This window comes from Dendrobates tinctorius, unplaced genomic scaffold (assembly GCF_039654945.1).
Source record: "Dendrobates tinctorius isolate UK_male_01 unplaced genomic scaffold, ASM3965494v1 ptg000211l, whole genome shotgun sequence".
Lineage (NCBI taxonomy): Eukaryota > Metazoa > Chordata > Amphibia > Anura > Dendrobatidae > Dendrobates > Dendrobates tinctorius.
Genome location: NW_027361878.1, coordinates 8983407 through 9127585, shown reverse-complemented (window position 1 = coordinate 9127585; position 144179 = coordinate 8983407). Strand labels below are relative to the sequence as shown.

Sequence of the window (144179 nt, the reverse complement as noted above, 5' to 3'; positions counted from 1 at the left end):
TGACCATCACTTTGCAATTTCACCCATGTAGAAACTTGAGACAACCCCCTCAAGTAAAAAAAAAATGTCCATATCTTTAAATGTGCAACTTTGCAAAATCCACATCTAATCCCCACTGTGCATGGAATAGCAAATAATTAATCACCCCCTTGCTCCCCAGCCCCCATCTCTCACTAGCACCCTGTTCATACACTCTTGCGCTTCTGCGTTTCATCAGTAACCCTTCGAGCATCATCAATAACCCCTTATGTCTCATTAAGTCCTTATTCTAAGTAACTCTTGCTGTCCTGGATGGTCCTAATTTGCAAGATTAACCCCATATAGTAAAAAAGAAATGAGTTTGTTTCCTTAGTAACAGACTAGTTTCGTATATTTATTTCTATACATTGTAGCTTGGAGTCTTTCCATTCTGCATAAGTGTTTGCAGAAGGTGTTGATGATGTGTGCATGATATATGCAGTATGTGTGAGGAGCCCAGGTGACTGAGCCCATGGACACACATCAGGCTTCCTCCCTGTGCTGTCACATTCACAGCTGAACTAAGCTGAGCTTTGTGTTGAGATGTGAGCAGTTCCCAGATCACTGTGCTGATTGGAGCAGCTCCTGGACAAACCCTCTCTACCTTAATCGGCTTTCTTCTTCTGGACGCGACCCACTTGCAAATTAATCACCTTGGGATCATTCAGTTCTTCAGAAGGAAATAAAAGAATTTCCTCCACTGCCTATATCAAAATCAGGATGGAGACCACTAATGACAAGCACTCCCACCCTCCAATTACTCTTCATTATGCTGGACATGTCTCCTGCAAAGCCAACAATGGGCATCACTGCATGGTCCCTCAAGTCAACCAGTAAGGAGTAGGACACCTTCAAGTACCAATGCTCCATGTAAGCATTAGTATGTGTGGGTTTTGAGGAGCAGGACATCTTGGAAACAAGAAGACCAAGAGTGCCCTACCAAACTCTGAATTCAAGGACAAGATACACATGAGTTCACCCATGAGAACATCTCCTACAAAAGTGAGATTGTATGAGTTCCACATGGGAAAAACTGCTCTTTCTAGAAAAGAAAGGAAGAAGAAGAAAACTGTCCAAGTTCCTACCTGGTACACACTCTCCTGTATTGATGGGACAGTGAGTAGAGCCTTGCTGGGAAGCCATGCTCCAGAACATCTCCAACCAGACTTCTGAGCCCTCAGAAGAAACTCATTATAACTTTCTAGCTTTGATCTGTGGGCTCCTATTGATTGTCTTTATAATCTGTGGAAATGTATTGGTGTGTCTTAGTGTCTGCACAGAGAAAGCACTGAAGACCACTACCAACTATTTCATAGTCAGCTTGGCTGTGGCTGATCTTCTCCTGGCTGTACTAGTGCTGCCACTGTATGTATACACAGAGGTAAGTCTACTGCTTGGAGTATACAGCACTTAGGTGACACTAGGTACTGGAGCAGATATGGGCTTTTTACTGTATTAGCATAGATTTTGAGGGGATAACAATTTGCAGGTATCAGAAGTCAAGGGGGCGGAACTCTTGTGGCAGGGCTTGTACTGTATCTCTGTGGCACTTTATTTTGGAGTATCTATTTTAGAATTGTATTTCTTCTTGACACAAGATAGACTTCTACAGCTATATGAAGGGTCAATATATTAAGGACTACAAGGAGATATGATCCTACATGTTACATTATTACTTGGTCATAGTAAAGAAACAAAATGTATAAAATACCAGAGACATAACACTTTTGTTACAAATGTTCTGTAGATATTTTATTTAGATTTGTTTAATATTAACCTCTTCACGCCGCAGCCCTTTTTCGTTTTTGCGTTTCTGTTTTCCGCTTCCCTTCGTCCCAGAGCCATAACTCTTTTATTTTTTTCCGTCAGTATGGCCGTGTGAGGGCTTGTGTTTTGCGGGACGAGATGTACTTTTGAACGACACCATTGGTTTCACCATGTTGTGCACTGGAAAACGGGAAAAAAATTCCAAGTGCTGTGAAATTGCAAAAAAAAGTGCAATTCCACAAATTTTTCATTTTTCTTATTTTTTTTTTTACCATGTTCACCAAAGGCTAAAACTGACCTGCCATTATGATTCTCCAGGTTATTACAAGTTCGTAGATACCAAACATGTCTAGATAGTTTTCTATTTAAATGGTGAAAAAAAAATCCAAAATTTGTTTAAAAAAAATTGCGTCATATTCTGAGACCCGTAGCGTCTCCATTTTTCGTGATCTGGGGCTGGGTGAGGCTTATTTTTTGCGTGCCGAGCTGACGTTTTTAATTATACCATTTTGGTGCAGACACGATCTTTTGATCTCCTGTTATTGCATTTTAATGCAATGTTGAGGCAAACAAAAAAATGTAATTCTGGCGTTTTGACTTTTTTTTTGCTACGCCGTTTACCGACCGGATTATTTATTTTTATAGCTTGATAGATCAGGCAGTTCTGAGTGCGGGGATACCAAATATGTGTATATCTTATGTTTTTTTAATTGTTTTATTTTGAATGGGGGTGATTTGAACTTTTATTTTTTTAATCTTTTTTTAATATTTTTAAAACCTTTTCTTTTTACTTTTTGCATGCTTTAATAGTCTCCATGTTAGACTAGAAGCTGCAGATGTCCGATCGCTTCTGCTACACACAGATGATGATCAGATTGCCTGTGTGTAGCAGAAATGCTCACTTGCTATGAGCGCTGATCGCTGGGTGGCTGTCATAGCAATCTGGCTATGACAACCATAGAGGTCTGCTGGAGACCTCTGGTTGTCATGCCAACCCATCATTAACCCACGATCATGTGACCAAGTCACTGAGGGACGGAATTAGTGACGCGCTTCCGGTGCGATCACATTAAATGCCGCTGTCAGAGATTGACAGTAGCATTTTTACAGGTTAACAGCTGCGGGTGGATCGAACTTCCACCCGCGGCTGTTGCTGGCACATGTCAGCTGTTCAAAACATCAAAGGGAGGGACAAGGCATGTGCAGAACATGTACGGCGCGTGTCGTGTAAGGGTTAATATAGAACTAGTTTCATTGGTTGTCATGCCAACCCATCATTAACCCGAGATCATGTGACTGAGTCACTGAGGGACGTGATTAGTGACACACTTCCGGTGCGATCACATTAAATGCTGCTGTCAGAGATTGACAGTAGCATTTTTACAGGTTAACAGCTGCGGGTAGATCCAACTTCCACTCGCGGCTGTTGCTGGCACATGTCAGCTGTTCAAAACATCAAAGGGAGGGACAAGGCATGTGCAGAACATATATGGCGCGTGTTGTGTAGGGGTTAATACAGAACTAGTTTCATTGATGTAGCCGTAAACTAGTAACAATCATCAGCCATCACATGTAGGCTAAGTTCCCAGATAAGTATTTGGTGCTTCTTTGATGCAGCATTTCTACACCAATTAGCTGACTTAGGTTTCTTGCATTTTTCCAGAGCAGTTGTTAACTCTTTCTGGTATATCAATTTACTGCAAGGAAAATTGACATGTTGTGGATTTCACAATTTCACCGCAGGTCAGTTTGCCCAGTGTAAAAAAAAAAATACTGTGAACATGACATATTCTATAAATCTAACTCATTTTGCTGGAACTCTAAAATGGTACGGTTATTTGTGCATGGAAAATACACAGCATTAAAAGAGCAGCAAATACTCGTTGTGGGAACTTAGCTTTAAACTGCTGCCTGCAAGTTTTTACAAAGCATTTCAGCTGAAATTATGTCAATTTCATGCAGTTTTTGCAGCCAGAATTAGGGCTTTTGCACACGATCGATTTTCTTGGATGAGTGCTATTTGAGGTTTTCACAGATAGCCCTCGTAACTATGGTATTCTATAGAGCTGAGAACGCTAACGATTTTTTCCTCAGACCCAGCGGTCTGCAGAAAATATTGGAGACACATCCGTTTTAAATAGAAAACCGACAATGGAAGTCTATAGGTTCGTGAAAAAAATCAGACTGCACTCGGATGACATCAAAGTGCAGTCTGATTTTCATGGACTGACAGGAGATGGTGCAGAAACTTTTTTTTCTTTTTAATTTCTCTTCACGTGCAAGAAAAACTGAAGAAACTCTGATCAGAATAGTCGGATTGTTTTTATCGGATGTGGAGAAAACGATCGTGTTGATCCTACACTAGGGGGTAGAGTGTAATGGGAAGGTAATGTAAGGAAGAGCCTAGCCTGCCTACCTATTTTTAGTGTGACCGCATCTTCATCACTCAAACATTGACTATCCCATTACAATGGGGTAATAATAGATATATGTTCGACAGTTCTTGACTTTGATGTGTTGGAAGCACGAACAATGGCCAAGTGTAATAGTCCATTTATATGGGCCAATTTTGGTCCATTAACAAGCGTATAGACAGGTTTACCACGCCGTCACGTGTCGATGTGCTGCCAACCCCAATCGTAATACCCACATAAGCGATCCACTCAGCCACAAATGAACGTTTTGCTGATCATTTTCATTCTTTCGTAGCCTGATAATTAGGAGAGTTCTTTCCTACAAGCTCGTTCGCCGATGGCCAGCTTATTTATTGAGTGGCTTGGACAAGAGCCAAATTGTGATTATTAGACAACCCTTTTAAAGTTAAACCAAAGCAGCAGGTCTTCTTTCTGGAACTCAGAGGTTAGTATGGCACCATCCAAAAGTGCAAGGAAGGACAACCAGCAATAGGGTCATTGGCGCAGAGTGCTTAGTGATGTCCGTCAGGAGTGAAGCCTCTGATTGAAGACCTCCATTCCTAAAAACCACAAGGTTCCGGGACACAATTGGTCTGGTTGATAGAAATATATCATTGCCTGTCATCTACATTATTGGTTTCTTTTTACTAATTCTTTTAATTCCATTGCAGTTCCTAGGAGGGGTGTGGACTCTTAGTCTTGTCCTATGCGATATCCTCATGACCATGGACGTCATGTTGTGCACTGCCTCCATCTTCAACCTCTGTGCAATCAGCGTGGACAGGTAGGTGATCCACAAATGGACACATATAATTACGTTGACCAAGCCTAATATCTTCAACATTGGTATTATTACTTTCCATTACATGTAGTAGAGGAAGGCGCTTTGAGAGTTGATTCATCATCAATTCAAACAATTGAGAACCGATAACAATGTTATAGGAATTGTTCACTTCATTAATAACTTTAATGAATTAGTATAAAAAGAGCTGAGGTTCTGTCCTGCATGAAGTCAGCAGTAAGGTGGATTTTCCTTCTTATACCTCAGTGATGTCACCAGTTAAAGAGAGACTAGTGGTAACTTAACAAGGGACCTGTCTGCTCTTCCGACATCTTTACACAATCTCATACAGCTGAACAGTGTCAAAGTCTGTAGAGAACCGTCCTGTTCACAATGGGAATGGTAATACATCACAGTACATTTATTCCGATATGTGGGTGGGATTAGCTTTCTCAGCTCTGCTAGATGCTACATCTAAAAACTCTTTGATTGTATCACAACAGCTGCACCCAATAAATTCGGTGATACGTGGCTGGAGTCAGGGTATTTGCCCCACCTCATGGCGACAGATTCGCTTTAAAGGGGTTCCCAGAAAAACAGCATTTTTATAATTCACAAGGGGAAGTCAGCCTGAAGAAAGAAAAAAAGAAGACGACTGGAATCCACTCCCTGCCACAGCACGGACGCTCCTACAGTCTTTGTCAGCCTGTAAACAATGACATCCCAATCATCAGTCTCCTGATCCTGCAGCCAATCATCGGTCAGGTCACTGATGGTCATGACATCATCATTTCTGTTCTGGTGGAAACTGTCAGAGCAGCAGCGCTGGAGAGGGGAGCAGTTTGCAGTGTTTTTTATTCAATTTTTATTTCACTTACAGTGGCTTGCGAAAGTATTCCCCCCCTTGGTATTTTACCTGTTTTGCTACCTGTCCACCTGGAATTTCACTATTTTTTTAGGGTTTGCATCAGCTCATGCAAAGAACATGCTTACAACTGTGGACCTTTGGTTTTCTTTTTATTGTGAAGGAAACAACAAATGAGACAACATAACTGAAAACTTTAGTGTGCATAACTTTTCACTCCCCAAAAGTCAGTACTTTGTAGATTCTCCTTTTGCGGCAATTACAGCTGAAAGTCACTTTGGATAGGCCTCTTTAAGATTTCTACATCTTGCCACTGCTCTAGCTCCTTCAAGTCAGATGGTTTCCTCTGGTGAACAAAAATCTTCCAAGTCTGACCACAGATTCTCAATTGAGTTAAGGTCTCGGCATTGACTAGGCCACTCCAAAACAATTAAATGTTTTCCCTTAAACCACTTGAGTGTTGCTTTAGCAGTATGCTTTGGGTCATTGTCTTGTTGAAAGGTGATCCTCCATCCCAGTCTCAAATCTCTGACAGACTGAAACAGGTTTACCTCAAGAATATCCCAGTATTTCGCACCATCCATCCTCTCTTCCACTTGGACCATTTCCTGTTTCTCTGCTACGAAAAAACATCCCCACAGCATGATGCAGCCTCCACCATGTTTCACTGTGATGATGGTGTTCTTGGGGTGATGGGGGTGATGAGCTGTGTTGGTTTGGCTCCAGACATAGCTTTTACCTTAGTGGCCAAAAAGTTACATTTTGGTCTCCTATGACTGTTTCCATAGATTTAGGGAGTCTCCCACATCTTTTGGCAAACTCAAAAATAGCATTACAATTTGTGTGTGTAAGTAAAGGTTTTCTTCTGCACACTCTTCCATAAAGGCCACCTCTATGGAATGTATGGCTTATTGTGGTCGTATGGACAGATACTCCAATCTCTGCTTGGGAACTCTGCAGCTTCATCAGGGTTACCTTTGGTCTCTGTACTACCTGTCTGATTAATGCCCTCCTTGCCCGGACTGAGAGTTTAGGAGGTTGTTTGTTAGACAGCCTCAACACATGTGGGGATTCCCTAACAGGCAATCCATGCATGTGTACAGGCTGTCTAACAGGACGCTAACATAATATACAAGCACACTCAACATACTCGGAAAACACCGGAGCATGATAAGACGATATCCAAGAACGTTTGCCCATCACTAGTGCTGATGCATCACAGACAAATCAGATTACAAAAATATTTAAACACAGGTTGTAATGTACGAAAATAGGTAAAAAGCCAAGGGGGTGAATACTTTCGCAAGACACTATATATAGTGTCATCATATTCCGGAGGGTTTTTCAAACATCAAATGTCACTGTTCCCATTGGTAGTCACAATATAAATTCCCTATCAGTGTATCTTTGGAGTGTGGGAGGACATACAAACTCCTTGCAGATGTTGCTCTTGGTGTGATGAGAACCCAGGATCCAAGTGCTACAAAGAAAAAATGCAACCACTAAGCTACTGTCGCAAGTGTGTCACGACGTCCTGGGAGATCTAGGGATAGATCACTATGTTTTGTGAATCACAGATTTTCCATTTAGCCTGTGCGTTTGTGTCCCATATTAATTGGACTTGGTTTCCTTTGGTGCTGAAGAGGGTATCGACCCTTTCTATGCTGGTCAGAAACTTGCAGCTCCATTTTCAGCGGCTTCTGATCTGGTCATTACCTCTCCCTATAAAACCTGGCCAGACTCTCCCTGCCTTGCCAGTGAAAACTTTGCTTTCCTAGCTCCTTGGAGATGCTGTGCTGAATAGATCGTTGTTGCTTCTGGTGATTGTTGCAAGCTGTTTTTGGTGTATGCTTCCCTCAATGTCCTATTCCCATTTGTTTGGTAACTTCCTATCCTTCCCTATAGACCTCTTTACCTTTGGCAAGTTTTTGTATGTTTGCTGATTTCTGTTATGCCTATTTGTCTGTGTGTCTTTTTTACCTTATAGTTCTGTCCCATGTATCATGGGATGGGGGAGAGGAGAGATCAAGGGTTAATAGGAGCACTTTAATTTTGGGGACTCAGGCATCTCTACCTACAAGAGTACCTCCGGGACAGCGATAGTTAGGGTCCCAGGTCCAGGTCCAGTTTGAGGCCCCCCATTTTTACCAAAGTCCGTCATAGCATGACTGCCATGGCGCAGAATGTCCTATCTTCTTTCCTCAGGCTCACTTCCCCCTGTGAAGTATAAAAATATACTGGAGAACCCCTTTAAAGTATTTTAGTTATCTTCTACTGTTCAGTTGTTACCACAATTTTCCTGACCAACTAATAAATATGCCTCATTATTTAGGACATGGAGAAGGGACAATCCTTGATGTACTACTAGTTGCTTGATTGACTTTCATCCAGCATTTAAATGAAAATCCACAGCTCCCGCAAAACTATTATTTATTTTCTAAATGATTGTCAGTTCATTTTATAGGACATTTGTACAAATTTTGCTTCAGTTGTAATGGAGATTAATTAAAGATAAAATATTAGTGAGATGGAAGATCATCGCCTCATACTTAAAGGGAACCTGTCACCCCCCCCTGAGTGTTTTTAAGTTAAAGAGCCACCTTCAGCAGCACTAAGACTGCATTCTGTGAAGGTGACTCTTCTGTTTCTGACCCCTAGTAACGCTGAAATATCGACTTTTATAAATAGCTCCTCATACCTGTAATGTGTCCCATAGGTATGGTGTGTCCCCCTGTATCAGCCGCCTACCATCCGTCCATCATGCCCCTTGTCTTGTGTCTGGGCACCGCCTACCATCCGTCAATCATGCCCTGTGCGCCGCCGCCTCCTCCTGTTTTGTATTCCGGCGCCTGCGCTGTGACAAGAGTTCTCGGGCATGCGCAGTGCACGCTGGCCGAGAACTGACATCAGGCTATTGCGCCTGCGTGTTGCAGAGGCTCCAGATCCCGCCCCGCAGTGTGTTATGCTGTATTCACACTGCGGGGCTGGGGCCTCCGCAACATGCAGGCGCAATAGCCTGATGTCGGTTCTCGGCCAGCGTGCACTGCGCATGCCCGAGAACTCTTGTCACAGCGCAGGCGCCGGAATACAAAACAAGAGGAGGCTGCGGCGCACAGGGGCATGATTGACAGATGGTGGGCGGCGCCCAGACACAAGACAAGGGGCATGATGGACGGATGGTAGGCGGCTGATACAGGGGGACACACCATACCTATGGGACACATTACAGGTATGAGGAGCTATTTATAAAAGTCGATATTTCAGCGTTACTGGGGGTCAGAAACAGAAGAGCCACCTTCACAGAATGCAGTCTTAGTGCTGCTGAAGGTGGCTCTTTAACTTAAAAACGCCCAGGGGGGTGACATGTTCCCTTTAAGAATTCTTCTTGCACAATACTTATTTCATGTGCCATTTTCCTTGATTTCTGGTTTATGTCATGATCATTCAATCTTTCCTGTGTCTTTAATCTCTTTTGATCTTTTAGTAACTAAGAAAAGTATTTACAAAAAGAGGACAATCCAGCTGATGTACATACAGTACCTTCTTAAATACTGTAGAATGAGCACTGATATCTTTCCGAAAATTAGATTATGCTGTTAAGTTATCAGAGGATCCAACACTGGCTCACAGACATAACTGAAGGCAGAAAGTTTAGGTAGAGCCGACTATGAGAAGTAATAAAAATTTATACAAGGGAACAGTCAAACTCTTCCCAAACAGATTACATTGAGCAGTTTAAATTTTAACACCCGATCCTTTTGTTCTTCAGGAGACAAGTGGCCACTAGAGGTGTCTAGCTCCACTCTTCTCTTTGAAAGCACACGGACGCTTACCCTAGCCGACCATTCATGGGCATAGAGTAGTCAGGACAGGTAGCTGGTGGGCAAATGAGCCTTCAGGTGTCAGCTATTGTATGTGCCTAACAAACTTTACACTTCCCATGAAAGCCAGTGGTGAAGTGCTAATCTTGTCCATAGATTGTTTTTGGCGCATGTGAGCTATTTCCATTAAAAAAGTAGAAAAACAAAAAAGTTGAAAATGTTATGCATCTACTTTACCAAACATATCTTAAAGGGGACTTTAAAAAAAAAATGTGCCTAATCACTAGAAGGCAGGTAGTTGCTAACTACCTGTAGTTTGTTGTGCTCGGCACCATTGTTTGCCGGCACAGACCGCTCCTACAGGTGCTTCTTCTGACATCATGTTAACAGATTGGCAGCTTCTTTTATGCTCTGTTCTGTTGACAGGGCGGCATCGCACATTCTTATTGACAGTTGAATCCCGTTGCCTAACTGGGGGAGCCGGCTGTCAATCAGCATTTAATCAGCAGTCACGCCCCTTCATAGAGCAGCCTGAAAGAAGAAGAGCTGCTCTGTTGACAGGGAGCAGCTGAATCGCCGGAAGGAGCGGTTAGTGACCTCTCTGTGCAGACGCCTGGTACAACATTCAGGTAGTTGCCTCTGTTAGCATTTGTCTGCCTATTAGTTTTTTGACACATAATAAAAAAAGAAAAGTCCTGGACCACCCATTTCATTTTCTTTAGTGAACGTAAAAAAGATTCGCTAATACAATGTTGTAGAACACTACTGTACTTTTTCTAAACAAGAAGCTAAGTGCTTCAAAAGGATTTAGGAAATTTTAGGTTCCTTGTATATGTGCAAAGGTGAACAAATGTTTTAAGCTGGCACGAGCCAGATATTAAATTTAATGATGTAATAACTCAGCTGTCAAATTTATAAGATCTATCAATCTAGCATTGAGCTATCATTATTACTGATGCTTGCTCATCCAAAATGGGGTTTTTGACCTTTGCATTAGGTTGTTGTTCGGTCCTTCATACTGGGCGCACTTGCTCGCTTTATAACATACACCATAGTAAGTGTACAGCATATGATTTTGCTAATCTCATTTAAGTACAATTTAATACACAGTAGCGAGCAGCTGAGTAATGTAATGACGACAAGAAAGCAATCACTTCTAAACATTCTCCTGATACATAATCCAGCGTGTGATATTCTTATTCATTATGCAGGTTCATCGCTGTGTCTATCCCGCTGAATTACAACAGGCGGCAAGTGGATAATCGGCAGCTGTTCCTGATTTCAACTACTTGGATTTTTGCCTTTGCTGTGGCTTCTCCAGTCATTTTTGGTCTTAATAATGTCAAAAATCGGGATCCCACCGAGTGCAAACTCGAAGACAACAATTATGTGGTTTATTCCTCTGTTTGTTCCTTTTTCATCCCGTGTCCTATAATGTTAGTTCTTTATTGTGCCATGTTTTATGGACTCCGGAAATGGGAAGAAAACAGAAAATCCAAGTTACGGAATCACATGTCTCCAAGACCTAAGCCACCAAGCCAAACTCTAATATTTGATAGGATTGATCGAAGCCCTACTGACAGCAAGCTGGATGAACTCCATTTATATGACCAGACAGACTGTCCGTATTCTAAAGCTTACGTTGACAATGGCCATGGGATACAGGCTGTTGCTTATCCCCATCTCAAATATTCATCAAGCATGGAGCCAGAAAGGAAGCATAGCAAGATCAATGGGCGAGAGAGAAAAGCCATGAGGGTGCTCCCAGTTGTGGTTGGTAAGTTAAGATTTAAAGCATTTTAACTGTTGAGCTGTCAAACTAGCTAGATTCATTCTAGAGTCATTCTTATGTATAGTATGTAGAGTTGGCTATGCACACAATACAGTCTGTTGAGTCCTGGAACATGTATAGAGAAGATTTATTAAGGCTACGGCAACTGGCTACACTCGGCCTAGCTTTCACTCAGATTTCATTTTTCGATTATCTGAAAATGAATGAGGAATCTAACTGATTTCCATTGCATACTTACCAACTTTCCAAAAAGTCCAGAAGTGTAGGGTTGGGCAATATTCTCTTAGGCACCTCTTGGGCAAAAGCCTCCTGAAACCTTAAGGAAACAAGCAATTTTGGAAGGTTTCTTGTGCCTCGAAGTCTAATCACATATTCCTATTTCCCAACTTTAAAAAATGAGAAAGAGGAGCTCAGATATATCTAAAGTCAAGATGTACCCCCGACCTGCCGGAACAGCGGGACAGCTTCCGAGTCCCAATGTTTGGGACAGTCCTAGTGGATCCAGAACGGATGGGAGCTAGGGAGATGGTAACCATTGAGAATTAATGAGAAGGTGAACAATCATGGTCACTTAAAAGAGTGTATGGATAGGGGTAAAAAGAATTTACATGCAACAAAGCATTGGTCTCCTGGAATACAGCCAGGAAAAAAGTTGGCAATGGGACGTTTGGGAACTATGCATATCTGTAAGGAGATGGTGTCCATTGCGAGATAGGGAAGGTCTGATTTGATTCCCACCTAGCATGTGCTATTTTTTATGGCAGGGAAACCCTGCGCATCTTACATGCAGCACAAGTGTAAATCTATCATTACATGGACCCATGGTATATAAAAAACCTAGATCCAATGCCTAAGATTGGATCTAGGTTTGTTATATACCATGGGTCCATGTAATGATAGATTTACACTTGTGCTGCATGTAAGATGCGCAGGGCGGCGGTCATGGATGAGTGATTGCATACCTATGCCCTGGCACCCCACAAATAAACTGTCCCTGTCCATCAGTGTTATGGAAATAATTTATGGACTTCCATGCGCTGCTTGACAAAATACAGAATCCCACTTACGGTGAAAGATTAATCATTTATTCCCAACGCGTTTCGAAGTAAGGACTACTTCTTCCTCAGGAGATGTTTGTCATCCCCTGAGGAAGCAGTAGTCCTTACTTCGAAACGCGGTGGGAATAAATGATTAATCTTTCACCGTAAGTGGGATTCTGTATTTTGTCAAGCAGCGCATGGAAGTCTGTTATGAATGAGTCACCGTAGGAGGCAAAAGCAGAAATATAAGCTAAGTCCAGAAAACCAGAGAAGTTGGCAACTATCAGATTGCAGACCCCTGAACCTATCAACACAACTAGCAGTAGCCGTGGGGGGTTCCTACGATGCCCTAGACCCCTCGATCACGGCCGGAGAATTAAATAGGCCTAAAGAAAGAAAGGGGAAATCTAAACTGCCCCAGAGCAGACCCCAAAGCAATAGGCAGCCCCCAACATATAATGACGGTGAAGCAAGATGAAAACACTAACACAGACAGAAAGATAGACTGAGCAAAGACGGGGCCCAAAACTACCTGGATAGGAAAGGACAGGAAGGCTGCTGTCTGCAATCTGCCAAAACCCTATCAAAGACATAAGCCAACAAGCTGATATGAAAAAGGCCCTGAAGCAGCTAGGCTTCAAAAACTAAATCAGCACTCAGGTATTTTCAGAAGACAGAGCTAAAGGAATTCAGCACACCCCAGCAGGGAATGGCAGAAATCCAGAAAAACAAATCAAAACAAAGTCAAGCACCAATGCAAAAGGCCGAGCAGCAAACTTAGCTTTAGAGGAGCAGGAATTCAGACTGGTCTCCAAGGATCCCACAGAGAAATCACCCGCAGGGCAGAAGGGCGTCGGCAGCCTTATATCCAGTCAGTAACTCCACTCAGCCAGTCATCATCATCAGCCTCAGGTGTTTGATAATCAGGCTCACTACCTTTCCTTACCAGAAGAGGGAGTTCCTCGGGCCTCAGTAATGAAGGGGAAAATGAACTCACAACAGTACCTCCCCCTTGAGGAGGGGTCACCGAACCCTCAACTACACCACCAGGGCGATCAGGGTGAGCCCGATGAAAGGCACGCACCAATCTTTTGGCATGAATATCAGAGGTAGAGACCCAGGAATTATCCTCCTGACCATAACCCTTCCACTTAACCAAATACTGGAGTCTCCGTCTAGCCAGACGGGAATCCAGTACTTTCTCTACCTCATATTCCATGTTACCTTCAACCAATACAGGGTCTGGAGGTGCCACCCCCGACACAACAGGTTCAACAAACCTCTTCAACAAAGATTTATGGAACACATTATGGATTTTAAATGTGACAGGAAGAGCCAAACGAAAAGAGACCGGATTAATAATCTCCACAATCTTGTAAGGTCCAATAAATCTAGGCTTAAACTTAGGAGAAGCCACCTTCATAGCAATATTTTTTGATGATAACCACACCATATCACCAACCTTAAACTGGGGACCAATGGTCCTATGTCGGTTGGAAAACCGCTGGGCCTTTTCCTGGGAGAGAGATAGCTTATCCACCACTTGGTCCCAGTTCTGGTGCATTCTCTCCACCACAGTGTCAACACCTGGGCAGGCAGAGGGCTCCACCTGCCCTGAAGAAAATCGAGGATGAAACCCAAAGTTACAAAAAAAAGGTGACATCAAAGTGGCAGAACTAGCTCTATTATTTAAAGCAAATTCGGCCAAGGGCAAAAATGAAACCCAATCATCCTGATCAGCAGAAATAAAACATCTCAAATATGACTCCAAGGTCTGGTTTGTTCTCTCTGTCTGCCCATTGGTCTGAGGGTGAAAAGCAGAGGAGAAGGACAACTGAATTCCCAGCCTGGAACAGAAAGTTCTCCAAAATCTAGACACAAACTGGACTCCTCTGTCAGATACAATGTTCTCAGGAATCCCGTGCAAACGAACCACCTGTTGTAAAAACAGGGGCACCAACTCAGAGGAAGACGGCAACTTAGGGATTGGTACAAGATGAACCATCTTAGAGAACCTATCACAAATCACCCAAATAACAGTCATCCTTTGAGAGACAGGCATATCAGAGATGAAATCCATTGAAATATGGGTCCATGGCCTCTTGGGGACAGGCAAAGGCATCAACAACCCACTAGAGCGAGAACACGATTTAGACCGGGAGCACGTCCCACAGGACTGCACAAAATTCCTGACATCACGAGACAAGGAGGGCCACCAAAAAAACCGACTCACCAGATCTCTAGTACCAAAAATACCTGGATGACCAGCCAAAGCAGAGCAATGAACTTAAGACATCACTCTCTTCTTCCACTGGTCAGGAACATACAACTTTCCACTGGGACAACGCTCAGGTTTGTCCTCCTGGAACTCTTCCAGAGCACGTCTCAAATCGGGCGAGATGGCAGAAAGAACTACCCCTTCGCCTAAGATGGTAGCAGGCTTGGTCACCACAGGAGAATCAGCAAAGAAGCTCCTAGAGAGGGCGTCTGCCTTGACATTCTTCGTTCCAGGAAGAAAAGAAACCACAAAATCAAAACGTGTAAAAAACAAGGCCCACCTAGCCTGTCTAGGGTTCAAGCGCTTAGCCGACTCTAGGTAAATCAAATTCTTGTGGTCAGTGAGGACCACGACTTGATGCTTAGCTCCCTCCAACCAATGTCTCCACTCCTCAAATGCCCATTTCATGGCCAACAGTTCCCTATTCCCCACATCATAGTTACGTTCAGATGGAGAGAACTTTCGGGAAAAGAAAGCACAGGGATTCATTTTAGATGTTACAGGATCCTTTTGGGACAAAACAGCTCCTGCACCAATCTCAGAAGCATCCACCTCTACCTGGAATGGAAGTGAGACATCAGGTTGCCGCAAAACCGGGGCGGAGGTGAATCTTCGCTTCAGCTCCTGAAAGGAAGAAACAGCCTCCGGAGACCAATTTAACACATCAGCACCCTTCTTAGTCAAATCAGTCAATGGCTTGGCAATACTAGAAAATTTTGCTATAAATTTCCGATAAAAATTAGCAAAACCCCAAAACTTCTGGAGGGCCTTCAAAGAAGTGGGCTGAACCCAATCGTAAATTGCCTGTACCTTGGCCGGGTCCATTTCAATGGTTGACGGGGACAAAATAAATCCCAAAAAAGAAATCCTCTGTATTCCAAAAAGGCATTTAGATCCTTTGACATACAGGGAATTCTCCCTCAAGATCCGGAACACAGTCCGAATATGTTCCACATGAGAATCCCAATCCTTGGAGAAGATCAAAATATCATCCAGATAGATAATCAAAAATTTATCGACAAAATCTCGGAAAATATCGTTCATGAAGCACTGGAAGACAGAAGGGGCATTAGTGAGCCCAAAAGGCATCACCAGGTACTCAAAATGTCCCTCCGGAGTATTAAACGCCGTCTTCCATTCATCCCCATGCTTAATGCGAATAAGATTATACGCCCCCCTGAGGTCAAGCTTGGTAAACCAGCAAGCACCTTTAACTCTGGAGAATAGATCAGAAATCAGGGGTAACGGATACTGATATTTAACAGTAATTTTGTTGAGGGCACGATAATCAATACAAGGTCTTAATGATCCATCCTTTTTGGCTACAAAAAAAAAACCGGCACCTAAGGGTGACGAGGATGGTCTAATATGACCCTTCTCCAACGCCTCCTTAATATAGGATCGCATAGCCTCGTGCTCGGGTACAGATAAATTGAAGAGCCGACCCTTGGGAAATTTACACCCCGGGCTCAGTTCAATAGCACAGTCATAACTCCTATGAGGAGGCAGAGACGCAGACTCATTCTCACTAAATACATCATAAAAGTCTGCCAAATAATCAGGAACATCATGCGACTGAGGAGAGGTGAAAAACACCGGAGCCTCACTAAAGGCACACCGACAACCCCAACTCACCACAGACACAGATTTCCAATCCAAAACTGGATTATGAATTTGTAACCAGGGAAACCCCAGAACAATAGTATCATGAAGATTATGCAACACCAAAAATCTGCAATTTTCTTGATGGTCTGGGGCGACCCGCATTACCACCTGGGTCCAAAACTGAGGTTTATTTTTAGCCAAAGGAGTAGCATCAATCCTTCTCAAAAGGATAGGCGTCTGCAGAGGTGTCATTGGAAATCCACAACGTTTAGCAAAATCCAAGTCCATTAGGTTTAGGGCTGCTCCCGAATCCACAAAAGCCTTGGCGGAAAATGTGGACAGGGAGCAGATCGGAGTAATAGCCAGAAGAAACTTAGGTTGAACACCCCCAACAGAAAACGTATGTGCAAAGCGTTTCTCTCGTTTAGGACAGGCAGAAATAATATGCGAGGCATCTCCACAGAAAAAACACAACTTATTACGCCTTCTGAACTCCTGACGCTGCTCTCTGGAAAAAACTCTATCACATTGCATAGCTTCAGACATTTGTTCAACAGGTGGCAACACCTCTCGTGCAGCTTTGCGTTCGCGCAAACGCCGATCAACCTGATTGGCTAATGACATAGAATCGTCAAGACCAGAGGGAACAGGAAATCCCACCATAGTATATTTTACGGCTTCTGACAACCCCTTCCGAAAGAGAGCAGCCAAGGCATTATCATTCCAGGTAGTAAGTACTGCCCACTTTCGGAATTTTTGACAGTACAATTCTGCAGAATCACGACCCTGGTTCAATGCCAGCAGGGTCTTTTCAGCCTGATCAATGGCATTAGGTTCGTCATACAAGAACCCCAAGGCCTGAAAAAATGTGTTCACATTAGTCAGAATAGGATCATCTGGTTTCAAAGAAAACGCCCAATCCTGGGGATCGCCACGCAGCAAAGAGATGACAATTTTAACCTGCTGCGCGGAGCTCCCTGACGAGTTAGGCTTCAAGGCAAAAAAAATTTACAATTATTTTTGAAATTCAAAAATTTAGACCGATCCACAAAAAATACATCAGGTGTAGGAATCTTTGGTTCAGCAGCATGTGAATGAGCAAGGTAGGCGGAAATTCCCCGCACTTCCGCAGCGAGCTGCTCCACACGATCAGACAATTGCTTTATCTCCATTGAGAGAAAAAAAATTCCCCCTACGGCCTCAGAGATATAGAGGAAAAAATATACACATTTTTTTTTTTTTTTTTTACAATTCTTTCCTGCTATTGAGTACCCTAGGATCTGCGGTATGGCGGGTGATTCTGTTATGAATGAGTCACCGTAGGAGGCAAAAGCAGAAATACAAGCTAAGTCCAGAAAATCAGAGAAGTTGGCAACTATCAGATTGCAGACCCCTGAACCTATCAACACAACTAGCAGTAGCCATGGGGGGTTCCTACGATGCCCTAGACCCCTCGATCACGGCCGGAGAATTAAATAGGCCTAAAGAAAGAAAGGGGAAATCTAAACTGCCCAGAGCAGACCCCAAAGCAATAGGCAGCCCCCAACATATAATGACGGTGAAGCAAGATGAAAACACTAACACAGACAGAAAGATAGACTGAGCAAAGATGGGGCCCAAAACTACCTAGATAGGAAAGGACAGGAAGGCTGCTGTCTGCAATCTGCCAAAACCCTATCAAAGACATAAGCCAACAAGCTGGTATGAAAAAGGCCCTGAAGCAGCTAGGCTTCAAAAACTAAATCAGCACTCAGGTATTTTCAGAAGACAGAGCTAAAGGAATTCAGCACACCCCAGCAGGGAATGGCAGAAATCCAGAAAAACAAAGCAAAACAAAGTCAAGCACCAATGCAAAAGGCCGAGCAGCAAACTTAGCTTTAGAGGAGCAGGAATTCAGACTGGTCTCCAAGGATCCCACAGAGAAATCACCCGCAGGGCAGAAGGGCATCGGCAGTCTTATATCCAGTCAGTAACTCCACTCAGCCAGTCATCATCATCAGCCTCAGGTGTTTGATAATCAGGCTCACTACCTTTCCTTACCAGAAGAGGGAGTTCCTCGGGCCTCAGTAATGAAGGGGAAAATGAACTCACAACAGAAGTCCATAAATTATTTCCATAAGAATTGATGTATCAGCGATCACACGGTTTAACCTTTGGATGTGCAGCAGCTGACCACGAATCCTATGTGCTTGATCTCTCCTACAAATAGGTGAGTGAATTTCTTTTAATCTTTTAATATTAACTCTGATAAGACCCTATTGCGCTTCTCTGTTCCTTTAGTTTATTGCATTGTCCATCAGTGTTGTGCTGTGTACAATGCAGTGTACTCAGTGGCCAGAGGTCTCTGCTGCATACGCGTTCTTTCGCCCAGGTTCAGCTGCACCCGGTTCGTTATAACAAGTACATCTTTACTGGACAAATCAGATACAGCAGTCTTTAACATGTAGTTTCGGGCACAGCACCTTCCAGATCCAGTTTAATCTACACAGTACATTTCAAGCCTCTGCTTACATTCAGCACAGACTATCCCTACGCTTGATCCTCCTGTCAGCCCCAGAGATTTCTCATCCGGCACCACAGCACTCCCAAAATCAATTACATTTCCCTCACGCATTTCCTTGTTCGCCTTCCTCTGTACGGAAGAATATAAGGCAAACTTCTCAGTGCCTAGTTCAGGCCATAGGCCCGGATGTCAAGGGAATTTCCTACGGAAATTTGGTGCAACCTCATGCTGCCAGAACGATATGTATGATACACCTCTAGCCCACTGAAGCTTGAACCTGAACTTCCTACAAACTTCCCACTAAAACTGTCTCTATTGCCTCTAATCATTAAATGTACACCCTCCCATACTGGGCTGGCCCCAAACACACTAACTGTATCCTAACCTGTGCACTGCTTCCTAACACTAATATGCACACCACTGCATATTTCCCTCTCTTAATCTAACGTCTAAGCCCTATACTAAATCTTATGTCCTAAATCTAATTCTATACTTTCCCTATCCACTATACATTAGTAACATGGTACACTGGCTGCATTACTGGAACCGCATACATTAGTGTTTATAAAATTCTATGCATTTTCACATACTAAATTACTCCATAGAAATACAGCAAAGATCACATTTCACAACACACATTTTTGAAACGTTGTCTTTCAGTCCATCACCCACTCACACATGCAGTACCTTGTCAAAAAGAGCTATGACTTCCATAGTGCCTAAGGTTTCCCTGCCATATAAAAAAATAGCACATGGTAGGTGGGAACCTTGCTACAGATTTTACAAATTTAGGAACATTTGGGAATAAATACTCCTGATTTTTTTCAGACTTATTTGACCTAGAGATCTGAAATATATTCATTTATTCTTTTGAGGTCAAATTTAGGAGTCTAATAAATTCTATTTACATAAAGATATACAAATATATGTGCAATGATTAATAAAATGAATGCACAATCTATTTGGGTTTCTTAGGATGGAAATCCCTGCTGCGCGGGCTGTATCTAAGACTTTCCATCACAACAAGGTCTTTGTCTAAAGGGATTGTCCTCTGTATTACGGCCGCTGATCACATGATGCTCATATTTGACCCTAAAGTGAACCTCTAGGCCGGGTTTATCCTACTGTCATATTTCAGTGTCGACAGAGACAAACAAGATGAGAAGCCGGTGGTTATAATTACTTTTTAGTAAAAATGCTGACAGGCGTTTTCTTACTCCGGTTAAGCCTCGTGCACATGGCCGAAATACTTCTCTTCATATGGAGCCATAATACCGGAACTGTGGGCTTCTTTGGGGTTACTGTGCACCTCGATGCTTCCAATATCATATGGGGATGGACTTTTTTCCACCAGTATATCCAATTTAGGGTTGTGGTTTAGAATGACACCATTTATTTTACCTTTAAATTTCCTGAAAAACGGGAAAAAAAAATTCAAGGGCCTTGAAATGACGACAAAAGCTCCTCAATTCTGCCCTCACTTTTTGGGTTTCCTTTTTACTGCATTAATTGTGCTGTTAAAATTACCTGACATTATGTTTCGTCAGGCCAGTACAATTACGTATTTTTTTTATTTTACTGGATCAAAAAACATTCAGGATTTTGTAAAAAAATAAATAAAAATTGTTGCCATTTTTGGTGACTCATAACTTTTTTTATTTTTCCATTAATGGAGTTATATAAGGGTTTTTTTTGCATGACAAGCTGTAGTTTATGTTGATACAATTTTGGCGTGCATATGATGCTTCCATGGCTTTTTATTGCATTTTTTGTGGAGGCAGGTGACCAAAAATTAGTATTTCTGGCATTTCGACTTTTTGGTGTTTACCGTTTTTAGATGACTTAAAAGTTTATACGTTTTAAATTCTCTTAAGATTTTAAAAACATTTATTAATTAATTTTCAAATTGAACTTAGTCTCACGGGGGGGGACTTGAACCTGTGATCGTTTGAGTATAAAGTGAAATTGAGTTTTTTTTATAGGAGGGCCAGGATGACCTTGACGGGGACCTTCAATAGGCCTTCAGTTTTTGACCCTGATCAATAACCATACTCCCTGATGGTGTCATACATGTACGTTAGGGTGCGCAAAGGAGTTAAATAGAACAATTAGGGGTAAAAGTTGCAAAATTTTACTAATTTGTAATAGTGAAGTGAAGTCATAACATTCATAAAGTACAAGTGCAAAAATGTTACTGAAACCTGATTTGAGTTCTTTAGCATGCACCTTAACTTGGCCGATGGGCTCTGTCTAATGAAGCAAAATACTATTTTTTATTATTATATATCAGTAATGGATCTGTTAAAAAGGTTGTCAACTACTTTATCATTGATGACCTATCCTTAGAATAGGACATCAATGTCTGACCGGTTGGGGTCCGACACCCGGCACCTCCGCTGATCAGCTGTTATCGAACTGTGCTTGATAGCACGCCTGCTCCGTCTTCTGATAGTGGCCGCGGCAGGGTACTGCACATCCACCTACTGGTTTGAATTAACCTCTTTAATGCTGCAAACGGCGCTGTTTTAGTTAAAAGATTGCCATGTATGGTTGTGGGATGCCCCTCAGTATGCCAGTATCCTAAAATACAGTAGTTCGGATCTTACCCCTGCTGGAGAATCGGGTCCTTTAGAAGCTGCAAAAGGACAGTTTGTTCTTCAGCATGGTGAAAATCAGTGGCAGATACAGATTTAAAATGGCTCCTGTGCAAGAACAGTATAATAATTCTATCAATAACAGAAGTTGCTTATAGCTTTGGGGGTGGGAATGGGTCCCCTTACCTTTAGGGGCACTCTGCACAGGTTGCACCAATAATATGTCCTCCCCTGAGCAGGGTGATATATCGGTTTGTTGTAAAAGATTCAGTATAACTGGTATTTTATTCATTGAAATCCCTGGTATTTGTATCTATATGAGTCCAGTGGGCGGTCCTGCTTGTGATTGACAGCTATCTCTGCATGCTCGGTCATACAAGCAAATCTGTCAGTCACTGAATGGGACCGCCCTCTGGACTCCTATGCATACAAACAGAGATTTCAATGAATAAAATGCAAGCTTTACTGAAACTTTTCCCTGAAAAATGTATACAAATCAAACCGGGTCGTCCTTTCCTATAAGATCCAGTCTTCAGATCAGACACCATTTTCAATATGACAGGTTCCATTTAAAAAAAGCAATTCCATGTACATCTGTGACAATGTGTATGTAGTATAGCGTATGTGTGTAAATATACTCCCCTACCGTACTGCCATCTTCTCCGGTATCGAGCGCCGCTTCGGTACTCTTCTGAGTGACGTCACCACTCTTCAGAATCTTTGGGTCTATATTAACACACACACACTACATGCACATATACACAGATTTCGTAAAAAATAAAAGTTCATGGGAGGACTTCTTTAACTGTGTAAAAGTAGTCCTGGAACCGCTAAGATGTTAGGGTCACCGTATCGGTTGTCCGCATACTAATCTTCTGACACATTCTGTGTTCTGAACATTATGACATTTTCCCTTCTCAAGCACGGACATATTCTTAAGACAAATTTTTTGGGGAAAAAATTTAAAAAAAATAAAAATTAAAAATAAACCGTATTAAAATATTTATAGTTTATTGGGAAAATGCACACTAGAAACAATACAAATCACAACACTATTGTTTTCATGGATTTGCACACACATGTCTTTTGCTGTCATAGTTTACACTTTTTGCGACAAGGAGTTAATTTTGTGGTGTTCGCCAAAACCCAGCTGCTTAATACAGAGTGCATTTTGGGAAACAGATGCCCTTCCAGATGGCAGTGAAGGGTGAAACACCAGACCTTGTTAAAGCCAATGATGCTTTGCAGATTGTTGGGTAAAATGGATTAATGTGACCCTTTACTTACTGCAGTGGGCAGTGGAAACACTGTACATATAGTCGTGCAGCCGTCTTAGACAGAAGGAAATTGAAGTCTATACTTTTTCACTTTCTTTTAGATTGAATCAACGACATTATTTCCACTGCTCTCATTTTTTTCAGCCTAGAAACTTCATAGTCTAAAAAATGACATGCTGCTCATGTCAGTGCAGGAGTAAAAGTGCTGGTGTTCTCCAGTACCATTTTTTCTTGGCACCTCTTGAAACTTTTTCTTGTCCGCTTTCATGGGCAATATTTTTTCTTAATTAATTTTTAATTAAAAATATTTTTTTTTGTTTTGGGTGTCACAGAGGTTTAAATGATTTGCCCGGCCTTGGGGTAAAAGTCTGCAGTCTCTCTATGTGACTGCAGACTTGTAAATCTTCACATCACACGTGATGTGCGCTGTGAGGATTCTTCAGTGCCACAGGATGTGGTCATGTGAAGACGAGTATGTGATTTGCATACTTACGGCCACATTCCAATTAGACGTTTCCTGCCTTGCTCAGTACACTTGCATTAAGTGAGGCCGGCACGTCTAGTCGGCATGTGACTGCCTGTATGCAAATCACATACTTTCAGTCACTCACTTGCCCTCTGCTCCCGGCGTCAGCACAAGAGAATCCTCACAGCGCACATGTGATGAGAAGATTTACAAATCTGCTGTCACATAGATCGACTGCAGACTTGTACCCTAATACTGAACTACCCCTTTAACGGACAATCCATCAGTGATCTTATGCAATTAAGTATCAATAAGTGGTAGTTGTATAGAAAAAGTGTGGGGTGTCCCTCTAGGTCTCCATGTGTGATACTGTGTGCTTCACGTTACCGAGTAGTCCTAGTAGTCTCTAGCATTGATATTGTACAGGGTGGGCCATTTATATGGATACACCTGGGTGAGCCATTTATAAAGTTGGATCCAAAATGGCCGACTTCAAAATGGCCACCATGGTCACCATCCATCTTGAAAAGTTTCCCCCCTCTCATATACTAATGTGCCACAAATAGGAAGTTGATATCACCAACCATTCCCATTTTATTTAGGTGTATCCATATAAATGGCCCACCCTGTAGTTACCACTAATGGCCGTGACACAATATTTCATTCATGCTGTTGGCGTCATCCTTTGCGGTAAAGGCTTCGGTGAGAGTCATGCGATCATCCTTGATAATTAAAACTAATTTATCTGAATTCTCCCTTTATAAATCAGGCTCGGTTGTCAATATTATGAGGCCAGAGTGTGGCATGGGTTTTCATCATTCTTCCAGTTTATTACAATTTAATTAATTTGCTGCCAATTCTCGCATGTGGGATAATTCATATCTACAAAATTGTGATCTCTGATGAACGATTTAATCTTTGTTTTAAGATATTACAGACTGTAAGTGGTGAAGGGGCCACTTTGGTTTCATTGGGTTTTTTCAGTGCACAGTTAAAGGGAACCTAGCAAGTAATTCATGCTACCCGAATAACAGGCAGCATCAGGGAGAGCCTCCCTTATTGTGGGCCCCATGTCTTGTTCAAGAGAAAACGTAATTTAGGAATGAGTCAGAAGTAGGGAGAACAGTTGTAGTGTAGCGCGGGGCAGTAGCCATGGACGGGGTATTCTTCTCTTGCACCTCGGCACGTTACACGAAGGTGGTGGTCCGGGCGGTGTGTATGTGGACTTAAGGCTGTGGGGGCGCTATGCCCTTGCAGGCCACATGTAACCAATGATTTGGGTTGGCCTGGACCAGGTGTTGCCAAGTGAGGGAGACCAAAAGTTTTGGTCAAAAGTAAAATTTTTACTCATGATATGTGGAGAGGGATTATACAGGAGATATTGGGCATATATCTTGATGAACTATTCCTTTTTTATACGGAGCAGTTTCAACACGCAGTATCAATTCTTTCCTCTTTTCTCTCTTATCCCCTATCTTCAACGTTCCTTTACACTTCCCCACAGCTCAGCTCAATGCTACAGTCCAGTTAGTAAGAGTTTTATTCTCAACCAGTATCTTCTCTTCCCTCTAGGGAACAATAATGCCAGTATGGCAGGACTTGGACTCTGAGACTCTGGACCTCCTGCTCGGGGCACACTCTTTGTCTTATGCACTCTGTCTCGTCTAGGCCTGTTACCACTGTAAATCATAAACTCCGGGCCATTCTTCGTCCTAATTATTATTAATAATAATAATAATAACCCAGGACCCATCTATGATCGATCACTCTGTTCTTTCTCTCACTTTTCTTCCTTTTTCTTCACTAGAACCTCGTTTTCCTCTATCTCTGTCTGCCTTGTCATTAAGGACACCCATGTCATGTGACACTGCTCACCTTAGGTCTTCTTTCTGCACACCCTGAGCCCTTTCTAACATTCTAACAGGAAGAGTCTCTGTCCCTTCAGTCTAGCCCCTCAAACTCTGGACTAGTCCCAACCATTAACTTTAACTGTCCCTGTTAACTACCTGTTGCTGGGCAGAATACAATACCAACACCAAAATGTATTTCGCAGTTCACATTACACAATACAACAATATACTTGCTCTGCAAGGAGGGACACATGGGCAGTATGTCCATCTACTTATACAGTGATCTGAGCTAATCCTGCCGACTTCACCCCACCCATATAAGTCTGTTTGTAAACGTAGAATGACCTGTCAATCAAGTCTAGATAGGCAAGAAGAAACTGGCAGGGGCCTGCCCAGATGACTGTTTGTCTTGTTCTCATCTTGTAATGAAAATGTCACATCCCCAGGAAGACCTGGAATTAGACGGTCACGTCACATAATGAATTGCAGGTCTTCTTTAGAGATGGTGTTATTTGGGTCCCATATTAAATGGATTTAGTTTCCTCTGGTGCTGAAGAGGTTAATGACCCTTTTTATGCTAGTCAGAAACATGCAGCTCCATTTCAGCTGCTTCTCATCTGGTCGATACCGCTTCCTATAAAAACTGATGAGGCCTTCTTGTCCCTGCCGATGAAAGATTTGTCTTCCTGGGCTGTGTGCTAAAGGTAAGTGGTTGGAGTGGAGTTGTTGTAGTAGTTATTTGTAGTTTGCTGTAATATGTCTGTGTTTATCTCCTGGTCCCTGTTCCCATTTAGTTTATTCCTGTCTGTCCCTATCCTCTTCCATATTGTTGGTTAGTTCTTTCGTATAATAGAGGTTTTCTGTTACCCCTGATTTGTTTTTGTGTCTTGTTTACCTTACATTTCTGTCCCATACCTCATGGTGTGGGGAAGGAGCCAGATCCAGGCTTAACAAGAGCATGGTAAGGTCGGAGACTCCAATTGTGGAACTTAATATTTCCAAAATCTATTGATTAAAATGAACTTTTGTTCATGGGGAAACCTCTTTAAGTAGGGCAGAAAGTCATTTATTTAAAGTTGCGTACCACTCCTTAATGGCATCAATACACGGCAATGATAGCAGAATACAATACCAATATCATAACACATTTCACAGTTCACATTACACAAACAATATACTTGTTCTTCAAGGTGGGAGAAAGTGTGCAATATGTCCATCTTCTTACATTTTCCCCTTCCCCATCCTCGGACATCGGAACATGCAAAACACTAACATACTCCTGCACATAACTTATATCACCAGCTAGAGTCCTTTTCTTTTTATTTTAGAAGACGCAGATACACTCTCTTGCACATTACTAAGACCAGACCAGATAAAATTTACTTTTTCATTTACTTGGGAGACAGAGGCAGTCCTACTCAGTTAGGACCTAAGAACTTATGACCATCTTAGTCCTTTTTGTTTTACTCCTAACCAAACAAGAGTCTTTCGGGTTAATTTGACCCCTCTGAATAAGGACCCTTGAGCCAACAACAGTACACAATACAGTCCTTCGGGAGGCCTTTTTCATTAAGGCCACAGTCCTTAGTCCCCTCATCAGTTCGTAGGACAGGGACTCTGTCCTTCAACTCCACTCCGGTCCACAAGACAGGTACACATAGAGTCCCTTAAGGACAACGTACATCCAAAATTAGATTCAGTCCTTGACTTAGGATGTTGGACTGTCGAGTGGCGGCAGCATCTCTTAATTCAGCAGGGCAATGTGCAATGAACACAACAAAACAAATAATTTTGAACACACTTCAACCATCCATGGCCATTAACGGTTCTCTCTTTCCCAGCTATGAGTAATGTATTGTATTCAATATGAGGGTGATATGTCCCCTCTCCAGAGATGTCTGTAGGGATTTTAATTTTTATCAATGACAGGGCACAAATCTTGATGAACATTTCTTTTACCTTCCACAGTCCCACTGCCCACTCTTGGAAAAACTCCACTTCTGCATCACGTCCTCACTAATCACACAGTCACAAACAACTTTTGTTTTGGCAAAAAGATTTTTTCAACCGCCACCACGACAAGTTAGGCTGGTTTCACATTAGCGATTTTTAAGCGCACGCACGGCCGGGGGTAGCTCCGCCCCCGAGCCGGCTCTCTGCCCGGCGTGCCCGCCCCTTGCTTGTAGCGCCGCCTCCTAGCGGACAGCGGCGCCTGCGATCGGCGCACCCTATCTTTAGCATAGGGTGCGCAGATCGTGCGCAGGCCGTGCGCTAGTTGCGTTTTGACCTGCGCTGCGCACTTTTGACGGTGCGCCGTGCGCGCCAAAATCCGAAGAGTTCGATTTTGGCGCGCACGGCGCACCGTCAAAAGTGCGCAGCGCAGGTCAAAGCGCAACTAGCGCATGGCCTGCGCACGATCTGCGCACCCTATGCTAAAGATAGGGTGCGCCGATCGCAGGCGCCGCTGTCCGCTAGGAGGCGGCGCTACAAGCAAGGGGTGGGCACGCCGGGCAGAGAGCCGGCTCGGGGGCGGAGCTACCCCCGGCCGTGCGTGCGCTTAAAAAGCGCTAATGTGAAACCAGCCTTAGACTCTTTTGGGATGGTAATACTCTGTTCTAACCTATTAAAATTTCTTTAAATATCCAAATGTGACGCGAGTCACGATAGTAAGTATTGTGGTACAGTAAAGGGTGTTTTACTGGATGGGAGATACATTTCTTCCAGCAGATTAATGTTTGGCTGGGTTGATGATGTCATGGTCACGTGATCAGCTCATGTGATGTCTACCTCACCGGTAGGAGGGGTTATGGGCTATGTAATGGAGGTTGGTGTTTGGCACATGGTGAGTGTGTGTCTGGAAGTTACAGGAACTTGGCTGGACTTAGCCTGAACTTGTATACAGGATCCCCGTGCTGCAGGACTATAGCAGCAAGACTCTCAACAACCCTGGGAATGGCACCAGGCGGATGACGCGGACCTGGCAGCCGCTTAGTTAAGCCCGACCCGTGCAAGGGGTGAGTCTGGGACCAGTGGTTCTCCAAGCAGGAGTATATTTATGTTTTTCCTTACTTTCTGTTAACCTGCTGTTTGCAACGTGACATTAAACCACTGAAATTGGACTTCAAGCCTGTGTGTTGCTTCATTACTGCAGCCCTGCCATTACCTACCAGAGCGAATCCCTACAATTGGTGGACTGAATGTGGGCAAACGCAGTGACGCCAGGCTGATTTTCCTATTTTTGATTTGATTTATGTCCTGGTTGAAACGAGTGGCACAGACCCAGGCCACAGTAAAAACGCTCATAGAGGCCATGCGACAGTAGCAGCAGGCTACACAGCAGCAGCAGGAGGCCATGCGACAGCAGCAGCAGGCTACACAGCAGCAGCAAGCTATGCAGCAGCAGGAGGCCATGCAGCAGCAGCAGCAGGAGGCCATGCGACAGCAGGCTATACAGCAGCAGGCTATGCAGCAGCAGCAGGAAACCAATCAGCTGTTGATACAGCATATCACGGCAGCGCAGACAAAAGGAACTAACCGGGGAATCCATGATGTCCGGAAAACAGTTCGTACAGCAGTTCCCAAAATGGAGAAGTCGGACGATGTGGAGGCGTACCTGGAGATGTTCAAAGGAGTCGCTGAGAAAAAGAAGCTACCCCGGGACCAGTGGGCAGAAATCATCGCTCCATTTCTGGCCCCAGGACCTTTGAAAGCGTATCAGGACCTACCCACGGAAAAACGGGCGGACTTCACGGTCGTCAAGGGTGAGATACTGGCACGTCTTCAGGTAAATGTGTTAGTTCGGGCCCAGCGGGTACACCAGTGAGAGTTTACCCCCTCCAAGCTGGCTTGGTCCCAGTATTACGACCTGAGGCACCTCATACAAAAGTGGTTGCAGCCTGAGGTGTTGTCCCCCATGGCCATGCTGGACCGCATAGTGACTGATAAGTTTTGGATGGCTTTGCCCCACTCCCTCCAGACATGGGTCAGATAAGCATCCCCTACTAATGCCATGCAAATGATAGACCGCATAGAAAGGTATGGGGCTACCAAAGAGCTACAGGGAGGGACTCCCCAGAAGGTAACAGGAAGGTTCCCTAAGTCTCCACCCCTGGTTCGGCGAGCGGAGCTCAGGACTTATCTGGGGAAATAAGGAGCCCCATAATCTGCTGGCGGTGCCAGGAACCAGGGCATATGAGAGTTGATTGCCCCACCTGGCTGAGCCCATGGACACCAACTTTGGGTACCGCCCGTCTCACTATGCCGAACCGATGTGTGCAATGGGCACCCCGAAAGCTCCCAATATGGAACATTTGTGTCAGGTTGAAGTGGAGGGCACCCTGGCTGTGGCCCTATTGGACTCAGGGACTCTTGTAACCCTAGTACGAGCCAGCTGGATACAAACCAGCGAGTATACAGGTCAGAAAATTGGGGTGTTGTGTATACATGGGGACCTAAAAGACTATCCCACCGCACTTGTGGTGATCAGCACGCCAGCGGGGAGGCGGCGCCACGAGGTGGGGGTTGTGACTAATTTGCATTATGAGGTGATAATTGGAAGAGACTTTCCTTTATTTGCTATGCTGTGGCCATCTGTTGTCTCACCCACGGAGCAACTGCCGGCACCAGAGGCAACCAGGTTACATTCTCCAGAAATAGGGCATGAACCTGGTGGCCCAGAGGAAGAAGTGCTGGCGGTAGGGGTAACCTTCCCTTCGGTGGACGAGGGGAAGAGTTCTCCCATAGAAGTATTGGCTGGAGAGGTGGAAGACTTGCCGCCGGAACCCGAGTTGTCAGACTTGAATGTGTCAGGTGACAATTTTGGTACGGCGCAACTCCGAGACCTTACTTTGGCCCGGGCCAGAGAAAATGTACTGTTTGTCAATGGGGAACCCCAACAACCTGGGGCAGCTACAGTGCTGCCACGCTTCGAGCTACACCAAGATTTGTTGTACTGAGAGGAGAAAATACGTGGGGAACTGGTAGAACAGTTACTCATACCTCAGACATATCGTAGGCTGGTAATGGGCTTAGAGCATGCGCATGTACTTGGTGGGCATTTGGGCCAAAAGAAAACCCTTGACCGAATTCTGCAGCGGTTCTACTGGCTAGGGGTCCATGAAGAAGTTAAACGGTACTGCAGTTCCTGTCCAGTGTGCTAGGTAACCAGTCCCCAGCCTCACTTTCGGAGTCCTTTGGTGCCTTTGCCAATTATAGAGGTACCCTTCGAGAGAGTGGCAATGGATTTGGTGGGGCCTCTCAATAAGTCAGCAAGGGGACACCAACACATCCTGGTAGTTCTAGATTATGCTACCCGATATCCTGAGGCCATTCCTCTGCGCCACACATCAGCTAAGCTTATAGCAAAGGCACTCATGGGTATGTTTTCACAGGTGGGAATTCCTCAAGATATTTTAACAGACCAGGGAACCCCCTTTATGTCAAAAATTATGAAGGAACTCTGCCGTTTACTAAATGATAAGCAGTTGCGCACATCGGTCTATCATCCCCAAACAGACAGTCTGGTAGAAAGGTTCAATAAGACGCTGAAAAGCATGTTAAAAAAGGCAGTTTCCAAAGATGGGAAGGACTGGGATTTCTTATTGCCATATTTGTTGTTTGCAGTGCGGGAGGTGCCTCAGGCATCTACGGGGTTCTCGCCCTTTGAACTATTGTACGGCTGACATCCACGGGGCTTACTCGATATAGCCAAAGAGGACAGGGAGAACCAACCTACACCCCACAAAAGTGTGATAGAACATGTTGCAAAAATGCAAGAAAGAATGGAGACAGTCCTACCCTTAGTCCTGGAACATATGGAGGCAGCACAACAGTCACAGAGTCAGGTCTATAACCGGGAAGCTCGGGTAAGAACCTTTAGCCCTGGGGATCGGGTGTTGGTACTTGTGCCTACCGTAGATAGCAAATTCCTTGCAAGGTGGCAGGGACCCTACGAGATCATGGAAAAAGTAGGGCCAGTAGACTACAAGGTACACCAGCCAGGATGGAGAAAGCCAGAACAGGTTTACCATTTTAATTTGCTTAAACCATGGAAAGATAGAGAAACCCTTGGTGGGGATAGTCCTATGCCTGCGTTTCAGATGGAGAATGCTCCATTACCTCGGGGCGAAGCAGGAGAAGCCCAACCCGCAGTCAAAATTGCAGATACTTTGTCTCCTAGACAGGTTCAGGAGGTCCGGGAGGTCATTAGCCGAAATACAGATGTTTTTTCGGAGCTCCCCGGACGCACCTCCCTAATCCAACATGACATTGTCATGGAGCCACAGGCCAAAGTCCGACTAAAGCCATATCGGGTGCCTGAGGCCCGGCGACAAGCCATCTCAGAAGAGGTGAAAACTATGCTACAGTTAGAGGTCATAGAAGAGTCCCAAAGTGAGTGGGCCAGCCCAATAGTCCTAATACCCAAGCCTGATGGGTCTCTAAGATTCAGTAATGATTTTAGAAAACTTAATGACATTTCAAAGTTTGACGCCTACTCCATGCCCTGGGTTGACGAGTTGATAGAGCGACTATGGCAGGCACGGTATTTTACAACTCTGGACCTCACAAAAGGTTATTGGCAGGTACCCCTAACAGAGGCGGCGAAGGAAGAAACGGCTTTTGTAACGCCCGAGGGGCTGTTCCAGTATAAGGTGTTACTCTTTGGGTTGCATGGCACACCAGCAACGTTCCACCGATTAATGGATATTGTTCTCCGTCCCCATCGCCGCTATGCCTCAGCCTATCTAGACTATATTATTGTGTACAGCACCAACTGGGAAAGTCACTTAGCAAAAGTACAGACAGTAATAGACTCTCTGCGACAAACAGGGCTAACTGCCAACCCAAAGAAGTGTTCCATAGGGTTGGAGGAATTTCGGTACTTGGGTTACGTCATTGGGAGAGGAGTTCTCAAGCCCCAAGTAAACAAAGTGGAGGCAATTCAGAACTGGCCCAGTCCTCTCACAACAAAACAGATAAAAGCCTTTTTAGGTTTGGTGGGATATTACAGGCGGGTCATTCCCAACTTTGCAACCCTGTCCGCGCCTTTAACAGACTGCTTAAAAGGAAGGAAATCTGTGATGGTCCACTGGAATGATAAGTTAGAAGGGGCCTTTACAAAGTTAAAAGGGATACTGTGTGGTACACCAGTCGTGATCACTCCAAATTTCAAAAGAGAGTTCGTTGTGCAGACTGATGCCTCTGAGATAAGGCACGGTGCCGTGCTGTCTTAGGAGGTTAACGGGGAAGAGCATCCCGTTAGTTTCCTAAGCCGGAAGCTTACCCCAGCTGAAACCAGGTACAGTATTGTGGAGAGAGAGTGCCTGGCCATCAAGTGGGCACTGGAGTCATTGCGCTATTATTTGCTGGGGAGAACATTTCGGTTGGTGACAGATCATTCCCCTCTTACGTGGATGAGTCAAGCTAAGGAGAGGAATGCCCGAGTCACCAGGTGGTTCCTGTCCCTGCAAAATGTTAAATTTTAAGTAGAACATCGGGCCGGCAGACTACAGGGGAATGCAGATGCCCTGACCAGAGTTCACTATATGTCATGTGTCCACCCCTCTAGGGTTGAACATAGGAGGGAGGTATATGGTACAGTAAAGGGTGTTTTACTGGATGGGAGATACATTTCTCCAAGCAGATTAATGTTTGGCCGGGTTTTTCCCTAAAGACAGGACCTGCGATGATGTCATGGTCACGTGCTCAGCCCATGTGATGTCTACCTCACCGGTGGGTGGGGTTGTGGGCTATGTAATGGAGGTTGCTGTGTGGCACATGGTGAGTGTGTGTCTGGAAGTTACAGGAACTTGGCTGGACTTAATGAACTTGTATACAGGATCCCCGTGCTGCAGGACTATAGCAGCAAGACTCTCAACAACCCTGGGAATGGCACCTGGCGGATGACGCGGACCTGGCAGCCGCTTAGTTAAGCCCGTCCCGTGCAAGGGGTGAGTCTGGGACCAGTGGTTCTCCAAGCAGGAGTATATTTATGTTTTTCCTTACTTTCTGTTAATCTGCTGTTTGCAACGTTGACATTAAACCACTGAAATTGGACTTCAAGCCTGTGTTGCCTCGTTATTGCAGCCCTGCCATTACCTACCAGAGCGAATCCCTACAATATATATACTACTTATTGTAAGTAAAGGGAGGTCAAACAATCTGAGGTCAGGTCCAGGAAATGGCGCAGTACGACAAAGGGAAGTGGAGCGCCCACCAGGGCCGTGGGGTACTCGGTACCGGGCAGTTGTTAAAGGGGAAGTGTCACAACAGCAGTGACCCGGTCCGTGGCCCTGGGCGTTCAATGAAAATGTTCAATAAAGTTTATAGGGGATGATTTAAAAGGGAATTAGTTTGTGACGCCACCTGTGGTATTCGGCAAATAAGGTGTTAGCAGACGCTGCTTCAGAGTCCGCTGGGGCTGATCGTGATGCAGCAGAGTTGTTACAGCTCTCCACAGGTAGAGCTAGGCCCCAGGGCAACTGTATGTGTAAGTTATGAGATGATGATGGTGGTTGTAGTGCAGGGCAGATGGTATAGCAAACAAATCTGAGGACACAGCGGGTCGGGTTCAGAGCTCCCCCTGCTAGCCCGGAGCAGGAACAGTTTTGCATGCTGTGTATACCTGCTTCAGGCCTGACATCATCCCCTGTGAGGGAGGCAATGCCATTGTGGCAACTGGACTCCTGGGGTGCTACAGAAGTCAGAGACGAAGTCCAATACAAGAGCCGAGGTCAGAAAAGCCAGAGAGACAAAACAGTTACAGGGAGCAGGCACAAGCGAAGTCAGGTCACAAGCAAACGGTCAGAGTCAAGGAAAAAAATCAAGTCAAGCTGGGTCAGGCACAGAGTGCAGAGGGATCAATGTTCCACAGTCAACAGCAAGTGTATGATTGACATTGGGGAAAGGAAGTAGCATGCTTAAGTAGAAGCCTGATTAAGAAAAATGAATACAGGTGATTGCAGCACAGACCCAGCACAGACTGACAGCCCTGACACAAAGTAACAAAAAGACAGAAACAGAGTGGAGATCGTGACAGTACCCTCTATTCAAGGAGGGCCACCGGACCCCCAGGTTTCGCAGGGAGACTCCGATGAAAGGCCTGTACCAACCAATCAGCCCTTACAGAATGAGCTGGAACCCAGGATCGTTCCTCACGTCCATACCCCTTCCAATGTACCAGGTATTGAAGGGAATTCTGGACCATTCGAGAATCAGTGACCTTTTGTACCTCATATTCCAAGCTTCCCAACCGGAAGAGATGGGAACAAAGAAAACAGAACAGGGGGGATAAATTCCTTCAACAACGACTTGTGGAACACATTAGAAATACGGAAAGACCGAGAGAGCTTTAAGCGGAAGGCAACTGGATTGACCACCTCCAGAAATTCATACGGACCAATGAATCTAGGACCCAACTTTAGCGAGGGCACCTTCAACTTAATAATCTTAGAGGAAAGCCATACCTTATCTTCCACTTTGAAGGCGACACCTGACGAGCGCCTCCTATCGGCCTTCTGCTTTTGCCGATGCTGAGCCACCCCAATGTTGTATTTAACCTTCCTCCAAACAACCTCCAGCTCTTGAATGGTGACATTCACCCCAGGACACCCAGAACTTATGCTGGAAAACTCACCAAAATGATGAAACTTGGAATTACAGAAAAATGGCGAGGTCCACGTGGACTGATTAACCCGACTGTTAAAGGCAAACTCAGCCAGCCGATGAAATTCTGACCAATTCTGCTGTTGATCGGCAACAAAACAAAAATTTGCTCCAAAGACTGATTTGTCCTCTCTGTCTGACCGTTAGTCTCAGGGTGAAAAGCAAAGGAAAAGGACAAATCAATCCCCAGTTTACTGCAGAAAGCCCTCCAAAATCTAGAGACAAATTGTATACCCTATCAGATATAATATTTAAAGTAGAGGAATCCCATGCAATCGCACCGCATGAATAATAAACAGTTAGTTTGGAGAGAGTTTCAGCATTGGGTAATCAAGATAATGGGACGAAGTGAGCTTGTTTGCTGAAGCGATCGACTACCACCCAAATAGCAGTCATCCCCCCAGACCACGGCAAATCTGAAATGAAATCCATGAACAAATGTCAAAAACAGGACTATCTCGCGATAATCGGCATGGTGGGAGATAACATGGTCTGACCTGCCGGGCCCCAGACTCCCCATGGGCTCGGTCGCAGTGGCGACTGCTGCGACCGTGGTAGTTACGCCCCTGGTCATTCCTCTGTTATTTCTCCTGAAAATACATGAATGGTGGATGTCATTCACCTGTGTCCCTATCCAGTCTAACCTTGGCTGACCACTGCCGACAGTATGCGACTATATGGACGCATTTTATTTAGGAGGGGGATGGTAATCCTTAGTTGTCAGGTAGGCCTGGGATACAGATTTTGCAATGCGACTGATTGATTATAACCATTGAGTGAGAATTGCACGGCACGCAGTAAATTGCTTTGTTCAGCAGCTGTAGCGCTATAGGTTGGTTGTGTCTGCTTAGGCCTAGTGATATATGCACATTTCCAGGAGTAACAACAGAGGAACTGCAAAACAAAGGGTCCACACGCATTGATATTAAAGGGGTTGTCCACTACTAGGACAACCACTTCTTGGTCAAAATGTTGGCCCTGATAAAAATAATAAAGCCTGTACTCACCTCTCATGCTGGCGCCGTTCCCGCGGTGTCAGCAGTCGCTCTCCCCAAGGCTCCCGTGCAGTGTTGGGTCATACATGTAATAGTTTGTGAAAATATAGAGAGAGACCTCCGCGACCGCATAAAACAGACATGATAATCAGCGCGGACCCCAAACGCACTTACAGTATCTCTAAACCTACATATAGTGAAATAACCGCTGTCTATATAATGGACATAATAGTCCACACAGCTAAAGACCCTAATGATAAATATGAGAATGCAGAAATACTGGATCCCGCCTGTGCTCTGAAGTTGTTCACACACTGCTTTTTTGGATGCCAGTTTTCTGCTAAAAAAAAAAATGCAGAGTGTTGGCAGGATAAATGCAGCAGACATTATGTGCATTTTTGATGCATTCATTTAAAAAGGTAAAAGAAAGCAGCAAAAACACTGGAAGAATTGACATGCTGAAATTTTTTAAAAGAACGCACAACGGTTCTAAAACGCAAGGAAAAAATATTTTGCGGCTACTGTAAAATGCTCACATATATACAGTTGTGGCCAAAAGTATTGACACCCCTGCAATTCTGTCAGATAATACTCAGTTTCTTCCTGAAAATGATTGCAAACACAAATTCTTTGGTATTATTATCTTCATTTAATTTGTCTTCAATGAAAAAACACAAAAAGAATTGTCCTAAAGCCAAATTGGATATAATTCCACACCAAACATAAAAAGAGGGTGGACAAAAGTATTGGCACTGTTCGAAAAATCATGTGATGCTTCTCTAATTTGTGAAATTAACAGCACCTGTAACTTACCTGTGGCACCTAACAGGTGTTGGCAATAACTAAATCACACTTGCAGCCAGTTGACATGGATTAAAGTTGACTCAACCTCTGTCCTGTGTCCTTGTGTGTACCACATTGAGCATGGAGAAAAGAGAGATGACCAAAGAACTGTCTGAGGACTTGAGAAATCAAGTTGTGAGGAAGCATGAGCAATCTCAAGGCTACAAGTCCATCTCCAAAGACCTGAGTGTTCCTGTGTCTACCGTGCGCAGTGTCATCAAGAACTTTAAAGCCCATGGCACTGTGGCTAACCTCCCTAGATGTGGACGGAAAAGAAAAATTGACAAGAGATTTCAACGCAAGATTGTGCGGATGTTGGATAAAGAACCTCAACTAACATCCATACAAGTTCAAGCTGCCCTGCAGTCCGAGGGTACAACAGTGTCAACCCGTACTATCCATCGGTGTCTGAATGAAAAGGGACTGTATGGTAGGAGACCCAGGAAGACCCCACTTCTTACCCCGAGACATAAAAAAGCCAGGCTGGAGTTTACCAAAACTTACCTGAAAAAGGCTAAAATGTTTTGGAAGAATGTTCTCTGGTCAGATGAGACAAAAGTAGAGCTTTTTGGGCAAAGGCATCAACATAGAGTTTACAGGAGAAAAAAAGAGGCATTCAAAGAAAAGAACACGGTCCCTACAGTCAAACATGGCGGAGGTTCCCTGATGTTTTGGGGTTGCTTTGCTGCCTCTGGCACTGGACTGCTTGACCGTGTGCATGGCATTATGAAGTCAGAAGACTACCAACAAATTTTGCAGCATAATGTAGGGCCCAGTGTGAGAAATCTGGGTCTCCCTCAGAGGTCATGGGTCTTCCAGCAGGACAATGACCCAAAACACACTTCAAAAAGCACTAGAAAATGGTTTGAGAGAAAGCACTGGAGACTTCTAAAGTGGCCAGCAATGAGTCCAGACCTGAATCCCATAGAACACCTGTGGAGAGATCTAAAAATGGCAGTTTGGAGAAGGCACCCTTCAAATATCAGGGACCAGGAGCAGTTTGCCAAAGAAGAATGGTCTAAAATTCCAGCAGAGCATTGTAAGAAACTCATTGATGGTTACCGGAAACGGTTGGTCGCAGTTATTTTGGCTAAAGGTTGTGCAACCAAGTATTAGGCTGAGGGTGCCAATACTTTTGTCTGGCCCATTTTTGGAGTTTTGTGTGAAATGATCAATGTTTTGCTTTTTGCTTCATTCTCTTTTGTGTTTTTCATTTAAGACAAATTAAATGAAGATAATAATACCAAAGAATTTGTGTTTGCAATCATTTTCAGGAAGAAACTGAGTATTATCTGACAGAATTGCAGGGGTGTCAATATTTTTGGCCACAACTGTATACACAGTATACAGGTATATGACATCTGCTCACACATTATAGATGAGGTATGTTATTAAAGAGAAGGCTCATTGAGGGCGATAATTCATGGACATACACACATGGCATTGGGGCACAGAGCGCAGCGCTCATCTGCAGACATGGCCGATCTACAGTCACTGTACACTGATAGCACCACATATACCAGCACCCTGCAGGGAATAATTTATCAGGGGGTCTATTACGCCTGGGGTCCAATGGGAATCTGCCAGGAAGGGTTAATTATGACTTCAGGCCTGATCACACATACACTAGAACCAGAGTATAGGCAGTATAGGCTCACCCTGATTTAGCAACAGGAAAATACATATACTGTGCACTATACTGAATATTACGTACAATATATACTATAGATACAAGGATCATATATATACATATATTGTGCACTATACTGAATATTACATATAATATATACTACAGATACAAGGATTGTATGTATACATATACTGTGCACTATACATTACATACACTATATACTACAGATACAAGGAGCATATATATACATATACTGTACTCTATACATTACATACACTATATATTACAGATACATTATTACATTAACAAGGATCATCTGCAGTATACCCATACACACTGATTTACAAACACATATACTGCACACTGTATACACATACTATCATACACCATAATATCTACTTACCTGTGCTGCAGCAGGGCCTTGCCCACCTGCCCCTTCCCAGTACAGCACACAGCTAGGCCATACGTCAGTAGGCTGACCATACACAAGTAAGGGTAGTAATGCCCTGATGGCGGCCCTAGGTATAGACCCTCATTCCAGGGATGTGTAACTTACTTTACTGGTTACTGCAGTTTTAATTAAAAACTGTTTTCTCTGCTGCAGATCTAACAGTTCTCTAAATGCAGTTTTTTGTCTACACTGTGCATAGGCAAAGAGCTATGGGAGTGGTTGGACTATTTGGCAGCAGGCCAAGTAGTTCTCTAGTTATAATCCCCTGTTGATAAAACAATGATTTTATAAAAACCACAGCAAGCAGCCAAATAGGTGACACATCGCTAGAATCGGGGTCTCGTTCTCTACATAGTGCTGCTCTCAGATTAGGTAGACAAAAAAACAGGTGACAAATTCAGGTGGTGCAGCTCAGCTCCTGTTAAAGCCCTGCAGTATCCGGGAAAAGGCCGCTACACAGTGAACAGGGCTGTACCCTTTGGTAGCAATTACAGCTGCAAGTTGCTTTGAATACGTCTCCATGAGTTTTCCACATCTTGCCATTGCTGTTCACCAGATGGTTTCCTCTAATAAACTGCAATCTTCAAGTCTAACAACATATTGTCCATTGGATTAAGGTCTGAGGTTTGACTAGGCCACTCCTAAACATTTTCACATTTCCCTTTGAACTACTTTAGTGTTGCTTTAGCAGTATGCTTTGGGTCATTGTCTTGTGGGAAGGTGATCCTCCATCCCAGTATCAAATCACTGACAGCTGTATACAGCAGTATCAGTTTACTCTATGTGATGTATATAGAGCAGTCTCAAGGTGTCCTTTGTGATGTATACAGCAGTCTCAGTGCATCCTTTGTGATGTATATACAGCAGTCTCAGTGTATTGTATGTGAGATATATTCACCAATACAGTTTTTACTGAATTGTTGAAATGTACAGTAACTACATAGACTTCAGGAGATGTAATAAAAGGTCTCTTAGTTTTTCTGTATTCTAAATAAGCTGAGTGAAAACCCTTGAGGGTGCTGTCATTGTGGTCATTGATGGCTCAAGCATTGCTCTTCATATTTTCCACTGAAATCTTACACATGTGGCGTAACACCCTCCATGTTGGGTGCAATGGCATCTACCAAATACTGCTGATGCAACACATCCATGTGCAGTACAGAGGAGCATGGACAATGCTCAACCTATCAATTAAGACCAAGGAAGAGAGTATTCACATTCCCTTTGAAGAGGACCTGTCAGTAGATCAAAAGTATTCCATGTATTCTTTAAATCTGTCATATGGCTCCAGAGATAGGGGCCTTTTTATTTAGTGCTAAATTTTATGGTCTTACAGAGGGGTGTGGCTCAGAGGGTAAGCCTAAAGACAAGCCCCAGAGGATCCTGTAAGCCATGCCCATTTCTACGTTAAAAATTAGCACTTAATAAAAAGGCCCTTATCACTAAAAAATAAAAACAACAACGGAATACACAGGGAAGCAGAGGCAAAAAAATAAGAATGAATACTGATGACTGCTCCTCTATTACAGAAAATTGTACTTCTCTTTATTGTCATCTATCTAAATGAGGTCAGATAAAACTTTGTTAATTTAAAACAAGAAATATATGTTTAGAAATTAATTAAGTTTTCCATAAAAATGGTAGAAACTGGACACTCACTTGCCTACATGCTATCAATTACCCATGCCTTTATGTCAACGTGCATTTTAGGTATTCTGGCCCTTTAAATGTAAAAACAAAATCCTATAATTAAGTAGATAACTAGCTAAGCTGAAGTTAGCAGTGTGTGAAAAGCAGAAGTGGAACGTTATCTCATTGGGAAAGGAACAGGGCTGGCAGATCTGCTGCGGCAGTGAGGTCTCAGACTTCCCTTGCCTTCTGCTGATGATTAGCGAGAGCTGCTGACATCATTCAGCTTCTAAATCACTCCTAGTGCACTTCATTCAATCCCAGTTTAGTTAAGCCTTCTTTATAAATAGATAATGGTCACTAAGGTTGCCTCCAACATTGGAGTATTGAAGATCCATGCAGCTGTCTGCAATACTTTTAAGTTTGAAATATAGTAATCATTCATTATCCAAAATATTGGCAGTTTTATATAAAAATGTATTCAAAATTATTCAATTTCCAATGCAAATTCATTTTTTTAGTAGAATTAGGCTAGGTTCACATTTGCGTAGGGCAGAGCTGAGGAGGGCTACATTGTTCCTCCTTTAATCCCCGCCCACTGCCACACCCCTTCATTCAGCTCCGCCTACTTCGGCTTGCATCCTGTGTACCTATCTTTAACATTGGGTATGCAGGCCATGCGATTGTATGCGGATGCCTCCGCATGCATCGTTTTGACTGCGCCGAACGCAACATGTTGCATTTTGTTGCGGTCGTCACAGCGTCAAAATAACGCATGCGGAGGCATCCGCATACAATCACATGGCCTATGTACCCAATGTTAAAGATAGGTACGCAGGATGCATGCTGAGATAGGCGGAGCTGAATGGAAGGAGTGCGGCAGTGGGCAGGGCTTAATGGAGGAACTACGCAGCCCTCCGCAGCTCTGCCCTACGCAAATGTGAACCTAGCCTTAAAAACTTTCTGATGTTTACAAGAAAAATTTTATTTAAATAGATCAACTAATATAAATAGTGTCTCCAAATTCAACACATAGGCGCTGATTCGCCAGTTTTCGCTAGAGTCCTGGCGTAAAACTGATTGAAATGATGCCCACAGGGTAGCATGGTGGTGGCTCGTTGATGCTTACAGTGAAACATGGCAGCAGCTCATTGATGAGGAACCTGTAACTTGGGCATCATTGGACCTTCCAATAGGAGAATGATCCTAGGTAACCTCAAATCCTTCATGATTTAGTCCTTGAATTTAGAAGAAGTCCTGGAAGATTCTAGAGTGACTGTCACAATTGTGTTTCTTGTACCCTACAGAAAACCTTTGAGGGGTTTGAGAAAGATGGTTCCATGATGCAAACCAAGGGTTATCAGTAAACTGGAGGCCACAGCCTATGAGGAATTGCATAAAATTCCTCAGGAACGCTACCAAAAGTTGGTGTCTCGTTATGCATCGTGTTTGCAGCAGGTCACAACATTCAAAGGTTCCCTACTAAGTACTATAGAGGCTTGTCATGAGGGGGGGGTGAATATTTTCTGATACTGTAGCAGTCATTAAATGTGGCATTATGTGCTAAATTTGGAGAAACCTTATGTTATATTGGTTGTTTAGTAATTTAAAGTGTTCTTGTTTTATTGGTTGGAAATGTTGCTAATAAACCAAATTTTCGATGGGGGATGAATCATTTTGATGCGGTGTCCATTGGAGAATGAGATTCATTCAATATATAGTAACATAGTTATTAAGGTTTAAGGGAGACTTTAAGTCCATCTAGTTCAACCCATATCCTACCCTAACTTGCCCTAACATATGACAGAAAAAAACCTGCAGAGTAAGAGGCATATGGGCCCCATAAAAGTCTGAGTGCCACATTACAGCTCTGAACAACTTGGAAGTTGTCATGCTCATTAGTGGTCCACCAAGACTGGAAGAAAGGACAACTGCCAAGGAGGATACCATATGCTTCATTAGCCTCTACATGGGAGTAATAACAGACTAGATTACTTTCCTGTCTTCATCAATGAAACAACTACTAGAGTCACAATGAGAAATGCACAAAAGTTAGTTTTGGATGGAATAATTTTGTTCTGCTAAATAGATATGGAAATTAGAGGCACAGACATCCATTCTTTTCTTCCATAAGTCTCCAGTGTTGAATAGACTGCCATTTTTCATAGCATAATGTGACAGCATCTGGTGACAGAGCAGATGAGGTAATGTGCTTCAGTTCACAAAATGACTATTCTGGTAAGGAATGTCGTTAGGACAATATAGTATAAGTAGTTAATCTTAACTAGTGCCATCTGCATGTACTAGTCCACATGGAAGAAGCAGTATACCGATGTGACATTACTTAGTGTCATAAATGTATTGGCAAAATAGGACCAAACCCTTAGACCATATATTGAGAGGAACGTGGCACCCTCATATTGAGCATTGAAGTATGGCTTCATCATAGACTTTAAAGGGAACAAGAGCAAACACTTCATTCCAATCTTTTGTGCTACGACCCCCCACTGTGAGGTACTTCCTGTGGAGTAGTCGGCGTGGACTATGTATATAGAGTAAATCAGTGGTCCCCAACCTTTTTTGCACCAGGGACCGGCTTCAAGCAAGAACATCCTTCCATGGCCCGGCAGGGCGGGGATGGAGGTGTGGCAGGGGAGGGGCTTTGGTCATAAGAGGGTGGGGCTATGGACGGAGTTGTAGTTTAGTAGTGCATACTTATCATTTAATCATAACATTTATAATGTGAATGTGACTCAACTCACGGCTCGGCATGGCTCCGCTCCCACCCTTGTATGCATGGCTCCGCTCCCACCCTTGTATGCATGGCTCCGCTCCCACCCTTGTATACATGGCTCCGCTCCCACCCATGTATACATCACTCTGCTCCCACCCTTGTATACATAGCTCCGCTCCAATCCTTGTATACATGGCTCTGCTCCCACCCTTGTATGCATGGCTGGGCTCCCCCGTCCTCCCCCATCATACTTACCCTCACACCATCGCTGAACTTCTCTGCATCTCTATCCTGGCACGTCAGCTTCTACCTGTGCGGTGTGGTCATGTAGTACCGCTCATTAAGGTCATTAATATGGACGCCACGCCTATGGGAGTGGAGTCGCATCCATATTCATGAACTTAATGAGCGGTACTACGTGACCGCTCAGCACTGGATGAAGCTGCCGTGCCAGACAGGGATGCAGGAACTGAGGGTGAATATCGATGTCTTCTGGAAGCCGGTGGTTGCAGCTGTCACTACAGTGCTACAGCCGCCTGTTCCCATCATTCTAAGCCGTGGCTCCGTGGACCGGTAACAGAACTGCAACAGCCCGGTCCTGGGCCGCGGACCGGTGGTTGGGGATGCCTGGAGTAAATAACAGGCTTGTATACTGATGTTTACCACCACGATGTGAATAAGTGTTCCTGTCTTCAACAGAACTACAAGCAGATTCTTTGGCGCTGGATACCAGTTATGAATATAGTTCTTTTAGTGACAGGTGAAGGTCTTAGTTATGGAAGACTTTGATGATGAAGTGGCGGACACAATGCATTTACTTGCATCGCCGTACAGTCTGCTGATCAACCCCGAATTAATATTGGCCAGATGAACAAAGTTGCATATGCCGTGTCTCCTATCTATAGAAAGCTAAAATCATGACAGGAAATATGGCATTAATATCTCCCGCCTGGATCCTCCGGGGGGGGGCAGATGTCCTTAAGATCGGCGTCTCATAATATTTGGTACCAGAGCAGCATTCCATGTACCACCCCTTATCTGAGGTCACCAAGGGGAATGGCTTGTACCTGCTAAAAGCAGATTCTGAATTATTGTCAGTGTTCAGTGATAGGCGATACAGCTCACTGTAGGATTGCACCATTTTCCAATCGGAGCGCTTCGCTCCGCTAAGTTCTGCTCCATTCCGGTGACATCTGATCTAGTAATTTTCTTTTGTTTATCTTTTTTATTTTTATGTGATTGTATATACTGTATTGTCTTGTCCCCTTTGTAGTATAGTTTGTATATTTTCCAAAACACTGCCTGTTTTTTTTTTTTTTTTAACTAAATGTATAAACTTTTATAGTTTTGTTCCTTTTATTCTATAAACCACATCCCTGAAGCCTCATGAGGCCATACGTTACCAGCAATAGGTGTCCAGTCAGCATGTATTAATGATTGGTGGTGACAGCTAGGTTTTTCGTTAATGAGAAGCTTGGCTGGGACCGTACCAAAGTATATATATCTCATGTGTTGGAATCAGATGTGTATATACTATATGTTAACTGTGAAGTTCCTAATAACCTGCCTAGTAGTTAAAGCAGCCATGGCCTCATCCATCAATTGTCCGTCAACTGCTTAATTGTCCTGACTATTGGGGTCAGCAGAATTCTGTTCTTGACTAATTGGTGGCTGTGGTGGGCTATCTGCATGATCCCCCGGCTGTTCCCTGACAATCTGGTGGCAGTGTTGGGATAACTGCATTATACACTGGCTGTTCCCTGCCAAATTGGTGGCTGTGTTGGGATATCTGCATGATTCCCATCTGCTCCCTGACACTCAGTTTTCTGAATGCCATGGATGTCAATGTGCTATTATTTTGACTACAGCACTTGCAATATACAATTTATTAATGTAGAAGATATATACTGTTTATCCCCACCATCACACCATTTTGAAACAAATCATAAAAAAAAGTTAATAGGAGAGATTTTTAAAAACTTTCTCTGGAAAATGTAAAACAGCTCCACTTTACCTTTGCATAAGGAATGATAAAACATTATCAACATTTTGTTAAAAGAAACTGACAACCTGTAGTATTTTCCGGAAAAAAAGAAGAAATAGAGCCTAGTAGTCACCAATAATAAAATGTATAAATATAAATAGTGGGTGTATCATGAAAATCTAGAAAAAAACAGAGACTAAGCAAACCAATAATATTCTTGTGCGTGAACTATATTCATGCTGGAAGGCATCAATCGAAACCACTGTTATGCCCCCCAAATGCAATCTGTGCAAGCCATCAGTAATCAGGTAAGGTAGTCACACAACACTGCCCTGATTTCTAACCTCTCATGGGCCTCAACACCTATTGTACGGTTTTCAAACCTAACCAAACAACGGTGCTGTATGAAGTAGACTCCATAGATTAGTAGTTCCAGGAAAACTTTTCTTGGGGGGATAGCTCTACAATTGGCGCTCCTAAACCTGCTAATCACGGCGGATCAATGTGCACAGAGGCTGTCTAAAGCCTACGGTATGGTGATCTATAGGGTGTTGTATTTTCAGATGGTCCAATTGAGCTTAAGCCTAGATTTATTTTGTATGATGCGTTCATCCAAAGCGTAATGCCTATTCACACTGCGTTTTCATCAAACTCAAGATGCAAAGAGTTCAAAAGGGCCCCGTATATGCTTTTTTTCCCCCTGGCGTCATCTCTCTTTTCAGACGGACATAAAAATGTAGTAGATGGATACTGCTGAGGAACAAAGCACATATGGCGCTCACACTATGACACCACCGAAAGTTGCGGCTGCATAAACCCAGTGTAAAATGAGTTGGCTTCCATGCGCATTAACTGACCAATCTATCAAATATTCTTTCAGGTCTTCATACGTCATGTGCATCCTCCTCATGGCCGACGCAATCTTGAGAAACTCTATGTATTTCATTACCCTCCCAATTTGATTGTGTGCATTTGAAAATGCAAGATCCGTTTAGCCAATTTTTAGACCTGCCCACGTTTTTCTAGAAGTCCTATGACATTCTTCAATATTAGGTGGATCTTACCATAAGGCCACGTTCACACATTCAGTACTTCGTCAGTATTTTACATCAGTATTTATTCTGACTCTTCAAGGCAGTATGAGTCTCTAAATCCTTAGCCATCAATCTCTTCGATCAGGGGTGGGGAACCTTTTTTCTGCCGAGGGTCATTTGGAATTTTATAATAGCGTTCGGGGGCCGTATAAAATTATTAATAATGATGAGCGAGTATACTCGTTGCTCAGGTTTTCCCGAGCATGCTCGGGTGTCTTCTGAGTATTTTGGCGTGCTCGGAGATTTAGTTTATGCATTTGCATGATTTGCGGCTGCTGGACAGCTTGAATACATGTAGGGATTCCTTAACAAACAGGCATTCCTCACATGTATTCAGGCTGTCCAGCAGTCGCAAATCCCCAGATCACCCGTCTCCTCAGTGCAGCCATCTCCCCAGTGCACGCGTCTCCTCAGTGCAGCCGTCTCCCCAGTGCAGCCATCTCCCCAGTGCAGCCATCTCCCCAGTGCAGCCATCTCCCCACTGCATGCGTCTCCCCAGTGCAGCCATCTCCCCAGTGCAGCCGTCTTCTCCCCAGTGCATCCGTCTCCCCAGTGCAGCCATCTCCCCAGTGCACGCGTCTCCTCAGTGCAGCCATCTCCCCAGTGCACGCGTCTCCTCAGTGCAGCAATCTCCCCAGTGCATCCGTCTTCTCCCCAGTGCACCCGTCTTCTCCCCAGTGCATCCGTCTTCTCCCCAGTGCATCCGTCTTCTCCCCATTGCAGCCGTTTCCCCATTGCAGCCGTTTCCCCAGTGCACCCATTTCCCCAGTGCAGCCATCTACCCAGTGCAGCCATTTCCCCAGTGCAGGCTCCGCTCATTACCCCCCCGGCGCTCATTGCCCCCCGCAGCGCTCATCCCCCCCGCCCCCATTCTCCACCTGGCTCATTCTGCCCCCCCAGCGCTCATTACCCCCCCCGGCGCTCATTCTCCCCCTGGCTCATTCTGCCCCCCGCCGCATCGCCGCCGTCGCTCATTCACCATACGGCTCACCTGTGCTGTGGCTTGGTCCGTTCCCTGCTGCTGCGGGTATAAGTACTTCCTGTTTGTGTGTATGAGTGCGCGACTACCGGTCACGTGGTACCGCTCATTAAGGTCACTAATATGGGCGCCACGCCTATGAGATTGGAGTGGCGTCCATATTCATGATCTTAATGAGCGGTACCACCTGTGACCGCGCACTCACACAGGACCATCGGAGCTGCAGCGCTGGCACAGCTGGAGGATGTGAGTATGGGGGGGGCAAATGGCAAATACGGCCCTGCTGAGCACGGATGGGCAAAGCGTGGCACAATACTGCGCGCACCTCTTAAAGGGCCCGCTGCCAAAAAATGAGGAAAGTGGCTGCGGGCCGCACAAGATGATATGGCGGGCCGGACGTTCCCCACCCCTGTCTTAGATAATTGTATAATTGTTGTACTCACATGCAATGCGCCCTCAGATATTACAAGTCAGTGTGGCCGAGTTGGAACTAAGAGTCCAGGAGAAACAGTGTTTTATTTTCTCTGAAATCTTGTATTAAGTACAATGCAGCAGGTGGAAAGAGTAATCCCAAACAGAGAAGTACACATATACATCCAAAGATGGCTACAGCAAACTAATAATGAGGAAGAAGGCGAGGAGCAACCTAACATCAACAACTACAGGGGAGGAGAAGGGACATACTTCAAAAGGCAGCAACAACAAAATACAATTCATAACATAGAAAACGCACAAGCTGTTCCCATTCATGGGACACAACAGTATTTCTAAGGCAAAATCAAGAGTGGAACAATCGGAGGAAAAGTATCATAGAAACACATCACCACTTCTGTATCTTTCTCCTGGTTTTGGCTTACAAATACTGATGGAAAATATTGACCAAATACTGAACGTGTGACCCTGGCCTACTACTCAGTATCACCGAATTTGGACATAAGTCAATTGTTCTTCTGTCTTCATCTTTTCCATTAATTCTGTTGTATTTCCCCTCTTTCTAGGCACATTTCTCTTCTGCTGGACACCGTTCTTTGTGGTGCACATAACCCGAGCTCTGTGTGAGTCTTGCTACATGCCGGCACCCCTCTTCAGCACCGTCACGTGGTTGGGATATGTCAACAGCGCCCTGAACCCGGTCATCTACACCATATTCAACACAGAGTTTAGGAACTATTTTCGCAAAGTCCTTCGACTGTGCTGCTGATCCATGGAGATGTTAGTACAAAGCCAACGTGTCCTCCTAGCTAAAGGAACTAGTTTCTTTGAACTTCACCGGGTGGACTATAAGACATGGTTATTTTCAAGCTTTTCAATCAATTATGTTGGGTTGAGGCAAAAGGACATGACAGGATATGGAAAAAAAGTCCACGTTTTCTCACCGATTTAGCCATTTTGGATCTGGAGACGTTCTCGGTTGATTTAACATGAAGGGCCCCTAAAATTTGCAATATGGCGCTCTTTAGAGATGCTGGAGAAGAAGCAGGCAGACAGTAGAAAGGGGTACTCATGTCGTGAGGATCCATTCTCTTCGGATGTCATCCAAATGGAGTTATGTGATGGGAAAACAATCCAAGTTTTAAAATGACCTTTCTTTACCAGAACGTATGTACTAAGTTGCTTTCTCTACAGAAATTTCCCCTTTCTGCTGTGCAGAACAGGGAGAAGAACCGTTTGTCCACAATTTGATTAATTACTTTATTGCGGGTCCTGGAAAATTTGATTTGTGGTGTAACTAAGAAATGTAAGGTTGTAAACCAATGTGCAGTAACCCGGGAGAAGACCGATTTTATATAGATCAATAAACCGATTATTTGATATAAAGATGCCGGTTTCATATGTGAGAACCAATAAAATAGTAACGTGCAAAGTGTCAGCCGGTCACAGAACAGCGATCATGATCTCCAGTGTGATTTATAGACAAAAGCGAACATGGCCACTGCCCTTCTCACTAATGTATGGAAAATTTCTATTGCTTCTGGTTAATGATCCATATAATTGTCTTTTTTTTCTTGGGTAATCTATGATATACACATTTTTCTTGCATCTGTCATAAGTTATATAGGAAGTATATACCATCTTGGCCGCAAACACTAAAGGCACGTTTATCCAGTTAGGCACCAATAATGCCCAACATGCACAATAAAAAAAAATAAAGAAATATATATAAATCAGAACCTTTACTTGAGTGGTTATGGTCATTATTAAAAAAGGAGAAAAAAAAGTTTCAGCGAATGTATCATCAGAAAATGACCTACTTTTTTAGTTTTTCTGCTATTTTTTATTTAAAATTCTGCATAATTAAAAAATATATATTTTTTTTCATAATAACATGTATGAAAATTTTGGGGCTATTTTAAACTCATACTTCCTGTACTTTACAAAAGACTTTGCACAAGTCTCATTATCATCACAGACAGGATTACAATGACGGGGAGACAGACAGCTGATAACAGGATCCACCAATCACATTAGGTGATGTCACAGATGACCTCTTCCCTTCTTAGTGACCTTTGCACATGCTCATTAGGTGCTAGGGTCTGAGTCAGTCTATTGCTGCTAATGTACATGTATATTTCCTGAAACAATAGGAAGTATGAGTGTAGATTAGCCACTGTGTCTATTGTGAAAAATGCAAGATTTTTATTTATTCTTTTTATTGCAGAACATGATATGAACAAAAAAACAAAAATGGCAAAAATTTGCCAATCGTGCATTTAAAGAGAACCTGTCATCAGATTTTTGCTATGAAATCCGAGGACAACATGATGTAGGGGCAGAGACCCTGATTCCAGCAATGTATCACTTACTAAGTTGTGTTGCTGTTGATTCAATAAAATTAGTGTTTTACCAGCAGATTAAAACTACAGGACTAAGTGTCTTGTGCCTTAGTCAACTGCTGTGTATAACTCCGCCCCCACCACTGATGCTGCACAGGCAAAAATCTGCCAGTGTTCACAGAAAGCTGATAATCAGTGTTGTGGGTGGGGTTATATAGAGCTCAGCATTCAGAGCTCTCCTGGATCTGTAGCAGCGAAAACTGTGTTTGTATCACAACTGCAGCACAAAGTAAACTAAGTGACACATTGCTGGAATCAAGGTCTCTGCCCCTACATTATGCTGTTGACAGATGAGGTAATGCAAACCTGGTGACAGATTCCCTTTAACTTAGAAAGCTGTTTTAAACAGGTCATTTTCTCTATATTCTCATGGCACATACACTGGGTACGGGTGTGAAACACATTTGTGAACGCAGATATGGAACAAGGTCTACTTTCATAGGAAAGCAAGTTTTAGCGGTCATGCAAATTAACTCTAAAGGCCTCAGTAGGCGGCCATGGTCATGACCAGTACTCAGGTTCTCTTTCTTAAACCGTTCCACACACCTCCCTCTTTGATTGACAACTATGGCGCAGTGCAGGAGAGGGTAACATCAGAGGAAACTGGCTGCTATTACTCATCAAAATAACAAAATGTGGAAACAAACAATGCAGATGTGATGTAGAACGAAGGTTTATTGAAATTCTATAAAATACTTCCTCTCTGCAAATTCACAATAATACATTCGGAAATGTGATCATTATTAATACTTTCATAAAGCACTCACTCCGACTGACCCCACCGATCATCATGTAAACCAGCTGTCAGAGCAGAAAGTCGACTCCGGCCGTACAGTCCACAATGCATTATGGACAGATATAACACTGGGTGATACACAGGCGCCTCTCACAAAGTTAGAATATCATCAAAAGGATCATTTATTTCAGTTCTTCAATACAAAAAGTGAAGCTCATGTATTATATAGAGTCATTACACACACAGTGATGTATTCCAAGTGTTTATTTCTGTTAATGTTGATGATTATGGCTTACAGCCATTGAAAACCCAAAAGTAATTATCTCAGTAAATTAGAAAATTAACAAAAAAACACCTGAAAAGGCTTCCTAAGAGTTTAAAAAGGTCTCTTAGTCTGTTTCAGTAGCTCCACAATCATGGGGAAGACTGCTGACCTGACAGATGTCCAGAGAGCAGTCACTGACACACTCCACAAGGAGGGTAAGCCATAAAAGGTCATTGCTAAAGAAGCCGGCTGATCAGAGAGTGCTGGATCCAAGCATATTAATGGAAAGTTGAGTGGAAGGAAACAGTGTGGTAGGAAAAGGTGCACAAGCAACCGGGATAACCGCAGCCTTGAAAGGATTGTTAAGAAAAGGCCATTCAAAAATTTTGGGGAGATTCACAAGTAGTGTAGTGCTGCTGGAGTCATTGCTTCAAGAGCCACCACACACAGACGTATCCAGGACATGGGTTACAAGTGTCGCATTCCTTGTGTCAAGCCAATCATGACCAATAGACAACGCCAGAAGCGTCTTACCTTGGCCAAGGAGGAAAAGGACTGGACTGTTGCTCAGTGGTCCAAGGTGTTGTTTTTTTTTTGTTAAAGTAAATTTTGCATTTCATTTGGAAATCAAGGTCCCAGAGTTTGGAGGAAGAGTGGAGAGGCCACAATCCAAGCTGCTGGAGGTCTAGTGTGAAGCTTCCACAATCCGTGATGGTTTGGGGAGCCATGTCATCTGCTGGTGAAGGTCCACTGTGTTTTATCAAGATTAAAGTCAGCGCAGCCGTCTACCAGGAAATCTTAAGCCCCCGTTACACACTGCGATATCGCTAGTAATATCGCTGTAAAGTCACCGATTTTGTGACGTTGCAGCGATATTGCTAGCGATATCGCTGCATGTGACACTTACCTCCGACCGGCTCCTCCGCTGGTTATCGCTGATCGCGCGAGAAGCTCCTGGACCATTCCTCGTCGGCCACTTCCTGCTGGGCTTCCTGTGGCGCCGACGAGCGACGCGTGGAGCCGGGCGGGAGGACGCAGGATCGCCGCGTCTGACAGGTAAGTAACGATCCCCGACCACCGCTATGTCGCTGGTGAGATCTGCCTGTGTGGCAGCTCACTAGCGACCACCTAGCGATGCACCAGCGATCCTGACCGCGTCATATCGCTAGTCGGGATCGCTGGTGCATCGCTAGGTGTAACGGTACCCTTAGGCTACTTTCACACATCAGTTTTTTGCCGTCAGGCAGGATCCGGCTATTTTTAGAAAAAACGGATCCGGCATAAATTTTGGAGAACTGTAGAAATGGATCCGTTTTTCTGCCGGATCCGTCTAGCAGGTTATATCTGTTTTCTTGGCGCTGGCCAATTGGATCTGAGCATGCGCAGACTTAAAAAAACGGATCCGGTGGCTGGATCCGTCTTTTTCTGGATCCGGCGCATTCCGGCTCCCATAGACTTTCATTGTGGCAAAAAGCCGGAAGCGTCGGATCCGGCGCTTCCGGCTTTTTCGCCGGAGACAAAAAACGTTACAGTAGCCGTTTTTTCCAGACGCCGGAATGAGACAAGTAGCCGGATCCGGCAAAAAACGGATGAAACGCAATGCCATCCGGCACGATCCGGTGCTAATGCAAGTCAATGGGGAAAAACTGGATCCGGCATTGCATTTCGCCGGATCCGGTTTTACAAAAAAAAGCCGGATCGCACCTGACGGCGAAAAACTGATGTGTGAAAGAGGCCTTAGAGTACTTCATACTTCCCTCTGCCGATAAGCTTTATGGAGATGGAAATGTCATTCTCCAGCAGGACTTGGCACCTGTCCACACTGCCAAAAGTACCAATGAAGAAAGGAATGTCCAGCTCCACGATGTAGTGAAAACATATAAATCCTTTTATTCACTTAATCCATTCAAAGGTGAGGTTAAAAGGCCAGCACAGAAAAACAAGGCTTGCGTTCTCAACGCGTTTCTGGTGACTTCGCACCCTTAGTCATGACACAGCGGTTTCGTGCTCCGATGTCAGGATGCTGTCTCTGGTGAGCTGGATCTTTTCATTGAATTTATTACAAAAGTACCAATACCTGGTTTACAAACAACAGTATCACTGTGCTTGATTGGCCAGCAAACTCGCCTGACCTTAATCTCATAGAGAATCTATGGAGTATTGTCAAGAGGAAGATGAGAGACACCAGACCCAACAATGCAGACGAGCTGAAGGCTGCTAACAATGCAACCTGGGCTTCCATAACCCCTCAGCAGTGCCACAGGCTGATCGCCTCCATGCCACGCAGCACTGATGCAGTAATTGATGCAAAGGGAGCCCCGGCAAAGCATTGAGTGCATTTACTGAACATACATTTCAGTAGGCCAACATTTTGTATTTTAAAATCGTTTTTCAAGCTGGTGTTATAAAGTATTCTAATTTACTGAGATAATGACTTTTGGGTTCTCATTGGCTGTAAGCCATAATCATCAACAATAACAGAAATAAACACGTGAAATAGATCAATATGTGTGTAATGACTCTATATAATGAGTTTCACTTTTTTGTATTGAAGAACTGAAATAAATTAACTTTTTGATGATATTCTAATTTTGTGAGAAGCACCTGTACATTTGTATATAGGATCAATCGTATTTCAGCATCAACAGATTTAGAGAAGTTGTCCATATTGATGATGTATCACAATATCTATCAATAAGAGATCTGTGATGGTAGTGGGAGTCTGAGACTTGGGACCCTCACCAGTCAGCTAAATTTCACTCCGGCTTAGTGGCCGCTGCCGAGGACTACGCTATAGGTGATATCTTGTTGATTGGTGGAGGTCCGATCACTGGGACGGAACTTTTATCCCCGTTAGAATGGAGATGCAGTGCAACCTGTGCTTCATTCATTCACTACAGGGCTGCTGAGTGCTACACTTGGCTTTTTCCAGCAGTCCCATGACAAATGAATGGATCCAGAGTCGGTCGTTAGACCTTGTAGCGGGAATAAAAGTTCCCCATTCTGCTGATGGGTGCATGATGCTTACAAGTCATTTCTCTATTGATTGCCAGATAAATGGAGTGCACAGCTTGCTTTTGATCCAAAGAGCATCAACGCCGCCACGCTCCTCCAATGCTGCAGAGGCAAAGCTGACTCATATTGCAGCCCCGGAGAACACACAGCCTGGAGCAGCGGTGCATCAATGCCGCTGGTCCTAACCATCAATCAAGCAAGAGTATACCACCCCCCTCCACCAGGGAAGCAAATACCCTTCAGAGACACAGTATCTACACATACACACCCATAAACACTTATACATGTGCATCTCTATTTTTTTGGCACATAACTGGCCAACAGACTTCTGGAGGCTCATTGTAAGAGTATGCCGGACATAGAGCCATCACCTAACGTGAACCTAGCTCGAATGATAAATGTACATGACAACTGGAAAACATGGCACAAGATGCTTCAGTGGAGATGGTATTTTGTTCAAGTGTCTTTAAGAACAACCTGTCAGCAGAAAAAAAAAAAAAAAGGTATTCACCTACAGACATAGTGTTAATCGGAAGGTAAATACCATTAGAAACGTGCAGCAGTCTAAAAGGAAATGTGGCTACAGGGAGAAAATGAAGTCTTATTCTCCCTGCGCTCGCTTCCAGTCATCAGGGCGGTACAGGGAGCAGATACAGTCACTGCTCCAATTGATTGGCAGGTAATACAAAATCCCAAAGGCAAGGTACATAATAAATAGTGGCTGACAGCAAGAATTCCAAACCACCAAGAGGGCATATTAGCCCATGGAAAACTCCACTAGATCCATAGATATGCAAAGAAGAAAAACGGAGTTTATATCCCAAGAAAAGATAAAAAGATTATTTTATTAATGACAAAAACATACCGTATATTAAAAATTGATGAATTACATACAGCTGTTCATATGACAGAGTGTCAATAAAAGAGACAATGGTGCAACAAAAACGGCAGCCCTGACAGCTGGGTTAAGCAATTAGCAAGTGCATTTATCTCTCAGAGGCCCCCAAGGGTGCTGATTAGCATCGGTACTGTAATCCCCCAGTGAGGTATAGGAATAACTAAGTGATCCCTCGCTAGCCAGTCCATAGGTAGTAACCCCCCAGTCACTGCTTACCTATAACGTGTCAAGTTGCTCCGTGCTCCGCCCCAGAGCGTGTAGCGGAGCGTGTAGCGACCTGACAAGTTATGGGTAAGCAGTGACTGGGGGGTTACTACCTATGGACTGGCTAGCGAGGGATCACTTAGTTATTCCTATACCTCACTGGGGGATTACAGTACCGATGCTAATCAGCACCCTTGGGGGCCTCTGAGAGATAAATGCACTTGCTAATTGCTTAACCCAGCTGTCAGGGCTGCCGTTTTTGTTGCACCATTGTCTCTTTTATTGACACTCTGTCATATGAACAGCTGTATGTAATTCATCAATTTTTAATATACGGTATGTTTTTGTCATTAATAAAATAATCTTTTTATCTTATCTTGGGATATAAACTCCATTTTTAATCTTTGCATATCCAATTGATTGACAGCCTGTTCTACATACACGCTGCACAGCAGACTGTCAATCAATGTGCCGGGGAGTAATTACAGCACGCTCACCATGTATTAGGCAGGGACTTTATCTGCTCCCTGCAAGGATTACTGGAAGCAAGTGGCTGCAGGGAGAATATAATTACATTTTCTCACTTTAGTCGCTCTTCTATTTAGACTTCCAAATTAGTTTAAACTGGTAAATTCCTGCAGATTACCGCTATGCAACATTTTCTTTGCTGACAGGTTCCCTTTAAAGTTCCATAAATAACTAAATCCACCCAGATTCTCCTTCTGTCCGACCAGTGGGTCGTCTCAGACATCTCATACGTGTACAGCCCTTACTAGCACTTTACATTACACAGTGCTTCAGAAGAAAGTGATGACATTATCAGAACCCGTCATTCAGGGGACATCAGACCGGCCTACGGTGGAGATCAGACCGACCTACAGGGGAGATCAGACCGGCCTACGGGGGAGATCAGACCGACCTACAGGGGAGATCAGACCGGCCTACGGGGGAGATCAGACCGGCTCCTTCTCTGTCACATGAACTTCATCAGCATGGACCGTTAGGGTGGAGGCCTGGTCACAGAGGTGCTGGTGATCCTTCCAGTCCTATGAAAGAGTAAATCAATCACGTAAATGGAAAAAGCAGCTGTGATCTCACCTCTAGCTATAGGATGGCAGCACAATTCTATAAATGACAAAATGTATCCTGCAGTGTATGAGAACCCGAATGAGGGATGTGTTAAATCTGAACTGTGCAAATTATGCAACAACCGATGACAGCATATGTATTATAGCAAAGTAAGGAAAATATTCCTTAGGATGGAAAATATCACACTAAATAATTTGCTTTTAGAGTAGCAGAAATCCAAATTAACACTTTGGTGAAGGCTACGAAAACTTTGCTACAACACAATGTACAATGTTCCGCTGTCCTGTTTCCACTGGCAGAAATTGGATGTCGGAGTAGAGGATTTACCAGACTATTCATTATTCAAGAAGACTGGTCACCAGGAGAAAAGTGGATCCTTTTTGCTCCTACTGCATTCCCAGCCAGCGCTGCCATAAATATGGCTCACAGGATCCTCTGTTGTGTGACTTCAGTCTGCTTGCATTATAACCTATTATTTCCAGGAAACCTATTATTATTAGGAAACCAGGATGGATGAACACAGAACTTAAGCACATGCTAAAAAGGAAGAAAAAAATGTTTATAAAATGGAAAGAGGGAGGCATATCTATAGAAGAATATAATGCTGTCTGCAGAACCTGCAGGGCACAAATCAGATTATTTAAAGCTGAAAATGAATTGCGGCTTGCAAGAGATGTCAAAAGCAATAATAAAGGATTTTGGGGATATGTCAAAAGTAAAAGAAAAGTCAAAGATGCTATAGGATTTTTACAGGATGAAAATGATGAAATGGTAAGACAGGATGTTGAGAAGGCCGAACTTTTAAATTCCTATTTTGCATCTGTTTTCTCTCAGAAAGGAAATGTAACATCAACTGTTCTTCACTGTCCTATTAAGGGAATAGAAGAATCCAGGATATCTATAAACAGAAAGATAGTGAGGAAACACTTAGCTAACCTAAATGAATTCAAGTCTCCAGGTCCAGATGAATTACACCCCAGAGTACTGAAGGAGATAGCAGAAGAAATTTTTGAACCCCTCTCCATAATCTTTGAAAATTCTTGGAGAACAGGAGAAGTCCCAGAAGACTGGAGAAGAGCAAATGTTGTTCCTATCTTCAAAAAGGGGAAGAAGGTGGACCCAGGCAACTATAGGCCGGTGAGTCTGACTTCTATACCAGGAAAGATTTTTGAACAAATTATTAAACAACATGTATGTCAGTACCTGGATAAGAATGAAGTGATTAAACAGAGTCAGCATGGGTTTGTAACTAATAAGTCATGTCAGACTAACTTAATTTCCTTCTATGACGGAATCACTGATTGGGTGGATCAAGGAAATGCTGTAGATATAGTATATCTTGACTTCAGCAAAGCATTTGACAAAGTATCTCATACAATCCTTATTGAAAAAATGACTAAGTATGGAATGGACAAGGCAACTGTTAGGTGGATTCATAACTGGCTTAGTGATCGGACCCAAAGAGTGGTCGTAAATGGCTGCACATCCAGTTGGAAGAATGTCTCAAGTGGGGTACCACAGGGCTCTGTCCTGGGCCCTGTATTGTTTAACATCTTTATCAATGATTTAGATGAAGGAATTGAGGGTAAACTGATTAAATTTGCTGATGACACAAAGCTAGGAGGGATAGCTAATACTAGAGAAGAGAGAGAGAGGATTCAAAAAGATATAAATAAACTGGAGAAGTGGGCAGCAACTAACAAAATGGTTTTTAACAGGGAAAAATGCAAAGTACTACATCTGGGCAATAAAAATGAAAAAAGCATATACAGAATGGGAGAAATAGGGCTAAGCAACAGCACATATGAAAAAGACTTGGGTATACTAATAGATCACAGACTGAATATGAGTCAACAGTGTGATGCAGCAGCAAAAAAGGCAAATGCAATTCTAGGATGTATTAACAGAAGCATACAGTCTAGATCACGTGAAGTCATTATTTCCCTCTACTCCTCTTTGGTCAGACCTCATCTGGAATATTGTGTCCAGTTTTGTGCACCACATTTTAAAAAAGACATCAACAAACTGGAGCAAGTTCAGAAAAGAGCAACCAGAATGGTGACTGGTCTGCAAACCCTGTCTTATGAGGAAAGGTTGCAGGATTTGGGAATGTTTAGTTTGCAAAAGAGAAGACTGAGAGGAGACTTAATAGCTGTCTACAAATATCTAAAGGGCTGTCACATTGTAGAAGGATCAACTTTATTCTCATTTGCACAAGGAAAGACTAGAAGCAATGGGATGAAACTGAATGGGAGGAGACACAGATTAGATATTAGAAAAAACTTTTTGACAGTTAGAGTGATCAATGAGTGGAACAAGCTGCCTCGAGAAGTGTTGAGTTCTCCTTCAATGGAAGTCTTCAAACAGAGGCTGGACAGACATCTGACTGGGATGATTTAGCGAATCCTGCTTTGAGCAGGGGGTTGGACCAGATGGCCCAGGAGGTCCCTTCCAACTCTACGATTCTATGATTCTTACCCTTAAAGATAATAAAAATGAGCAATAAATAAAAACGTGGAATCATTTGAAGGGTTAAAAAAATTTACTACTTGGTGTCACAGCAGTAACTCTCGTGCCTCCTCAGAATCATCCTCCTCACCGTGGTCACAGCGCGGCTTCTCCTTGTGTCAGACCATCTCGCTGACCTTGCCTCTTGCAGGACTCCTCTGCATTGCTGCATCTGCATGTGGTTCCTATTTGGCTTTAGAGGGGCATGGCCAGTCTCTGCACGAATATACACCTGCTGTATCCTGCAAAAACTATGTTCCCTGGCCTATCCCATTACAGCAGGGTCTATATTGGGCAGCTCCTTCCACCACTCTCTGCCCGAACATTGGTTCCTAGTCTGCTAGCACCTAGTTTATATCTCCTTATTCTATCTTCCGTTATCGACCCTGCCTATTTACCTGCTCTGTTTGACTTCTCCATCCCTGACTCGGGCTTTGTACTGTGAACCCGTGCTGCCTGCCCAGCCCTCAGACTGTCTTGACTACACTTCTATCTCGCCCTCCTATACCTCATACATGCGCCTATGACCCTCCAGTCAGTAGCTGCAGTCCAGGGGACTGCCCTGGAGTGGTACCTGGTATCTACCGGCATCCCAGCCTATCCTCACCATCAGAGGTCCTAGTGAAGACCCAGTGGACACTTGGGTCACACCCCTCCAGGGTTAGCCTGGCTCCTGGCACAGGGGGTCTACACCCACCAGTGTTACACTTCGGGGAGCAGAGGGAATAAAATAAGAGCTCAAACTGCTCATCATCTAGTGACAGGTCCTCTTTAAATCTAAAGGAAAGTAACTTTTCCTATCCGCACAGGTTTTGATAAAAAAAATACTATTTATGGTATAATGTAGAAATTCACCACAAAAGCAAGTTTGACATTTTTACAGCAATTATTATTCTTGTAAGAAACTTGTTCATTGTAATAAATACTTGCAAACCTAATCAAGTAGCAATCCTAGAACTTATTTTTTTATAAAACTCAGCATTTAGTATTTTTCTTACAAATGTAAACACGTAGGGCCACAGTCTCAACAATGAGTGGACAATGCCAGAACATGTAGGGCCACAGCCTCATCAATGATTGGACAATGTCAGAACACGTAGGGCCACAGTCTCAACAATGAGTGGACAATGTCCGAACAGGTAGGGCCACAGCCTCATCAATGATTGGACAATGTCAGAACATGTAGGGCCACAGCCTCAACAATTATTGGACAATGTCAGAACAGAACACGTTGTTAGAGTTGCGGATCGCACTAAATATAAAATATAAGGAAGTGCAACCGCAACCCGTGGTCCACCGTGCAGAGATGGAAAATTGCTGCTTAGTAATGGAGGACGTGATATGGCGGTATAATAAAGGAACACACGGGGTTAACTTCACCCTGTGTGCACCGAGGCGGACTCTTACCTCACAGAGCCGCACGGCCGCCAAACATAAATGCCGTGGCCTGTTTAAGCTCACAGAGCACGGCAGTGTGGACACTAGCGTACAGTCACAGGACTCTACCCCTGAGACATTGGGTCAGAGTCCCTCTAGACATACTAGTGCTCGGCACCGGAACTGCAGTGCCAGGAGGAAACAACTAAATAGATAAAGCGCACTACGTGCACACAGCACCGCTCTGGCGAACGCCACTAACCACCCGGATTAGGGAGGAAAGCGCTAAACTTGCGCACGGTGCCGCACAGGTGGTGACTGTAACTTGCCGTGGTACGATAGTGCCCTGCAGTGGGCGACACCATTGGACGCTAGTCATACACACCATGGGTATTAAGAGTCTATACTAGCGCATGGCCGTGCGGCCATGCGAACCTTTTATAGCAGCGTCCTTCTGGGAACTTCCTAGTGGTCCAATGGGAGCAGCAATAGGACCTAAGCACGTGACCCCAGACCTCCAATGAGAGGACTTCCCACAGGCATGCTCAGTGGGCCGAACGAAGGACTTAGTCCCAAGAGCTGCTCGCTGGTGGCTATTGCAGGTTACCATAGCTGAACCCTGTTTGGCAGCAGTAACCAAGCCAACAGAAGTAGACTGAGCAAAATGCTGGGAACGACGTCTTTGCTGAGCAGGCTCCTTTGCAGCTGGAGAGGAATGGGAGACCGCAGAAGGCAAGGCTGGGATTCCTCCTGTGCAAAGGCAGGAACACGACGCCCAACATTACTTCCCCTCCTAGTGCCCCCTCCCCCTGTGCCTTGCTATGTTCAAAGGCCGCAATGAGCAAGGGAGCACAAATATTGTCCACAGGTTCCCACGTCCTATCCTCACGGCCATGACCCTTCCAGTCCACTAGATGATATTTTTTGCCCTGTACCACCTTACAACCCACGATGGCGTTCACCTCGTACTCGTCCGAGGACAAGCTCAATGTCCCGGTAGGTGACTCCAAAAACCGGGACATGTGAACAGGCTTAAGGAGGGACACGTGGAAGGTGTCAGTGATACCCAGGTGTGGAGGAAGAGCCAGACAGTAGACCACAGGGTTAACCTGCTCGAGGACCTTGAAGGGACCAATGAAGTGAGACGCGAACTTAGTGGACTCAACCCGCAGCCTGATGTTACGGGGGGATAGCTACACCAAGTCGCTGGGAGCAAAGGACGGAGCGGGGCGCCAGTGAGCATCAGCGGAAACCCTCATTCTCTCCTTGGAGGCCCAGATGGCATCCTGAGTGTGATCCCAAATGTCACGTGCCTCCACTGCCCAGTCTGCCACCTTAGAGTCGGTGGATGACACGGGCATGGGCACAGGAACGCGCGGATGCTGGCCGTAATTAAGGAGGAATGGGGTCTGACCGGTGGAGTCGGCCACAGCGTTGTTCAAAGCGAACTCCGCCCACGGCAGCAAGGATGCCAGTCATCTTACCTGGCCGAACCAAAATGTTGCAGATATGTGACCAGGGTCTGGTTGGCTCTCTCTACCAACCCGTTCATCTCGGGGTGACAGGCCGAGGAGAGGTTCAGCTCAATACTGAGCAGGTGACATAGCTCACTCCAAAACCAAGACGCGAACTGGGGACCCCGGTCACTGACAATCTTGTCCGGCATGCCATGTAGGCGAAAGACATGCGTAATGAACAACGCTGCCAGGCCCTGCGCAGAAGGTAACCAAGAGAGTGGTACCAGATGCACCATCTTGGAGAAATGGTCGGTGACAACCCAAATGACCGTGCTGCCATTGGACTTGGGCAGTCCCACCACAAAGTCCATACCGACCATCTCCCAGGGCCGGTCTGCTACTGGCAGGGGGTAGAGTAGCCCAGCGGGCCGCTGCCGAGGGGAATGATTCTAGGCGCAAGAGACGCATGCCTGAATATAGTCCCTGACGTCACGGGCCATATGCGGCCACCAGTATGTCCTCGCCAGAAGCTCAGAGGTCGTTTCGTCCCAAAATGTCCACCCACCCTGGACATATGAGCCCAAGAGAGGACCTCCGGTCGCAGACGGGCAGGGACAAAAGTCTTGCCCGGAGGTACAGTCAAGGGCGACCAGAGCCATGGTCCTCAGGCTCTCAGATGGGACTATCAGCCGAGGCTCCTCCTCCGATGACACCACGGAGCGGCAGAGAGCATAGGCCCGGACGTTCTTCTACCCGGAGAGAAAATGCAGGGTGAAGTGGAAACGGGAGAAGAACAAGGACCATCTGGCCTGGCAAAAATGTAGCCGCTGGGCAGTTTGTAAATAAACCAAGTTCTTGTGGTCGGTGAACACCTGGAAAGGGTGGCGAGCCCCCTCCAGGAGGTGTCTCCACTCTGAAAAGGTCAACTTCATGGCTAGCAACTCCCTGTCCCCGATGGAATAATTCCTCTCCGCCGGTGTGAAGGTCTTGGAGAAGAAGAAGCATGGGTGCCTCCGACTTTGCGAGTCCTTCTGGAACAGGACCGCTCCAGCACCGACGGAAGAGGCATCCACCTCTAAAATGAAAGGTTTATCCACATCGGGGCGATGTAGAATGGGAGCGCTAGCGAAATGGGACTTAATAGAGGAGAAGGCCTTGGAGACAGGTTCCGACCACAACTTGGGGTTTGCACCCTTCTTGGTGAGGGATACCAAGGGGGCTACCAAAGTCGAGAAGTGGGGGATGAACTGGCGATAGTAATTTATGAACCCCATAAAGCGCTGCACCGCTTTGAGAGAATGGGGTTCCTGCCAATCCATCACCGCCTGTAGCTTGGCAGGATCCATGGCCAATCCCTGGGTGGAGATGATATAGCCCAGGAAAGGCAAGGACTCCTGCTCAAACACACTTCTCCAACTTGGCATAGAGGGAGTTTGCCCGCAGGAGGTCGAAAACTTTGCAAACATCTCTCCGGTGGGAGTCAATATCTGGAGAGTAGATGAGGATATCATCCAGATAGACTACTACCGAGGTGGTAAGCATATCCCGGAAAATATCGTTCACAAAGTCTTGGAAGACGGCCGGGGCATTACAGAGCCCGAAGGGCATCACCAGGTATTCATAGTGTCAGTCCCTGGTGTTAAATGCTGTCTTCCATTCGTCCCCCTCACGGATGCGAATCAGGTTGTAAGCCCTCCGCAGATCGAGCTTGGTAAACACTCTCGCTCCCCGTAGCCTATCAAACAGCTCCAATATCAGGGGCAGAGGATACTTATTCTTAACGGTGATGGCATTAAGATCCCTGTAATCAATGCAGGGACATAGTTCCCCACTCTTCTTCTGGATAAAGAATCCCGCCCCCGCTGGTGACACTGACTTCCTAATGAATCCTCTTGCCAGATTCTCCCTGACACAGATTCTCCCTGATGTATTGAGACATGGCCTCTGTCTCCGGGAGAGATAGGGGATAGACTCGACCCCAGGGAGGCTCAGTACCAGGCAAGAGGTCAATAGGACAGTCATAGGGGCGGTGCGGCGGAAGGGTCTCCGCCGCCTTCTTGGAGAACACATCTGCGTACTGTTGATAGTGTTTGAGGAGAGAGGAAAGAGCTGCGGGGACTTCGGTGGAAGCAACCTGAACGCACTCCCTCTGACATCTACCCTCACAGGCTTTACCCCAACCGAAAATCCTCCCCGAGGACCACTCTATATGGGGAGAGTGGAACCGCAACCAGGGAACCCCTAAAAGGACCTGATCGATACCCTCGGACATGACGAGGAGGGATATCGTCTTCTTATGAGATATAGACAATGAGAATATCAACGGGCCGGTTTGGTGAGTAATTTGTGAGGGTAGAGTTGCACCGTTCACCACCCTGACGGTGACCGGCTTGGCCATCATAACCAGAGGTATTGCGTGCCGTTGAGCAAATGCAGAAGACATGAAATTGCCCTCCGTTCCGGAGCCCACGCATACCTCCACCGCCAGAGTGGATGAACCGACCTCAAGCGTTCCCTTAAAGGTCAGCTTGGAGGAAAACGCCACTGATTCTAGTGAACCCCCTCCTATGTCCACTAGAGGCAAGCATTTTCCCAACCGCTATGGGCACTGGTTGGCAAGGTGACCAGTCTGCCGGCAAACATGACAGACAACAGGTGCTCAAGCGGACCAGGTCCATGATCCAGAACGAGGAGCCCCCTGAGGCTCGGACGCACGATCGGGAGGTTCTAGAGGTTTAGCAAAACTAGGTGCCAACCTAAACCTCTGCCTACACTGGGACCGCTTCATCCCTCGCTCGATGAAGCGAAGGTCTATACGGGTGGAGACGGTGATAAGCTCCTCCAGTGGGGCAGGAACGTCCCTGGTGGCCAGAGCATCCTTCACATGGTCAGCCAAGCCTCTTCAGAATGCCGGAATGAGGACCTTATCTGGCCACTACAACTCAGAGGCCAGTGTCCAGAACTGGATGGCGAAGTGGCTGACCATGGACGAGCCCTGTGATAATGCCAGCAGCAGGAGCGCAGTGTCATGGGTGACTCGCGGTTCCAAGAAGACCTGCTCAGAGTGGCCAAGAACTGCGAGGCACTCTGCACCACATGATCACCACGCTCCCACAGCAGTGGGGCCCACTCCAAAGCCCTGCCCAACAAGAGGGAAATGACAAATCCCACCTTAGCCCGCTCAGAGGGGAATGGTGCAGCCAGCAGCTCTAGCTGTATAGCGCACTGGCTCACAAAACCCCTACAAGAGGCACTATCGCCCGAGAACATCTCGAGCAGCGGGAGGTGAGACAAAGTCGGAGCCAGGATGGCAGTGGTCACATGGAGACAGCCTCTGTGGCTGCCTGGAGCGCGACCGCGGTAACATCCGCAGCTGAGGCTGGACGCTCAAGAGCCGCCAACCTGCCCTCCAGCTGCCGGATGTACGCAAGGAGTCGCTGCTCGTCCGCCATTACAAGCCAGACCCTGGTGTTAGTATAATGTTAGGATTGCGGATCGCACTAAATATAAAATATAAGGAAGTGTGATCGCAACCCGGGGTCCACCGTGCAGAGATGGAAAACTGCTGCTTAGTAATGGAGGACGTGATATGGCGGTATAATAAAGGAACACATGGGGTTAACTTCACCCTGTGCGCACAGAGGCGGACTCTGTTATCTCACAGAGCCGCATGGCCGCCAAACATAAATGCCGTGGCCTGTTTAAGCTGACAGAGCACGGCAGTGTGAACACTAGTGTATAGTCACAGGACTCTACCCCTGACACATTGGGTCAGAGTCCCTCTAGACACACTAGTGCTCGGCACCGGAACTGCAGTGCCAGGAGGAAACAGCTAAAAATAGATAAAGCGCACTACGTGCGCACAGCATAGCTCTGGCGAACGCCACTAGCCACCCGGACTAGGGAGGAAAGCGCTAAACTTGCGCACAGCGCCGCACAGGCAGTGACTGTAACTTGCCGTGGTACGATAGTGCCCTGCAGTGGGCGACACCATAGTACGCTAATGTGTGCAGAGTACCAGGAGCACAGTGGCGTGAGCACAGCCACCCACTGGCGCTGACTCCAACTCTGAATCCCTATACCAACAGACACAACCAAGGGTAGGGGTTTCCAATGAGTCAGTCACCAGAAACATGCATCCATCATCATACACACCATGAGTATTAGAGTCTATACTAGCGCATGGCCGAGCGGCCATGCAAACCTTTTATAGCAGCGTCCTTCCGGGACCTTCCTAGTGGTCCAATGGGAGCAGCAATAGGACCTGAGCACGTGACCCCAGACCTCCAATGAGAGCACTTCCCATGGGCATGCTCAGTGGGCCGAACGAAGGACTTAGTTCCAAAAGCTGCTCACTGCTGGCTAGTGCAGGTTACCATAGCTGAACCTTGTTTGGCAACAGTAACCAAGCCAACAGAAGTAGACTGAGCAAGACGTTGGGAACAAAGTCTTTGCTGAGCAGGCTCCATTGCGGCTGGCAAGGAATGGGAGACCGCAGAAGGCAAGGCCTGGGATTCCTGCCTAACACACATAGGGCCACAGCCTCAGCAATGATTGGACAATGTCAGAACACGTAGGGTCACAGCCTCAATAATGATTGGACAATGTCAGAACACGTAGGGTCATAGCCTCAACAATGAGTGGACAATGTAAGAACATGTACGGTCACAGCCTCAACAATGAGTGGACAATGTCAGAACATGTAGGGTCACAGCCTCAACAATGAGTGGACAATGTCAGAACACGTAGGGTCACAGCCTCAACAATGAGTGGACAATGTAAGAGTATGTACGGTCACAGCCTCAACAATGAGTGGACAATGTCAGAACATGTGGGGTCACAGCCTAAATTGGTGACAATAAGTTGTTAATTTATTCATGTTTCAAGGAGGAACAACAGAAGAATAGTATGACACGAAGATGGGAAAAAAAAAGATGCTCATCAAAGCTTTTACGCCAAAAAAGTGTCATAAAAACTTTCAAAATTCACAAAATGTTGGCGCAACTCTGATTTGGGGGCACAGCGGGGGAGTGACCACGACGCACGTCTAATTCATGGCGATCTGTGGCATTCTGGCCTGGCGCACACCACTCTTCAGATACTTCATGAATCAGGAGTTCAAGTGAATTAGACAAAGACTGCGGCTACTTAATGTCCAGCTTAAATGAAGGTTATGCAGTACTAGCAGGAGCAGTGACCACATAAAGAGGGCCTCTCTGTTGTGAGTTCATTCTCTGGTTAACCAGTTGTGAGTTCTCCTTCCAGGCTCCCGCTGGTGGTAACAGGAGGTAGTGAGACTGATTTGATCAGTGGAGATCTGCCACCTGAGAACGAGGATGAAGATTGGACCTCAGGAGTCTCAGATTGGATTTAAGACAGCCGACGCCCTATTCAGTTGCTGGTGATTCCTTCTGGCTTGTCAGCTCTTGGTTTTCAGCTCTGTTCCAGTCATCTAAAGCTAAGTTTTTCTGCTAATGTTCACACTTGATTTTGTTGGTCTATTCAGTTTTTTGGTGTGGTCAGCCAGCCCCGGCTGGGGGCTGTGCTGAATTTCCACTCTTATTTATCAGTATTTTGTCAATTTGCTTTTTGTCCCTTACTAGTTTGGTCTCTTTTTGCTCTGTCTCAGAATATTTCAGAGTGCTGATATAGTGGGAGAAGTCTAGTGACTTCAGGGTTAATTTTGCTATCAGAAGTATTGGACATTATTTTTGTAGGGTTTTTTTGCAGGTTGCAGACAGTGTCTTTCCTTTCCTTTCCTCTCTAGTTAGTTTGGGCCCCATCGTTTGCTCAGCCTATTTTCCTGCCTATGTTTGTGCCTTCATCTTGTTTCACCGTCAATACATGTGTGGGGGCTATCTATTCCTTTGGGGTCTGCTCTGGGGCAGTTAGTTTTCCCCTTTTCATGCTTCAGGCTTATTTAGTCCTCCGGCTGTGACGAAGCGTCTAGGAACATCGTAGGTATGCTCCACGGCTGCTGCTAGTTGTATGGTAGGATCAGGGATCTGCAATCTGCATAGTTACCAACCTCTCTGGTTTTCTGTGACTTAGCTTGTTTTGCTGTTTTCTCCTCGGTGACCCATTCATAACAGAATCACCAGCCATACCGTAGATTCTAGGGTACTCAAAAGCAGGAAAAAGTTGTTAAAAAAGGAAAAAAAAAAAAAAAAAAGGTGTCAATTTTTTTTTTTTTAATATTTTTTCCTCTTTTTCCTCTGGGGCCGTAGGAGGATTTTTTTTTTCTTTTTCCTAATGGAGATTAAGCAGTTGTCTTATCGTGTGGATCAGCTGGCTGCTGAAGTGCAGGGAATTTCCACCTACCTCATTCAGTCACATGCTGCTGAACCTAAGATCCCTACTCCTGATGTGTTTTCTGGGGATCGGTCTAAATTTCTGAATTTTAAGAATAATTGTAAATTATTTCTTGCCTTGAAGCCTAACTCATCGGGGAGCTCTGTGATCAAGCTGAGAGAACCCTGTTGGCATTAAACCAGGGTCAGGATTCTGCAGAGTTACACTGTCAAAAATTCCGAAAGTGGGCGGTCCTTACTACATGGAATGATAGTGCATTGGCAGCTCTCTTTCGGAAGGGTTTATCAGAGACCGTAAAAGATGTCATGGTGGGATTTCCTGTTCCCTCTGGTCTGGACGATTCTATGTCATTAGCCATTCAAGTTGATCGGCGTTTACGTGAACGTAAAACTACACGGGAGGCGCTGCCACCTTTTGAACAAACGTCTGAACCTATGCAATGTGATGGGGTTTTGTCCAGGGCGCAACATCAGGAGTTTAGAAGGCGTAATAAGCTGTGTTTTTTCTGAGGAGACGCCTCTCATATTATTTCTGTCTGCCCAAAACGAGAGAAACGTTTTGCATACACATTTGCTGTGGGCAGTATACAACCTAAGTTTTTGGCAATTACTCTGATCTGCTCCTTATCCACGTTTTCCACGAAGGCTTTTGTGGATTCAGGAGCAGCGTTGAATCTGATGGATTTGGACTTTGCTAAACGTTGTGGTTTTTCCATGACGCCCCTGCAGACGCCTATTCCTTTGAGTGGTATTGATGCTACTCCTTTGGCGGAGAATAAACCTCAGTTTTGGACCCAGGTGACAATGCGAGTTGCCCCAGACCACCAAGAAAATTGTAAATTTTTAGTGCTGCATAATTTGCATGATACTATTGTTCTGGGTTTTCCTTGGTTGCAAACTCATAATCCAGTTTTGGATTGGAAATCTGGGTCTGTGGTGAGTTGGGGTTGTCAGTGTGTTCTTAGGGACGCTCCTGTTTTCTCCACCTCTCCTCAGTCTCATGATATTCCTGATTATCTAGCCGATTTTTCTGATGTATTTAGTAAGAGTAAGTCTGCGTCTTTGCCTCCTCATAGGAGTTATGACTGTGCAATTGACTTGATGCCTGGGTGTAAATTTCCCAAGGGTCGGCTTTTCAACTTATCTGTACCCGAACATGATGCTATGCGATCCTATATTAAGGAATCATTGGAGAAGGGTCATATTAGACCATCCTCATCACCTTTAGGCGCTGGGTTTTTTTTGTGGCCAAGAAAGATGGTTCATTAAGACCGTGTATTGATTATCGTTCCCTTAACAAGATGAGGGTTAAATATCAGTACCCGTTACCTCTGATGTCTGATTTATTCTCCAGAGTTAAGAGTGCCTGCTGGTTTACTAAGCTTGACCTCAGGGGGGCGTATAATCTTATTCGCATCAAGCACGGGGATGAATGGAAGACGGCGTTTAATACTCCAGAGGGACATTTTGAGTACCTGGTGATGCCTTTTGGGCTCACTAATGTCCCTTCTGTCTTCCAGTCCTTTATGAATGATATTTTCCGTGACTTTGTGGATACGTTTTTGATCATCTATTTGGATGATATTTTGATCTTTCTAGTGATTGGGATTCTCATGTGGAACACGTCCGGACTGTGTTCCGGATTTTGAGGGAGAATTCCCTGTTTGTTAAGGGATCGAAATGCCTCTTTGGTGTACAGAGGATTTCATTTTTGGGATTTATCTTATCTCCATCAACTTTTGAAATGGACCCGGCCAAGGTACAGGCCATTTATGATTGGGTTCAGCCTACTTCTTTGAAGGCCCTCCAGAAGTTTTAGGTTTTTGCTCATTTCTATCATAAATTTATAGGTAATTTTTCTGGTATTGTCAAACCACTGACTGATCTGACCAAGAAGGGCGCTGATGTGCTGAATTGGTCTCCTGAGGCTATCTCAGCATTTCAGGAGCTTAAGCAGAGATTTACTTCAGCTCCAGTTTTACGGCAACCTGATGTCTCACTTCCATTTCAGGTGGAGGTAGATGCTTCTGAGATTGGTGCAGGAGCTGTTTTGTCCCAAAAAGACCCTGTGACTTCTAAGATGAATCCCTGTGCCTTCTTTTCTCGAAAGTTCTCCCCATCTGAACGTAACTATGACGTGGGGAATCGGGAATTGTTGGCCATGAAGTGGGCATTTGAGGAGTGGAGACATTGGTTGGAGGGAACTAGACATCAAGTTGTGGTCCTCACCGATCACAAGAATTTGATTTATCTGGAGTCGGCCAAACGCTTGAATCCTAGACAGGCTAGATGGGCCTTGTTTTTCACGCGTTTTAATTTTGTGGTCTCTTTTCTTCCGGGCACTAATAGTGTAAAGGCAGACGCCCTTTCTAGGAGTTTCTTTGCCGATTCTCTTAGTGTGACCGAGTCTACTACCATCCTAGGTGAGGGGGTAGTTCTTTCTGCCATTTCGCCCGATTTGAGACGCGAACTGGAGGAATTTCAGGAGGATAAACCTGAGCGTTTCCCTATGGAAAAATTGTATGTTCCTGACCAGTGGAGAAAGAGAGTGATGTCTGAAATTCATTCCTCTGCATTGGCTGGTCATTCAGGTATTTTTGGTACCAGAGATTTGGTGAGTCGGTCCTTTTGGTGGCCTGCCTTATCTCGTGATGTCAGGAATTTTGTACAGTCCTGTGGGACTTGTTCTCAGTCTAAACCCTGTTCTCGTTCTAGTGGGTTGCTGATGCCCTTGCCGGTGCCCAAGAGGCCATGGACCCATATCTCAATGGATTTTATTTCTGATCTTCCTGTCTCTCAGAGAATGACTGTTATCTGTGTGATTTTCGAAGATGGTCCTTCTTGTACCACTCCCAAAGTTGCCATCTTCCGCTGAGTTGGTGCCCTTGTTTTTACAACAGGTGGTACGGTTACATGGTATTCCTGAGAAATTTGTGTCCGACAGAGGAGTCCAGTTTGTTTCCAGATTCTGGAAAGCCTTTTGTTCCAATCTGGGAATTCAGTTATCCTTCTCCTCCGCGTTTCATCCCCAGACCAATGGACAGACTGAGAGAACAAACCAGACCTTGGAGTCTTATTTGAGATGTTTTATATCTGCTGATCAGGATGATTGGGTCTCATTTTTGCCCTTGGCTGAATTCGCACTGAACAATAGAGCTAGTTCTGCCACTTTGATGTCACCCTTTTTCTGTAATTTTGGGTTTCATCCTCGATTCTCTTCAGGGCAAGTGGAATCTTCGTCCTGCCCAGGTGTGGACACTGTGGTTAAGAGAATGCAGCAGATATGGGAAAAAGTGGTGGATAAGTTGTCACTATCTCAGGAAAAGGCCCAGCGATTTTCCAACCGGCATAGGACTATTGGTCCCCGGTTTAAAGTGGGTGATATGGTTTGGTTGTCGTCTAAGAATATTCCTATGAGGGTTGCATCTCCTAAATTTAAGCCAAAATGTATTGGTCCTTATAAGATTTTGGAAATTCTTTATCCTGTTTCGTTTCGATTGGCTCTTCCAGTTACGTTCAAGATCCATAACGTATTTCACAAATCTCTGTTGAAGAGGTTTGTTGAGCCAGTGGTTCCTATGGAAGCACCTCCTGACCCTGTGTTGATTGAAGGCAATGTGGAATATGAGGTAGAGAAAATATTGGATTCTCGTTTGGTTAGACGGAGACTCCAGTATTTGGTCAAATGGAAGGGTTACGGTCAGGAGGATAATTCTTGGGTCTCTGCCTCCGATATTCATGCCAATAGATTGGTTCGTGCTTTTCACCGGGCCCATCCTGATCGGCCTGGTGGCGTGGATGAGGGTTCAGTGACCCCTCCTCTAGGGGGGGGTACTGTTGTGAGTTCATTCTCTGGTTCACCAGTTGTGAGTTCTCCTTCCTGACTCCCTCTGGTGGTAACAGGAGATAGTGAGACTGATTTGATCGGTGGAGATCTGCCACCTGAGAATGAGGATGACGATTGGACCTCAGGAGTCTCAGATTGGATTTAAGACAGCCGACGCCCTATTCAGTTGCTGGTGATTCCTTCTGGCTTGTCAGCTCTTGGTTTTCAGCTCTGTTCCAGTCATCTAAAGCTAAGTTTTTCTGCTAATGTTCACACTTGATTTTGTTGGTCTATTCAGTTTTTTGGTGTGGTCAGCCAGCCCCGGCTGGGGGCTGTGCTGAATTTCCACTCTTATTTATCAGTATTTTGCCAATTTGCTTTTTGTCCCTTACTAGTTTGGTCTCTTTTTGCTCTGTCTCAGAATATTTCAGAGTGCTGATATGCTGATATAGTGGGAGAAGTCTAGTGACTTCAGGGTTAATTTTGCTATCAGAAGTGTTGGACATTATTTTTGTAGGGTTTTTTGCAGGTTGCAGACAGTGTCTTTCCTTTCCTTTCCTCTCTAGTTAGTTTGGGCCCCATCGTTTGCTCAGCCTATTTTCCTGCCTGTGTTTGTGCCTTCATCTTGTTTCACCGTCAATACATGTGTGGGGGCTATCTATTCCTTTGGAGTCTGCTCTGGGGCAGTTAGTTTTCCCCTTTTCATGCTTCAGACTTATTTAGTCCTCCGGCTGTGACGAAGCGTCTAGGAACATCGTAGGTATGCTCCACGGCTGCTGCTAGTTGTGTGGTAGTATCAGGGATCTGCAATCTGCATAGTTACCAACCTCTCTGGTTTTCTGTGACTTAGCTTGTTTTGCTTTTTTCTCCTCGGTGACTCATTCATAACACCTCTCACAAGGTCAAATGAGTCCAGTATTTGCTCTTATTTTATTTCCAATGCTCCTCTGAATATTCTGCTTCTTTTTTTTATCTGTCATAAATTTCCAGAGATAGACCTTTTTATTTAGTGCTAATAGTTATAGTCTTTAGCAAAGGAGGCGTGACTCACAGGGTGATTATGTAGAACATAATAAAGACACGCCCCTGAGGATCCTGTGAGGCACTCCCTCTTTGTAAAGACTATAACAACTAGCACTAATAAGGCCCATATCTCTGAAACTGTATAGTGGACGTAAAAGAAACAAAAAATGCAATACTAAGGAGAGTATGGCCACTTTGGACCTGGTGACAGGTCCTCTTAAAATAGCTGATCAGGATGGGGGGGGCAAGGGTTGGGCCCACAACAATCTAATTCTGATCTTCTAGCTATTGTGCACCGTTTTAAAGAATTGAAAAATCTCATTAGTCTGCAGGCCTCACATATATCCTTGCCTCATGAAGGGGGCATGACAACACCTTGCTCTTCTTTGGCTATACACTATTAGCACATTATGCACTTTTCTCATCAGTCGAGCTCTTATGGGACTGTTCAGATACGGTCTGGGTAAAACACATCTTAGTTGGTCCGGTAAAAAGGCTCTTACAGACATACTTGAGAAACTTCTTACCTTACGCTGGCAGAAGATGGAGCAGTAATTGACTTTGTGGCAGCCGGTGCATTCATTAAGAGCTTCTCTGCCGCAATTTACACAGGACTGCTGAATACAGAGCAGAGTAGTGTTAGAAACTTAATGTCACCTTCCTAGAAGAATGAATTCAGTAGCATTGTAGGAGCATGACATAAAATATAATGGAATACATGTGTCATCCAAGTAATAAAGTCAGTGATCATAATGTCCGATGCACTGGGCATCATTAAAACCTACCCTAGCTTCCCGTATGGTTCTTCTGTAAAGATAGATGAGAGTGTAAAGCTTACATACACATCAGAGGAAAGTTAGCCAAACACTTCAGCCCAGGCAGGACCTGATGACCATCTAATAAGGTGTATGTGGAAATACTGACTCCCCCAACTGCAGATGTTGGGGAAGATAACGATCGGGCAGATGGTTTTCAACTGCCCCATCCTTTTGTTTACAAAATAATAAGCGATCATCAGAGGTGCTGTCATTGTCAAACTATTGTCCTCTTACTGAAAACATGCAAGCTCGACAGTGCTGAGCGTGTATGCATCACCAGCCTTCGCTTAGAAGTAAGATCAAGTTGTGATTTTGTGGAACCAAATGTTTTCCCTAATTAAGTCAATCACAAGGACAACAAGAAATTAAGCACAAATTCCTAAGGGTGAAACCAGAATGAGCATCTGAATGTACATTCACAAACCAAGCCCCACCATTGTGGCTAATGGCCACCATGGGGCAAAAGAGTACAACCATTGGACACCGAAGGTGGGCACATTTTATAAATGAGTGTTTCATCCTAAAAAATGCACATTTTGAAAACAAAAGTGAACGAAAATGTCAAGAAATCTGTTTCGCCTACATATTCCGCTACCGCATTATCCCAGCTGTGAAATATAATGTCATAAAAATGCACGTGGGATAACACACGAACTTGACGTAAGGACATAATGCAAGAAAATTGAATTTTTTGGTGTCCTGAATTGACACTCTACTGTGTCTCTGTACTGTTCTGTAGTGCCTATGTAGCATTTTGGAACTAGTCAGATACTTCACACATCAATGGAAATGTATTAAATTTGTGATGAAAAAAAAATTGGACTTGGCATGCGCCAGAAGAAGAAACATTAAACTTTACACTTCCCCCTGTCAGAGGCCTCTCACCCACCCAAACCAGTTCTCCTGCTTTGCACTGATGAGTGGTAAACACCCTGAAACACGTTTTGGAAAATGGACTTCCTGGTTTGGTTTCTTATCCTAAGTCACAGGGCATGGTCCTTTAGACGGCCGATACTGACTTCTAGGATTTCTACCTCCAATAACAGCTTTTGCTGGTGGGGTTTTCTGTTGACGCACTTTACAAAATACTATTACCCCTTTTAAAGATCACTTACAATGAGATACTAGGTTTCCTACACTGGGAAAGTTACTCCTGTGGAGGTGCAGTGGGGTTAAAAAATTTTTAGAGATAAGGGTGATGTTCTACCCCGACACTAACACAACGAATTGTCCCAACATGTTTCATCTGTTTTTTACAGAATACAAACCCAGTCCATGGGGAGGCTTACATATGCATTATTTTGGAGGGGGATCAAACTTGCTCATTCAAATCAATGGATCAGGGGAAAAAACAGCTCACGGATACCACCCATGTGTCATTGAGTGTTGTCCATATTAATGGAAAGGAGAAACTTTCAAATTTTTATACATTTTTTTTTGCATATGAGGAAAAGGGATGCGGCACTGATGGTAAAATTGAACGAAAATTGGATCTATCACATGGATAAAAAAAAATATTTTTTTTTCCAGATGTCTCAATGAAGTCTTGTCTTAGAATGTTGTACTGCTGGAAACAAGTGCGGTATACAACACTGAGGGCTGATGACGGTTTTCTAGTTATCTCATTATTTTCGCTTTTTACTATTTATCCGCGAATCGATGCCATTTGTGTGCAGAAGAGAACCGATTAAGCAACAGGAAAGAAATATCCAAGAAGATGATAATTATCCTAGAAAGACGAGAATAACACCTCCGCTTGACGCAATTAGAAAACCAAGAAGAAGAAATGCAACAGGATGAATTCATTGCAAAGAAGCATGAAGACATTGAGGAACGTGAGGGGATGAGTAGACACGTAACATCAGGGTGGAGGAGAGAGTGTGAAGGAAAGGAACTAAAACTCCTTAAAATAGTGGGAGGTAATGAGATGCAGAGAGCGCGCGAGAGGAGGGAGGTGCGACTCTCCGGTGACGCTACATTCATAAATCTGTCACACTTTCAGTGCTTTGTGCTGTGTGAACGTTCATTATATATATAGGACACATGAACTCTAAAGATAGATCCGAGTATTAATATTCAAAAACGTGCGTAATTCCTCAGGAGCGCCACAATTATCCCATGTATAGATCAGGCAGGCATGACAATATGGAACCCAAGGGTCCTGTGAAGAATCACACGTCAGATTGTACTAGTGCACTGCAGAAAAGGCTCGAAATCTAAGGGCGCGAGGGCTTACCCGAAGTAAAAGCTCGTGTTTGCCATCTATGTCCTCTGTCTGTTGGAAAAGATGATTGGAGAACTGCTGGAAAAGAGAAGGTTAATAAGACAAATCTGATGACACCAAGGTTTAATCCCTTCCCACCATTTTTTCCTTTTTTTCGACCCAGTCTTTTTACGTCAACTATTTCTTAAAAATTTTTGCAGGACAAGTTGTCGTTTTGGATGACACTATTCACTTATTTATTGACAGTAAAGAAAAATGTTAGGGGGTTGGAATGATGAATCAAAAAAAAAAAAGCTGCTGGTGATTCAGTTGCTCCACATTAGCAAAGCAGCTCTTCCTCTTCCGCTCTGCTCAGTTGATGGGGCGTGACTGCTGACGTCATGCTGATTGACTGCCGGCTCCCCACTAACTAACTGCAGGGAGCTGGCTGTCAATCAGCATGATGTCGGCAGTCACACCCTGTTGACAGAGGAGCCTGGAAGAGAAAGAGCTGCTCTGTTGACGTGGAGCAGCTGAATCACTGGCAGGATAGGTTGGTCATCATTCTAAGCTGGCACCGGGGAGCTTTTAGATCCACGGTAAAAAAATAAAAACAAAAAACAGCCCCTGGATAACCCCCTTTCATCACAGGTACAATACACTGCAATACTTTGGTGCTTGCTGTCTACTAGGGTTGTGTGTGACACAACCACTATCGCTGAATAGTTGTCAGCTGCTGCGTCATCCACAGAGGGGTATACAATGTATAGAAAGCCATGAATCATGGACTTCAAGTGCGCTGCTGATTCACAAACGGATACGAAGACAAATATAATTTGAAGTGGTTAAATGACAATGCGTTTCAGAGTAAAATCTTCCTTCCGGTGCAGACTTTTAATACATGTGATCCTTTTTCTACCCACCACTTTGGTTTTGGCGCCTTTATTTGATTTTTTTTATGCATTTAACCTGCATCTATGTAACTTGGCCACTTTCACATGTGGTTGTCCTGAGGAAGAAGTCAGATTTGACTCTGAAACGAGCTGACATTAAACCACTTCAAATTATATTTGTCTTCGGATCCGTTTGTGAAACAGCAGTGCACTTGAAGTCCACGATTCATGGCTTTCTATTAGTGATGAGCGAACGTGCTGGGATAAGGTGTTATCTGAGCATGCTCATGTGCTAAATGTCAGGATCACCGCACTGCACTGGCTCACTGAGCCAGTGCGCGTGTCCTGAGTACAAAAACAGTGCTCAAAGATACCTGTGGAGCAGGGCAGTAGCGGTGACGATGCGTGCTTCAGACTATCAGGACCTGAAGCACGTGACCGCTGGGGGCGTGGCCTAAGCTCCACATTGCTAGGAGCTGCAGGGAAACTCCTAGAAAGGTAACTACGGGACAAGTTACCAAGGGGCATAGACAGGGACGTAAACCAGATCAAGCCGGGTCAAAGCACAACATAGCAGCACAGTACCAAAGGGTTAGACAGAACGAATAGTCAGGGCGTAGCAATAGATCAGAAAACCAGAACGGGCAATGGACGGTACAATAGGGACAAACTGTAACGGAGTAACAATAGCCAAGCCAGGAGGTCAGAACACGGGAAGACAATAATACCAAAACGTGAGACAGAGAACTGAGTGAGGGGACAGACCGGGTCATACACGGGAATCAAACAAGCAATGCAGTATCCACGCACACCAGGGGGGTCAGACACACAGCCAGAATAACAGTATAGCTGACAGGGAATCCTAGTCTGGAGTGAGTATAAATACCCCTCCCAGATCCAAAGAGAGGCCGGCAAAAGTTAACCCTGTGAGAACAGGACATTAACCATGTCCTAACCATGACACTAAACGAGTGTGTTCGGCGTGCTCAAAAAATATCTTCGAGTCCTTGTGGCTGCATGTCTCACGGCTGTTCCACACATGAATGGATTGCCTGTTTGTTAGGCAATATTTGCATATGTTGCAGTTGTCAAGTAGCTGCGAGCCATGCAGCCGCGGGGACTCGAACATATTTTTCGAGCATGCCGAAGACACTCAGCACCCGAACATGCTCAGATGACACCTTATCCCAGCACGTTCGCTCAACACTACTTTCTAAACATCCTTTTTTTTTCTAGGCACATTTCACTCCAGTCCCTGCTTGGAGAGGTTTCTGGAACAGTTTTTCAATTTGGAACATTTTTGTGACGTGGATGGTGGGCCGTGGCATTGGGACTAGATTGGAAGTCAGTAAACTACGTAATATCAGACACCTAATACTGGCTAAGTGAGGGAAGCTCAGGTCCTGGAAGATGACTGTATGGGAAACAATCTCTTCAACCATGAAGGATTTAAAGCAGGTTTCAGCCGCAAACGGACCTGTCTGTCCCATAAGAAGATTACGGATTTAATGACAGATCATCTAGCTGACCTGTGTCATAGGCACGGTGGGTGCTGGCCAGTAATGTCACCGTGCACACACTTCTGGGGGGGTTACAACCTCGGCCTCATGCATTTAAAAACAAAAAAGTGAAAAACAGAACATAAGTCCAAGTTCTACTTTTTTTATCTTTGCTATTTATTCTTCGTTATTCATTCTTTTTGTCAGCTAACAAAGTATTGTGGGTTTTTTTTTTTTTTGCTTTTTCAAAAGTTTTGCTCTCTGTATCAGTTTCTCATTTTTTTTTTCCAAGATCTTGGCTCGCGGTCATTGATTAGAACCTTCATTATGAACTTCCGATAGATCAATGTCGATCATGTGATGGACCGACAGGTATCGTCACTGTCCTTCAGCAAGTTGTGCCCACCACATGAACAAAGTCATCAATGAATTACAGCATCCGAAAACAGCAATGTATTGAAATAGAGCATTTATTGGAAAATCGTGTAACTGTTAAAAAAAAAAAAAAATAGGATTTACATGCTAAAACCAGAATACCCCTTTGAAAGGGCCCTGTTACCAGTGTTTGATCTTATTTTTTTCCCCCTGGTCCTCTGAATTATTTCTTCAAATCCACCATACGGCTTTAGAGATATGGAGCTTTCTATTGAGTGCTAATACTTATGATCTTTACTAAGGGGGCGTGGTTCAGAAGATCCTCTGAGGCGGGTCCTTAAGCTGCTCTGCATAGTTATCCTTTGAGCCACACCCTCTTGGCAAAAGACTATAAATATAAGTGCTAAATAAAAAGGCCCATATCTCTGGAACCATATGGTGGATTAAAAAACAAATAAATGGAATACTCAGGGGAGCAGCAGGAATAAAATAAATGCCAACACTGGATACTTTTGACTTGATGACAGATCAAAAGCAGCAGGGAAAGATGACTATTTTAATTAATAAGTGTTCTGAAGGATAGGTCTATGCTGGTGCACAGTTGTTTCAGTAACCGGACCTCCGAGGATATCAAACCCTATTAAATTTTTTCTTTACAAACAGCTGCCAATAGTCCAAAACAATAGAAGGAGCTATACTTCACCAATCCCAAGCCTCTTCTGCATTGACTACTCTGATCACTGATCTCGCCTAGCTAATGCGATGCATCATGTGACCACCGAAGTCGTGACCGCATCAGATTGAAAACATCACTGCTACAGTCAGTGATTGGCTGCTGTGGTCACATGTCACTGTTGGGAGTTCCGTAAACAGGGATTGGCGACCAGAGAAGCATGAAGAAGGTAAGGGACTAGTAAGGTGATTCTTACACCATTGTAAGCTATTTTTACATGTCAGTCGCCAGTGCATCTAAAAAAAAAATAAAATGAAGCAACTTTATAATAGCCCTGATTGAAAATCTTCTGTTATTTTGCATCTATATCTCCTGAGTCTTTTGTCTCCATGGTTACAGACTACAAACACTGTGTGTAGTCAGGTCCTGCCACCATGTGTCACTCCCCTGCCACCATGTGTCACTTCCCTGTCAATCTGGTCTACTTCCACTTCACTCACCACAAAACTGTCATCACAGGTGGCAAAAAAAAGTTCATCTCACATAACTTTGGGGTTGTCTTCACATGGAAATCCTAAATCCGGTCCTACCTCCTTCCTCTCCGCGTTGGCGACGGCTTCATTCTTCGCCTGCTCCACATAGGCTTTTAGTTGCTGTGCGGTACTGAGTAAAGAATTCACCATCTCTTCTAGATATAGCCAAGGTCTCTGCTGCTCAGACACCTCCAACCCGTTCACCACGCTGGATGGAGCCTCCTTTGTGGGAGTGCTGGGTGCTAGCGCCAATGCTGGGAGTGAGGACAATACTGCAGGGAAACGACAGATAATGAGCACAATGTGGACTCTGTTCCCAAAGCAGTGGTTTAACATGGCACAATATGTGCCACCAATACTGATCCTAGTATTACAAAAATTGATTGGATTTGCAGCAAGCCATCTCTACCGGATAAAAGGCAGCATAAAGCTGTTTTTGATTATTTATTAAATTTGTTCCCTTTGCTGCAGTTTTTTGCAATTCTCTCTTTCCAATTCATTAACGAGAAGAGGCTTTCATTGACTGCCATGTTACTGCCTTAGTTTCTACAAATTTGCTAGCTGATGTTGTTCCTTCCATTCCTCTTTTCTCTCCGCTTTCATGTTCACCTGTGGTCACATTGCTATTACAGAAGTCGCCTAATTACATCAGTGCCAATGCTGCTGTGATCACAGGACTTTATCAGCACATTTCCTGCGTATACACTTGCCATTCACTGTTAGGTTAAAATATTAAAGGAATTTTCTCAGTATTTGAAAAAAATGTTCTAGAATTGGAGGCCCATGAGCGTCAAGTGGCAAAATTTGAAGCTCCTGAGCCCCAATGCAAAAGCTCCAAAAGGGCCCCCAATTATAGCAAGTTTTTAATAGTATTGGCCATTTGACATAGGGCAAATTAACTTTTTGGACCCCAGGGATCCAGGGCCTGGTTGTGATTGCACCTATTGTAGTTACGCTCCTGTATACAGCGAGATATAAAGGAGAGCTGTGCCTGCAGGAGAGGCAAGTACAGGAGCAGTGAGCCGGCTGAGTGGAAAAGCAGCCGTGCAGTGGGCGTGGCTGAATAGAGGGTGTGGCCTTGCGCCATACAAGTGTAAGGAGAGCGAGGTCGCACCCACTGGCCGGGAGCATGTATAACACATACATACTCTCTGATCCGGGTCAGAAACCAGCGAATCCCCGCAGCGCTCAGTGTGTGCACTGGGGAATTCATAAATCTGCAGTCACACAGAGTGACAGCAGGCTTATTGATTTGGACCAGACAACCCCTTTAAAACACGTCATCACTTAACAATGCATTTAAATTATAAACAAGTGACCGAATGCAAAAATATCCTAAAAAAACCCACTTTTTTGTTCTTTTATCCCTCCAGCCAGAGATCATGTGACCAGAGGAGCAGCTCCGGTTACAGAAGGATTTAAAAATTATTAGTTCCCAAGAAAAGGACTTGTAAAGTAGTGGGAAACCCCTTTAAGGTAGTTGGCGTCCACCACTATTCCCGTTGATCACCGCTCCACTTTGCTTATATTGTGTCTCCTGGCACACTCACATCTGCAATACTGCCATAAAGTGCCTTCTGACATACCCAGCTTGGCTATACTGCTGGACCGTGCTTCATAGTCAGTGTGTCTCCTGACATACCCACCACTGCCACATTGCCACTGTGTGCCTCTTGATATACCCAGCTCTGCTACTTTGCTAGCTTAGCTACGTTGCTGCAAGGTGCCTCCTGACATACTCAACTCTGCTAGATCGCTGGGCTCTGCTACATTTTAACAGTGTTCCTCCTGACATACCCAACTCAGCTACATCGCTGGGCTCTGCTACATTTCTACAATGCGTCTCCTGACATACCAAATTCTGCTACATTGCTGGGCTCTGCTACATTTTTACAGTGTGCCTCCTGACATACCCAACTCTGCTACATTGTAGGGCTCTGCCACACAGCCCCAGTGCGACTGCTGACATACTCAATTCAGCTACTTTGCTGGACTGTGCTTCAGGACTTCTGTAACCCTCCTGTTCTACCCGGCTCTGCTACTGCTCTATTTGTCCAGTCGCCATCCAGCCTCTACAGCCTCCATAGTTCCAACTCGACCACTCTGCTGTACACACATCATCAGTCCGTGCTGATTTACTACTGCTCTTCTGGACAAAAGGTTTAGAAGATCCACCTTACCAGGAAGAATCAAAACAGGACGTCAACGATGATGAGCCATGCCAGCTCAGGGACACGTCAGGCAATCAGAGATCTCAGCAGGTATATCCCATACTTTTGGCGTCACCACCGCTGACTGCCCTTAATGGGGGTGCTGATCTAAATCCAACAAGCAGTGAGTACTGTTTATTTAGTTAGTTATTTAGTTATTGTCTGCTCCTGTGGACAACCCCTCCAACAGTATTTTTCCTATCTCCGTCTGTAGTGAGCACCGGCAGGGAGGAAGTAAAGGACTGCACTAATTCAAGTCTCTGACTTTGCCAAATATTAAAATGAACGGAGTGAAGGCAATAATCACGTAGAGCACTTTTATGAAATTCTAGATTAGAACCTTGAATTTCCATCACTGCTACATGTTACAATGGCACCGATTATATTTCGTGTAACACAGATGGTGCTATCCAATTAGGTGGGATATTGAAGACTTGTACATTAAAAATCAAAAATCTCCAGTTTCGCTTTGGGCATGGTTTTCTTCACGCCCAAGTTAATACTGCTAACATGCTGGCATTGCATCGTGTTTCGTTAGCAGCATACGCTCACAACACTGCATAAATAAGCAACTTTTTATATATACACAATCTTGATTTTACTTTTTTGCATTCCCGAAGCATAAAACCAGTAACCAGTTTGAGAGGATAGGTAACAAGTATTCTCCGTCACTGATACTTTTTATAGACTTAAGGGGGAAAAAAAAAGTAGTTGAAGAAAAAGCAAGATCAGCCGAGGTGACGGAGAGGAAAACTTTTTTCCAGTGGTGTTTTTCCAATATGTTTGATGCCAATTTGCACCTCTGGATTGTACAGCTCCGAGCGCTGCAGAGTATTTATAGCTCCGTGATGTCTCACATCCAAGGTTATGTGCTGCCACCAGCTTTTCAGTTAATGGAAATAGAAGAGAATGGAGACAATATACAAGAAAAACTCAAGGCAGAAACATCAAATGGCTTCCGACTATCCTCTCCAATAGTGGGATGAGACCAGACATGGGCGGATCATTTCGCGGGACTCTGGTCCAGGTCAGTGGTAACTGATGGCTAAAAGGGAGGCCCGCACATCTCTTACCTTACGGCGTCCCCGGTGCAACAGCTGAATGTCAGGGTTGGTGCAGCTCCATCTGTGCGACGTGACGCACAGATGATATCGCGCCAGTCCTGGCTAATCAAAAGCCGCATCATGGACACTAAAAGGTAAAGGATTTGCGGGCCTCCCTTCTAGCGCCAGTTACCACTTGACCTGGATCGGAATGCCGCGACTCGACCTGCTCCTCTCAAGTTGAGACCTTATTTGATTTCGAGGTGGCATTGAACAACGGCACAATAAAGTCCGCATTTTACCACTTGACGACAAGCTACAAGGAGGTTTATATGCCTGGAGGATGCTGAATCTTACAGATCCCCCACAAAAACAGTGGAGACACAAAGAACGCCACTAATAATTTTGCCTGGTGGCATGAACCTGCCTGGGGTTGTGGCCGGTGAGCCCATGTCGGGCATTCAGACAGTGCACAAATTGCCTGTATCAACCCTGCTTATTGTCTGTATTAAATACGACATGTGCTGTGGATCAACCCTCCATAAGTGCTGTCCCCAAATCTTTGTATTAACCGCTTTTGGGCTAAGTTCTGTGCTGCAGATTAATACCAAAGAGGCCGCGTCCTACTTTAGCAAATGACCTTGACATTTCCCTGCCTCATTCTCCCGTTCACCCTGTGTCAGAAGATCATAAGACATGTCAATTTATGAAACCAATGAAACATGGATTACAATACCTGCCTAGCCACAATGCCATATTAGCAGCCACATTGAGCAGTGTGCAAAAATGAAGTTTAAGGTTATGTTCATACTTAGGCTTTCAGAAGAGATTTTTTTTGTGGTTGGATCCTCACTAAAATCCTCCTCAAAAACGTTTGGATAACTCTTACAACTAAATTGTATGGGAAATCCACTTGTGATTGTTCTGCCTGATTAAAAGGCTGCAAAGAATGCTTCAGGAAAAAAAAAAATCCATGGAGTCTTTTTTTCTATATAAAGCTGTGGGCTTCCTAATGAAACTGCCCAAAAAATGAGCACGTTACTTCTTTTAACATCTTCAAGGTTTGTGAACCCTGAATAGATCAAAAGAAGTGACATTAGACTGAACGTATGCGCAGCAGTGTCGTTTTGTGATTTAGGCTGATTTTTGGCAACGCATTTATGGCACTTTTTCAGGGGGAATATGCCCAAAAAAGACATTGTGTACACATAGGGTGTGCTCACACTGAGTATTTTTGCTTAGTTTTTGAAGTGGAAACCCCAAAATTTTGAGGGGGATTTTGAACAGTTTCCACTCCAAAAACTCAGCTAAAAGATTCGGTGTAAACATACCCTAAGGCTACAGCCACACTATCAGTATGTAGTCAGTATTTCACATCAGTATTTGTAAGCCAAAACCCGGAGTGGGTCAGACATGCAGAATTGGTGCACTTGTTTCTATTATACTTTTCCTCTGATTGTTCCTCACCTGGTTTTGGCTTACAAATGCTGAGAAAAAATACTGAACAAATACTGATAGTGTGGCCATAGCCTTAGGGTATGACAGGAGCATGGAATTTTTTTGAGGTAGTCAATAACAACACATTTTCAAGTAGATACTTGTTCCGGAAACTCGTTTTATTTTGGAATTTTTTTGTTTCCTGAAGTAGCTTTATAGCGTTTTTGAAGAGTTATTTTTTTACCTAAAGTGTGATTTGTCAGCCTTTTGGTTGGTCCAGGGGACAGTTCAAAGAAGTGACATTCACTTTCATTTCTCAATTTTTCTCCGCCCAGCATTTTGCAAAACATAAAATGGACATTAAAAAAAAGCTTAAAAGCCTGAACATATGAACGGCAAAGTGCTTTCGCAAAAGAAATGAAAAGGAGTCTTTCAAGGATTTTTTGAGCAATTTTGCTGGCATTTTTTGTTGGAAGGAATTTACGCCAAAATACCGTATTTTTCGGACTATAAGACGCACTCTTTTCCTCCAAAAATGTGGAGTAAAATGGGGGGGTGCATCTTATAGTCTGGATGTACTGACTGTGGTGGGGAAGTAGGGAGGTGGGGGAGCGGTAGTCACAGAAGCAGGAGCGAGTTGCTGTGGCTAACTCCTGTGCCCGCTGCTAAAGAGAAATGAATATTCACTGCATTCCACGCCCATGGGCGTGAAGGGCAATGAATATTCATTTCTCTTTAATGTCATCCTAGGTATGATTGGCCCCCATCGTGGTCCTATAGCAGTTCTATATTGGGTGTGTTAGGAACTCATTTCAGTGGTCCACACACTATTTAGCATAACACTACTTCTTATAAAGCTATCCACAATTTTGGAACACTTATCACAATATACCTGAGGAAGACATTTTATACTGTCAAAACTTGTTGTATGTGCTTTTTCTTGAGAAATATTAAAAACCTTTTTTGGATAATAAGAAGCCTTGGATCCTACATCTACGGGAGCACAAATAACCTGGTATGAAGTTTATTGGATAACATTCCTATGGCTACTTGGTCTGAGTGACTTACTAGCTACCAGGGATTTGCAGCATACCGACCACAGAAGAAGTCCACCTCTGAACACCTAATGGTCCTAAGTGACCTATATGCAAGATATCAAGATATATAAAAGGTGAGTGATACCTATATTCACCTATGATCTAATTATACATTTACATTTAGATCGGTGCGCTTTCTTTCTTTCCTACCCTTTTACCAGATCCTGGTCTTGATATGATTGGTTCCATCCTTTCCTTATCCTGATATGCATGGCCCCATTAGAAAACATTAAAAAAACAAACCATTATTACACTTACCTTTCCGGCGCTCCCTCGCAGCATCCAGCTCCTATGCCAGCAGCTGCATAATGCTTGTAAGCAGCGCATGGCAGGGACATCATGCGCTGCTTGCAAGCCGAAGGACAGCTGCTGGCATACTCATTGCTCTGCACGCCGGAACTGTGTGCGTGCAAAGCAGTAAGTATTCATTGCTCTCTAGTGAGCACAGTGTCAGCCGGAGCCTTCCTGCAGCTGCCGGTGGGGACGTGTGCCGATACTTAAGAGAACTTAATATTCACCCCATTCCATGAATATTCATTTCTCTTAAGTATTGGCACACATGACTGCCGGCAGCTGCAGGAAGTCTCCAGCTGACACTGTGCTCTCTAGAGAGCAATGAATACTCACTGCTTCGCGCACACAGTTCTGGCGTGAAGAGCATTGAGTATTCCGGCAGCTGTCCTTCGGATTGCAAGCAGCGCATGAAGTCCCTGCCATGCGCTGCTTACAAGCATTATGCAGCTCCGGGCATAGGAGCAGGATGCTGCGAGGGAGCGCCGGGAAGGTAAGTGTAATGTTTTTTTTAATGTTTTTCTGATGTGGCCATGCATACCAGGATGGGGATGGGGGCCAATCATACCAGGATAAGGATGGGACGATGCATACTAAGACGAGATGGGGGCCCTGCATACCAGGATAGGGATGAGGACGATCATTCCTGCCAGTATAGGGATGAGTGGGACCATTCCTACCAGTATAGGGATGAGGGAGCCATGCATACCAGGCTAGAGATGAGGAGGGCCATGCATACCAGGGTAAGGATGAGGGGGCCATGCATACCAGGGTAGGGATGAGGAGGGCCATGCATTCCAGGGTAGGAATGAGGGGGGGGCCATGCATTCCAGGGTAGGAATGAGGGGGGGGCCATGCATTCCAGGGTAGGAATGAGGGGGGCCATACGTATCAGGATGGGGATGAGGGGACCATATATACCAAGATAGGGAATATTAAGTACAGAAATGACCACATTTTTTGCTTTTTTTCCCCTAATTTTCGCCTCTAAAACCTAGGTGTGTCTTATGGTCCAGGGCGTCTTATAGTCCAAAAAATATGGTACTCATTAAAACTCTGTGTGCACAAACCTTAAGGGCTCATTGAAATATTTTTCACTTTATTATTATTATATAGGGCTATTAACCCCTTCCCGACCTTTGACGCCACATAGGCGTCATGAAAAGTTGTGCCAATACGACCCATGACGCCTATGTGGCGTCATGAATTAGTTGCCCTCCTGCGGGTTGGGTGACCGGGGTCACTAAAAGGTCACCCGACCCGCACACACAGGACACTTGATCGTTAACCCCAGGGGGCGTGGCTAAGCCCCCACATGCCTATTATCGCTCTGATTGGCTGTTAAAAGTGAAACAGCCAATCAGAGCTATTGTAATATTTCACCAATGAAATTTGGTGAAATATTACAATCCAGCGATGGCCGATGCTGAAATAGCATCGGACAGGGCTGGAGACCGAGACCCAACCCCCCCCACACCGACTGACAGCGCCGATCGGCTGCCGCCACTGACTGATGGCACCGATCGGCAGCCGCCGTCATAATCTGTTCCCCCCACCTTCCCTCCGCCCCACCCCGCCCTGCCCTCTGATCACCCCTCCCTGCCCTCTGATCACCCCTCTCACCCTCCACGGTGCCTCTGAACTCCCTCTGGCCGTCCCGGTGTCCCGTCGTCCGGGATCATGGGCGACGCCATCTTGGAAAATGGCGGGCGCATGCGCAGTCTGCTGAATCAAATCTGCAATGCTGCAGATTCATTCATTTATTTTGATCACTATGATAAACTTTCACAGTGATCAAAATAAAAAAAAAGTAAATCACCGCCCCCCTTTATCACCCCCATAGGTAGGGACAAATAAGAAAATATTTTTATTTTTCCATTAGGGTTAGGCTTAGGGCTAGGGTTAGGGCTAGGGGTGAGAGTTGGAATTAGGGTTAGGGTTGGAATTAGGGATAAGGTTAGAAATAGGGTTAGGGTTGGAATTAGGGTTGGGATTAGGGTTAGGGTAGTGATTGGGATTAGGGTTAGGGGTGGGTTGGGGTTGGGATTAGGGTTAGGCTTGTGGTTAGGGTTAGAGTTGGGATTAGGGTTAGGGGTGTGCTGGGGTTAGGGTTGTGGTTAGGGTTATGATTAGGGTTAGGGGTGTGTTTGGATTAGGGTTGGAGATAGAATTGAGGGGTTTCCACTGTTTAGGCACATCACGGGGTCTAGAAAACGTGACATGGCGCCACCATTTATCCCAGCCAATTTTGCGTACAAAAAGTCAAACAGTGCTCCCTCCATTTCGATCCCCGATGTGTGCCCAAACAGTGGTTTACCCCCACATATGGGGTATCAGCGTACTCAGGAAAAATTGCACAACAACTTTGGGTGTCTAATTTCTCCTGTTACCCTTGGGAAAATAAAAAATTGGGGGCTAAAATAATTCTTTTTGTGGAAATAAAATTATTTTTTATTTTCACGGCTCTGCGTTATAAACTTCTGTGAAGCACTTGGGGGTTCAAAGTGCTCACCACTAGAGTTGAGCGACTTTGGTCGGATCGGGTTTCATGAAACAAAATTTGAGTCAGATGAAACTGGTCCGACTAGGGCAAAAAAAAGTCGGAGTTTCATCCGAAACCCGACGCCAATGCAAGTCAATGGGGAATAAAAGTCGGCATTGAGTGGATGAATGTCATCCGCTCAATGACGACTTTTATTTCCCATTGACTTGCATTGGGGTTGGGTTTCAGACGAAACTTTATTTGCCTTAGTCGGACCAGTTTCATCCGACTCAAATTTTGTTTCATTCGGGTTTCACGAAACCCGATCCGACTAAAGTCGCTCAACTCTACTCACCACACATCTAGATTAGTTCCTTGGGTGGTCTAGTTTCCAAAATGGGGTCACTTGTGGGGGGTTTCCACTATGTAGGCACATCAGGGGCTCTGCAAACGTAACATGACGCCCGCAGACCATTCCATCAAGTCGGCATTTCAAAACGTCACTGTAACAACCCTGCTGGCATCACTGCATGGCCTTCCATCCACCGCACACCAACTTACTTTCTGCTTCAAGCCATGCTGTGAATTCTGTCTGTTGCCAGCTCTGTGCCTCTGCTCTCCATGTTTCCAGACTGTGTGTATAGGGGGGCGGCGCCTGAACTCTCTGGTTCTCATGCAGTCAGGGTGCACCTGTGTAATATGTCCCTTACCAATCACCTGGAGTCCTTGACTATTTAGTTTCGCCACTCCCACTGAAACATTGCCTGTGCAATGTCTATACTCAGTTAGTATCTTGCTGCTGAGGAAGCCAGGCCCTGTTCTGTGTATCTCCTTCTCTGTAGGAATACTCTTTGTCTCGCTTTGTACCTTGTCCGCCTGCCAGGAGGCAGAATATCCTGGCCCTTGAGTCTTGTTCCCAGTGCCTTGTCTGTTCTATGTCCGCCTGCCAGGAGGCAGAATATCCTGGCCCTTGAGCCTTGTTCCCAGTGCCTTGTCTGTTCTCTGTCCGCCTGCCAGGAGGCAGAATATCCTGGTCCCTGTATCTTTGTCCCGGTGTCTCTGTCTGAACTCAGTCTTACCTCTGTCTGTCAGTCTCCTTGTTTGTGGTTCCTTCTCTGCCGTGTCTTTCCTTGGGTCCTCCCTGTCTGTGTATCTGCACCCTCGCAGCTTTATCTGTGCATCTGCACCCTCGCAGCTTTATCTGTGCATCTGCACCCTCGCAGCTTTATCTGTGCATCTGCACCCTCGCAGCTTTATCTGTGCATCTGCACCCTCGCAGCTTTATCTGTGCATCTGCACCCTCGCAGCTTTATCTGTGCATCTGCACCCTCGCAGCTTTATCTGTGCATCTGCACCCTCGCAGCTTTATCTGTGCATCTGCACCCTCGCAGCTTTATCTGTGCATCTGCACCCTCGCAGCTTTATCTGTGCTCCGCACTCCTGCGGCTCTGCCTGCTCCGCACTCCTGCGGCTCTGCCTGCCTGCACCTCCTGTGTGAACAGATCCAAACCTGTTCCTTCATATTCCACTCCTTCCTGCCTATATCCATACCTGCACCTCCTGTGTGAACAGGTCCAGATCCTGTTCCAGCATACACCACTCCCTCCTGCCTACACCTGCTGTGAACAGGTCCCTACCTGCTCCTTCTCATACCATGCCAATCTGTCCTGTGTCTCCAAGCCGTGCCCGCCTGCCCTGTGTCTCAGCAGTGCCTGTCGTGTCTACCTGCCTGCCTGTCTATAGCCTCTGTCAAAGTGACTTGTCCCCGAGTGGGACCAGCAGCCACAGCCAGACACCACCCTGGAGTGGCACCCGACAGCTATCTGCCGCACAAGCCTGTCCTCACCATCAGAGGCTCCAGTGAAGACCGAGGTAGCTGTCGTAGTCACGCCCCTTCCAGGGTAGTCTGGTTTTCAGTCCAGTGGGGCCACAAACCCCCGGCTCGCACCAGTCAGCCAAGGCGCGAGCTTGACAGTTTGCACAGGCCATGGTCCCCGCTGAGTCCCATGTCCTTCCACTTGCGGAGCATGATGAACTTTCTCCCTGCCAGTATGAGCAACCAGAGGAATTTGTTCCATCCTGCGTGGTTCCGATTGTGGAGACCTCTGAACCAATCATCATCTCCAATGCTCTCTACAATCAGCTCCTGGCCTATGAAGAGCACGACCCAGCAGACCCACCTAGGTTCTATGGGGACCCTAAAGAGTGCCAAGAATTCCTGAAGAAATGCCTGCACTATATCCTGCAGAATGCAGCTTGTTTCCCCTCTGACCGGGTCAAGGTGGGATACATCATGTCCTACCTAGCTGGTGATGCCTTGATGTGGATCTGTCCCCTTTGGGAAGCAGGGGACCCTGTCGTCTTGAGCCTAGGGGCCTTCCTGGTGGCCTTCCGTAAAGTCTTTGATGTGCCTCGACCAGTTGCTCCTGAAAAGTCTTCCCCTCCAAGCTTCCAGAGACAGACTAGACAAGAGGAACCTGTGGTGAAACATCTCAACCACCTATGACTGTCCAGCCATCACCCGTTCCACAGTCTGCCGATGCGGCCGCCCGTGCAAGATCCAAGAGGTCTAAAAAGAAGAAGCGGGCCAAGTTGCAGCCGGAATCTGGCCTCTGCCCTGTGAAGCCTGTATTCCAGAACCCTGGGCCAGTAGAAGATGCTGCCCCTGGCAAGAGTACTCCCTCTCCATTAAACTCTTTAACTGTTTCTCTGCCTTCAGGGAGCTTTGGTGTGTTTAAGTCGCCAGTCTTACAGAGTCAGTGTGTGGTCTCTGTCATACAGCTCCCGAAGCCGGCGTGGGTGTTGTCTCGAGGTGGCCGAGCCCTATTGGAGAACAGTCTAGTCCTGCAAGGACAACTACAGCTCCAGGTCGGAGCTTTATACATGAAGAAGTTCATCTTCCACTTGCTGACTGGTATGCCCATGGGTCATTCTGATCCAGAGATTCTAGCACCCATTTATGTTTGGAGACCCAGCAAGGCACCACACTTGAAACAACCAAGGGACAAGAGGTGTCTGGTTCCCTTGCATCGCATTCAGTCAGCAAGGTCGTCTTCTTCGCCTGGTTTGCTAGTCGCCGAGTCAAGGTGTGAGGATGCCTCTGAAGATGGGGAGGCGGTCTCAGTCTCCTCACACATCCCCAGCGACTATACCAGTGTTCTGCTCCCAAGAGCACCCCTGCCTCTTGATTATCTTCCCCAGGATAAAGGGCTGAAGATGGATCCAGAATGTATGCCTTCAGCTCCCCTGTGGCCTAGGGGTGAAGGTCCCAAGACAGAGCTTCACTCATCCTCTAACCTGGAAGATGTGGTCCAGTTTTTTCAGGGTAACAGGCTGAAGTGGCTCCCTGTATGTATGCCTCCAGCTTCCATTTGGCAGATGGGTGAAGAGGTTGGAACAGTAACCTACGTATCACCGTTTCTCACCAATCGGGAGGAGGAGGTCCAATTTTTCTGGCATGTCGGGCTGAAGTTGGACTCAGTGAAGGTGTCTTCTGTTTCTAGTTGGCCGGCTGATGTAGGGGTCAAGTCTGAAGCTTCCAGGTCCCTGCCTTCTGCCAATCAGGAGGAAGAAGTCCTTGTACCCTCTGTGTTGGAAGCTGTTGGGCACCAAGAAACTTGGCACTCTGTGATTCCGGATGGCACACCTACTTCGTCTCACCAGAAGGATGCCCTGTCAGCCTGGACTGTGTGTGGTCCCATACTCCTTCTTCAGGTCATTCTGGCAGGCTTGAGGAAGAGGGGCCGTAAAGGGGGGGGGGGGTACTGTAACAACCCTGCTGTCATCACTGCATGGCCTTCCATCCACCGCACACCAACTTACTTTCTGCTTCAAGCCATGCTGTGAATTCTGTCTGACAGCTCTGTGCCTCTGCTCTCCATGTTTCCAGACTGTGTGTATAGGGGGGCGGCGCCTGAACTCTCTGGTTCTCATGCAGTCAGGGTGCACCTGTGTAATATGTCCCTTACCAATCACCTGGAGCCCTTGACTATTTAGTTTCGCCACTCCCACTGAAACATTGCCTGTGCAATGTCTATACTCAGTTAGTATCTTGCTGCTGAGGAAGCCAGGCCCTGTTCTGTGTATCTCCTTCTCTGTAGGAATACTCTGTCTCGCTTTGTACCTTGTCCACCTGCCAGGAGGCAGAATATCCTGGCCCTTGAGTCTTGTTCCCAGTGCCATGTCTGTTCTCTGTCCGCCTGCCAGGAGGCAGAATATCCTGGTCCCTGTATCTTTGTCCCGGTGTCTCTGTCTGAACTCAGTCTTACCTCTGTCTGTCAGTCTCCTTGTTTGTGGTTCCTTCTCTGCCGTGTCTTTCCTTGTGTCCTCCCTGTCTGTGCATCTGCACCCTCGCAGCTTTATCTGTGCATCTGCACCCTCGCAGCTTTATCTGTGCATCTGCACCCTCGCAGCTTTATCTGTGCATCTGCACCCTCGCAGCTTTATCTGTGCTCCGCACTCCTGCGGCTCTGCCTGCTCCGCACTCCTGCGGCTCTGCCTGCTCCGCACTCCTGCGGCTCTGCCTGCCTGCACCTCCTGTGTGAACAGGTCCAAACCTGTTCCTTCATATTCCACTCCTTCCTGCCTATATCCATACCTGCACCTCCTGTGTGAACAGGTCCAGATCCTGTTCCAGCATACACCACTCCCTCCTGCCTACACCTGCTGTGTGAACAGGTCCCTACCTGCTCCTTCTCATACCACGCCAATCTGTCCTGTGTCTCCAAGCCGTGCCCGCCTGCCCTGTGTCTCAGCCGTGCCTGTCGTGTCTACCTGCCTGCCTGTCTATAGCCTCTGTCAAAGTGACTTGTCCCCGAGTGGGACCAGCAGCCACAGCCAGACACCACCCTGGAGTGGCACCCGACAGCTATCTGCCGCACAAGCCTGACCTCCCCATCAGAGGCTCCAGTGAAGACCGAGGTAGCTGTCGTAGTCACACCCCATCCAGGGTAGTCTGGTTTGTGGTCCAGTGGGGTCACAAACCCCCGGCTCGCGCCATTCAGCCAAGGCGCGAGCTTGACAGTCACTACTTCCCTTCCGAGCCCCAACGTCTGCCCAAACAGTGGTTCCCCCCCACATATGGGGTACCAGCGTACTCAGGACACACTGGACAACAACTTCTGGGGTCCAATTTATCCTGTTATCCTTGTGAAAATAAAAAATAGCGGGCTAAAAAAATCATTTTTTGAGGAAAAATTTTTTTTTATTTTCACAGTTCTGCGTTATAAACTTCTGTGAAGCACCTGGGAGTTCAAAGTGCTCACTATGCATCTAGATAAGTTCCTTTGGGGGTCTAGTTTCCAAAATGGGGTCACTTGTGGGGGAGCTCCAGTGTTTAGGCACACAGGGGCTCTCCAAACGCGACATGGTGTCCACTATCGATTGGAGCTAATTTTCCAATCAAAAAGTCAAATGGCGCTCCTTCCCTTCTGAGCCCTGCCGTGCGCCCAAATAGTGGTTTATGACCACATATGAGGTATCGGTGTACTCAGGAGAAATTGCCCAACAAATTTTAGGATCCATTTTATCCTGTTACTCATGTGAAAATGAAAAAAACTGATGCTAAAAGAAAATTTTTGTTGGAAAAATTAAAATGTCCATTTTTTCCTTCCACGTTGCTTTAGTTCCTGTGAAGCACCTGAAGGGTTAATAATCTTCTTGAATGTAGTTTTGAGTATCTTGAGGGGTGCTGTTTTTAAATGGTGTCATTTTTGGGTATTTTCTGCCATATAGACCTCTCAAAGTGACTTCAAATGTAAGGTGGTCCCTAAAAAAAATGGCTTTGTAAATTTTGTTGTAAAAATGAGAAATCACTGGTCAACTTTTAACCCTTATAACTTCCTAACAAAAAAAAAAACTTTGTTTCCAAAATTGTGCTGATGTAAAGTAGACATGTGGGAAATGTTATTTATGAATTATTTTGTGTCATATAACTCTCTGGTTTAACAGGATAAAAATTCAAAATTTGAAAATTGCCAAATTTCTGCTTTTTTCACAAATAAACGCAAAAATTATTGACCTAAATTTACCATTATCATGAAGCCCAATATGTCACGAAAAAACAATCTCAGAATCGCTAGGATCCGTTGAAGCGTTCCTGAGTTATTACCTCATAAAGGGACACTGGTCAGAATTGCAAAAATTGGTCAGGTCATTAAGGTCAAAATAGGCTGGGTCATGAAGGGGTTAATATGTCTTTTTCTGCACACCAATGAGCCGCATGGGAGGGATTGTACTCTACGGAACAACCAATTCTTACCTGCTGTGGTGCCCCATATTATTTCATAATAATAACATATGGACCGGTGCTGCTCTTGAGATGTAGACAGTGTATCTCTTTGACATCAACAAATGTTTTTTATTTATTTAATTTTGGGTGGGGCACTATAGCAGTTAAGAAGAGGTTGTCTAGTAGTGTACAACCCCTTCAAAGAAAATGGAGACATATTCTATTTCTGTCCAATTTGTGGGCCAAACTCGGCCATTCATGCAAAAAAAAAAAAAAAAGACATTTGCATAGACCATATTGATGAAGGTCTGACACCTTGTGCCCCCACTGATCAGCTGTTAGGTCCAGGGGCGTCCGGATGTAATCATTGAATGGAGGTGCACTGTGTAGCAGCCACTGCCAAACACTGAAGATCAGCTCCTTTTCTTCTTGACAGCAGCCACTAAATCTTGAACTGAGCTGTGCAGTGCTGCTCCATTCAATATTCACTTTTAGCCATTGCTGGAGCTAATAAGATCTGACCTGTGGGAGTGCAGGGTGTCGGACCCCCACCAATCTAATATTTATGATGTTCCCTAACTAGACAGTTCTCTGTAAGGCATTAACAGAGCGTCTTGAGCCCTACTGAACTCTCACACTGACAACCCATGTGTATGGCCGAACCTGAAAAATAAAATGTCTCATCCTTAGGGCTAGGAGTGAAGTAAGGTGCCCCTCACCTGCCGCTCCGGTGTATTCGTCCCCCTGTGTAGGACTATCTGTCAGTATAGTAGTCGCCTCAGCGGTGACCTCTCTCTCAAACGTCAGTGAATCTGTGGCTGTGATCTGTCCGGACGAGGATACGGTAACTGCCAAAAGAAAGGATCGGCATTGTGACAGGAATACTTATACAAGCCCAGACTAGATTAAAATCAAAAAGAAAAATACTTTATTGTTTATCTTTAAAACCAATGATATTGGGTCTGAATCCAAATTCTAATCAATTGATGCCGTGTAAAGGCCCCGTCTCACATAACGAGATCGTTAGCGAGATCGCTGAAACGTCACAGGCTTTGTGATGCAACAGCGACCTTACCAGCGATCTCGCTACATGTGACCGGCCCCCTGCTGGATATCGCTGATCGTGCTCGAATGTCCTAGGCCATTTTTTGATCGCTGGTGTCCCGCTGGCCAGCATGCATCGCTGTGTTTGACCCCGAGGAGCGACCTCGTTGGCGACTCAGAACTCAGGGATGCAGGCGGGAGTCGTCAGAATAGCTGCTGTGTGACAAGGTCCCAACGACCGCCGAGGTCGTTATATGGATCACCGTATCGTTGCTGCGTTGTTGGAGAGATCTGCCTGTTTGACGGCTTACAAGCGACCAAGTAGCGACGTACCAGCGATCCTTACCAGGTCGTATCGTTGTCGGGATCGCTGGAGCGTCGCTATGTGCAACGGGATCCTTACACACTGCCAGGTGGTCAGGATTCTGAGAAAGTGAATGCTTTCATATATTTTTTGAGAATATTCTAAAAAACTATCCCCAGAAATTCCCTCAGTAATTCCTTACCTTGCCACGGAGGTTGGCACCCTAATAGAACGCATTGGCACCCCGTCGGGTAGCCCTATATGCACCCTAGCCCCAATAAAGTGCACACATTGAGCAATTGGTGAGTTTTTTACCTCAGTATTTGTAAGGCAAAACCAGGAGTGGGTGATAAATACAGAAGTGGTGACGGGTTTCTATTATACTTTCCCTCTGATTGTTCCACTCCTGGTTTTGGCTTATAAATACTGAGGTAAAAAAAAACTCACCAAATACTGAATGTGTGCACTTTCTTGGTGGTAGGGTGCATATAGGGTTATATTAGGGCCAGCCAACATTCAGCGGGGGATCCAATTCATCTTATTAGAATGCCAACCTCCGCGGCAAGGTAAAAAAATTACTGAGGGAATTTCTAGGGATAGTTTTTTTTAACCATACTCTCCCGAATATATGAAGATATTGACTCACTTTCTCAGAATCCTGACCACCTGGCAGTGTCTAACACGGCATCAATTTTTTTAGTATTTGGAGTGTCCAGACCCAATATCATTGGCTTTAAATATAAATAATAAAAGTTTCTTAGTTTTAAGGTGGTTCTTTTGGGTTTTGATACTCTAGACCCCCATTTCTTTAAACTGATATTGTGCTGTTTTTTTTTCTTTAGATTGTCATTATTCAATTAAGTAAGGGAATAAGGGAGCTGAATGCACAGATAGACAGTCAGGGAAGCGTATGTAGATTAAGGCTGCATTTGATAACGTTTTATTTTCAGCCGTATTTTCCAATATTGGGACAAAAAATGTTTCAGTTCTCTCAGGGTTGTGGCAAAAAAAAAAAAAAAGCAAAATGCTGCAATGTGTGGACAGAGCCTTAAAGCATATACTATATGGTTAAAAGTAAAGGACACATGTCTTAATCACTGAATTCAGGTGTTTTGTACAGTCCCATTGACCCTGGTGTATAGCCTCAGACACCTTACTACCCCAGTGTAACATCTGGCCCCTAACAACCCAAGTGTATAATATAAGGCCCATCAATTCCCGGTGTATAACCTCTGGCCCTCGCCCCCCATCATATAAGATCCGGTCCCTCCTCCCCAGTGTATAACATCCAGCCCCCTCACCTCCAGTGTATAACATCCAGCCCCTCACCCCCAGTGTATAACATCCAGCCCCTCACCCACAGTGTATAACATCCAACCTCTCATCACCAGTGTATAACATCCAGCCCCTCACCCCCACTGTATAACATCCAGCCCCTCACCCACAGTGTATAACATCCAGCCGCTCACCCTCAGTGTATAACATCCAGCCTCTCACCCACAGTGTATAACATCCAGCCCCTCAACCCCACTTTATAACATCCAGCCCCTCACCCACAGTGTATAACATCCAGCCCCTCACCCCCACTGTATAACATCCAGCCGCTCACCCCCAGTGTATAACATCCAGCCCCTCACTCCCAGTGTATAACATCCCTCCCCTCCTCCCCAGTGTATAACATCCAGCCCCTCATCCCCAGTGTATAACATCCAGCCCCTCATCCCCAGTGTATAACATCCAGCCCCTCATCCCCAGTGTATAACATCGAGCCCCTCCTCCCCAGTGTATAACATCCAGCCCATCATCCCCAGTGTATAACATCGAGCCCCTCACTCCGAGTGTATAATGTCCGGCCCCTTGCTATGCTGTTTGCCTCTACTAACATGTGATACAACGCCTACTGGTGCAGAGCTCACCGATGCCAGCGTGGTCCTGTAATAGGAGCCATCGGGGTAACAAGTCAGTGCACGACATTTGCTCCTTTCTAAATCATCCTGGAACACCCATGAGTGATATTGATGAAAAGTGGAAGGAACTGTAACAACCCAGCCATGAAGTGGAGTCCACATGAAGTAACAGAGCGGGGGGCCGAGTGTTGAGGAGCAGAGGACAGAACAGTCACCACTGCTCTGCTGACTCCATAACTGCAAAGTCCAAATTTCCTCAAGTACCGTAACAACTTCAGTACAAAACTGTGTCTCCTGTGGGAGCTTCATGGCTGAGCAGCGGCGGATGGAATGGTGCAAAGCCGCCAAACCAAATCTCAGAAAAGCCGTAAAACCAGAGGTTGACGGTAGGGCCTTGTACTAAAGGGAGTGATGATATATTCAATTCCAGGAGAATGGAAATAAAGGCTGCAGATTTACAAAAAGCACTGAACGGATTCTCTACATTTTCGTTCCCCTTCTGATACCCCCCAGGATAAGAGCTTTTCCCCACCAGAGTCTTTGGTCCTTACAGGTGGTTTCTGCTGTCCCCGGGAGAAGGCTGATGTTTTTGCTTTGGTCTTTTTTGACTGAGCCGGCCGACATCTCTCCTTCCTTTTTCCGGCGCTTGTAAGGAATGAACAGACGGACGGGGCCACTCTGTAAGTGCGGAAGTGACACAGCGGATGTTACTTTATAATGCAAAACGGTGACAGATTCATGGTCTTCAAGTTCTGCAAGACTTGGCCCGAATAGATTAGTTGTGAGCGCAAGTGCTCCTTACTCGAGTTTGCACAGGGTGCTCGGGCATGTACAGAGTATCGCGGGTGCTCGAGTGACATGTTCAAGCCCCCGCAGCTGCTGTAAGACATCCACAAAACATGCAGGGGATTGTCAGGCCATCTCTGTACGTTTTCTGGCTGTGTAACAGCCGCAAAACATGCCACCGCGGAAACAATATGCCACTCACGATACTCGGTACATACCCAAGCACCCTGGGCAAACTCGAGTAACGAGCCCTTGCACTCATAACGAGTAGTCATTTGTGCTCGCTGGACAGGAGCCCAGGCAACCATCTCTTGCCTCTGCGGCTCTTCTTTTGACCAGCCATCCTGGGGCGACGTCACATGTGTGATGACAAGCCAGGATGACGAATCAAAATAAGAGCCATGGAGGTAACAGGTTTCGGGGCTCTCATCCAGTGGTCACAGACTACTTGGCTGATGGGAGTCAATATTCACCGTGCTTTCACCAAATTTTTAATATGTCATAGAGACATTTCTGAAATTGTAATCAGTGGGTATCTGGGAACTGCAAATCAAACCAATAGATAAAAGAGCGAGGAACGAACGCTCTGCCAAAATCCCTCTCTCCTCAATGGCTGAAGATGGGTTCCTGGACTTTTTATTAAGCCTGTCTTCAGTCAGGAGAGAGGTCCTGCTTCTCCTCCATTTGAGCGATCAGTTGGGTTCTCCACATCCAGATGTCCACTGATCAAAGTCTTTATGACATATGTAATGTTTTTGCTAAATGAAACATTTTATTTTTTTTTTAAAACAGGTCTAAAATTCTGTGCTTTTTATGGTCTCAAAGGATTTTCAAGGTTTACATTTTTATGGCATAGGTATCCTGAGTGTAAAAATAACAAAATCAGCTTTACTTTTCTCCTGCTACCTCTCTGTTGCTGCCCAAAGTCCTTTTATTTTTTATTTTTCAGCCAATCCACGGACTAGATTTCTCATCTGGAACGGCACAGCCGCTAATCCCAGTGACTGGCTGCAGCAGTCATGAGCTGTAGCTGTGACATCACCAGAATAACAAAATCAGCTTTACTTTCCGCCTGCCGCCCCGGTTCTGCCTCTCTGCTGCAGTTCTTATTGAAATTGCAATGGCTGTGACATCGCAAACACAGATAGTGACCGCTGCAGTCAATCACAAGTCTTGTGATCTTGTCTAAATCAGCATGGTTGATGCAGCAGTCATGATCTGTAGCTGTGACATCCGCAGAATAACAAAATCAGCTTCACTCTCCCCTCCTGCCACGCCAGCGCTGCCTCCCTGATGCTGCCCACAGTCCTGATGGACATTGCAGACACCAATGTCGTGGTCACTGCAACCAATGCCAATCACTGGATTGAAAGATTTGTCTACATGGGCATGATCGCTAAAGTCCCATGATTGGCTGCAGCAGTCATGAGAAGTAGTTGACCTGGGTCAGCAATGGAGAGGCAGCGCCGGAGCGTCAGGGGTAAGTAATGCTAATTTTGGCATTTTTACACCATGCAAATGTGAAAAACCCCTTTAATAAATCGCATCCACATGACCTACATAGACCTGATGAAAGATAACATGTTGGTGACCTGCACCCACCAGTGACGGTGCATCCATCAGGGCTACACATACTTTTGGAGTACCCATGCCCATTTAGGTTTCATCCATTTTTCTGGGCACAATATTTTTTATACTAAAGGGGCATAGCACTCGAAATAGCGCTCGCACTCCGTCATCTTCCCAGACCCCCACAAATCACAATAAGAGGTGTAAAATACAGGTAATGGGAGATATACGGGAAAGCAGAGAAGAAAATAAATGAAGTAACATCCATAATGCCGTACGAGTCAGCGGTTGTCTTGTAGGCTGCGCTCTCCATTTCCGCCATCATTTAATGCAGGTGACAGCTCAAAAAAACAGATTATAAATGCCAGAGGACACTGGAACAAGAATTCTCCTTCAGAGACTTCCACCCCTAATTAGGAGCATGAGGCGACAAGACGAGGTGGCCGAATCAGCAATACTTCTAATGCCTCCGAGATCTGGCGCTGGAGGAGAGACTGACATTGCTTGTGAACGAAAAGCACGGAGCCAAATGCTACAGACCTCTCCGGCACGGGAATAAAACCTGACAGATCAGCAACACGCTGTCCCCCGAGAGCGAGGACGAGTTCACACACTTCACACTGTGAAAAGATCACTCTGATGATCTTGGATTACTCCTCCTCGGACAATCAAAAGTACCATTTTTCGTCTAGAAATTAAAGGGGCATTCCTCCTGGTAAAGTCATGGCGCATTACGAAGATATTCCAACGCTTTCTGATTTGGAGAGGGAACCACCATCAATGCTAAGAATGAAGAAGCCATAATTCAGCGATGAGGTCTCTTTAGATTTTCCCTGCACAGAGGTTCCTTGAATGAACCTGTGCAGCGGTTCCCCTGCGCAGCACCTCTGTGCTGGAAAAACTGTGAAGGGACCACATCCCTGATTAGCCCAACAGCTGCTATATTCTCAGGACCGATAAACAGAGGTGACCCCCGAGGAACAGAAAGTGATTGCATACCCTAGAAATAAGTCATCGCTTTACAAGAGGAGAGTGCTGAATTCAAGGGGAATGCCCAAAATGGCTAACCATAAGGCTTTATTCACACGTCAGCATTTTTGATCAGGAGTTCATCATTCACAATTGTCTCCAAAACACAGAACAGATGCCAATCCTTCAATTATAGCTTATTCCACTCCAGGTTTTGGCCTATAAACACTGATGCAACATACTGAAGTGTGAACAAGTCCTTATGGACACATGGACATCAGGGAAACAAACATTTTGCCAGTCGAACTCACGGCCCGTACCTTCCCTGCTGCTATTCTGTGCGGGAGGAAGGATTGGAACGCTATGATGATGCCCACCAGCACATTGTGAGACCCCACAAATCTGTATATGGCCGTCAGCAGCAGGATGAGTGAAATCATCTTCATTGAAGGACCCGTACATTTTGGGAACGGGAAATGGAGCCTAATCTGAGTGTGAAATGAGGACAAAGGCGAGTTCCCAGGAGTAGAACATCCCAATAATTACATATTCATATCATTTAAGGGCAAATGAAAAAGAAGTTCTCCTGCCGTCACGTTACCATCTGTCCGGTCCTTACCAGGCTGAGGTCATCGCAGCAGGCAGCACAGGTACAGGACGCAGCGTGAGGGGTGAGCAGGCCGTCCTGGAAATACAAAAGGATGAGCCCTCGGTTACAGTCATCATGTCATAAATCGCTTCCCATAAATAAAAATCCTTCCTGTAAAGTCCTAGACAATGCCGGACCATGTGGAGGCCGAATGTGCAGTGTATATATGTCGCGTTCAAACCATGACCACGGAGAGATCTATAATCGAAAGCATAGGCTGCCATTGTTCTCGCCAGCACAACTGCTGTTTACACAGGATGGTGCGCTGGCGAGAACCAGGGCTGTGGAGTCAGTAAGCCAAACCTCTGACTCCGACTCCTTAATTTCCATGACATCGACTCCAACTCCACAGCCCTGGCGAGAATGATGATATTTTGCGCTGCACAAAAGATTATTTCACCCGAGCATTTTTCTCGTTCATTGGGTGATGTCAGCCTGGCAAAATAATTAACAAGTGTTTTTAAGAACAATTTATCAGTGTAACCGCAGTTTAACTTTACTGCAGGTGACCCGGGTTCTGCAATGCAGGGAAAGCAGAGGAGGGTGGGCAGCTCCACACCAGCGCGGTGGTCCGTTTAATGTCAAGTTCGGCGGGTTTTCCTCCACCCATCATGAAGTGACAGCGTATCCTATCAGCACGCCACGACTTTTTAAGATGGTTTTACCGTCACAATGGTCACAACTTTGTCTAGTCGTTTCATTTTAGAGAGCAGAAGCTTGTGCTCCAGAGCTGCTCTTCCTTCCATTCTTAAGAACGTCAAGTCAGTGATTCACAAGAAATGAAGGTACTATAAATACAAGCTATCACCGGCCTCAGGATATTGGCTAACTTGCCGAGACCCCACTGGTCCCATGAGAAGGGCTCCGCAGCCCCATGTTTGCATTAAGTAGGTGATAACTTGCATTTATAGTTGAACCCTTTTCAGCACCGTTCACGTCCAGTAGGAAAGGCTGATGACGTTCCGATCTTACATGCCCGCCGAGACTCGTGTCTGATCATCAGGCACTGCGCTTTTGCCCTATGGTAAGTAATAGGACATATGCACAATACCTGCCAGATGTGCACGCGGCTCATCAGGTACATGGGCTGGTAACATCAGCAGGAGAAGACAACCCCTTAAAACGTGACATGAGATAAGGTTTGAGTGATAAAAGAGATGGAGAGTTACCTGTATCAGACACTGCAGGGGTCTTCCTGCGTAGCGGATGCTTCTCTTCCAGTCTTTGCTGCTCGCTCTGCCCGCGATGGCTTCAAATTCAGTTGGCGTGTACCAACCATCTGAGTGCTTCACACAGCGACCTCTGCCCCCTGTCAGATCACACACATATATAGCAGGGGTCCACCGTCAGGACCCCCACAGCGGGCCAACAACTCTCATCAGGACCAAGTCTTAGGCTATGTGCACACGCTGCGGATTTGTATCTGCAGAACCGCTGGTAAAATGACCTTCGGTTTTACCTGCGGATTGCTCTGCGGTTTTCCCCTGCGGTTTATCACCTCTACAGTGGAGGAGATGGTAAACCGCAGCAGAATCCGCAGAAAAGAAGTGCCACGTCATTTCTTTCTGCAGATTCAAAACCGCAGCTTTTCCGCAGTTAAAAATCCGCAGCATGTGCACAGCAGATTGTAAATCCCATAGACTTACATGCTACTGTACACTGTCTGCAGAACTGCTGCAGATCCGCAGCGGCCAAAACCGCAGCGTGTGCACACAGTCTTAGCGCCACCCTTTTAACCCCTTAATATTCAACTATAGAAATAAAACTAAAACCAGACTCCACTCCGGAGTCCTGTAACACCACGTACCCGATCCTAAGCGGTTCTTGTACAGGATGCCACTGATATTACGACACCTCACAGGTAATTCGTTATCATATGCCGAGGGATCCCAGCTGTACCTGGTGCCATCTTTCTCTGATCCCGGGGACGGAGAGGAGGGTGACCCATCTGAGCCTACGGGAAGGAAGAGGAAGGAAAGTAAAAAAGATCTGTAATCTAATATTTGCTGACTGTCTTCTTATTGTTTACCATTTTTAGGACTGAATGCCTGAGGTAGTCTAAAGTCTGCCTCATTACATGCTGCTCTGTCTCTCCATGATTAGCATGGTGGCTCAGTGGTTACTACTGTATGTTGGTCAGCACAGTGGCTCAGTGGCTACCACCGTATGATGGTCAGCATGGTGGCTCAGTGGTTACTACTGTATGATGGTCAGCATGGTGGCTCAGCGGTTACTACTGTATGATGGTCAGCATGGTGGCTCAGTGGCTACCACTGTATGACAGTCAGCATGGTGGCTCAGTAGTTAGCACTGTATGCTGGTCAGCACAGTGGCTCAGTGGTTACTAATGTATGATGGTCAGCATGGTGGCTCAGTGGTTACTACTGTATGATGGTCAGCATGGTGGCTCAGTGGCTACCACTGTATGATGGTCAGCATGGTGGCTCAGTAGTTAGCACTGTATGCTGGTCAGCACAGTGGCTCAGTGGCTACCACTGTATGATGGTCAGCATGGTGGCTCAGTGGTTACTACTGTATGATGGTCAGCATGGTGGCTCAGTGGTTACTACTGTATGATGGTCAGCATGGTGGCTCAGTGGCTACCACTGTATGACAGTCAGCATGGTGGCTCAGTAGTTAGCACTGTATGCTGGTCAGCACAGTGGCTCAGTGGTTACTACTGTATGATGGTCAGCATGGTGGCTCAGTGGTTACTACTGTATGATGGTCAGCATGGTGGCTCAGTGGCTACCACTGTATGATGGTCAGCATGGTGGCTCAGTAGTTAGCACTGTATGCTGGTCAGCACAGTGGCTCAGTGGCTACCACTGTATGATGGTCAGCATGGTGGCTCAGTAGTTAGCACTGTATGCTGGTCAGCATAGTGGCTCAGTGGTTACCACTGTATGATGGTCAGCATGGTGGCTCAGTGGTTACTACTGTATGATGGTCAGCATGGTGGCTCAGTGGCTACTACTGTATGATGGTCAGCATGGTGGCTCAGTGGTTATGACGGTATGATGGTCAGCATGGTGGCTCAGTGGTTACCACTGTATGGCGGGCAGCAGGGAGGCTCAGTGGTTAGCACTCTAGCTTTGCACAGCTGGGCTCCTTTGATGAAATCCCACCAAGGAAAACATCTGCAAGGAGTTTGTATGTTCTCCCCGTGTTTGTGTGGGTTTCATCAGGCTTCTGGATGAGAAAAAGTGGCATTTTGTGGCCAGCCTTCTTTGAGCACAACTTTTTCCGATGTTACGCTGCTCTTGAAACTTTTCCAAAGTGACCGAGGCTTGACAGGAGAGGAGGCGAAATCCCCTTAGTATTATTCTAAAGAGAGTAGAAGGGAAATTCTGAACGCAGTTTTTGCAGGAAAACCAGGGTAGACACGTTGCAGATTTTTGCACAGCGCATAGTTTGAAACTTTTGAATAGTAGGTTGAATGTGGCCTGGGGTATTCACTGCCAACGTGTGGTTGACGTCAGCACTGCTGTCCACCAATCTGTGACTGGAGCACGGGTTTTGACTGTTACTAGTAGAAAAAACTTGACCTTTGATAAAACTTTTGCTCCAGAGTCTTGGAACTTCTGATTATGCACCAAATATATACAGGAATATTCAGTCTTGCTGCAAAAAAAGTATTAAATCCTCATTTAAAACTCGTACGTATCAGTAATTTTGTATTCTGAGTGATGAAGCGGTTTATAGCTCCGATATATACCGCAGCGCTGTACAGAGACTGAAGAAAAAGGTGCAAACACAAGGAGAATATACAAACTTCCTGCAGATGTTGCCCTCAACCGGACTCTAATCTACTTATAGGACGGTTCATATACACTGAAAACTTCACTTGCGATGATCTCGGCTCATAGTGTTTAATCATCCAATCGGCTCCTGCACAAAATAACTAAGATTACAGTAAAAGAGCGCCACCTGCTGGAAATAAAAAGAAAGAACAAAAGAAACTGCAACATCAGACTTTACAAGTCTACACGGCAGTAATGAAGAAGAATAATAAGACACTTTATGTAATAAATAGAAGCTACTTAGCGTAAAATGTGTTAGAGAGAGTGAGGGAGATAGAGAGGGAGAGAGAGGAAAAGGAAGAGAGAGAGTGAAAGAGGGAGAGAGATAAAGATAGGGAGAGAGAGGGGAGGGATAGAAAGAGGGAGAGGGGTAGAGAGAAGGGCAGAGAAAGTGAGGTGGAGAGGGGGAGAGAATGAGAGGGGAAGAGAGGAAAAGAAAGAGACAGATTGAAAGAGGGAGAGAGAGGGAAAGAGATAGGGATAGGGAGAGAGAGGGGGAGGGATAGAAAGAGGGAGAGGGGTAGAGCGAGAAGGACAGAGAGAGGAGTGAGATAGGGCGAGAATGAGGTGGAGAGGGGGAGAGAGGAAGAGAAAGAGAGGGGAGAGAGAGATGGGGAGGGAGAGAGAGAGGGACGGAGATTAGGAGAGAATTAGGGGTAAGAGAGAGGAAGAAAAGAGAGGGGGAGAGGGTGAGGGGGGAGAGAGTGAGGGGGGAGAGAGTGAGGGAGGAAAGAGTGAGGGAGGAAAGAGTGAGGGGGGAGAGGGTGAGGGGGGAGAGAGTGAGGGGGGAGAGAGTGAGGGAGGAAAGAGTGAGGGAGGAGAGAGTGAGGGGGGAGAGAGTGAGGGGGAGAGAGTGAGGGAGGAGAGAGTGAGGGGGGAGAGAGTGAGGGGGGAGAGAGTGAGGGGGGAGAGTGTGAGGGAGGAGAGTGTGAGGGAGGAGAGAGTGAGGGAGGAGAGAGTGAGGGAGGAGAGAGTGAGGGAGGAGAGAGTGAGGGGGAAGAGAGTGAGGGAGGAGAGAGAAAGAGATGGTAAGAGTGAGGGAGGAGAGAGTGAGGGGGAGAGAGTGAGGGAGGAGAGAGAAAGAGATGGTAAGAGTGAGGGAGGAGAGAGTGAGGGAGGAGAGAGTAAGGGAGGAGAGAGTGAGGGAGGAGAGAGTGAGGGAGGAGAGAGTGAGGGGGGAGAGAGTGAGGGAGGAGAGAGTGAGGGAGGAGAGAGAAAGAGATGGTAAGAGTGAGGGAGGAGAGAGTGAGGGGGAGAGAGTGAGGGAGGAGAGAGTGAGGGAGGAGAGAGTGAGGGAGGAGAGAGTGAGGGAGGAGAGAGTGAGGGGGAGAGAGTGAGGGGGGAGAGAGTAAGGGGGGAGAGAGAAAGAGATGGTAAGAGTGAGGGAGGAGAGAGTGAGGGAGGAGAGAGTGAGGGAGGAGAGAGTGAGGGAGGAGAGAGTGAGGGAGGAGAGAGTGAGGGAGGAGAGAGTGAGGGGGGAGGGAGTGAGGGAGGAGAGAGTGAGGGAGGAGAGAGAAAGAGATGGTAAGAGTGAGGGAGGAGAGAGTGAGGGAGGAGAGAGTGAGGGGGGAGAGAGTGAGGGGGGAGAGAGTGAGGGGGGAGAGAGATGAGGAGAGATAGGGGGTAAGAGAGAGACAGGGAGAGAGAGAGATTGAAACAACAAGCTTGTAAATTTGTTATCGCCGTAATCAGCTTGACCACCAATTCCTTTATAATGGACAATAAAGCCCAAAAAACAACGGTGGACTCACAATTGTTTGTTTTTTTCACCATTTCATAATATTTTTGACTCCTGACAGCCACATATGCAAAGAAATAAAATATCCAAACTGTCACCATTGCTGAGAGTGCCATGCGTCCGCTCACCTGGCGTCATGGAGGCGGTTGGCACCTTAATGTTCTGGGTGTCCATGATGCTGCCATCAGTGTGCACCACGATCAGCGTGGCTTTCTCTGTGCTCAGGCTGTCTCCAATCTGAAGGGACGCCCTCTCTGCCTGCAATATATAGATAAAGATAACAGTACGGCTGGTGCCACACGTCCCACATTCAGCGTCCGAGTACACACCGGCTGCGGGGCTCCTGACCGGAAGTCAACACCATCGTATATGCCGATCAGACTGTTGAGTTCAGGGCAGGAGACCCCTGACCTGTCCGGGCATCGTGGTCCGTCCTCAGCACAAAAGCTGCACATTGATCGGCTCCTCACCCTCTATGCAGCTTTATAAGAAATGATGGCCCGGAACTGTTATACAACTAGTGACAATGTCAAGAATGGTAACAGAAACTCTATCAAGTGGATCTGTCAGCAGATTTCACAATAGAAACTACATACATAGATCATTTAGACCTGATGAGACTAGTGTATTTACCATGTCAGAATGGTTGTATAATCCTGATACTAAGAGGAGTCCAGCTACAGCATGTCAGCAGCATTTAGGAGGTTGAACATTGCACAGGCATCCGTCCTGACGTCCCCTGTCGACCCCCAATCAAACATGTTCATACCAAGAAAAATCATTTCAGAACTTTTTTCCACCTTTAATGTCACCCATAATGTGTACAAATAAAATTGAAATCTTTTCAGGTGGAAAAAGAAAAATCAAGAACTAAAATAATGTGGTTGCATAAGTATACACACCCTTAAACTACTACTGTCTTGAAGCCTCCTTTGAATTGATGACAGCATTCAGTCTCTGTGGGTCGGAGTCTATCAGCTCATGAGTCCAAGTGTATTCAGTCTCAACCCACCCAGAATGACTGACTGACAGGTGCAGCTTGTACTGAGCAGTGTGAGATCTCAGCAGGGAGGAGGGGCACTGAGGAACTGTCATTCATCCTAGGAGGGTGGAAATTAGAATACGGTCTAACAGATCTCTTTAATGATGCATGCAGCTTGTTTTGCGACATCTGAGGACAGCGCCTGCAAGTGACGCAGGGTGTGTTACGGGAGCGTGCAGATGTTGCCGAGTGTTTTTTTTTCTGATTTGTTTCTTCTGTTTCGATTGTAGGTTTAGTGCTCATTTATAAAGTAAAATCTCACCAGTACATGATCTGACAGAGCGGCGGTGCTGGCCACTGAGGTGGTGAAAACATTCTCCCCGGGAGCGCCCACGCTGGACACCGTGACTTCTGTAATCAGAAAAACGACACAGGACACGTGATATAATTTACCTACATGACAGCGAGCGCCGGGCACCTACTACTGCCCCTCCATACAAATAACGAGGCGGGGTGACCTGCTGGGGCTAAACATACTGTATGTCATGGAGGCAGTATATGATGAGCGATCCATAGCTATATGGGGTCCGACACCCGGCACCACCACTGATCAGCACCTGGATATGAGCAGTGTACAGAGTGGAACTCAACAGCGCCATACACTGTGTAATGGCCACTGCCAGGTACTGCACTTTACCTCCCATTCACGTGTGACTAGTGTTTATAGCCAAAAGCTCCAACCTCTGCACATTTCCGGGGACTGGACCTCGTACAATTATGTTTATGCGTTTGGAGGGCGGGGCTTAAATGATTGACAGATACACGGATACTTGCCCGTCTGTCAATTACTCCGTGGCTCCTCCCCCTGGACTCACAGCCCACACTGAACCTTCTCCCACATCGGTAACTTGATCAATGCTGTCAGGAACAGAGACGGTGCCGGCAGCCCTGAACTCGGGCAAGTGCTGGGGATCCACGAGACCTGGAGGGGGCGCATTCTGCCCAGGTTTCAGCTGGTACCATCCGCTGTCCATGTATATGTGCACTGCATGTGTAGTGCGGACTCAGCGGCAGAGTGGATGCTGGCTGTGTTACACAGCCGGCACCCGAAAGCCATGATCAGAGCTAGGGCCAACAGCAGTGGTTTATCTTCCTAGATGACGCTGTCAATCATGACAGCAGCATTTAGGAGGTTGAACATTGCGCAGGTGTCCGTCCTGACGTCCCCCAATCAAACATGTTCATACCAAGAAAAATCATTTCAGAACTTTTTTCCACCTTTAATGTCACCCATAATGTGTACAAATCAAATTGAAATCTTTTCAGGTGGAAAAAGAAAAATCAAGAACTAAAATAATGTGGTTGCATAAGTATACACACCCTTAAACTACTACTGTCTTGAAGCCTCCTTTGAATTGATGACAGCATTCAGTCTCTGTGGGTCGGAGTCCATCAGCGTGGCAGATCTAGAACTGACCATCTTTGCCCAGTCTTCCTGCCGTAGCTCCAAAACTGTCAGACTGTGAGGACATCTCCTGTGTACGGCGCCCTCTTCAGGTCACCCATAGATTATCACTTGGGTTCAGGTCTGGGTCATTGCAAAAACTTCGATTTTCTTCTGGTGAAGCCACTCTGTTCTACATTTGGAGGTCGCTTAGGGTTGTTGTGGTGCTGAAAGGTGAAATTCATCTTCATCTCTTAGCAGAGGCCTGAAGGTTTTATTGCAAAATTGACAGATATTTGGAAGTGTTCATCATTCCCTTTGCATTAACTAGAGCCCTAGTTCCAGCCGCCAAAACAGCCTCCAAGCATAATGCTTCCTCCACCATGCCTCACTGTGGGTATGGCGTTCTTCTGGTAATGGCTTTGTGCAAAACATGCCTTTTGGAATTAAGCTCAAAAAGTTCCACCTTGGTCTCATCGGCCATAACTCATTTTCTCACATGATTTTGGCAGACTTGTAAGTTTAGGTAAAATATAGCTGGGCTTGGAAGGGTTTTTTGTAAGAAAAGGCTTCCCTCTTGCCCCCCCACTCTACAAGCCAGACATATGAAGAATAAGGGAGATTGCTGTCACATGCAGTACACGACCAGTACGTGTCAGATATTCCTGCAGCTCCTTCAATGTTGCTGACGTCCTCTCGACAGTCTCCCGAACCAATCTTCTTTTTGTCTTTTCATACATTTTTGATGGTCGTCTAATTCTAGGTAATAACACGGTTGTGCCAAATTTAAGCCCCTTCTCGATAGCGTCTTCACAGCTTCCATGATCTATCCATTGCCTTGGAGAATTTTTGCAGCCTTCTCCTGACTGATGACTTTTAATAATGAGATCCCTTTGCTGTGTTGTCGGCTGTTTATGGCTTTTGCTGTAAAATGTGAGGAAAAGCCTATTAGAACAGCTACACTGTATTTGGTCACTCAGAATCAGTAAAATGATGGCCGGCCGTGTGCTGACGACTAGGTAACATGAGACTGGCTGATTCTGGACACAAAGCCATCCCCAATTATAAGAGGGTGTTCATATTTATACAAGCACTTTGTTTTAGTTTTGGACAAATTGTGGGTGACATTAAAGGTGGAAAAAGTTTTGAGATATTTCTTCTGAAAAAAAAAAATGCATTTTACCAGGGGTGTGTAGACTTTGTATATCCACCGCACCTATTTTCAGTCCAGACCTGAGCTGCTGCCGTTTCCCTGTGCTTGGTTGTGTTTGTAGTTCTTTATGGTATGTAGAAAGTAGCGCCATCTGGTGGTACTGCGCTATATTACAAGGTGAACCCTATTGAGAAGAGTGACGTTCACAGCGCCACCTGGTGGTCGGTCAGCAGTACAGCAGCAGAGCTTACCTGTATACCCGCTCCCGGCTGCACTTCTCGCATCAGGCCCAGTCATGACAGTGACCGAAGTTACCTCGGGGCCATCACGCACTGCGGCAGCCACAGCTGCCACCGCCGCCGCGGCTTCTGATAAGCCAAGTCGGGATGCTTGAGTTTCATCCATGCATCCGGAAACAACCGAACCCGATTCCGGAAAGACACGAAAGTGGACCACGGCAACACCCGAACACCCTTTCCGGAAGGCGAAGGAAAATGAATACAACGAAAAGACCCGATGGTCTCCGGAAATTCCCGAGCGCTACTCAGACGAGCGGAAACCACCGAGTATATCCGATCCACGCCGAAAATGGCGACAGCGCGAAGAAACGCCCCCTCGCGCGGGACTCCTACTACGCATGTCTGGAAACGTGCCGCTCTCGGGGGCGTTCCCAATGACGTCAGTGCCTATGAGGAAGCCATTTTGAATGTGGGCATATTGAATTCCTGAGCTCTTCGTAGGGATTGGTAACTTCTTCTCGCATTGGTATATTACTGAACTATACTGACACGATTTATCTGTGTTACATTCGTGTCCTTTCTATGAAGGTTGTGCCTCATATTTCCTTAACGAACTTGATTTGCCCTTAAGAAATATGGAGGAACTTGTATGTATTCGTATATGTGGCGGAGAAAGCCGAGAGTTTCCGTCCGAAGGTGTGAGGAACATGGCGCTCACCACAAGAGGTAAGCGCGAGACGCGTTGCCATAGTAACATGCCAGCGGTACCCTCAAACCAGGCCCAGAGCCCCCTTTTCTTTATCTCACCGAGGGGAAACATGTCTAGGTTCTTTTTTATCTAAGTGGTGCAAAAAAAATTCCAAAGTTTTGCAGGAAAAATAAATGGTGCCATTTTCTGATACCCGTAGCGTCTCCGTGTTTTCTGGGGCTGGGTGAGGGGTTATTTTTTGAGCCCTGAGGTGACATTTTTATTGATAAAGTTTATGGATATATACCATGTTTTGATCGCCCGTTATTGCAATGTTGCGGCGATCAAAAAAAAAAATGTAATTCTGGCGTTTTGATTTTTTTTTTCTCGTTACGCAGTTTACCGATCAGATTAGTTTATATTTTGATAGATCGGGTGATTCTGAGCAAAGTGATGCCAACTATGCGGCTGTGAGGGGCACACGACAGCTGGTTACATCATGGGTTACGTGCCAGGACGTGTGCGTCTCTGTACATCACAGGGCGTGAAGTGGATTTCAAAAAATGGCTGTAAAACAGAATAATAAAAATGAAGTTTCCACCTTTATTTTTATTATTCTGTTTTACAGCCATTTTTGTCTGGAAAAACAGTTGGGAAACAACCAAAACAAAATGCTTCTGGTCTTCAAAACTTAAAAAAGGTAAATTGTCAAGAAGCGCCTTTTGTTTTTGATCACCTGAAATAAACACAGTGTGAACATTCCCTTAGACATAAGTCTGTTCCAAAAGCCACATTAAAAACCTTTTCAAATTTGCTTTTAACCCGTCTTTGACATCAGACGTACTATCCCGTCCGTGTGCCCTGGGCCTGTCTGACCATGGACGGAATAGTACGTCTCGGCAATCGGCCGTGCACACGGGGGTAGCGCGACCGATCACAGCCGGGTGTCAGCCGATTCTCACAGCTGACACCCGGCAGTAAGTGCCAGGAGCGGTCACGGACCGCCCCCCAGCACTTTTTTAACACCCAGAATACTGCTATCAAACACAATTGCAGCATTCTGGAAGCAGGCAGAGGGCTGACAGACCCTTTGCCTTTGGATCAGAGACCCCGTGACGTGCCGCGGGGTCCCGATCGCTGCTATGGTAACCCGATGTCATCATGATGACATCCGGGGTCACCAGAGCTGAGAAACTTCCTGTCATGTGCAGTGCATGTCAGGAAGTCTCTCAGGTCAGTGTGCAGAAAGTGCAGCGCTGACAGCTTCTATAGCATCTGAAGCGATCAGCCTGCACAAAATGAGTGTCCCATAGTGGGACACAGTGTAAAAGTTAGAATGAAGTAAGAAAAAAATAAAGAATTGTAAAAATATTTTAAAAAAATAAAAACATCAATATTCTATCACTAAATAAATATTTGAATAAAAAAATCTAAACAATAAAAGTACGCATATTTAGTATCGCTGCGTAACGACCCGACCTATAAAACTGTCCCACTAGTTAACCCCTTTAGTGAACACCATGAAAAAAAGGCAAAAAACAATGCTTTATCATCATGCTGCCGAACAAAAAGTGGAATAACACGCGATCAAAAAGACGGATATAAATAACCATGGTACCACTGAAAAGACATCTTGTCCCGCAAAAAACGAGCCACCATACAGCATCATCAGCGAAAAATTAAAACAGTTATAATTCTCAGAATAAAGCGATGCAAAAATAATTATTCTTTATATAAAATAGTTTTTATTGTATAAAAGCACCAAAACATAAAAAAATATAAATGAGGCATTGCTGTCATTGTACTGACCCGAAGAATAAAACCCCTTTATCAATTTTACCGCACGCGGAACGGTATAAACGCCCCCTCCAAAAGAAATTCATGAAATGCTGGATTTTGTTCATTCTGCCTCACAAAAATAGGAAGAAAAAGCGATCAAAAAATGTCACGTGCCCGAAAATGATACCAATAAAAACGTCAACGTGTCCCGCAAAAAATCCAATCTACACGAAGATTTCATCCATTATAAGTTTATGCTTCGAACATACAACACTGCCCTTCACCTCTCCAAACAAACCTATTTCAACACCCTCATCACCTCACTGTCCAATAACCCGGAACGTCTCTTTGACACTTTTCATTCTCTACTCAACCCAAGAGTACAGGCCCCAACCGCGGAGCTCCGAGCTGACGATCTGGCCAATTACTTCAAAGAAAAAACTGACCAGATCCGACAGGAAATTATCTCCCAATCACCTCATACCATGCACTGTCCTCCCTCCCCCACTGCATCTAGCTCACGCTCTGATTTTGAACCAGTCACAGAAGAAGAAGTAAGCAGGCTCCTTGCATCTTCTCGCCCAATCACTTGCACCAGTGACCCATTTCCGTCACAGCTCCTCCAGTCCCTTTCCCCTGCTGTCACCCCTCACCTAACTAAAATATTTAACCTCTCTCTCTTCTGGTATCTTTCCCTCCTCATTTAAGCATGCCATCATACATCCACTACTTAAAAAACCATCCCTCGACCAAAACTGTGCCGCTAACTATAGACCTGTCTCTAATCTTCCCTTCATCTCTAAACTCCTGGTCCACGCCTGTCTTATCCGCTATCTCTTTGATAACTCTCTTCTCGGCCCTCTCCAATCCGGCTTCCGCTTCTTACACTCTACTGAAACTGCCCTCACTAAAGTCTCTAATCATCTACAAACAGCTAAATCAAATGGTCATTACTCCATGCTAATTCTCTTGGATCTCTGCAGCATTCAACACTGTGGATCATCAGCTCCTCCTCACTATGATCGGCTCCATCGGCATCAAGGACACCGTTCTCTCCTGGTTCTCCTCCTATCTCTCTGACCGCTCCTTTACTGTATCCTCCTCCTCTCATCTCCCCCTTACTGTTGGGGTTCCTCAAGAATCAGTCCTCGGCCCCCTCCTCTTCGTACACTGCCCCTATGTTAGGCGTCGGATTCCTGCAGCTGCACAGCAGGAATCCCAAGCCATACATCCAGCGGTCTCCCATTCCTTTCCGACCGCTCAGGGACCTGCACAGCAATCTCGGCGATCCAGGCGCCCTGCTCGCACCAGCTCTCTGGGTCTGGATGTTGTTGCCACCTCTGGACCAGCAATGGTAGCGCAACCTGCTTTGCAGGAAACCACTCCAGAGGCTAAGTTCTCTCACCGCGCTACTGGGCATGCCCACGAGACGATCTCCCAGTGGAGATCGGGGGTTACGTGCTCAGGTCCTTGTTCTGATCTGATTGACCCATCTCAGAGGTCTGGAAAGTCCCGGAAGCGCATGGCTATAAAAGGCCCGCATGGCCGCTCGGCCATGCGCTAGTATAGACTATACTTGCTATGTGTGAATGGTGACGGATGTATGATTCTGGTGACTGACTCATTATGAAACCCCTTCCCTCTGATATTACGCATGCGGATAGGGAATTAGAGTTATAGTCAGCGCCAGTTAGTGGTAAGCCGTACGCCACAGTGCATAGAGTGATGCCTCACGGCACTGTCGTACGGCGGCAGTAGTTACCGCCGCGCTGCAGTTAGCAGCACTTACTGGCGTCCGCAGTAGCGACGCCGCACGCACGGTAGGTTAAGACGGACACCGACCTCTGCCTTGGGCCGGGTCCTGTGACCATATACCGTGTGTGCACGCCAGCTGAGACCTGTGAAGCTAACAGGCTCGGGGTTTATGCTTTATTGGTACTAAAGCGCCTCTGTGAGTTTAACAGAGTCCGTTCTGCGCACCTCGGGTGACGTTTAACCCCAGCGCAGTATACCGCCATATAGCGAGTCTGCCATTACTCAGCAGCGGTTGTTACACCTACTGCACGGTGGACCCCGGGCGGCGAACGCACTTCCTATTATTTATATTAGTGCGTTCCGCCGTCCCTAAAACCCTATTGGTCAAACAATCAGTAGATTTGGTTTCCAGTACCATCTCTATGCTGATGACACCCAATTATACGCTTCTTCTCCTGACATCACGCCAGCCTTTCTAGAAAAAAACGGCGATTGTCTAAACGCTGTGTCTAACAGCATGTCCTCACTATATCTGAACCTGTCAAAGACTGAAATCCTTGTGTTCCCTCCCGCTACTAATGTACCTATACCCGACATTGCCATTTGCCCACTGTCTTGGGGTCATACTTGACTCCGAGCTTTCCTTTGCCCCCCACATCCGATCACTGGCTCGCTCTTGTTATCTGCACCTCAAAAACATTTCTAGAATTCGACCTTTTCTTACTTCTGACTCCGCAAAAACTCTTACTGTTTCTCTTATTCATTCTCGTCTTGACTATTGTAACTCTCTTCTAATCGGTCTCCCTCTTGCCAAACTCTCCCCTCTCCAATCTGTCTTGAATGCTGCAGCCAGGATCATATTCCTCACCAATCGTTACACCGATGCCTCTACCTTGTGCCAGTCATTACACTGGCTACCCATCCACTCCAGAATTCAGTATAAATTTATTACCCTCACCCACAAAGCACTCCATGGCTCAGCACCACCCTACATCTCCTCCCTTGTTTCAGTATACCACTCTACCCGTGCCCTCCGTTCTGCTGATGACCTGAGGTTAGCATCCTCAATAATCAGAACCTCCCACTCCCGTCTCCAAGACTATACACGTGCTGCGCCTATTCTTTGGAATGCACTTCCCAGGTCAATACGATTAGTCCCCAATCCCCACAATTTTAAGCGTGCCCTGAAAACGCATTTATTCAGACTGGCCTATCGCCTCAACACATTAACCTAATCTATCCATGTGTGGCACAGTCAAAAGTTTTACCATAACCAGGTTCCCCGTATCATGTTCCCACATGCTTTATGCATCCATTAGCCCTCTGTGTCTGCACTGTTACACACTTAACATTATGGCTGGTCCATACAATCAGAGCAACTGTTACCACCCACCTTTCGTGTCTCCCTCTTTCCTCATAGACTGTAAGCTTGCGAGCAGGGCCCTCACTCCTCTTGGTATTTGTTATGATCTATGTGATTATTGTTATGCTGTAATGTCTATCGTCTGTACAAGTCCCCTCTGAAATGTAAAGTGCTGCGGAATATGTGGGCGCTATAGAAATAAAATGTATTATTATTATTAGACCTCACATGACTCCGTGGGCCAAAATATGGAAAAAATTATAGGTTCAAAATGTGGTGATGCAAAAACTATTTTTTGCAATAAAAAGCGTCTTTTAGTGTGTGACAGCTGCCAAACATAAAAACCCACTATAAAACCCCGCTATAACGCCTCTTTCACACATCCTGATATTTCCGGTACCGGAGATGTCAGGGTCCGTGTGTAATACTTGTGGCACACGTGTGGCATGTGTGTGCCGCATCAGTACCACAAGGTCGGGCGCCAAGGAAGAAGTGTTACAGTAAGCGCTGTTCCCTGGCGCCGGGTGCTGAACACGGCTCTCATCATTCTCCCCTGCTCTGCCGGCGGTCGGCACAAGCAGGGGAGAATGATGAGAGCCGTGTTCAGCACCCGGCGCCGGGGAACAGCGCTTAGTGTAACACTTCTTCCCTGGCGCCAATGCGTGTCACATGGATGACATCCTTGTGTGTTATGCGTATGTGTCATGGTTAGGACATGGTTAATGTCCTGGTTTCTCAGGGTTAATTTTGCTGGCCTCCCTTTGGATCTGGGAGGGGTATTTATACTCACTCCAGACTAGGATTCCCTGTCAGCTATACTGTTATTCTGGCTGTGTGTATGACCCCCCTGGCGTTCTTGTAAACTGCATTGCTTGTTTGATTCCCGTGTATGACCCGGTCTGTCCCCTCACTCTGTTCTCTGTCTCACGTTTTGATACTATTGTCTTCTCTGGTTCTGACCTCCTGGCTTGGCTATCGTTACTCCATTACCGTTTGCCCCTTTTGTACCGTCTATTGCCCGTTCTGGTTTTCTGATCTATTGCTACGTCCTGATCCGCTCTGGTTAACCCTTTGGTACTGTATTGCTATCTCGCGCTTTGACCTCGACTTGATCTGGTTTACGTCCCTGTCTATGCCCCTTGGTAACTTGTCCCATAGTTAACTTTCTAGGAGTTTCCCTGCAGCTCCTAGCTCTGTGGAGTTTAGGCCACGCCCCCAGCAGTCGCGTGCTTCAGGTCCTGATAGTCTGAAGCACGCATCGTCACCGCTGCTGCCCTGCTCCACAGGTATCTTTGAGCACTGTTTTTGTACTCATTACACGCGCACTGGCTCAGTGAGCAAGTGCAGTACGGTGTTCCTGACATTATAGCTGACCATTTCAGGTTTTTTTTTCCTCTGAAGGGGGAAAAAAAAAAAGGTGTGTTATCCTCATGGATCCCATATAAGCTTTTGCTGATCAGGTCAAGCACCTGACCCAAATGTTCCATAAACTCAATGTGGAACAGCGCACGATGGCCCATACCCAGCAACAGCTGGTGGTTACTGTGCAGGGGGCTGTCGATGCAGGGGCTCCTAGTTCTGGGGGTAGAGATGTGTCTTTAGCGTCCCCCGAATCTCCGGTCAAATTGTCAGACCCTTTCTCAGGGGATAAAAAGGAGTTCAGGTCTTTCAGAGAAAGATGCAAGCTTTTTTTCTCTAAGGCCCCGCTCCTCTGGGGACGAGTTCCAGAGGGTGGGGGTCATTATTTCCCTACTTCGGGGGGCTCCGCAAGCATGGGCTTTCTCTCTGTCTTCCTCTGCTCCTGAACGTATGTCAGTGAACCTGTTCTTTGAGGCTCTGGGGCACATCTATGACGAGCCTGATAGAGTGCGTCTGGCAGAGGATATGGTGATGAGTGTGACACAGGGGAGGCACTCTGCTGAATGGTTCTGCTCAGAGTTTAGATGTTGGACGTCCGAAGTATCCTGGAACGACGCCGCACTGAGGGGGTTGTTCCGCAGGGGCCTGTCTGACCGTCTGCAGGACGCTCTGGCATTACATCCTCCCCTGATACCCTGGAGGACGCCATGATGCAGGCAGTCCGTATGGACCGGAGACTCCGTGCTAGCGGAATGATGCAACAAGTCTCCCTTGTACCCCAAATTGTGTGACACTGAACCTGTATCTGAGCCCATGGAGGTTGGGTCGGTCTTGGTTAAGGAGAAAGAGAGAAGGCACCGTAGAGACAACCTACTATGCTTTTACTGTGGAGCCTCTGGACATTGGAAAAGGAATTGCCCCTCCTGCCCGTCTTCAGAGAAACGACTGAGACTGGGCAACAATCGAGGAGGTTGTCCAGACTCCCAGGTTCCTTTTTTTTTCATGTACAAAGATGGTGCTACCCTCTCCTACTGTATCCTCACCCATCCCTGTAGACTGTGAGCCCTCGCAGGCAGGGTCCCCTCTCCTTATGTACTTGTGTGTCCCTTGTCTTACACATGTTTATTATACTTGTCTATATTTCCCCTTTTCACATATAATAATAATAATAATGGTGCTCCAGGTTGAATTGGAACTTGCTGGCGGTCCTGTTATGACCACTGCCTTTTTTGACTGTGGTTCCTCCATTAATCTGATTGATGCCCAAGTTGTAACTCTTAATAAGATAGGGACAGTCAGGTTAAAAGACCCTGTTAAAATTGTGGCTGTGGATTCATCCCCTTTTACCCGGGATGGAATTTGCTTTATGTCTGAAATTTTTTCTATGAAAGTGGGTTTCACTCATGTTGAAAAGTTAAGTTGTTTCATTATGAATAATCTGCCTGCAGGACTGGTATTGGGGATGCCCTGGCTGCAACGCCACAATCCTCTCATTGATTGGGTGAAGGGGGAGATCATCCGATGGGGATGTAATGATAATGGTTTGTGTGGTGACCCGGTTCCTTTGGTCAATCCGATAAAATCTGTGTCTGTGTCGTCTGTCGGTCTAGAGGGTATTCCGGAGTACTTGAGAGACTTTGAAGACGTGTTTTCCGAAAGCAAGGCTGAGGCGCTCCCACCACATAGACCATATGATTGTGATATTGATTTAATACCTGGAGCCAAATTACCCAAGGCTCGTTTGTTTAATTTGTCCGGGCCTGAGCGTCAAGCTATGAAAGAGTACATTAAAGAGAGCCTTCACAAGGGGCATATCCGGCCCTCAGTCTCACCCGTGGCAACGGGGTTTTTCTTTGTAAAGAAAAAAGATGGTGGGTTGCGACCGTGCCTCGACTTTCGGGAACTGAACAAAATTACTGTTAAGAACACGTACCCTCTCCCGTTGATTCCTGATCTATACAACCAACTCACGGGGGCCAAATGGTTTTCTAAGCTCAATCTACGAGGGGCTTATAACCTTATAAGGATCCGGGAGGGGGACGAATGGAAAACAGCGTTCCTGACAACTGAGGGGCTGTTGGAAAACCTGGTTATGCCCTTCGGCCTCACTAACCCTCCTGCTGTTTTTCAGAATTTCATTAATGTTGTTTTTTCTGACTTGATTGGGCGTTATGTAGTCATTCTCCTGAATGACATCTTGATATACTCTGAGGACAGTCAGTCACACTTACACCATTTACGTACGATTCTTATGAGACTCCGGGAGAACCATTTGTATGCTAAACTGGATAAGTGCTCATTTTTTATGCAAGAACTATCTTTTCTGGGTGTAATTGTATCCGGGGAGGGATTCCGCATGGATCCAGGGAAGGTTCAGGCCATTACCGACTGGGTACAGCCTCATGACCTGAAGGGGTTGTAGCGATTTCTGGGCTTCGCTAACTATTATAGGAAGTTCATTGAAGGGTTCTCGCAGGTGGTGAACCCTTGACGGACCTCACTCTTAAAGGGGCAGATGTAAAAAAATTGGTCCGTGGCCGCAAAAGATTCCTTCCGTACATTAAATAAGTGTTTTACCACAGCTCCTGTGTTGGTACAACCCGATTTGTCAAGGTCTTTTATCGTCGAGGTCGACGCTGTGGGTGTGGGGGCAGTATTGTCACAGGGCCCCTCTACCCTGACTATCCTCAAACCCTGTGCTTTTATCTCTAAGAAGTTCTCTTCGGCCGAGAGAAACTATGATGTCGGTAACAGGGAATTGTTAGCGGTTAAATTGGCCTTCGAAGAATGGAGGCATTTTTTGGAGGGGGCCGCTCATCCCATTACGGTCATCACTGATCATAAAAACCTGGCCTATATCGAGTCTGCTAAGAGATTGACCCCCAGACAGGCTCGGTGGGCACTTTTCTTTTTTACCATCACGTTCCGACCAGGGTCTAAAAATGTAAAGACGGATGCCTTATCCAGAAGTTTTGATTCTGTGTCTCTTCCAGAACCTCCTTCCTCCATTCTTCAACCAGGAATGGTTGTAGCCGAAATCTCTGAGTTACAGGGGAGATTCTGGAAGCATAAGCTCAAGCTCCCAGGAATAAACCCCCAGGTAAATTGTTTGTACCTGAACAATTTCGTCTCACACTCCTTCAAGAATTTCAAGATTCTGTGTTAAGTGCACACCCTGGTATTGCAGCTACCCAGGGGGCAGTAGCTAGGGGTTTTTGGTGGCCCTCTATGGGTACTGATATAAAAAGGTTTGTAAATACTTGTGGGGTGTGCGCTCGCTCTAAAAGCTCTCAGGTCCGGCCGGCCGGGGAATTGGTGCCTTTGCCAATTCCGGATAAATCATGGACACACCTGTCCATGGATTTTATCACTAATCTTCCATCTTCCTACGGCAACTCAGTGGTATGGGTAGTGGTTGATAGATTTTCTAAGCAAGCCCACTTTGTGCCATTACCTGCGTTACCATCTGCTGAAACCTTGGCTCGCTTGTTTATACAGCACATTGTTCGGTTGCATGGAGTGCCTGTGAACGTGGTGTCAGACAGGGGTGTGCAATTTGTGGCCAGGTTTTGGAGAGCGTTTTGTATGAAGTTGGGGGTCACGTTGTCATTCTCCTCTGCCTATCACCCAGAATCCAACGGACAGACTGAACGCACCAACCAGTCATTGGAGCAGATTCTGAGGTGCCTGGCCTCCTCCAGACAGGAAGACTGGTGTGAGGTATTACCCATGGCAGAATTTGCATTTAACTGTCGTATTAATCAGTCTACCGGAAAGTCTCCCTTTCAGGTCAATTATGGGTTTGTTCCGCAGTTTGGGGAATTTTCCCATATGGATTCGGATTGCCCTGGTGCCGAGGGGATGGTACAACAGTTAAAAACCCTCTGGAGGGAGGTGCAGGGGAACATCTCCAAAGCCCAGAAGAGGTACAAACATTTTACAGACAGGAGGAGGGGGTTGGGTCCTGCGTTAACTGTGGGGGAAAAAGTCTGGTTGTCCACCCGTAACATCAAACTTAAGATACCCTCTATGAAGTTGGGCCCCAAATTTATTGGACCATACAAGATTGTAGAGGTGATCAACCCGGTGGCATACAGATTACAGTTGCCCACCTCCTTCAAAATATCTAACATCTTCCACAGGTCCCTATTAAAATCTGTGGGGACAGTTAGAGAAGATCCCTCATCTGTGGCTCCACCAGTGTTGGTAGAGGGTCAACTGGAGTACGAGGTAGGGCACATCATTGATTCACGGTGGGTGCGCCGGAGACTTCAGTACCTTATTCATTGGAAGGGATATTCCGTTGAGGATCGGTCATGGGTTCCGGCCAGTTCGGTGCACGCTGATCGACTGGTACGGGTTTTTCATGCCCATTAAGAGGGGGGTACTGTCATGGATAGGACATGGTTAATGTCCTGGTTTCTCAGGGTTAATTTTGCTGGCCTCCCTTTGGATCTGGGAGGGGTATTTATACTCACTCCAGACTAGGATTCCCTGTCAACTATACTGTTATTCTGGCTGTGTGTCTGACCCCCCTGGTGTGCTTGTAAACTGCATTGCTTGTTTGATTCCTGTGTATGACCCGGACTGTCCCCTCACTCTGTTCTCTGTCTCACGTTTTGGTACTATTGTCTTCTCTGGTTCTGACCTCCTGGCTTGGCTATCGTTACTCCGTTACCGTTTGCCCCTTTTGTACCGTCTATTGCCCGTTCTGGTTTTCTGATCTATTGCTACGTCCTAACTATCCGCTGTGGTTAACTCTTTAGTACTGTCCTGCTATCTCATGCTTTGACCCCGGCTTGATCTGGTTTACGTCCCTGTCTATGCCCCTTGGTAACTTGTCCCGTAGTTACCTTTCTAGGAGTTTCCCTGCAGCTCCTAGCTCTGTGGAGTTTAGGCCACGCCCCCAGCAGTCACGTGCTTCAGGTCCTGATAGTCTGAAGCACACATCGTCACCGCTGCTGCCCTGCTCCACAGGTATCTTTGAGCACTGTTTTTGTACTCAGGACACGCGCACTGGCTCAGTGAGCAAGTGCAGTGCGGTGTTCCTGACAGTATGCACGTGTGCTGCATGTTTTGTGGCCCGTGCTTCCATTAATAATGGACATGTCAGCGTGTTTTGCCCACGGACACACGGCCCGTAGAAACACACTGTCGTGCACAGACCCATTCACTTGAATAGACAAATAGCGCTCCGTTCCTCCCGTGTCTCTCCACATGACTGCCCAATGATATAAAATTCTGTGACTCACCCATGGTGTTAATATGATTACTGCAGCCCTAGATGAATTCACTGAGAGGTGTAGATCGTAAATTGGGGTCACTTATGGGGGGTTCTGCTGTTTTGGCACCTCATGGGCTCTCCCAGTGGGTCATGGCACCTGCAAACCATAACAGTAAAATCTGGCGCTCCTTGTCTGAGCTCTGCCCTGTGCCCAAACAGTGGTTTACCCCCACATATGGGGTATCAGCGTACTCAGGACAAATTGCACACTAACTCTTGGGGACCAATTTCTTCTGTTACCCTTGGGAAAATGAAAAATTGGGGGCGAAAAGATCATTTTTGTGGAAAAAGTATGATTTTTTTTATTTTTATGGCTCTATGTTATAAACTTCTGTGAAGCCCTTGGGGGTTTAAAGTGCTCACCACACATCTAGATAAGTTCCTTAGGGGGTCTAGTTTCCAAAATGGTGTTACTTGTGGGGGGGTTTCCACTGTTTAGGCACATCAGGGGCTCTCCGAACGCGACATGGCGTCCAATCTAAATTCCAGCTAATTTTGCGTTGAAAAAGTAAAACGGCGCTCCTTCCCTTCCGAGCTCTGCCATGTGTCCAAACAGTGGTTTACCTGCATATATGGGGTATCAGCGTACTCAGGACAAATTGCACAATAATTCTTGTGGTCCAATTTCTCCTGTTACCCTTGGGAAATTAAAAACTTGAGGGCGAAAAGATTATTTTTATGATTTTTTTTACGGCTCTACGTTATAAACATCTGTAAAGACCTTGGGGGTTCAAAGTGCTCATCACACATCTAGATAAGTCCCACAGGGGTCTAGTTTCCAAAATGGTGTCACTTGTGGGCGGTTTCCACTGTTTAGGCACATCAGGGGCTCTCCAAACGCGACATGGCGTCTGATCTCTATTCCAGCCAATTTTGCATTGAAAAGTCAAACGGTGCTCCTTCCCTCCCGAGCTCTGCCATGTGCCCAAATAGTCGTTTACCCCCACATATGGGGTATCAGCGTACTCAGGACAAATTGCACAACAGCTTTTGGGGTCCAATTTCTCCTGTTACCCTTGGTAAAATAAAAAAAATGGATCTGAAGTAAATGTTTTGTGAAAAAAGTTAAATATTCATTTTTTTTAAACATTCCAAAAATTCCTGTGAAGCACCTGAAGGGTTAATAAACTTCTTGAATGTGGTTTTGAACACTTTCATGGGTGCAGTTTTTAGAATGGTGTCACTTTTGGGTATTTTCTATCATATAGACCCCTCAAAGTGACTACAGATGTGATGTGGTCCCTAAAATAAAATGGTGTTGTAAAAATGAGAAATCGCTGGTCAACTTTTAACCCTTACAACAACAAAAAATTTGGTTCCAAAATTCTACTTATGTAAAGTAAACATGTGGGAAATGTTACTTATAAAGTAATTTATGTGACATATCTCTGTGATTTATGGGCATGAAAATTCAAAGTTGGAAAATTGCGAAATTTTTTCCAAATTTCCGTTTTTTTCACGAATAAACGCAAGTCATAGCAAAGAAATTTTACCACTATCATGAAGTACAATATGTCACAAGAAAACAGTGTCAGAATTACCAGGATCCATGGAAGCGTTCCAGAGTTATTGCCTGATAAAGGGACAGTGGTCAGAATTGTAAAAATTGACCCGGTCATTAACATGCAAACCACCCTCGGGGGTAAAGGGGCTAATGAATTTCCTATTGATTTAAATGGAAAAACAAGTCTACAGTGCACACAATGCTGCTTTTTCCCACATGTAAGGGTTTTATCCACGTTAAAAAAAAAATGTGGGTTTGTTCACACTGAATTTTTTTTATATGGATTTTGAATCAGATCCATTTCAAAATCGACATCAAAATCCTTTTGCGTTATGTTCACACTGAGTTTTGAGGGGTTTTATGCTGCTTTTGGTTTCAGGTTTTCTACGCTTTCTTTTATGCGTTTTTGAAGCTTTTTTTCCCTTTAAATGTGACATAAAACACACCCTATTGCTGCCACCTATATAAAAACACATTGAGGAAAAACGCCTCAAAATATTGTGAAAATAACACGTCTGCTTACAAAATCATGCCACTTTTATTTGTTTTAGTGGATTTTAGACTTGGATTTTTCTAGCCAGAAAGTATAATTTCTACAAGACTTCTTTACGGGGTCTGTACCCTGTGGCTGCTGTGAAGTTATACGATCCCCCCCATCTCTGTAGTCTCACAGTGTAGAGGCTATGAACATTGGTAATATCCTAGGCTGAAAGCAGACGTGATCAGTTCCTTTAAGTCATTTATCATGTACTATAATGATATTACTTTTAATTGCTATTGTTGTTTTTTTCCCAGAGAGGAGCTCGCTGGTTGTATCCTTTGGATGAAGTATAATGCTCTCCCCATACATTAGATTGTGAACATTATTTTTACAATCTGACCCATAAGAATTAACATAAAAAAGAGAGGTTTAGGGTTTTGTATGAAATTTAAAGGGAACCTGTCATCAGAATATTGACTCCTAAGGTCAGTCTTGTCTCAAGTCCCTGCTTTCCTTACCCAAGATTCTGTGCAGGTGCCGTTATTGACTCGGGTCGTATCATCAGAGGAGGTGGCACATACACAGTACGCTCCTGATGATGCTGCGAGATCCGGACTGTTGATCTGTGCATGTGACGACACCAGAGCAATGACGATGCCTGCGCAGAAAGTCAGGCAGGGAAGGCAGGTCACAGAGAGAAGACTGACCCAAGACCGGAGGCAGGTGGAGAAATAGGGAAAGAGTCAGGAGAGCTGGAAGTGCAAAGTCCACCCCCAGCACTTACAACTAAAACTGCAAAGCTAAATGTTTCTGCAATTTCCCCCAAAATTACTAAAAGCAAGGTAAGAATTTTACAAACATTAAAGGACCTTTACACACATGCCTGATGACACGTTCCCTTTAAAGGGGTATTCCTAGAATTAAGTTACCCCATATAAGGGATATTGGAGCCCCTGGTGATCTCTGTAACCAGACTCTACCTAAACAGGTTACTAAACCATCGCCGATCAGCAGGCATTTACTGATTCTAGTTGGCTGATGTAACTTCAGCCTAAAATCGTGTTCAAGATGTGTCCATAAATGCCAGTTATGGCTCCCTCCATGTGCTTATCGGCACAAAATCAGCGCAGCTTGAGACCAAGCACTTCCATGATCCAGGCGCTAGCAAACCTCTGAAAAAAAGAAGAAAAATCCGCTTTGGTTGATAACAGCAAGAAAATTTTCTTCTACACACCGAAAGATGATGGTGACTGGCTCCGTCAGTCCTTTCTTCCTCCATTGCTGCGTTCCCCCCGCTGTACAGAGGCAAATAATCAGGAAATAAAATATTTAATGCTGCGCCCCGAAAATCACATTGACCCTGGTACTATATAAAATCTAAGAATCTGAACTTCATTGTCAAACCAATATTAAGTCCTCATCTCTATTCCTTCTATTCTCGCTGCCACGATCTATTGTGTCGTCATTTTTCCATCCTTTTCAAGCCATTTTTCTCAACAATATAATACCAGCGCTCGTCGGTCCCACTGCAGATCCTCCTTTACATCAACGTGCTGTGTTATGTTTTCTATTTTTTGGCAACACTGATTATGATCATCTATAAATGTAAGTATCTGACAGACGTATAGGAAGCTGCTGAATCGTAATATACCTTCATAATCACAGACAGGGCATTGCTAGTTATCCTCCAGTTCGGACAGTTCCTGGGTTATGAACCAGATAAGATCTGTAGGTTTGTTTGTTATCCAAATTTGTAAGTTGGAACAGGGCCCGCAAACCTAATACCTCATCGCTGACTTCTCCGGCCTCCCCACTAACCGGTCCTCTTTTAGTCATAGAACACCATGGCCTCTTCACTATAGGCCAGGATTTCTAGCCCAGACTTCAGTGATCATAAGGTTCTGGGGCACATCTAGAACTTCATGTCCTTATAACAGCATACAGTGTTCTCTGAGACCTGGATGCGTGGCCAGAAGTCTTGGTCTATAGTGAAGACGCAGGAGATACGGAGGAAAGGAGAGGACCAGATAGTGCGTCCAGAGAGGTGAGTCACTAGATGATTAATAGGGTTTTGTATTAAACATCTTTTGTTCGCAACTAGAAGACGCACTGTATTCTCATCCAGACAACTCCAGCCATGGGGAGCTGGTGGAGCCACATCATGGTGGCCTCTTTGATCTTGACCAGACACAGCACCAGCCTCAGCTGAAGGGTGCAGACAGACGGCTGTATTTCTCGTGCAAGGATCGCATCTCAGTGCATGGACTGGCCCAGCAGCTCTCCTGACCTAAGTGTGACCGCGTGATGTAATCCTACACAGCTATCGGACTCAAGTCAGGATGGCCGATGGTCATCAGTCCGAGGATTGCTATGCGATCCTCACACGAGAAATACGGCCGTCTGTCAGCATCCAAACTGTGATAACTGGACCTTTGGTATCACAGTTTAGTTGAGGCTCTGCTTCATGAACTTGGATGGGCTAGTTTTACTGAACAGAAGAACTGACTGAGAAACATTAAAATAAATTGAACTTCACCTGCTGTTTCTGTAGGGACCGGCTGACCAGCTAATGATCTTCTGATTATCGGGACAGTTGTTGTGTTCTGGTAGTATAGGTTAGGGTGCAGAAGGATAGAGCATGTTGAATTTCATCATGCCCCATCCTTTCTTTTCACTTGAGATAATCTGTCACTACAGGTGTCTGCTAGCGGCTTATTCTCTTCTCCCCAACACTAGAGTGTGAGCTTTGTGTACCGTCCTCCACATTTCCTTCTGACATTCACCTTTTTACCGTTTCCCACCTTTCTCACAGGTCAGGTCTACAGTTATCCAGATTCTAATTTAGCATTAGACCTCGGCCTACTCTTCTTGATGACGATTCTGGAATCCGTGAGGCTCTACTTGGGTAAGAAACAACATATAGTATAAAAGGGGGACGTTCCTTTAGAAAAAAAAAAATCGGGATGGACTTATAGATTTATTCTGCGCGGATTTACTTTACTGGTTTATTACTGTGTTATTTTGGGCAAAATAATCTATTACAATATATCATCCAGGGCCAGCGTTAGGGCAAGGCAGACTAGGCAGCTGCCTAAGGCCCCCACTCCCTTGGGGGCCTCCAGCATCTACAGGAGAAGCTCCACTGATAATCAGTGAAGCTTCTGTTGTAGAGACTGGTTGAGGACCTGTAGTGACATCACAATCATGTGACCGTGATGTCACCACAGGCCATGTGCTTATTGGCCAGTGCGCCTGTCCTCCTGCACGGAGCCTCTGAGGGGAGGGAGAGCTTGAGACCCAGCACCTACCAACCTGAGCTGTGTGATAATTAGTGCAGAATCCACTGTGTGTGCTGCTCCTGTGATGATGGCTCCAGTCCTTCTGTCAGCTCCTCCTGCTCTTGTTGGCAGTCACAGCAGAGGAGAGGGCAGGGAGGTGTCTGCTGGGAGCAGGAGAAGCTGCAGCTCATAGTGTGGGACATGTCATTCCCTCCAGCATAAAGCAGGGTGTGGATCTGAGGTGTGTGTAGTGTGTGCTGTCTGTGAGCTATGTGTATGTGTTTATATGAATCACATGTATCAAATGAGCATTTGTTGTGCCACATGTGTGTTCCGTGTATATGTGTATATAAGGGTGTGCCATGCATGTGTGCCAAGTACATGTATGTGCCATGTACATATGTGTGTGTATATAAGTGTATGCCATGTATGTGTGTGTGTGTGTGTGTGTGTGTGTGTGTGTGTGTGTGTGTGTGTGTGTGTGTACAGGTGCATCTCAAAAAATTAGAATATCATCAGAAAGTTAATTTATTTCAGTTCTTCATTACAAAAAGTGAAGCTCATATATTATATAGAGTCATTACAGAGTGATCTATTTCACGTGTTTATTTCTGTTGATGTTGATGATTATGGCTTACAGCCAATGAAAACCCAAAAGTCATTATCTCAGTAAATTAGAATACTTTATAACACCAGCTTGAAAAAATGATTTTACAATCCTAAATGTTGGCCTACTGAAATGTATGTTCAGTAAATGCACTCAATACTTGGTCTGGGCTCCTTTCGCATCAATGCGGCGTGGCATGGAAGCGATCAGCCTGTGGCACTGGTGAGGTGTTATGGAAGCCCAGGTTTGATAGCAGCCTTCAGCTCGTCTGCATTGTTGGGTCTGGTGTCTCTATCTTCCTCTTGACAATACCCGATAGATTCTCTATGGGGTTAAGTTCAGGCGAGGTTGCTGCCAATCAAGCACAGTGATACTGTTGTTTTTATACCAGGTATTGGTACTTTTGGCAGTGTGGACAGGTGCCAAGTCCTGCTGGAGAATGAAATTTCCATCTCTAAAAACCTTGTCGGCAGAGGGAAGCATGAAATGCTCTAAAATTTCCTGGTAGATGACTGCGCTGACTTTGGTCTTGATAAAACACAGTGGACCTACACCAGCAGATGACATGGCTCCCCAAACAATCACTGATTGTGTAAACTTAACACCGGTGAAGTCCGTGTTACTGTCCAGGCTGGGAACCACTGGTGACTGATCTGCTGCGAGCGCAGCGTCAGTGACCAGCGGTGACGTCATCGAGGTTACCGCCAGTCGCTGACACTGCGCTTGCAGCAGTTCAGTCACTAGTGGTTCCCAGCTTGGATGGTCGCCTCTTTGCATCGTCTAGGTTGAAAACTATTCATCCCAGCCAGACATGGATTACGGCGTGTGACAAAAAGATCAACAGGTGAGGGACATTTTTGTTTTTTATTTTAGTTTTATTACAGGAGGACGAGGGCTTTGATGGAGTTAGGCGAGTATAACTGTGTTTGTTATTTTTTAAATAAAAATAGAAAACTGTTTATTCTTATTTGTAATAAAGGACTTTATTCTGGCTGTTTCTTTATTTACCATGTAACTACAGGATTAGTAATAGACAGGTGGCTTATGGAAGCCTCTGTTTTATTAAATTGTGGGTTTGATGTCACCTGACAATACAATGGTGACATCAACCCCACAAATATAAACCCCACTTGCCACCACTTGTGCCCTTTCTGGGCAGCTGCAGGCTGCTATCTTTAAGCTGGGGGGGGCAATATCCACCCCTTACGAGCCTGGGAATACCAGCCTCCAGCTGTCTGCTTTAGCAAGGCTGATTGTCAAAAATGAGGGGGACCCCATGCTTTTTTTGTTTATTCATGTTGACCAGCCTTGTTGAAGCTGACAGCTGAGGGTTGCAGCCCCAGCTATGAGTTTTGCCTGGCTGGTTATCAAAAGTAGGGGAGAACCCATGCCGTTTTTTTTTAATTATCTATTTACAGAGCTGGAGATGGATAATGAGTACACCCATCAGCCGTTCCTGCTCTCACTGTTATTAGCTGTAGCAGGTGCCGGATGAAGGGAACAGTAGTCCCATCAGCTAACACCAGTGACCGGAGGTAAACTTTATACCTCCGATCACAGCTGAGCGCTCACGCTGTCTTTTGACAGTGTGGGAACCACGGCTTTCTGACCAGTGGGGATGATTTCACCGCCGAACAGAAGTGGTGTTCGCCGCGCTGTCATGCACATGACAACTTGGCAAACACTGGATGTTCGGGCCCCCCATTCAAGTGAGTGGGGTTCGAGTCCGGGGATTGTTTTGGTACTCGAACTTTCTGTAACTTTGGCCAAATCCGCTTGACCAGAACAACCAGGTGGCCGCCCATCTCTAATTATATACTGTGTTTAAGGAGTCAGAGTCTGTCCATTTGATACCGACTCCACCAAAATGGACACGGACTCTCTGCTGTTTATAACATGATACTGTATGGGGCTAGATGGAGATACTACAGTAGTGATCTGTCCCCATCATTCTTCATTAGCCGATGTAAAGAGGTCGAGAAACTATAGCCAAGCGACTTCAATATTGTCGATCACACTCAGTGAATGGCCTGAACTCGGCGCATGTAAATACAACCAAAATGTTTGAGTGTCATGGTGCAATACGTAAGCATTGGGGGCCTTATTTATTTTTATGCCCAGGGCCCCACTATGTCTAAAACCGGCCCTGATGTCATCTTTGGAGCAGATTTGTGAATGTGTTAGTGACTTACTCCAGGTTTATCATCCAGCTGCTACATTTTATGAGATTATAACAAAACCTAACAAACTTTGATCATAGAGTGGCTTATAAAGAGATTTTCTAGATCTGTTACATTAATAATGAGTTTCTTGCTGGAATAAGAAATCTACGGATTTATAGCCCAACATCTGATGATATGTTTTATTACAGGATCAGTGGGAAACTTGAAAGAAGACTTTCTCGCGTTATTATACAGTCTGTTCTTCACTGCTGGCAATATCATGCTGTCTGTATATTTTGTTATATGGCAGACATATATCCTGAGAGCAGACATAATTATCAACGCAATCCTATTGGTCTTGTATGGGCTGGAAGCGATCCTACAGCTGTTCACCATTGCAACATTCTTCCGTTAAAGGGAATTACTTCTTGATATATCGGTGTTTTATATGTTACTTTGTTTCTTAAAGTTCAAGAAAATAGATACCGTAGATAGATGATAGATAGATAATAGATATATAGATAACTAGCTGAAGAGCCCGGCGCTGCCCGGGCATAGTAACTAACTGTGGTTAGTTATAACAAATTATAATTATCCTCCATCCCATAGTCCTGTGCCCATATACCCATCATATATATCCACCATCCCATAGTCCTGTGCCCATATACCCATCATATATATCCACCATTCCATAGGCCCGTGCCCATATACCCATCATACATATCCTCCATCCCATAGTCGAGTGCCCATATACCCATCACACATCCTCCATCCCATAGTCCCATGCCCATATACCCATCATACATATCCTCCATCCCATAGTCGAGTGCCCATATACCCATCACACATCCTCCATCCCATAGGCCCGTGCCCATATACCCATCATACATATTCGCCATCCCATAGTCGAGGGCACGGGACTATGGGATGGAGGATAATTATAATTTTCTGTAACTAACCACAGTTAGTTACTATGCCCGGGCAGCGCCGGGTTCTTCAGCTAGTTAGATATATAGATGATAGATAGATAGATAGATAGATAGATAGATAGATGATAGATAGTTTATCTGTTTTGTTATACACATGATTATTTCTTTTGTGTGTATTGGAACAACACCAAAAACTGGAAAAAAGGCAAATTGAACACAATTTCTCAGTAAACCTCAAAAGACCAAATTATCAAGGGTGCCAACACTTTTGGCCATTTATATACAGTGGGGAAAAAAAGTATTTAGTCAGTCAGCAATAGTGCAAGTTCCACCACTTAAAAAGATGAGAGGCGTCTGTAATTTACATCATAGGTAGACCTCAACTATGGGAGACAAACTGAGAAAAAAAAATCCAGAAAATCACATTGTCTGTTTTTTTTCCTTTTATTTGCATATTATGGTGGAAAATAAGTATTTGGTCAGAAACAAGCAATCAAGATTTCTGGCTCTCACAGACCTGTAACTTCTTCTTTAAGAGTCTCCTCTTTCCTCCACTCATTACCTGTAGTAATGGCACCTGTTTAAACTTGTTATCAGTATAAAAAGACACCTGTGCACACCCTCAAACAGTCTGACTCCAAACTCCACTATGGTGAAGACCAAAGAGCTGTCAAAGGACACCAGAAACAAAATTGTAGCCCTGCACCAGGCTGGGAAGACTGAATCTGCAATAGCCAACCAGCTTGGAGTGAAGAAATCAACTGTGGGAGCAATAATTAGAAAATGGAAGACATACAAGACCACTGATAACCTCCCTCGATCTGGTGCTCCAAGCAAAATCCCACCCCGTGGGGTCAGAATGATCACAAGAACGGTGAGCAAAAATCCCAGAACCACGCGGGGGGACCTAGTGAATGAACTGCAGAGAGCTGGGACCAATGTAACAAGGCCTACCATAAGTAACACACTACGCCACTATGGACTCAGATCCTGCAGTGCCAGACGTGTCCCACTGCTTAAGCCTGTACATGTCCGGGCCCGTCTGAAGTTTGCTAGAGAGCATTTGGATGATCCAGAGGAGTTTTGGGAGAATGTCCTATGGTCTGATGAAACCAAACTGGAACTGTTTGGTAGAAACACAACTTGTCGTGTTTGGAGGAAAAAGAATACTGAGTTGCATCCATCAAACACCATACCTACTGTAAAGCTTGGTGGTGGAAACATCATGCTTTGGGGCTGTTTCTCTGCAAAGGGGCCAGGACGACTGATCCGGGTACATGAAAGAATGAATGGGGCCATGTATCGTGAGATTTTGAGTGCAAACCTCCTTCCATCAGCAAGGGCATTGAAGATGAAACGTGGCTGGGTCTTTCAACATGACAATGATCCAAAGCACACCGCCAGGGCAACGAAGGAGTGGCTTCGTAAGAAGCATTTCAAGGTCCTGGAGTGGCCTAGCCAGTCTCCAGATCTCAACCCTATAGAAAACCTTTGGAGGGAGTTGAAAGTCCGTGTTGCCAAGCGAAAAGCCAAAAACATCACTGCTCTAGAGGAGATCTGCATGGAGGAATGGGCCAACATACCAACAACAGTGTGTGGCAACCTTGTGAAGACTTACAGAAAACGTTTGACCTCTGTCATTGCCAACAAAGGATATATCACAAAGTATTGAGATGAAATTTTGTTTCTGACCAAATACTTATTTTCCACCATAATATGCAAATAAAATGAAAAAAAAAAACAGACAATGTGATTTTCTGGATTTTTTTTTCTCAGTTTGTCTCCCATAGTTGAGGTCTACCTATGATGTAAATTACAGACGCCTCTCATCTTTTTAAGTGGTGGAACTTGCACTATTGCTGACTGACTAAATACTTTTTTTCCCCACTGTAGGTAAATAGTGTCTGTGTGGTTATAGCACTGAGTTCATATATGTGACCTCACTTTTATATACTTTATCAGTTATGTTTGTATTGAATGAATAATTTATTTTACTACTCTGAAATTCATTAAATATTTATGTCTTTGTAAAAAGTCTGCATTTGTTTATTTATGGAAGGATCGTGTCCCTGTTAAATATCACATTTATTGTACAGAGCCTACAAGTGAATGTAATGTACAGTTACATTATTCATTATTGAGTTTGGAATGGCAAAATGGAGATAGTTAGATAAGTGTGGTGAGGCGATGGGCCAGTCTAAAGAAATGCACTTTTAAGTCTCGTACAAAATTGTGGATACTGGGAACTAATCAAATTATCCTGGGTAGTGCATTCCAAAGAATTAGCGCAGCACGAGAGAAGTCTTAGAGACGGGAGTAAGAGGTTCGAATTATTGAGGATGTTAACATCAGGTCATTAGCAGAGCGGAGGGCACGGGAGGAGATGTTGGTTGGTGCTGAAGCGTGGAGCGCGTTGTGAGAGAAAGTTTATATTGAAGTCTGTAGCGGATGAGTAACCAGTGCAACGACTGGCACAGGGTAGAGGCATCGGTGTAGTGGCAGGAAAGGATCATGATCCTGGCTGCTGCATTCATAGCAGATTGGAGAGAGGAGAGTTTAGTAAGAGGGATACAGATTAGACTTGGATTAATCCAGACGAGAATGAATAACAGCCACAGTAAGAGTTTTTGCAGAGTCAAAAGGTAAAAAAGGTTGAATTCTAGAGATGTATTTGAGGTGTAGATGACAAGAGTGAGCCAGTGATAAGATGTAGGGAGTGAAGGAAAGATCTGAGTCAAATATGACCCCAAGACTTCTATAAGCAATACACACACAGAGGGATTCCTGCTCTCCTTCCTGTTTGGCATGTGTTCAGAAGCACCAACAGCATGGAGGGGATTACTGAGCTGTGTGGCTGCCCTTGCTTGTTTTCTCACTCAGCTCCTCATTCCCCTCCTGACTATCCTGGCAGTTCATCTTGCTTTCACCAAGACAGATTTGAGATTTTTTTTAGAGAGATGATGGAGAAGTAGAATTTCTCTTTAGAGGTACATTTTTTGGACTATAAGACGCACCGGACCATAAGACGCACCCCAAATTTTGGGGTGGAAAATAGGGGGAAAAAATAATGTGTCAAATGGGGGTCCGTCTTACAGTCCGAATTCCGTGGGGTGGCTGTGCTCTGTGGGGTGGCTGTGTCCATGGGGTGGCTGTGCTCTGTGGGGTGGCTGTGCTCTGGTCACAATATACTTACTAATCTTGTTGCGGCGGTCCCGTGGCGGTGGTCCCAATGCAGCCTCCCTGTGCTCTGTGGTGCGGTGGTGTCGGGGCTCTGTAGTGTGGCTGCAGCGGGGCTCTGTGCTGCGTGGGGGGCTCCGCCTGCATTTCGTTAAAGCCCGAAAGCCCCCCGCAGCTCCATTGCTGCGACGCGGAGGCCTCTGGACAGATGGCCGCCAGGGGCCTCCGGAAAGATGGCCGCTGCTCAGTTTCAGATCTCTGCAACGAGATCTTGGTCCAGAGATCTCGGGACGAGATCTCGTTGCCGTGATTTGAATTTGAGTATGCGCCGCACCCGGCGGCCATCTTTCTGGAGGCCACCGCGCTGCAGCAACGGAGCTGCGGGGGGCTTTCGGGCTTTAACGAAATACCGGCGGAGCCCCCCATGCAGCACAGAGCCCCGCTGCAGCCACACTACAGAGCCCCGACCCCACTGCACCACAGAGCACAGGGAGGATGCATCGGGACCGCCGCTACGGGACCGCCACAACAGGATTTGTAAGTATATTGCGACCATAAGACGCACCCCCATTTTCCCCAAAAACTTTTGGGGAAAAAAGTGCGTCTTATGGTCCGAAAAATACGGTACATAATAAAACTTCTTACATACGCCTGTACCATAGATTTATCCAAAATATGCACTATTTAAACGTTTTTTTATCAAGCCTCCAATTCTCTAAACCCCTCAGTAGTATTGAATTATCCTCCTTTGTGTTGATTACCTTGGAGAGCTTTTTTTTTTTTTTTTCCACATTTATTAGAAAAATAAATCTTGCCAAATCAGACAAGGTGATTTTCTGGATTTGTTTTCTCTTTTTGACTCTCATAGTTGTGGTCTACCTATGATGTCAATTACAGGCCTCTCTCATCTTTTTAAGAGGGAGAACCTGCACAATTCGTGACTGACTAAAATACTTTTTTCCCCACTGCATAGACTAAAGAATCGGGACACACATCTGAAAAGGGTTGTCTGGTCATATGATACTGATGATCTATTTTTGGTATGGGTTAGAGTGGGGTCAGTCACCCAGCACCGACACCGATCAGCTGTAGCAGGATGCAAACATTAAACTGAATAGCACAGCGCCACTCAGAGTGTAGTGGCCACTGCCGGGTACTGCACATCAGCCTCTAAACAGAATGGAGCTGTAAAGGTCATCTATTGCATATGACTGGACAACCCCTTTAACCATCAAATTTAGGTTTTTCATTCAGTACCATTGCCACATGTGTATAAAATCCAGCACCTTGCTGTGTAGTCTGCCTTTAATAACATTTGTGACAGCATGGCTCGTGGGTAAGAGCTCACTGAATGTGAGGGTGGTACTGTAGTAGAGGGCCACCGTTGTGATTGACTGCAGCCTTCACATTCCGTTTTAGCAAGAAGAAATTGTTCAGATGGAACTTAACGTTTGCAGCGGATCAGGGATTCCTTAAGCAACGTCCCCTGCGCTGGATGTTGATGTCAGTGCAGTATGGAGTGCAGAGGAGCAGCTCTGGCCCAGGAGGTATTGTGTTTTGTCTTACATCTCCCTGGGCCCATTAAGATTAACTTTTATAGTAATGGAGAAGTTCAACTTGTTCTAACAGGAGAATTTATAACTTTTCTTCCATCATCTGACCAACGACCAGGGCTTGCGTCACCACCCGGCGTACTCGGTCAAATGCTGGGGCCCATGTACAAACGGGGAGGCACTCGCCATCGGCAGGGGCGTAACTACCATGGTTGCAACCGGGCCCAGCGGGAGAGGGACTCACCAATGCCATCAAATACTTCAGCTGGATGTGCGTCCTCCAGCTCATATTCTGCTGACCCAACAGGTCCGTGCGCGGCAATACATGCTGCCGGCCAATCAGAGGACAGCAGCTGACGTCGGCATGCACGTGACTGGAGGCGCATGGAAGTGAAGTCATACACTCCTGTTGCTTGCACGCTGAAATCAGCTGCTAGATTCAGAAGACGACAACACGTGACGTGAGAGAAGGGAAGGTGAGTATTTAATTCTTTTTAAGTCAGTGAGTACATGGTGCCCGTGGCCATGCTACATGTATGAATATGGTCTGTGCATTATACTATATGGAGAACTATGGGCTGTGCATTATATATGCAGGTGCATTATACTATATAGAGGAATATCGAGGACTATGGGGGCTGCATTATACTATATGGATGACTATGGGCTGTGCATTATACTATATAGAGGAATATCGAGGACTATGGGGGCTGCATTATATTATATGGATGACTATGTGGTGCATTATACTATATGGAGAACTCTGGGTTGTAGTAGTGATATATATGTATGGTGGCCCCTGCAGTGAGGAGTAGCAGTGTATCATATGAGGCTGTATGGGACTATTTACATCTAATAGAATTGTGTCTGCAGCCAGAGACTCTGAGACTGCTGCAAAACTACAACTCCCAGCATTCCCTCCGAGCCAACAAATGCCTGGGCATGATGAGAGCTCTAGTTTTAGAACAGCTACAAGCTGAAATCCATTGTAGCCACTTTTGGGGGGCAGTTTTGTTTCTAAATAAGCACAAGCACCTGATCAGTGATATTCTGCATCATCTTTTCTTTGCAGGGAGTTCAGAAAGGCCGGCGTCACACTAGAGAGAAATAGAGACGAGTGAGAGGCGCAAAAACAGCGCATTGCACATGGACCAATGATTCTCTATGGGGCAGCTCCCATCAGCCATATATTTCTCGGCCGTATTTTACGGGCCGAGACAATCGCAGCATGCTGCGATTGCCAGCGTACTACTGCCAAAATACGCCAATGCAAGTCTATGGAGTCCGGCAGCATGTCTCCACCACACATCAATGTGGAGATGTTAATCATTTTGGCCCAGGAAAGGCCTGAAATTTGGGACCAAAGGGATGCACATTATTCTGACCGGGCCAGAAAAGAGGCAGCATGGAGGCGCATCTCGGGCAGATGTTTCCTGATTTTGGTGAACGACCACATGAGGAGCAGCAACAAATGAGTAAGTTTGCGCCTTGTTTACCAATCATCTTAAATGCCAGAACTAAGCATTTTTCAAAGTAGCCCCTAAAATCCTATACTGTGTATGTAGTTATCATTGTTTGTAAGCGAAAATCTTTTAATTAAAGCACACCGTACTAGGCCACGTGACATGACTATGTGAAAAGTTTAGAAAGTAGCTTGTCACATTTCACAGACGTAAATTTAAAATTTTCGTTCACATTGCAGTTGAGGATGTGATGAGACGCTGGCGCAGCATCCGTGACCAGTACCGATGGGAAAGACAGCAGCGGGCCAGGAGTGGGGCAGCAGCACCGACCAAGCGCAAATGCATTTATTTTGACCGCCTGGCTTTTTTGGCTCCTATTATGGATCTCAGACCGTAAGTATAGACATCACACCACATTACACATATACTGTTTAGGGTCATAGCTCCAACCTCTTTTTTTTTTTTTTTGCTTACATTTCCTAACAACTCAGTCCAACCTCACAGAGAGGGAGACAGGGTCGGATTCTGAGGCCATTATAGACCCGGTTGGGGGAGGCGAAGAGGTGGCTGGCCCATGTTCTGAGCCTTCCAGCTGCAACCCCCAAGCTGTACCAGAACCAGGACCAGCATCTGTTTCTTTACCTGGTCCAGAACCAGCAGCTCCACCAGCACCGGCATCCTTGATGAACCTGGCAACAGCAGCAGCCCTACTGTCCGTCTTGAGGGCTCCCCCCAGCCTGCAGCCATATCCCGCCGTGGGAGACGTAGGCGAGAGAACCCTGCCTCTGATACCCCGAGGCATGTAGACACAGGTGTCCTCAATTACCTGTCCAGGGCTGCTCTGGATGAGGGTGAAGAGGCTTATTCCCGAAGCCTGGCCCGGTACCTCAGTCCCCTACCCCGTGAGGTGAGGCTACGTGTGCGAGGATCCATTCAGATCCTGATTGATGCATGCACACACCCCAGTACCCCATATGAGGTGTTTGAGTTTCTTGAGAGGTAGCAGCTCTCACCCCGTAATTGTCTCCGCCTTAGGCTGGTTTCACACTTGCGTTTTTTCGCGCTGCTTTTTAGCGCAAAAAAACGCATGCGTTTTTTCCCCTATACTTTAACATGGGTGTGCATATGTGCGCATACATATGCGCACGTACACGTTTGTATGCGCATGCGTTTTTTTGCAGTGTGCGCTCCGGCGCCCGAAATGCATCCTGTTGCATTTTTTGTGCGTCCGACCTGCCCCCAAAAAACGCATGCGCACACAATGCGTTTTTTTACAGCAAAACACCCATTAAAGTCTATGGGTGCGCATTGTAATGCGCACGTATGCGCAAAAAAACGCACCAAAACCCGCAAAAAAGCACACAAACGCATGATGCGTTTTTTTCATGCGTTTGTGTGCGAAAAAAACGCAAGTGTGAAAGTAGCCTTACACCACACCCAGATGTGCATGCTCAATTAGGATCAGAAGTTCCTCCGGCACGTGCGCCTACACCTCAATCGATTCCCCCCCCCAACCAACCTTGGCCACAACAGGCACAAATTGTGGCCTATAACCAACCTGCCCAATATGGCCATTTGTACAGACCCGGTGTTGGAGGCTGGCCCCAACCTGGATTTGCTCGACATGGTCATATTGGGAGGTATGATGGACGGGTCTACAATCAGCCACAGGAGTATAATCTCCATTATCCATATGGCCACTTCGTTGCACAGCAACCTGACCCTCGCCACATATTACCACAGGGCCAAGATTATCCACCCGAACAGGGTGATGGTCAAGCTGGGAACCTCACCCACCAACAAATAGATGAAGGCCTCCCACCCTCACCTCCACCAACATACCAGCAGTTATAAAAAAAATTATGTATTTTTTTGCGTTAGCAAATGATTTGATTTTTTTTATATTTTTGGTTGTCCAAATAATGTATAATACATAAATGCCCACATTTTAAGAGCAATATATGCCATATGAAAAAAATATGGTAACCACTATCACAAGTTACCTTTTGCATTTATAAAAAAGTGGAAAATGCAAAGTTTGGACTCTTATTATGTTAAGAAATGGAATAAGTAACATATCTTTAAGCCAAATTAAAAGAACACACAAACCATATTAAAGGGACCAAAAAAATTATAGAAACACATAAGAACATCACAAGATAGATACAGCCTGATCTTGCCAGGTAGTAGCACCCTGAGGTGAAATACTGGGTGAACACATCACGGACTTTGAGTCCTGAGAGAGGACGCCATAAAGGGAGCACATGTGGCCTAGGCATATCCCCATTGTCCACCACACCTTCAGCAACATCAGATGAAGAGCAATCATGCAGTCTAGTGAAGTTATGGAGGACCACACAAGCTTTGATGACCTCATTGACATTGCTTCACTCAGCTGAATCGCAGACTGGAGGACACGACATTTGGCACAAAGAATGCCGAAAGCGCACTCCACCAGTCGTAGGGCACGTGATAGGCGAAAGGTAAATATCCTGCGCTTGTGGTCAAGGTTTCGGCATGGGTGTGGCCTCATGACATGCCTGCTCAATTGAAAGGCTTCATCCCCCACTAGGACATAAGGCACCACTTCTTGATTGGAGCCTGGAAGCTGACGTGGTGGTGGTAGGTCCAACTGGTTATTGCGCAGTCGCCGACCCATAATGGAAGAATTGAAGACTCTAGAGTCTCCAGTTCTTCCATAAGCCCCAATGTCTACAATTATAAACCTGTAGTGACTGTCAACCAGAGCCAACAAAACGACAGTAAAATATTGTTTATAATTATAGAATTGGGACCCTGAGTTCGGCGGCTGACGCACATGGATGTGCTTCCCATCCAGGGCTCCAATACAATTGGGGAATTGGCAGTGCGCCTCAAATCCCCTGGCAATCCTCAACCAGTCTCCCATCTTGGGCTCAGGCATGACCACTTGATGAAGTCTGATCCAGATTTGTGAATATGTAGTCCAGACTATGCCAGATATGGTAGATCTCCCAATCAAAAACTCCAGATGGAGTGCGGCATAAGAAAGGCCAGTTGTGAGGAACCTACAATTAAACAAATGGAGAAAATATATACATTACTACATGCAAAAGGATGCACACATTACATATAGATCACCAGAACAGTATATAACTAACAAGCAAGGCTTACACTACATATACACACGTAACACAGCTATGTAATGTGTAATAGCACATCATAGTATTCTTACTTAGACAATAGATTTTGGATATATTAAGAAGGTCAGTCAGCAAAAAATGGGTCACTGACTAAGAGAATTATTGGGAAAACGAATCATCTACATACATTCTGTAGCTGAGGAATACATACCGGTCCGTAACGTAAGGAGAAGGCGCTCCTCCGCAGAGATACATTTGCGAATCCTGGTATTCTTAAAGGTGATCCCTGGGCGCAGTGTCTCCAACAAAACATCAAAGGTAGAAACGGTCATCCGACAATGGAGGAAAAACTTGTCAGGATGTGTCCTCAGAGCTGCATAAAGCCTGTGAAAATGGCCTTTATTGAGGCGTTGTCTCAAATGCAGATGCACCCACATTCATCTCCTCCTCCTTGGATCCACAATCACTGGGTAGGGCTGGCCAAAGCGGCGGGACAAAACCCAGTTGAAGAGAACACGGTCAGTTGGGGTGAACTGAACTGTGTCTGACATGTTTGCAAACAACCACCAAAACACCAACACATGCACAGAACCAAAATGGGCAGATTGGGGGCTGCCACCTGATGTTGAGGCAATAAATAGGGTTGGTGATGAGGATTTAAATTATGTGCAGGCCTCAAAACCGTTAAATGTCCATTTTGCAAGGTTGCGAGAGCAAAGCACTATACGGATCAAATACGGATGCTTACATGAGAAAAATACGCACCCACACACTGACAACGGATGACATACGGAGCACTATTTAGGGAACATTTCTGCGTATTACGACCGTACAATTCGGTCCATATTATTAAACGTTAAGTGTGACTCCAGCCTAAGGATACCGTTACACATAACGATGTCCCAGCGATCCCACCAACGATCCGACGTGGATGGGATCGCTGGGACATTGTTAGCTGATCGCTGGTGAGCTGTCACATAGACAGCCCCTCCAGCGATCAGGACCAGCGAGCACGCTGGTTACCAACGTAAACATCAGGTTTCTAAGTGCTGCGGGGCCCTTAGAAACCCGATGTTTACCCTAGATACCAGCGTGCACTGCAGGCAGGGCGGAAGGTGGAGGCAGAGCGGCGCACAGCCAGACCGGCGTAGCTCTGCTATCTGCTACTCCGGTCTGACAGGCCCCGCGGCCCTTAGAAACCCGATGTTTATGTTGGTAACCAGCGTGCAGCGTCGCTTATCGCTGGCTCCCGCTGCAACACGCAGCGATGCGCGCTGGCCAGCGGGAGACCAGCGATGAAAAAACGGGCCAGGACAATCCAGCACGATCAGCGATATCCCGCTGGGGGCCGATCGCTGCTGGATGTCACACACAGCGATCTCGCCAGCGAGATCGCTGTGTGTAACGGGCCCTTAAGAGTAAAATGCTGACTGGAACTAAGGGAAGGTGGTAGGTGACAAAAACTGGATTGACCTGCATAAATCCCCTCTGCTGTATGGTGTATGGAGGACATCTTTGGTCACTCAGCACTGTACTAGAATGGCGGCCATATTTCAGAGAGAAATCATATATCTCTTTTTTTTCTCCTTTTCCCCTACAAGTAACATTCCCCTGATGATATCTCATTATTAAGATGCAAAAGCAACGGGAGAACATAATTTTTCATCGTGAATCATGGTATGTGTTCAAGGGGCCCACTGAGACTCTTTCGCCCGGGGTCCACGAAAACTTGGAAAACCTTATGACCGTATAAAAGTTGAGCTGAACTTTTTGGTCATAAATCAGTGAAGCTCAGAAGAAGTAAGTAACTCTCTCCCCTCAGAATTAGCTCACTGATTGAAAACAGTTGACTCATTCAGCATCAGCAATACACAGAGTAAAGGGGGTTTTACACATAGCGATATCACTAGCGATATCGCTATAACGTCACCGATTTTGTGACGTTATAGCGATATTGCTAGCGATATCGCTATGTGTGATACTTACCTCCGACCGGCTCCCCCGCTGTCCATCGCTGATCGCGCGAGAATGTCCGGCTCCATTTCTCGTCGGGCGCTTCCTGCTGGGCTTCCTGCTGGCGCCGACGAGCTGTGTGTGAAAGGTAAGTATCGTGCGCTGCGTCACTGCTGCATCGCTGTGAGATCTTTCTGTATGAAAGCTCACTAGCGATCATTTAGCGATGCACCAGCGATCCTGACCGGCTCGGATCGCTGGTCGAATCGCTGGTGCATCGCTAAATGTAAAAGGGCCTTAAGGCTACGTTCACACGTTCAGTATTTGGAACAATCAGAGGAAAACTATAATAGAAACACGTCACCACTTGTGTATTTATCACCCATTCCTGGTTTTGGCTTACAGATACTGACAAAAAAATACTGACCAAATACTGGAGGTGTGAACGTGGCCTTAGAAGGCAAACTATGCAACATTTTTAAATGAAACCCAGTTACAAAAATTATTTTTGGCCAAAATCTATAAACTGAAGTATAACAAATTGCCCCACAATTGTCTGTGTCCTTTACGTCTCGACAGTGATTTCCAATAGGAGAGGCTCAAAAATGTCCCAGAAAATACACAGACGACCACACGACCCCCCCACTCCTCCCACCTATGAAAAAACAAACAGAAAAAAAAAGGAAAAAGAATAGACTGGGGCTTTTTCTATACTGAAGAATTCATGAAATTTCAG

The 144179-nt window shown here is 45.5% G+C and overlaps 3 protein-coding genes across 6 annotated transcripts; 2 read left to right on the top strand and 1 right to left on the bottom strand.

The window, feature by feature from the left end:
* Nucleotides 1-501: 501 nt before the first annotated feature.
* Nucleotides 502-49238, top strand: DRD4 (dopamine receptor D4). The gene is made up of 4 exons (XM_073554394.1): nucleotides 502-1399; nucleotides 4871-4983; nucleotides 10878-11443; nucleotides 48072-49238. Exons 1-4 carry the CDS (start codon nucleotides 1160-1162, stop codon nucleotides 48272-48274), a joined length of 1122 nt encoding a protein of 373 aa, XP_073410495.1. The 5' UTR covers nucleotides 502-1159; the 3' UTR covers nucleotides 48275-49238.
* A 6163-nt stretch (nucleotides 49239-55401) lies between these two features.
* On the bottom strand, nucleotides 55402-111268 carry DEAF1 (DEAF1 transcription factor). Of its 4 annotated transcripts, none has more exons than XM_073554389.1 (12): nucleotides 110999-111268; nucleotides 108473-108561; nucleotides 107297-107426; nucleotides 103435-103581; nucleotides 102797-102936; nucleotides 101598-101663; nucleotides 98206-98332; nucleotides 95119-95247; nucleotides 79668-79882; nucleotides 75671-75736; nucleotides 73144-73233; nucleotides 55402-56071 (listed from the first exon to the last, which is right to left on the bottom strand). In XM_073554389.1, the coding sequence occupies exons 1-12, from the start codon at nucleotides 111150-111152 to the stop codon at nucleotides 55979-55981; spliced, it is 1446 nt and encodes a 481-aa protein (XP_073410490.1). In that variant the 5' UTR covers nucleotides 111153-111268; the 3' UTR covers nucleotides 55402-55978. The 4 variants fall into 4 exon arrangements, with proteins under 4 accessions (XP_073410490.1, XP_073410492.1, XP_073410491.1 ...); XM_073554391.1 differs by having other exon boundaries at nucleotides 73144-73230; XM_073554390.1 differs by having other exon boundaries at nucleotides 75671-75733.
* Nucleotides 111269-111334: 66 nt separating this feature from the next.
* Nucleotides 111335-132202, top strand: TMEM80 (transmembrane protein 80). Its single transcript, XM_073554393.1, has 5 exons — nucleotides 111335-111712; nucleotides 125514-125530; nucleotides 126711-126804; nucleotides 128012-128104; nucleotides 131456-132202. Exons 1-5 carry the CDS (start codon nucleotides 111622-111624, stop codon nucleotides 131659-131661), a joined length of 501 nt encoding a protein of 166 aa, XP_073410494.1. The 5' UTR covers nucleotides 111335-111621; the 3' UTR covers nucleotides 131662-132202.
* Nucleotides 132203-144179: the final 11977 nt, after the last annotated feature.

What these genes read in the sequence shown, in the direction of transcription:
- DRD4 (XM_073554394.1), top strand. Translation starts at nt 1,160, where the DNA reads ATGCTCCAGAACATCTCCAACCAGACTTCTGAGCCCTCAGAAGAAACT. An exon ending in TGTGCAATCAGCGTGGACAG is followed by an intron (nt 4,984 to 10,877) that starts GTAGGTGATCCA and finishes TTCATTATGCAG; the next exon opens with GTTCATCGCTGTGTCTATCC. An exon ending in GGTGCTCCCAGTTGTGGTTG is followed by an intron (nt 11,444 to 48,071) that starts GTAAGTTAAGAT and finishes CCCTCTTTCTAG; the next exon opens with GCACATTTCTCTTCTGCTGG.
- DEAF1 (XM_073554389.1), bottom strand. Translation starts at nt 111,152, where the DNA reads ATGGATGAAACTCAAGCATCCCGACTTGGCTTATCAGAAGCCGCGGCG. An exon ending in AACCGCCTCCATGACGCCAG is followed by an intron (nt 103,582 to 107,296) that starts GTGAGCGGACGC and finishes TCCTTCCCGTAG; the next exon opens with GCTCAGATGGGTCACCCTCC. An exon ending in GCTGCGATGACCTCAGCCTG is followed by an intron (nt 98,333 to 101,597) that starts GTAAGGACCGGA and finishes CCGCACTTACAG; the next exon opens with AGTGGCCCCGTCCGTCTGTT.
- TMEM80 (XM_073554393.1), top strand. Translation starts at nt 111,622, where the DNA reads ATGGAGGAACTTGTATGTATTCGTATATGTGGCGGAGAAAGCCGAGAG. An exon ending in GATTATGATCATCTATAAAT is followed by an intron (nt 126,805 to 128,011) that starts GTAAGTATCTGA and finishes CCTTTCTCACAG; the next exon opens with GTCAGGTCTACAGTTATCCA. An exon ending in ATCCGTGAGGCTCTACTTGG is followed by an intron (nt 128,105 to 131,455) that starts GTAAGAAACAAC and finishes GTTTTATTACAG; the next exon opens with GATCAGTGGGAAACTTGAAA.